General features: G+C 43.7%; 2 protein-coding genes across 5 annotated transcripts; both read left to right on the top strand.

Moving 5' to 3' along the window:
* The first annotated feature begins 3,116 nt into the window (after nucleotides 1-3,116).
* Nucleotides 3,117-36,307, top strand: TENT2 (terminal nucleotidyltransferase 2). The gene is made up of 15 exons (XM_077347311.1): nucleotides 3,117-3,286; nucleotides 8,398-8,580; nucleotides 8,903-9,019; nucleotides 11,499-11,748; nucleotides 12,532-12,646; nucleotides 12,736-12,827; nucleotides 13,297-13,363; nucleotides 14,023-14,092; nucleotides 18,384-18,460; nucleotides 19,204-19,332; nucleotides 22,083-22,126; nucleotides 29,269-29,405; nucleotides 32,451-32,542; nucleotides 33,754-33,833; nucleotides 34,626-36,307. Exons 2-15 carry the CDS (start codon nucleotides 8,435-8,437, stop codon nucleotides 34,698-34,700), a joined length of 1,491 nt encoding a protein of 496 aa, XP_077203426.1. The 5' UTR covers nucleotides 3,117-3,286; nucleotides 8,398-8,434; the 3' UTR covers nucleotides 34,701-36,307.
* Nucleotides 36,308-43,393: 7,086 nt separating this feature from the next.
* On the top strand, nucleotides 43,394-109,212 carry CMYA5 (cardiomyopathy associated 5). Of its 4 annotated transcripts, none has more exons than XM_077347309.1 (13): nucleotides 43,394-43,610; nucleotides 51,326-58,580; nucleotides 60,987-61,082; nucleotides 62,685-62,918; nucleotides 65,042-65,064; nucleotides 70,725-70,843; nucleotides 84,330-84,479; nucleotides 87,187-87,333; nucleotides 90,835-90,982; nucleotides 101,993-102,126; nucleotides 104,906-105,005; nucleotides 105,487-105,660; nucleotides 108,270-109,212. In XM_077347309.1, the coding sequence occupies exons 1-13, from the start codon at nucleotides 43,492-43,494 to the stop codon at nucleotides 108,520-108,522; spliced, it is 8,952 nt and encodes a 2,983-aa protein (XP_077203424.1). In that variant the 5' UTR covers nucleotides 43,394-43,491; the 3' UTR covers nucleotides 108,523-109,212. The 4 variants fall into 4 exon arrangements, 2 of the variants coding, with proteins under 2 accessions (XP_077203424.1, XP_077203423.1); XM_077347308.1 differs by having other exon boundaries at nucleotides 51,323-58,580; XR_013233060.1 differs by lacking the exons at nucleotides 70,725-70,843; nucleotides 90,835-90,982; nucleotides 101,993-102,126; ... (1 more) ...; nucleotides 105,487-105,660; nucleotides 108,270-109,212 and having other exon boundaries at nucleotides 51,323-58,580; nucleotides 87,187-87,324.
* The last annotated feature ends 10,949 nt before the right edge of the window (nucleotides 109,213-120,161 follow it).

The raw sequence follows: 120,161 nt of genomic DNA, 5'->3' as shown, positions 1-120,161 counted from the left end.
TGCACCGCCTCCCTCAGCCCTGCAATGTTCTGGCTGGTGTACATCTTGATCGTGTCCAACCAATGTTTTCTTTATTGGTCTGTTTTCCTTTTTCCATTGACCAATCATAGCAAAATTGTTTTCTCCATTGAGTTGGACTGCATGTTATGGCCAAAGTGAGACAAAGTTTCTTGATTTTGCCTGCCAATGATATATCACACTTCTGTACTTTATTCTAAAGACTGCTGCACCATATATAAAAGGCATAGGATAGGTATTCAGCAGCAATTTCTTTTGTAATAGTTCATTTAAAAATTCTTACTGCACTCCGATGTTTTGATTCAGCAGTTGGGGATCTGCTTGGCATGCAGAAGGTCCCAGGTTCAATCTCTGGCATGTCAATGAAGTTATCTGCCAGAGGGGGATTTGAAAGAACAGAGCTTTGCTACACAGGAACTGGAGTCTCAGAGACCGGGCAGGGTAATGCTTGCATTGACCCCACAAAGTGCCTTGCTCCAAGGCTCTGCTGAAATAGCCAGAACATGGGTGGGGCAGCTCTCAAACAGGGAGACTGCAGCTGGAGTTAATCCTCATCAGAGGAAGGAGCTGCAGCTGGATCCCATCTACCCTGACAGCCAGCTGCCAAACATGATGATCTTCTGACAGCTGTCAGGATAGATTGCCTCCTCCAACTTTGTAGTTCAGGGCTTGCAGGAGTCTTGGACCGCTGGTGCTGCTCCTCTGGTGATTCTTCCAGACTGGTGGCTGCTTTATCCAGGGGCTTGACATAATAGCCCTGGATATCCACCTGGCTGGGTCCTGGCTGCTCTTTTTTGAGCATGTTTGCAGTTGTCTTTCAGCTGCTGTGGGAGCTGGTTGAGCAGTGCCTGTGGACCAGCACCCCTGGCACCAGCTCTGGTGACACAGCTGATGTGGGCATGACAATTGGCTAGTGAACGGATCAGGTTCAAGGTTCTGATTCTTACTTTCAAAGCTCTAAATGGGACCCTTGTGTCTATGGGACTACCTCTTTCGCTATGCCTCCAAAGAATGTTATGATTGAGCAACCAAAACTTGCAGGGTGAAATCAGATATTATCAGGGAAGATTGCACAAAGACAATTACAGAACCAAAAGAAATGAAAAGCCTCAATGATGAAACTCTTAAAATTGCTAAAGATAGATGAGACGAGTAAAAGGTGACAGAAACGGAATCAAAAGTCTAACTGCAGTGTTCTTGAGACCCACACATACACAAAAATAAGTATTATAATAACAAAGGTAAAGATGTAGAAGAGAACAACATAAAAGGAAGAACAAGAGATATGTACCACCAGATCCAAGAGATCAAAGGAAAATTTAAAGTACGGGTAAGCATGCTGAAAGTTTCAGTTAACTGAACCAGAAAATAAAGAAAAGTTGGGAGCAAAACACTGAAGAACTATACAAAAGACAAAAAAGGACTAGAGATTCTTTTCCAAAATATTTTTTGAAATAGAGCCTATAGTTTTAGAAAGTGGAGTGAAAGCTGCACTGAGAGCAGTAGGGAGTAATAAATCACCAGGAATAGATGGGATATCAATAGAGCCATTCCAAGCCACAGAAATGGGAGCCCATTATAATCGTAATGATTGTGCCAGCAAATATGGAAAACAAAACAGTGGTCCATAGACTGAAAACACTCAGTTTACATTCCAGTTCCCCAAAAATGTCACAATTTCTCACATGAAAGATTGTTAGCATATATGGAATGAGAAATATCACATATTCAAGCTGGATTCAGAAAAGGCACTAGAGATCATTTTCAAATATATGTTGGTTAGTGGACTATATGAGAAAATTACAAAAGAAAACCAGTTTGTTTTTTAGATTAGCACAAAACATTTGACTGTGTGGATCATGAAAAGCTATAGTTGGTTTTCAAATAAATGGGTGTGCTACAGCAGCTGATTGTTTTGATGTGCAACCTATACTCCAGACAAGAGGCCACTGGAACAGAATATGGAGAACCAGAATTGTTTCCAATTGGCAAAGGTATCAGACAAGGATGTATTTAATTTTCCCATCTCTTCATTCTATGTGCAGAACATATAAGGAAAGCTGGATTAGATTTAGATGTAGAGTGAAAATTAGTGGAAATATTAATAATTTGAAATATGCAGATAACACATTATCATTAGAAAACAGGGAAGACTACTGTTGAAAGTTAAAGCAGAATATCAAGACTACTTAGGAATGACAACTTCAAGGCTGACAATGAAGAAATGAATGTTATAATGGCATTTTATGGGCTATGTTGTTTTATTCTATAAGCCGCCTTGTGACATTGTTGAGAGGCGGGGTATAAATTTTAAAATAAAAATTGTTCAAGATTTTCTATTCCTTCATTCCAATACCAAGCAAAAGAGAGACTATAGCCAAAAGGGAGACTATAGCCAAGATTGAGACTGGGAAGGGTAATCATGAAGGCACTAGAAAAGATTCTTAAATACAGAAATGTGTTGCTGGTGACCAAAATCTAGTTAATTAACATTATGGTATTTACCTTTACTATGTATTGTCTGAAAAGTATGAGGAAGAAAGTCATCTCCTTCGAAATGTGTCGGAGGAGCGCTTTAGTAATACTGTGAGCTGGCAAAAAAACCCAAATAAGTGGGTTCTGTAACAAACCAAGCCTACATCTTCCCTAGAAGCTAAAACGACTAAACTGAGACCATATTTTCTGAGAAGAGTCACGAGAAAAGCATATGAAAATCTGAAGGCAGCAGGAAAAATGGAAAACTCAACATGAGATGGACTGAGGCGTGTAGCCGTCTTGGTCTGCAGCCGCAGGACAAAACTGAATCCCGTTGGCACCTTTAAGGCTAACCGAGCTTTAGTCAAGGTCAAAGTTCTCAGCGTCTGGAGAATTAGGCCTTAAGGGAGTCACGGCCCTCAGTTTCCCAAGACCTCTACGCGCCAGGACGTTTGAGAGACCGCTGACTCGTTGGGTCGCCGTAGACGGGAAGCGACTGGACGGCGCAGAGCGGACCTGCCGAAGCCACGGCTGGAGAGAAAGAAGAACTGCAGCGCTCTCCGCTCTTACCCTCACTTCCGGTCCGCCAGCTTTTCATCCGGGGCAGCGCGGGACCTCAGCCATAGAGATGGTCTCGGCGGGGGCAGTTCCGGTTCACTTCCGGAGGGTTCCAGCCTCCCCCCTCTTCCCCTTTTCTCTCCAGAGAGAAGGGGAAGAAAACAGAGGAGGAGGCCATTGGGTTCGCACCGCGCTGGGCTCGGCCCAGTCCGCCGCCTCTCCCTCCGGCACCAGAGTAAGTGCGTGGGCGGCGGGAGGCTGTGGGGACCCGGGGAATGGGAAGCGGGGAGCGGAGGCTGGGCCTGGCCAAGCCTCGATGGAAGCGCTTGAGACGCGCGGGCCTGGCGGGTGCCGGAGGGAGCCTGCTGGGGATGTAGGAGAGGTGTGCTGGTGGTAGTCGGCTGGCGACTTGCTTCTGGTTTCTCCAAGGGAAGCCAGTGGGTCCAATCCCGTATTAGCCTTCTTGGCTGCCATGTCGCACGGTTGGCTCATATTCATTGTTAGAAAGCGTTTTCTGACTACGAGGGCTGTTTGTCGATGGAATACGCTGCCTCGGAGGATGGTGGCGTCTCCTTCCTTGGAAGTTTTTAGGGGGAGATTGGGTGAACACCTGTCAAGAGTGTGCATTTAAGTCCCCGAGAAGGTGGGGGGCTGGAATGGCTGGCCCTTTGTGGCCTCTTCTGACCTAAGGTATTGGCTGTTCCCCATTCTAGTTACGCACTGTTATTTGCAAGCTTGTGCTGCAGTTTGTGTTTTCCAGTGTTGTACTGGAAAGCAATCAAATGTTGTTGATTAGCCTTCTAATCAAGAGTGCTCTGCACTTTGGAGAGCTCTGATAAATTCTGTAAAAGATAATTTCTGTAAAAAGACTTGATGCCCACCACCGTGGTAATCTGATCTATCTGTAAGGAAGCAGTGAAAGAGATCTAGGTTGCTTTTTCTCACCACACACAGCAGCACTCTATGTAACTGAATATGCTTTAGAATATGTTCTAAAATCCTCTGTTGTGCAGAGGTGGAGATGAAGGATTTCTTTAGATAAATCAGTGAAAATGCTTGTCTTTAGATAAACAGAAATCTGAAAGCTACTACTAATCCATTGTCTACTTGTTTGGTGAGAGCCAGTTTGGTGTAGTAGTGGTTAGGAGTGTAGGCTTCTAATCTGGCGAGCCAAGATCGATTCTGCACTCCCCCACGTGCAGCCAGCTGGGTGACCTTGGGCTCGCCATGGTGCTGATAAAGCTGTTCTGACCAAGCAGTAATATCAGGGCTCTCTCAGCCTCACCCACCTCACAAGGTGCCTGTTGTGGGGAGAGGAAAGGGAAGGGGACTGTAAGCCACTTTGAGCCTCCTTCAGGTAAAGAAAAGTGACACATAAGAACCAACTCTTCTTCTCTTCTTCTTGTTAGGAGAACTGCCAAAGAGCATCCAGTTTGCCCATTTCTCAGTCATGAAAATGTAATATAAGATAGCGGTCCCCAACCTTCTTCTGGTCGGGGACCGCCTCCAGGGGTGGGGAAGAGCCAGCGGCCCGGCTGCCGCAGTTGCTCATAAACACGCATGCCCAATTGCTGAGCATGTGCGTTTTGGCCACCAGGTGGCGCTAACACGCACGCGCAAAGTTGCAGCGCATGCACGTTTTGGCCACCAGGGGGTGCAAACATGCATGCGCGGCAGTTCCGCGCGTGCACGTTTGCGTGGCTGCCGCGCCGGCTGCCGTGCCAGCCTCTTTCCCCCCCCTCTCGCTGCAGGGGGGGAGGCAGGCGCGGCTGCTGGCGGCCCGGTATGATGGCCTTTGCGGCCCGGTACCGGGCCACGAACCAGGGGTTGGGGACCCCTGATATAAGACATTAGTTCTTGTATTTTGTGAACTGGGACTCACTAACGCAGTTACACAGTCCCTTTGGTATTCACAACTATTGGTTGAAAATGATTGTGGTGGAGGACCTATGAGAAATCTGCTGGAACTTATGGAAAAATTTTATCCTTGGAGATTAAAAATAATAGAAAGTAGAAATGTAAATCATTATCATTATTAACCTTATCTATAGCCTGTCATTCTCACTGGGACTCAGAGTGGCTTATGAAGCTTGAAAAACAAGTATACAGAGTAGGGAAAGGTGAGATGCAGTCATCTTCAGCCCTTCCAGATCTGGAGCCTGTTGAGCTACCTGTAGTTAAATTTATAATTGTGTTACACCAGAACTGCAGGATGAGGAGTAGCCAAAGTTATTGCCAGGTTAAGGGCTGCAATAGCTGACAGCAGAACAAGGGGTTTGGGGGCAGAAAACAAAAATGTGAGCACTAGGAAGTGTACTACGATAAAGACCAAACTAGCAGACAGAGCCATGGAGTAATAATCACCAAGAAACCTCACCATCCTGGAGCTCTACTCAGCATCCACTCAAAGAGAGTTAGGAGGCATAGAATTCTTGCTCTCTGTACAGACCTACTAGCAGCAGGCCCTTCCAAAAAGCATTAATCAAGAACTCATTGAAATAGGGGTGGTAAGGTGAAGTTTTAGGACCTGAAAAATTATAGGCCTATTAGCTCAATATATTTTTCAAAAGTATGGGTGGAAGTCAAAATTAATATATAGACGAACAATCTTTGTTAAGAGTGGGTCAACATGATTTTTTGTAAAGAAAAGAATAAAAATTGGGTTTTATACCCCACTTTTCGCTGCCCAAAAGAGTCTCAAAGTGGCTTCCAATCACTTTCCCTTTCTCTTCCCACAACAGACACCCTGTAAGGTGGGTGGAACAGAAAGAGCTCTGAGAACTTTGATTAGCTCAAGGTCACCCAGCTTGTCTGCATGTGAAGGAGTGGGGAATCAAACCCAGTTTTCCAGATTAGAGGCGGCAGCTTTTAACCACTACAGCATGTTGGCTACCTCACCAGGTTTTGGAAAAAGGGTGATTCTGATAGACATTATTTCCTTCAGTTTCCAAAAAACTTTTTTAAACAGGTCCTTGCAAAAAGGTCCTGGATATTACTTAGTACTCATAGCATAAGATTGATAGTGTTATGCAGAATCTAGGTTATTGAACTAGAAGTTAGGAGACCTGGTTTAAAAGATTTTATACTGTGAAGCTCTCTATGATTTTGAGCCAGTCACTCTAACTCACCTTACAGGTTTGTTGTGGACATAAAATGGGGATGGAGAGCGTCTTACAGGGTTGTTATGGGCATAAAATAAGGGAGAGCATATATGGCACTTTTGAAGGAATGTAATAAAGAAAGAGTGATCCTATTGTTGTCAAGCAATGGAAAGTAAAACGTTTTTCATAGTTGGAGAGAAGCCAGTCACCTAAGAAAATGGATTGCAATCACTGATACCAAAAAATGTTCTTCCATTACTCAAATTTACAGATGACAACCAATTATTTCAGTTAGCTGTGATGTACACTGGAGAAAAAATGTATGAGTCTGTATTATTATCTTAATGCCTTTATATAAATATGTGGTGGAGCCTAACTTGATATCCTGAATTCAGCTCTGATATCTGTGTCTAACAAAATATATAGCTGGAGAAGGTGCAGGGCAAGTGACACAAATGTCCAGTATTTTGGAGCATCTTCCTATGAAAAGAATCTATGTGGTTTCTTAGCTGATTGAATTAATTGAAGAAACTTAAGTGAGGTCATAATTGAGATTTATATCATGCATAGTGTGGAGAAAGCAAACAAAGTTGTTTTCTATTACATAGTACTAGGACTTGGTGCCAGTCAGTGTAATTGTTTACCAGTAGATCAGGATGGACTCAAGGATATCTATTTTCACTCAGTGGATAGTTGACTTATGGAGTTGTCTGCAGCCAGATATGATGATGGTTTTTGGGTTACACAGTTTTAAAAGAGGCCTAGACAGATTAATAGATGATACTAAACAGGTAAATAATAAACCAAACTAGCATATGAAAAGCATCATAAAATACACGTTTCCTAAAATTATTTCCAGATTAGAGGCTAGAAACAGAGTCTAAATAGATAGCTTAGATGGAACCCTTTAGGTAATATCTTGGGTTAAAAGAAACAATTTGGCATGATATCTAAAGGAAGAGCATCAGACAAGCCTCAAGGGGCAGCACCTTCTAGAGGTGTGGTGCTATCACTGAAAAGGACTTGGTGCCAGTCAGTGTAATTGTTTACCAGTAGATCAGGATGGACTCAAGGATATCTATTTTCACTCAGTGGATAGTTGACTTATGGAGTTGTCTGCAGCCAGATATGATGATGGTTTTTGGGTTACACAGTTTTAAAAGAGGCCTAGACAGATTAATAGATGATACTAAACAGGTAAATAATAAACCAAACTAGCATATGAAAAGCATCATAAAATACACGTTTCCTAAAATTATTTCCAGATTAGAGGCTAGAAACAGAGTCTAAATAGATAGCTTAGATGGAACCCTTTAGGTAATATCTTGGGTTAAAAGAAACAATTTGGCCTGATATCTAAAGGAAGAGCATCAGACAAGCCTCAAGGGGCAGCACCTTCTAGAGGTGTGGTGCTATCACTGAAAAGGCCCTCTCTTTGGTCACTACCCAACTTACCTCTGCATACTGAGAAGTGTTTGAAGGATCTTAACTCCAGTCTGTCTGTTCATGTTTCAACATTTTTAAGGCTGCATATTCTTGTGATATTGGATATCATTGTTTTTATTATCATTAAACGGGACTTGCAGGTTTGAGGTGGTGTGCCTCTGAGCTCAATTGTTAGAGATCAGATGACTGGAGAAATTTGTTGCTTTCATGGAAAGCATCATCCTGTGTATTCAGAGACTGTTTCTCTGAGGGGAGAAGAAAGGAATCACAGGAAAAAAAACTTACCCTGGTTTTCCCATTTAGGAGATTCTACTTAATTCTATGGAGAATCAAATGTTTGAAAAGGGGCATCTTTAACCTGATATTTATATCTTTTGTGTAATGGAAAGCAGAGAAAGTTCTTAAAAATCCGAAATGGATGTTCCATTACTCTTTCTGTCCCTGTAGCATTGCTATCAGATTTGTGAATATTTCAATTGTGCTTCTGTGTGAAATATCTCTCTGAGAGTTTGGAACTTAAAATGTCTTTTTGTAAGAACCCTGCATGGATAATTTGTTGATGCGGGCAGAACAGTACAGCTGCGCATCTCCATTATTTTCAAGAGATGTGTGTCTGAAATGGCTTTGTATATACTTGTGCCTTAATTATCAAAAATGAAAAATGCTGTTCTGAAACCTAATTTCTTGGCTGTCAAAAATCAGACTAAATTTATCAAACAACCACATAACCACTGTGATTTCTTTTTCTGTTGCCTGGCTTCATCATGTTTTTGTTTTGTGTTTTTAATACTGGTTATAGGTAGAAGAATACATGTTTACTTTTAGCATAGAAGAGCATGTTCCCAAATTCTTCCAACTTGGGTCGTCCACCCTTCCCTCCAGAGCACCAACAATACAGCTTCTTCAGTAATCTTCCAGTGAATATACCTCCTGTTCTTTATCACCAGCAAATTATTGATCATCCCCAATTCCAAAGTTCAACGTAAGTGGATCTGGGAACTGGTGTATGAAAACAAAATGTTCAGCCTCTTGGGAGGGCAACACTTTTTAAGTTAACCATTTCAGGGAAGTAAATTATTTCCACTTATCCAGTTGGACTTTGAGGCTGTTTTTGTCTAGAGGAAATCATCAAATTTAAATAATCATATTGAGTAGTTTGTTTCATTGTATACAATGCATTTGAAGATTGTTGATAAACTGTTGTGCCTTATCATGCAAGCATCTGTGGTATTCCTTAATCAACTCTATGAATGAAACATTGCAAATAACATGTATGAAATAATCCTGTATTTTAATCTTCCTAGAGCTCTGGTTAGTGGCAATCTTTCAGCTGTCCCTCCTGTTTCGCCACCGTCCTTCACCTATAGAAATGGCAGTCCGGTGCATACATCAGCCACACCTGCATCATTCCGAGGCAGAAAGTAAGGACGCTATATTATTGGATTATAAAACATGTTATTTTGTAGCCATGTAATATTTTCTACATGGTAGTAGTAAGCATGAAAGTGGCACAGTAGGACCATCACAGATAAGGCAGAGACCTCTACATACGTAGGAGGTTCCCTGTGTAGGTATAGAAATATGAGACGGACTTTAAAAAGTCATATTGGTGAGAACTAAAAACTTTGCAGAGGTGATGTGATAACAACAGTTGAGAGTTAGAGGGCAGAGGAGGAAATCAACCTATTCTAGTTGCTGGAAGAACAGAATCTTGGAGGCCGGGTAAAGTTAGGAGTGGTTATTTTATTTATGCAGTACATTTTTATCCTGCCCTTCCTCTAAGGCAGTAGCATGCCAAGGGGGAGCCCCAGTCATGGCGGCCGCTGGAGAGCACCAAAGGTGAGCCGGCGGCAAACTGGCAGGGCAGCCCCTGAGACAGCAGCTGGGGAGGGGGATGAGGAGGAACTGTGGCCCGGTACCAACTGATCCTCGGACCGGTCCCGGTCCCTGGACTGGGGGTTGGGGACCACTACTCTAAGGCACCAAGAATGGGACAGATGGTACTATCCCCTGCTCTGTTTTATCCTGACAATAACTCTGTGAAGGTAGGTTAAGCTAATAGCGAGTGACTGGCCCAAGGTCACCCTGCAAATTTACATAGCAGAATGGGGATTTGAACCTAGCATCCTAGTCTGATACTTTGACGTAGTTATCTCTCTCCCAAACTCCTTTTGGTCTCCTGGCTTCTAAAAAATATGAATCTAATACTAAAGTAGACTCCTGTTAACAATAGCCATAGCTCTTTCAGTTTAAAGGAAGAAAGTTAGGCTTTCTTCACATGTTAGTTTACCAAAATTGCTGTCTCCCAGGAGTCAGAGTGGAAAGTTTAGAGTCTTTACTGTCCACCTGTGCATCCCATATCTGAAATGATTGCATGCTTTCATCCTCATGTTCTTTAATTGTGGCCATGAAAATTAAGGTAACATTACTCCCTGTCCACAGTCAGAGGAGCCTGTTTGTTTCTTGGATGCCTTTATTGGAAACAGTGGGGTGGTGCAGAGAAGACTAGAACAACTCTGTGTCCTGCTCCCTGGCCAGTATAAAACCAGTGTGTGAATCGTGCTATAGTGCCAGGATACTTGATGTACATGGCTTTCTTTATTTGCAGTGGAGTTAACTCTAAGGAGATCATTCTGTTTCAGATTCCAATTTGTGATTGATGGTATACTCGGCATTTGGGTTTTTGTTTTAAAACAGGAAACATTCAGAATGTTTTTGCATATATACAGTTAATGTTGTTAAAGAGAGAGGTCCCTTTGAAATCCTATGGCCAAAGCATGGTTTGCTGTTACTAACATACTGTGGGTGTCCATTTTGTAGCCTCTTTCCTAGTATGTGCTGTTTCTCTTCTTTGTTTCCTGGGCATCTACTTTCCTAGTTTGATTATTATCATGAGCAATATTGAACATTTTCTTAGGGGAGTACTATTTCAACTTCTGCTGAATTGACCCCCCCTTTCAATATTCTCTCTGAAATTTCACTAAGGATCAGTTTCAGTGTACTCATTTTCCAAATTTCTGGGCACCTTCTTTTCACCCAGTGTTCGGTGCCTTTTCAACATCCTTCTGACAACTGTAGCTTTTCTGATGTCAGAACCCTGGTTGACATTAGAACTGTAATTCAAGGATCCCTTGTTCTATAACTCTGACTATAGTATAATGGCAGGAACGTTAATCAGTAGTTCCAGCTTTGATGCTGTTTAAAACATCTTAGATGCTGTACAGATAACCGTGTTACTCAGTGTATGCTTGGAAAGTAACAGAATCATGCCAAGTTTAGGGAGGTTTTTGGAAGCAAGACATTTTGTAGAATTGACCGCAATAAGTTTTGTAATAAGTTGAATGCAGATTAACTGCATCGATCTTTAAGTATTTGCCAAATGAAATAGAGGTTCTTTTTTGCCCAGATCAAACACTTTACTGTCTGTACAATCTAAATCTGCACAGACATATTCTACGTTTTGAATGGCTGTTGTGGTAAGTTTTTCTTTCTCAACTCACACTCTTTCCCCCTACCTTTTTTCACTGGGTGCGCACTGCACACAACTTCTCACGGCAGCACCTCTTGATGTTCAAAATGACTTTCATGAATAGTGTATATTTCAGAAAGAAAATTGTACATAGTCAAAGTTACACTTCAGTTACATTTTTCCAGAGGGCACACATTCAGCAGTTGTTGCATTCTGTGTCAATATTCTATGGATTCTTTTGGGTTCCCTGTAAATGTTCTCTTCTCCATACCAAGGCTGGGCATCCTTGTCTTTTTAAGAGAATATATGGTCTTGTGGGAATGTTCACAGGGATTAATTGGTAGCATTTACATTATTTGCAATCCACCAGCTTTATTGCATATTTATGTACCAGAACTGGAGTAGCCAACGCTTTTTAAAACCTCTTTTAGGAGACTGAAAGAACAAACTGTTCATTATGAAGTGAAGCGCCAGCGATTTCATTCCCCTCATCGTGAATCCACTTCAGCTAGCCAAGCAGTGCCTTTACCAGAAAACCACAGGCGTTCATTCCCTGGATCAATTCCTTCGCCGTTACTTCATGCGCATTATATCTCAGATTTGACTGGATGTGTCCCACCCTTACAAGAAGCTTCATTTCCGGACCCCATAGAAACTCCACTTCCTGTGGCCAAAGATAAGGTAAGGGCAATGGTTCTAGTTTTGCTTGCTGTCCTAGTTACATATTCTGCATAAGACGAAGAGCTCCAACCTATGCAATCAAAATATTTAGTGTGCTATCAGAGGAACTGGAATGTGCCTAGAGAGATTGAGTCTGGCTAGTAGATGCTGCCATTGAAACTTGGGTCCGGGGGGTGGTGGAGGGAGGAGGATCCCTGGGATGTTGCTAAGAAAGCATGGTCTCTTGATCCCTTAATGAGTTGCCAAAGGGCAGGTAGGTTTCTGGGAGGTTATATTGACCAGACTGGACTGCCTTTGGACCAAGGATGCATGCCCATTGTTCTGTAAGTTGATCAAGGAAATATGTGTAATTCCTTTTTCTTGTAGAATGAAGTATGCTTCCTGTTTTAATTACATCTGAATATGTGCATCTGACAGTGGTAAATAAGAGTTTACAAGTAAAAGAGTTCTCAGGCTGAAGGCTTAAGTTCCATGTTGCTCACCAAGAACCCTGGCAATGCCTTCTTAAGTAGATGTAGGACATTCTAAGCCCACTGTCTAGGAAAACTCCCTCTGCATAGAACGGCACAACGGGTTTTGTAGGAAAGCTTCTCCTAATGTGGACTGAGATGAACTGTTAATACTACAGTTTATCCCTACCCACTCCTGCCTTAGCTTGTTTGTGGCCAGAATGGTACTTCATAAGCGTGTCTTACTTTGGAATGGAAAGTAGTTTTTGAATCGAGGGTTGTGTCTCTGGGTGTTGAAGATGAGTTTATATTATCATTTTTTTATATCAAACAGCTAAGTCAGCAAGTACTGGAGCTATTTCAGGCATGTCAACAACAAACGTACGACTTGAACAAAAAAGAGCTCTGCCGGACACAGCTCCAAAGGGAAATTCAGCAGATCTTTCCAAGTATGTTGCAGAACTCCATACTTACAACACACATTTTTAAATAAGCAGTTGAGCAGTTGATTTTAATTGAACACTTTCTTCTCCTGCAGATAGTAGACTGTATTTGGTTGGATCCTCGCTGAATGGATTTGGTACTCGTGGAAGTGATGGTGATTTGTGCCTAGTGGTTAAGGAGGAGCCAGTAAGTAGGGAAAAAAATACTATTCACACGGTATGGCTAACCAAGTGACTAATTTTGGAGTACTGTGTTATCCTTTCTAAAAGAGGACTAAAGGAAGGCCGCACTGAAGTACTTGTTCCTGTCCTGGTAGCCACTTTTTACGGTGGAGGAGAAACAGGACGTCCCTTTAAAAGGGGCGCTAATGAAATGTACAGCTATTTTCACAAGGGGCACCAAAGTCATGCATTGTGCATGATCAAATGTTTGTTTTTGAGTTGTCAGCTTCAGTTTATAGTCCAGCCGTTAATCCCTCAGCCTTATGCATTTACAGGTACATAGAATTCTCTTTACCCTCTTTGTAATTTGTTTATGTTAGGGAAGGTGGGTAATAGGAAAAGACTAGGATGTTGCAAGGGAAATCTAACAAACTTGCTTCTTATAATTTTTGGAAACAAAATATTCATGTATTATTTTATGCAATTTATTTCAGATAAATCAGAAGACTGAAGCAAGACACATACTCAGCTTACTCCAAAAACTCTTCTGTAGGAAACTTTGTAAGTTCTAATCTATTATGTGGCGAAGTGACCAGTGATACCTCATAATTTTCACAAAGGTTCCATAGCTCAGGGATTTTAGGTTGTATCCAGGGCAGTGTTTCCATGAGTACAAGGACTTGACGTTCTTAGGTTCCCTGTTCTCACTATAGCCTCAACCCCACCAGTCCTGTTCCTGGTGAGTCCCCTCTCTTCTAAGAGCAGGATTTCAGTGGACATTACCGAGGTGGGGGATGACCAGTGAAAGGTGCATTTTGCAAGCAGATATCCTTGCACCTGCAGAAACATTTCATCAGATCCAACCCCTTGTGTGTCAACAACACATGTAGAAATGCTTCCCAGTTGCCTCTTTCAGCTGCCACAAGTCATGAAGCAGTTCTTGGTCAAAATAAGAACATGGTGAGGCATGCCTTTTAAAATTTTTAACTGAGCAAATTTTTCACATGAATAATATAATAAATAATATCCAGCAGCCCAGGGATGGACTTGAACATTTCTCCTGATGTGACTTGCATCCACTTTGCATGCAGAAATTCCCAGGGTTTAATCCATGGCACCTCCATTTCAAAAGTCTCAAACAGTAGGCAATGTGAAAGACCTTTTCCAGCCAGAATTTATATATAACTTTGATCTGTCTTTCTCTTTCCCCCTCCTCCCAGCAAGCTACATTGAGAGACCTCAACTGATTCGCGCAAAAGTGCCAATAGTGAAGTTCAGGGACAAAGTCAGGCAAGTATTATTGTTGTTCTTGTTGTTGCTTAGATCCCACCCCTCACTCGCGTCTCCTGGTGGCTAACAACATCATTAAACTACATTATAATATAATGGTGGTGGTTGTTAGCTGCGAAGTCGTGTCCAACCCATCGTGACCCCATGGACAATGATCCTCCAGGACAATGATCCTTCCTGTCTTCTACCATTCCAGGAAGCCCTGGAGATCATTGTATATAATGATGATATAATGATGAAACAATATAAATGTTGTTAAATTAGTAAACATCCATTAATGGTAGAATTGGCGCAAGACTTCCACCTTATTGGCCCAGAGTGTGAGTACACCCAGGTTGACCTGAGGAGCAGTTATTGATGCTACGATGGGAGGTGCTGGGAGGTGGGGGGAAGTACTTGAAATTACTGCTGTTCTTTATTTGGGTCTTAGTTCCAAAAGGCGGTGTAGCCTATACTTTGAAAATAAACACTGTTCCCTGGGATTTTTCATTATTATTTCATTATAGTTATATTGACCTTTGTCCGTTGCTTGCCTTTGCTGTGGATATTAGTAGATCGAATGTTCACATTCCATTGGGATCTAAAGATGTATTACCTTCCCCATCCTCTCTTTGTCTTGTTGTCATCTTTGATAGCTCCTAGAATGCCTTTATTTTTTTCCTGATACAGTAAAAAGCTAGCTAGAGTGATGGGCGGAACTCAGTTCCTCCAACAGAAATGGCTGGTGTCCATTCACATGGATAAAAAAGTGTAAAAGGGCTGAGGCTGGTTATACTGGAGTGGATCTTACTCTGATCCTACCACTCCACTGAGAGAAGTTTGTTCGTTCATTGGGGCATTTGTACCTCACCTCTCATTTTGTCTCAAGTCTGAAGTCTTCCTGCAGTCTTAAAGACTCTTTCTCTCATTCAAGTGGCATGTCTGATGGAGGAAGAGCCACTGAGGTTAGAGAAAGGCTGCCTAGAGGGTGGGCTACCTGGGTCAGACGAGAGTGGCTAACTTGCTAATGGGGGGTGCTTGCAAAACCCTTGGGAGAGGGTGTTGTCCAGTGGACACTTGCTGCTGCTTCTAGACATGCTGCCGATCATTTCTGATCTGAATTCTTTATAGAGCTGTGCATAGCATACTTCTGTTTGTTCTGGTGGATTCCTCTCCCTTACAAGAAGTAGGGCTAAATCCTCGCCTAGTAATAATAGTGGGACTATAACACATCCAGTGTCCAAAGTGGTTCATTTACTTTATTATTTGTTTCTTCTTTGTGATCCTTATAAATAGACATTCCTGGTAGGTTGAACAGTGTTTTCTCCATGTTGCAGATAGGGAGAGTAGGGGCTGAGAGAGTGAGTGGCTTGCCTCAGGCTGCTTAGTGAATTGGTGACAGAGGCAAGGCTTAAGCTGGGCTGATGGACATTTTTGTAATCACACCACTACACCATCTTATGCCTTTCTACCCATCGATATAGAAATGATAAATATCTCAGTTGCTATTCAAGGCAACTCTATGGTGTGCTAGCTAATACAGGAGAAGTGTTTTTGAAATGGAAATTAACCCTCTGGAGAGCTATCTTGGTGTAGTGGTTAGGAGTGCAGACTTCTAATCTGGCGAGCCAGGTTTGATTCCCCGCTCCTCCCCCACATGCAGCCAGCTTGGTGACCTTGGGCTCACCACAGTGCTGATAAAGCTGTTCCGACCAAGCAGTAATATCAGGGCTCTCTCAGCCTCACCCACCTCACAGGGTGTCTGTTGTGGAGAGAGGAAAGGGAAGATGAATGTAAGCCGCTTTGAGCCTCCCTCAGGTAGAGAAAAGCGGCATATAAGAACCAGTTCTTCTTCATTTGGTCAGAGAAGGGGAGGTGGTTGTAAAATGCAGCTCTTTGCCACAGCAAATCTATATTTTGTATTACATTTGTTAGAAGTTACAGCCATTAAATGCTTTCTGCCTGTGGGGGAGGTCCCGGGAGAGCCCACCGCTGCCCCCATGATTTCCACCCTGCAGTGGGCAAGTAAGTGGCAGGGAGTTATGTGCTGTTCCTGTTCACAAGACCCTGCTATTCCAGCTCTTCTCTAATATCTACATTTGGTTTTTATTTTGGTGATTGTACTATTTTCCTCTTGCTTGGTTATTTGTGAAGGATCAGTATGGAGATTAGCTTGATTCTTTTCAGCATTTCTCCCACTGGCTTTGGTTGGCTTTCCTGTCTCTCACAGTAACCTGCAAGTGGATTTGGTACCTTTATTGCTGCTTCTAAGAAAAGGAGCTTCCAACTAAAGTAAATTCATTGTAGTAACCGTAATTACATTAAGTTGTTTAGTGCTGCTTTAGAATTCATTTGAATCCATTTTCTCAGGACGTTGATAAATGGTGCATCTACTTGAATACGGGCATTGCCGTGGAGTGCAAGTCGCAGTTGTGAGCTCTTCATTGTTGCCTGTGCTTAGCAATGGAACAAATAATAAAACAGCAAAGGGTTATTTCCTTCACTAAATATTCACAAGTCTCCCCCTGCCTAGTGGAAGAGCACCAGATCCAGGCTGCTGTGGGCAACTGCTGGTCTCTCTTTTAAAAGAAATCAATCAGCGCCTGGGATACTTGTATTTCTACACGCAGAATGATTCTTCATTCTGTTAACAACTTTCATTTATGGAATGTGGCTGCAAATTGCTCCATGGTAGAAATGGTACTATTGAAAGGATTTAAATGTGTGCTATGGTAAACACTGATTGGATTAAGATGGAATACCCAGCCATGGGTCTAGAGCGATGTAATCAATCCTTCGAAGCACTTTAGGTCTCCTTCACTTATGTGATCACTCCCTTATGGTTAGCTACTCGATTCTCTTTCATGAGAAACGATAGTGTGCAGATACGGGTGCACTGAACTGTTGGGAGCTTGAATTGAAACCAAGGGCTGGTTTTACTTTGCAGTCCTTGTTTGCAGGGGGAGTGTGGCTCAGATGTATTGGATTTGGTCCTGCAGAAAAGTTCATGGAGGGAGTTGAAGGAGAAAATCTTTCCCCACATTTCACTAATCCCAATAGCATGATCTTTGAATTGTAAATCCTTTCTGGGGGGGGGGAGCTTTCAACAAAATACAACACAGTATAACACACTTAAGTGAAGAAGACAAATTGGGTGAAGTAGCCTCCCTTGATATAAGTCACCAGCAGAAGGGCAGATAATTTCACTTGGTTGCCCCCTTACTTACATTTGCCAAGCGATGCCTGGTAACTGACGAGAGGGGACAGCATTGTGGGAGAATTTTTTTTTTAATGCATCCTTGTGTACTTACCAGAAGTGACAAAAGGTAATTCTAGGAATTGCTAGAAACTATGGCATGATCATAGAATTTTTGGTGATTCATAAAGCTACCTTTTCCATTTCCAGTAAGGGAATGAAGGTGGATTTGGGTGTCTCTGCAGACCTGCCTTCACTGCAGCCTCTTGTACTGTGGTGCATTTATTCACATGGTTGTTTGACTTTTGAGAATTTTGAAACAGATAGTACGCGAATGGCAGATACTCCTTCAACAAGTTTTACCATGGGATTCAGCTCTGTGGTATGCTACGATACTCAAAGTAATTAGCTCACTGAACAAACGGGAGGAGAAATTGTCCAAATCTGAAGCATCTTCAAGGTTCTTTCACATTGCACCAACTCAATGCTTGGCATTTTGTTAAATCAAAACCGTAGATACTTCTGGGATCTTCACCAATATAATTTTTTCCCTGTGATCAGTTTTCATTGCACAACCACTAGGTTCTGTTACTCAGTTACATTTTTTTCATGATGCTTCTGACAGTCTATCATACAGGGCTTTAAATTTGAGAGCCAGTATGGTAAGATTGGATTTGGAGACCCTGATCCCCAATCTGCCTTGAAATGTGATGGGTAATCTTAGGCCAGTCACACCTTTTCATCTTCACCTAACTCACAGGTTTCTTGTAAAAGTAAAATGGAGATCTTCTACAGGGAACATAGAACAATGGAGGAAGGGCAGAATGAAATGGATAAAATATATATAGGTAGATTGTAATGGCAACAGTAAATATTGAAAATGTAAGTTATTCTGGTCCTATTTTGTTTAGCTGCATGCCACAGCATAATTCATCTCAGCAGGAATGAAATATGGATTCTATTCTACATCTTTGCCTCAGTTTTTAGGTTAAGAAGAAATATAGTTTTATCTACAAGAATTCAAGATATTTCACTGCACAATGTCTTAGTAATGACTGAATAACCCAGGTTTGTTTGTGAAATGGTTGTGTACATTTTTATTCTTTCCGCCCTTAGCTGTGTGGAGTTTGACTTGAATGTAAACAATGTTGCTGGAATAAGAAACACATTCCTTCTCAGAACCTATGCATACAGTAAGTGATTATAGATTTTATTTTATATTTACTGTCAAGTTTTGGGAGACCCCCTTTATATTGTTCACAAACACAGAGTCTCAGTATCGGAGGATCAAATCCTATGCACGTGTACGGGAATCATGCTCTCATAGATAAAGATTCTCATCTGAAGGAATTTGTGGAGAGTTGGGCTGCATGCCTATTCAACGGCACTTTATAAAAAGGGCATCAGAATTATTGTGTAAGAAAAGGGGCTAATCACCAGATATTTCCTGTTCACCACAGTGCTTTGTTAGCCAGTCTAGATTAGCTTGTTAAAGTGATTATCTATTTTATATAATACCATTTGCATGCCATGGTAGCCTGCAGAATGACAGGAGACAAAATAACAAAGCAAAAGACCCCTACTCCTACAAATCTCAATGTCATCAGGGCAGGGAGCTGGCAAAAAGGGACCGTAGAAAGGTCCCAGTGTGATCCAACACAGTTGCATGTAGTTATTTCAGTCCTGAAGCAGAATGGGATTAAGCCACTGAATTAAATTGGGACTTTCTTTATAGTTTGCATAATCAGGATTGCAGCCTTGGTTTATATTGCTTTGCCATCTTTATACTAAAAGTTATGGGTAAGAAATGTACTTGTGATTGGGGAGGCAGTGCTGGGTAAACCTCGAGAGGTGATGTTTATGTTTAAATTCTCTTAATGAGCCATTATAAAAACCCCAAATTGCTCTAGCTGATAAGCGTTTCTCTTATTCACAGTTGAGAGTCGAGTTCGTCCATTAGCACTGGTTGTGAAGAAGTGGGCGAACTTTCGGGGCATAAATGATGCTAGTCGAGGCACTTTAAACAGCTATAGTCTTGTGTTGATGGTTTTGCACTATTTACAAAGTAAGTATGTGTTTAGCTTCTGAGATGCTTTTAAAAAATATTCCTCCCTACTTATCTTTAACAGCTGCTCTGCCATGGTTAGAACATCTCTCAGGAAAAGAAGCCAAACCTTTCTTGCCACTTCTTAATAGTGCTGCACGCTGTCTACTTCTCTGTCTTGCTCTTAAATCTACCTAAGGCTGAATTGAGTTTAACTTTCTTCTGTCATAGAGCAGGATTTCATGAGTTAGTCAAATATGTCTCCATCTTAACATTTGACAGCATTCCTTCAGCAATTGCTGCATTCAATTTTACAGTTTTTTAAATTGGCGCATGAGAGTTTGCTTTCTTGCAGTCTTTTAGATACAATTGGAACAGCAGGAAGCAACTTAGACAAACCAAGGCAAAGCTGAGTCTAATTATCATCTCTGTCAATATTATCATTTTTGCAACAAACTGGATTTTAAAATGGGGGCTTGTGCATGTATCTAAGAGGCTAATGCCACGTCTGTTGTTGTTGCATGTTTCCCCAGCACTTATGCAAAGTGTTATTAGAGATTCATTCATTCTCACATAAATCCTATGGGGTTGGCTGGAAATTCATTCGCTGCTGGGTTTTAAAATGAGCCGATAGGACAAAAAAATGAAATCCTTTTAGAAATGTAATTTGCTTGTGTTGTCCATCCAGTGGTTGCAGAATCTGTCTGTAAGCTCTAAGAGTATAAACGTTCCTTCAGACAAGTCTTCAATAGCCATACAGTAATGATAGAATACAGGTCTCTTAACAAATGCAACACATAAGTGTCACTTTTTTGGCTATGATAGTTTGCCCAGGGTGCTTCTCGAGGTGTGTCATAGGTTTGTGTGAAAGCATCTTTGGGGAGATTTTAAAAAACTGAGCATAAAAGCATGATTATATCATTAGCAGTTTTTTTTCAATAACTGAAGGTAGTATTCAGAAACTTTGGAAGCTCTGTTCTTTAACACCCTCCAAGCCTCACCTCTTTTGATCCTCCATTTTATAGGATGCCCCTGTAGATAAACTCTCTAAGGGTGGATGTTTCCATACTATGAAAGAACAATTGGGTTAGGGTTTCCAGCTCCAAGTTGGGAAATTATTAGAAATCTAAGGGAGAAGTCTTGGAGTGTGGGTTTTGAGGAGGAGAAGGACTTCTGTGGGGTATCGAGTCCATCTTCCAAAGCAGTGGTTTTCTTAAGCAGAACTGATCTCAGTTGCCTGCAGATCATTTATAATTTAGGGCCCTGCCTGGAGGATGGCAATCCCATACATCATGGCCATTCAGCCAAAGGGCGGGATTCAGTCTTTCTGGTTTTGATTCCTTCCTGATCCTACAGACAGCCCCTGCATTCTCCCTCTGTCCCCTAAGGGTTGAAAAACAGCACCTAACATGAGACAGAAATCACGCCCTAGTACCTCTTGTATATGCTCTTATATGTTCTCCATTATGCAGCAGGTTTCCTCTGATTTCCTCCCTCATTCCCATATTGCTGTAGCATATCCATGCTGCATTCCACACTGTTGCTGTGAGCATTCCCTTTCCTTTAGGGGTGGATTTCTGGAACAACAGAAGCTGCTGGGCAAAGGAAGAGAGGCCAAAATTTCCATAATTTCACTTCATTCATAGAGATAACAGATCCAATCCTGCTAAATTATCTAGGAAGCAGAATTCAGCTTGAAGATGACTTGAATCTGTGTAGCCATAAGCTTGAATCCAACGATACACAAGTAGAAACACAGTGCAGTTGTGCCTGCACAAGATCTAGTGCTTTCCTCCCCACATGTTACAGTGCCCAGAAATTGATTGCATCGGATCTTGTGCAAAAGGAAGCTAAAGCGGTGATACAATAAGTTTGGTTCAGTGCAAGTGGCCCCTGCGGTCTCTCTCTCATGTTTCCATTTGTACAAGAGCTCTAGGGCAGTGGTCCCTAACCCCCGGTCCAGAGACCGGTACCGGGCCGCGGCTCCTCCTTGTCCTCCTCCCTGGTTGCTCTGCCACTCTGCTGCTCCCCAGCGGCTGCCATGGCTGGGGCTCCCCCTCGGTGTGGCACTGTGCAGCTGCTGCGGGTGGCAGGAAGTCAGTGGCGCAGACGGGGAAAACAAGTGGAGCAGGGGCTCAGGCGGCAACATCCCTCAGCAAAAGACTACCCCCCCGGGCCTCAGTAAAACTGTCAAGTGTTGACCAGTCCCCGGTGATAAAAAGGTTGGTGACCACTGCTCTAGGGCAAGGAGAAATCTTGCTCCAGAGCAGGCTAGCAGTATCTGTTTTGAAGTGATATCCCCAATGTTTATTTGTCTTTTGGAATCCAGAATTGGTGAGGGACAGCTTTTTACTCTGTATCGATATTGACAATGGCTGTTGGTTGTGCTCGGACCAATTGTGTTTCCTGTATCCAAAGAAATGGGCGCTGTTGGGGAAGCCATTCACAGGTTCATAGTTTCAGCATCTTTTGAGCTGAGCAATATTTGTTTTGCTGAAGAACAACTTAGCAGATCTTCATAGTGAAAAATCGGTCTTGTGGCCTTAGATATTAAACAGTAACATATCACTAGCTAAAAGTAGTAACTTTCATATTCTAGAATGTTTCACTCAAATTTATGTAGTCATCTTGCTTAATTTAAGAGGCCTAGTAATTGACGTTTTGGAGTAACTGTTTATCCTTAGACCTTCAGTTGACACCACAGGTGTAGCTGGTATGTTGTTTTCTGTGAAGTACATGAATCACAGCAACTTTACACTTTTTTTTTATAGCCCTACCTGAACCTATCCTTCCATCCCTCCAAAAAAATTACCCAGTAAGTGCTTCTTATAAATTATTACATAATATGTTTATAAAAACTGGTTATATCTACAATATGAATGTTGCTATTTAACCATTAGGTAATGGCAAAATGTGCCTTGTTCACTATGCTTGTTAGAACCACATGGTGAGCTACATGTGTGTGTCTGTGTAGAAAGTACAGGATGAACTTTCCCTTTGTTTTGTCTGAGCGAATAGCCAGGAAGCAAGACCCATTGCCTAGGATTGCAGCCTGGTTTTGGATATATTGGTGCATGGGGGTCTCTTCTGCATTTTTTGGCATGACTAAACTGTGGGTTATCTTCTTCTTTGCTGCTGTTCTGGATCTTAATGCTCAAATATGTTAGTCTTTGGCATTGTGGACCTCCTGCACCTGAGCAAATGTTGTTTTCTTGCTTCCAGAGTATTTGCACATGACTCAGGACTTTGTTGGGTCAGCTAGCATCACCTAAGGGATGAGTGACTGAGGGCTGTTTGCCTTGCTACCCTCCTACATCTCTTTAAATGTTCTTTAAATGTACTTTAGCATAACCATAATAGCTGCAAATGTATCTGCAAGAGGAAACAACAAAGTCTCCTGTTAATTAGGTGGGAAGCATGAAAACTCACTTGCTTTTTTCTCACTGAGATGGCATATCTGTGTTTTGCCGATTAAAATTTCATACAGCACATGCACGTCCATGTAATTAAATGCTCTTCCATACAAAAAATTAGTCCTCTCATGTCAAGGAGAGTCACAGCTAGACTCCTTTTCCATATAGCTTTCTGAATGGAGAGAGGTGAGGTTTTTAAAGTATTAATATGTTTTGTCGTGCTCTTCTTTCAAGAACCTTGGGGCAACATGTCCAATTTACTATCAGAAGAACCCTGGGAGGTAGCTTAGGTTAAGAGTGTGACTGGCCCATAGTTACCCAGTGAGCTTTCACAGCAAAGTGAGAATATGGACCTGGATAAACGAGTGCTTTAACCTCAACCCTGGGCTGGCTTTTGTTTGAGGGTGGAGCATGCAGGCCAAACTTGCTGTCTGAAACTCAGCCCCAGGGCATGTTTAGTACTTGGCTAGTGTATCATGGGGCACCTTTTTATCTCCATTAAAATTGGTCGTTCACCTTCCCCTTAACAGCTCAAAAGCACTCTGCTTTAGAAGACACTAGATAAATCTGTCCCTTTCTAAACTCACTGAATAAGAGTCCAGTGGACCTATGCCAGTGTGATTATGGGAGAGACTTTTGAACAAGTCCCTTTTGCTGTTTAGTTAGGAAATGAGGCTTCTAGCCATTGGTCTGGAGAGCTGAATGTCCCACATTGTCTCAAATAAACCAGTTGTGGGAAAGATACTGCACATTAGAGCAATCTAAAGAAAGACATTGATAGGGCATGACTCTTGGTAACTGAGTCACTTCCCTGAGTAATGGACTTTTCAAAAAGGGTTCTAGGTTAGAGGGTTGCAGCAAAAACAAAAAATATAGAGCTTTTAAAGGCAGACTCGTTTATTGTGGGGTGTGCTTTCATGGACTAGAGCCTATTTTAGTTGTTAGCTAAGTCTTTAGGTACATTGGCCCAAAATACCGAGAGGAGGAGAAAAAGGGGGAAAACACTATTTTATAGGTTGACATCAGAGCTCAATGAAACACATAATCGAGTTGAATGAGCAAGACATTGAAGTAGAACATGACTTAATTAGCTGATCAGGTATTTTTGGTTAGGGGCTTTTGTGGCATGAAGCATGAGAGAGACAGAACAGTTTGTATGCAGGCAATTTGCTCCTTGGGTTCATGTATTAAAGACGGGTTAAAATTGGGATTGAAGAGTTCTTTGCCATCAATAAAATGTTACTTGGAAAGAAATCATGCATTTATTTCTAACCACAGATATTGGAAACAATATCCCCATTTTCCAATTCCCATTTTTAAAAAATCCTATCATCATTACCTTTCCAAATGTTGGGGTGTGTAGACAGAACTTTCTCTTGCTTTGTCCAATCCATGGCTCACCTTGTTGGGTATCCTGCTGGCTAGCTGTTAGAGTTGTGCTGAACCATCATGTCAGAAAGCGCCATGTTATCTGCATATGGTTATAACCTTGCATTGAAAACCTGCTTTTTAAAATGCTGATCATGCATCCAACGTCAGCAACTGCAGTTTCTGAAGATTAGCTATGCACAATGGAAAACTTTCTGACATATGCTAGGATTTCAGAATAAGCAGTTTTTATCCATTTCAGTCACCTTTCCCAGTGCTTTATGTTAATGTTAATATAGCATTTTATTTTTAAAGAACAGTATGACTTAGTAACTGCTTATCCATTGTACTTTAGAGCTTGTTTCTCACCTTGTTTATCCACTGCAGTGCCACAATAATTCTGAAATCTGGTTTTACTGTTTTAGTCAATCTAATTAAGCCATTCTGTTAATATAACTAGACTGTTAAAAATCAGTTTTTGAGGCTTAACTGAATGTTCTTGGTGAAGAGAATAGCTAGTCATATGCACAATTGTGTCATTTGCATGGTAAACTTGTCATTGTGTTAAAGTCTTTTGAAGTTGGCAACATTTGATACTGCTAATCAGTATAATTTGCTAAAATTATTCCCTTTTCAGTCCTCGTTGAAATGATTGGGATTGTGTATGTGTCAACTAATGATGGTTGGATCCAAATCACTATGAAAAGAACTCTGCTCTAGAAGGGAAATTCACTTTCTCCTTCTTCCTGCCATTCCTCTGTGTCCACCCAAAAAATTATTCCTGAGGAGCGAGTTTGAAGTGTGTTCCAGGACTGTGATAGGATGGGTGGTACTGGTGGAGGGCATTTCCCCCCTCCTCTTGCAGGAGCTTCCGCTCCATCGGCAGTGTGCTGTATGAGAATTACTTTTTCCATTTCTCACACAATAATCCTCATAATCCCCTGGGGGCCCCGTCTGACTTTGAGCCTCCAGGTACACATTGCTAAATCATTATGTGTATTGGGGAACAACACAAGGGCTTTGTACCTCATGTGCATTGTGTGCCTTCCAGAGATGCACTGGCTGTTTTCTGTTTGCAACCCTGGCAGGCAGGGTGAGCAGTGTTAACCTCCCCTCTTGCTGTTTCTGTGTTCTCAGACTGCCCCATCTAACTGCTGTTGGAGTGAGTTCTTTTTCTGGCTGCTCCATAAGAGGGAGAAAATAGGAGGTGGTGGTGGTGGCACAGCCATTTCTTTCTGCATATTATGGTCACAAACAGAAAAGTGCTGGCATGAATTGGAGAGGCACAGAGCTCTTATCACACGCACAAAGTCCTCCTGTTGTCCCTCAACAAACACAAGGACTTTGTAATGTGTAGATCAGGGGTGGCCAAACTGGGGCTCTCCAGATGTCCATGAACTACAATTGCCAGGAGCTCCTGCCAGCATGTTAGGGACTCGTGGCCATTGTAGTTCTGGAGAGCAACAGTTTGGCCACCCTTGGTGTAGACGAAGCTTAAAAAGCAGATGGGCAGCATGGGTTTCAGAAAGAATAGGAAGGTAATAAAGATTCCTTCCATAAGCTGTTCTCAGTGTATGCATCCGGCTGTATGTGCTTTTTAAACAATTTTTTAAAAAAGACTATGGAGTTGCAGTTATATCCAAGTATGTACACTTATGAAGTTGAGTACAGCTCACTCAGGATCTTTTCCAAATCACTCAGTAAAGCAGCTTTAGAATTGCAACCATACTGAGTGAGGAAGATCAGGCACCCTCCCTTGTATGATATGGCAGGTGCCATCTGGTTCATGGCAGCTTTTGTACCAGTGGATCATTGTACCTAGCTAGTTAACACATACCGATACGGCTAAGCACTGATCAGGATAAATTTGTGCTGTGCAAAGAGGTGAGCATGCACCAGATGAAAATATACGCCTCATTGGTTAACACCTGGTGGCCAGAAGACTTGGATTTACTATCTGCTGTGTCATTACTACTGAGGCTCAGTTAATCATGGCTTGACAGTATAAGAATAAGAATTTAGATTTCTTTTCTTTGAAAAGAGAAGGATCTTTTTTTTCTATCCCACTTTCCACAATCCAAATTAGTTTCAAAGCAGCATACAAACACCTTTCCACTTCTCTTCCCATATCTGTACTGTTTTTTCTCCAGTTCCATGTAAACTGTCCTGAGCCTCCAGGGAGGGCAGTATATAAATATATTAAATAAATAACAAATCCCCTGGGAGGTAGATGTAGAATTTGTTCGAAAGTGCTCACATAGCCAAAAGTATTAGCCAAGATTTCGTTTCTAACTGTCTCTGATTTGTTTCCAGCCTTAAGGTAGAGTAGAGTAGGGGTAGTCAACCTGTGGTCCTCCAGATGTTCATGGACTACAATGCCCATGAGCCCCTGCCAGCAAATGCTGGCAGGGGCTCATGGGATTTGTAGTCCATGGGCATCTGGAGGACCACAGGTTGACTACCTCTGGCATAGGGGAGTGGATAATCGAACTTGGTTCTCCAGATTAGAGCCTGCTGCTCTTAGCCACTGTGCTCTCAGGCCGACACCCGCTATTCCCAGGTGGTCTCCCATCCAAGTGTATACTGCCCTGAGCCGGTTCACTGGATAGGACAGCATATAAAGCAGATAAATAAACAACCAGGCCCAACTCTTCTTGAAAGTTGAAGGCTGCCAATAAGCCTGGTGAATGGATGTTGGATGGGATGGTTTTGTCCAAGCAATGTGCTTTTCCCTTCATGACATGAAAAGCTTCAGCTGCCCATTTTCACACTGGAATCTTCTATGAAGGGGATAGACATCTTTCTCCAGTCCTCTATGACTATTAAGTCTGGTCTAGAAGCCCTATATCCTAGGACTTCTAATAGCTGCATGCTGGTATGTGTAGGTTGTTTTTTACAAATTAAGTATCATAGCTTTGCAGAAGCAGGGTTAATATTGTTTCGGGTTTACCTAAGTGTCCATGGGGTCGCGATGGGTCAGGCACGACTTCGCACCTAACAACAAGTGTACAGAAGTTTTAAAAACGTTTATACCAAGACTGCAAACCTACAGTGGTAGCATGATAATCTTGAAGCTGAAAACCATTTCTATACTTGGTGTCCTTATTACAGTAATTAATATTAATTCATGACATATTTCTGTATACAGCTGATACTACTGACAGTAACTGTATGTACAAGTTACAGTGAATGCTTGTACAATTTGTGTATAGTGTACTCTTGATTTTTCAGTACAGATATAATTTGCATTAACGTTCAATGCATGTATAACAACATATGATATAAACCCTGCTTTTATACTGGTCCCCGGTTTCAGTTTCAAAGTAAACGCACATTGGCTCTTTCTTAGAAACAAATGATGAATATGCAGGCCGCTCATGTGTTTGCTGAAGCATGTAAACAGGCTAGTGGGTTTCAGAAACAGTAGCTCATTTTGTTTGCAAGGCCCTTCCAATCCTCAGAACAGTTTCAGGACAAATAGTGGGCCATTTGCAGAAGGGAAGCAAAGATGCGCTCCACCATCTCCTTCTGTGGACTTTTCTGCTGGATCCAGCCTGTAAGCACAAAATAGGCTGCCTAGGGAGGTGGTGAGCTCGGCAGTCTTCAAACAAAGGTTGGATACACACTTTCCTTGGATGCTTTAGAATGCTTCGGGCTGATCCTGCGTTGAACAGGGGGTTGGACTAGATGGCCTGTGTGGCCCCTTCCAACTCTATGATTCTATGATTCTAATGCCTAATAAAGACCAAATCCTTGATGAAGAGTTGACCGGAGTTCTAGAGCAGGGGTAGTCAAACTGCGGCCCTCCAGATGTCCATGGACTACAATTCCCAGGAGCCCCCTGCCAGCATTCGCTGGCAGGGGGCTCCTGGGAATTGTAGTCCATGGACATCTGGAGGGCCGCAGTTTGACTACCCCTGTTCTAGAGCTTATATAAGTCTTCTAGCCGGCCGTGCTAGTTTAGTGAAAGATATATTGAGGCAGCAAATATGTGCATTATTGAGAGAGGGAAAAGTTAATTGAAAACAGCACTGTGCTCTGGGATCTGGAGGCTTCTTCCACCCAGATATCTTCTGCTCACAGCTTGGTCATCTTATACTTTGGTCTTGAACATTATGCCAGAAGATACATCCAAAAATGTGTTCCATTTGTGCAAGAGCTTGCATGAAAGTGTGTGCAACCCCTTTTATGACTACTATCCCCAATGTTTAGCGTAGTAGCGATTGAATTCTTATACAAGCTTCTGCACAGGCATTTCAGGAGCAGTGCTAGTGGGTGTTTTTCTTCTGGTCACTATTCTTTGTAATTTCGTTGATTTTCCTAAGTGCATAGGGTTGGATCTTATGCCCTTCAAGAGTAAGGGACTGATGGAAGGGATGAACCAGATCCAATGGGATGAAATTAACTCAAAAGAAATTCAGTCTAAACATCCGGAAGAAGTTCCTGACAGAGTGGTTTCTCAGTGGAACAGGCTTCCTCGGGTGGTGGTGGGTTGTCTATCTTTGGAAATTTTTAAACAGAGGCTAGATAGCCATCTGACAGAGAGGGTGATTCTGTGAAGGCTTAAGGGGGTGGCAGGTTACAGTGGATGAGCGATAGGTTTATGGGTGTCCTGCATAGTGCAGGGGGTTGGACTAGATGACCCAGGAGGTCCCTTCCAACTCTATGATTCTATGGAAGTGGGTTATGGATGCTGAAAAGGTGACATAACTTTCATTTTATACAATCTGAAGAGAAACTATAGAATACACAACATGTGTAGATTAAGAGTGGTGGACTCTAATCTGGAGTTTTGGGTTTGATGCCCCACTCTTCCACATACGGCCAGTTGGGTAACCTTGGGCTAGTCGGTTCTTTTAGGGCTGTTCTCACAGAGCAATTATCTTAGAGCTCTCTCAGCCCCACCTTCCTCACAGGGTGTCTCTTGTGGGGAAAGGAACCGAAGGGTTTTTGTAAGTTGCTTTGGAAGCAGGATATAAAAAAGCACCTCTTCTCATTTCACGTAGCTTGCCTTTTCCTCCCATGCAGATCTGGCAACCACTGGTATTGCCTCCTCTGCCTTTGGCAGTGCACAGGGTCCAAGGCTTAGTGTTAAAAGCATCTTGGTAACTAATAGCACTGACTCGACACTCAGCGAACAATAACCTGTTCCTTTTTTGTCTTGTTACTTTTACAGGAATCTTTTGATCCTACTATGCAGCTGCACCTTGTGCACCAAGCCCCATGCACCATTCCTCCTTACCGTTCCAAAAATGAATCAACTCTTGGAGAGCTCCTGCTGGGCTTCCTGAAATACTATGCTACCGAATTTGAGTAAGAGATTAGCTTTTCATTTCTTGAAGTTGTTTGCATTACTGTCTCTTGCCGTGTTCTTTCTGCACTGGCTACAGCTTCCAAATGTTTAATGTGTATTTGGGGGTGGGGTTGTTTCGTTTAATATTTTGAAGTAGTAAAGCATGTGCATAACTCTGCTATGAAGAATCAGTGGTAATGTGCTGAATAGTGACCGGATTTGCCCCAAAGTCAGCAGTAGGTAGTCTCCAGGGTTTATGGAATAAAGTTTGGGGATCTCTGAAAGAGCACATTTCCTGTCTGTAACCCTTAGGCTTTAACATTTGAAGGCCCCTGTTATATATGATTCCCTTTCAGAGATATGAGAACTTTCTTGAATGTGGAACTCTAGTTAAGGAATGCTGCCCAGGGTTCACATTCCCGTCAGAATGGCCCCTGCCAATCAATAGTTTTGCTGTGCCAGTCATGTGTATTGGCTCTCAAAGCAGTTTCCAAGTAGAATATGTTAAAACAGTGCCTCTGACAAGTGATGCTTCATGTTGGTCTGATTTTGAGGAATTGAGACTTTGTTTTAAGTGTCTTTTATTCTAATATGTGTGTCACAGAGTTTCTTAATTGTAAGGCGCCAGGAGAACCTGAATTGGTTGCCCTTGCTTTACTCTCTTTTCTGTCGCATCTGAAGAAATGAGCTCTGAGTCATGAAAGCTCATGCCGAAATGAAAACATTGTTAGTCTTTAAGGTGCTTCTGGGCTTTTTTGTTTTGCTAACTGGATACAAACACTGTAAATATAAATCTCTGAGGAATGTATTAGATGGAGTAAAATTAGTTGTACAACATCACTAGCAAACTACTGTCATGGTACAGTTATCAAATATTAAGGGGTTTTTTTGCGTGCTATTTTTTAAAGCAATGCTATTTGTATTGGTTTGTATGTTGTAGTGGCTTCCTTAAATACAAAGTGTGTTTTACTTAAAAAAAAATAGTTTTCTCTGCTTTAGCCTGGAAATATTTAGGGAAGGGCCAGATAATAGCTTCCTGAATCCTCCTTCCATTTTTTACAACAGTTCTTAAAACTGAGCATCCTATTTTATCTGTTGTCTGAGTGAAAGCAGCAGGTTTTTATCTTTTAATTGGTAGTAAAGCAAGTGTAGACTGGATTGATGTCCTACTTGCATCCAGTGAAGACCGCTAGGGAATTTAACATTAAAGTCAAGACTTTCTCCTTACAACAGTTTCCATACATTAAAAGTTAAATACTTGGTAGGTAGATGCAAAATGTTGTGAAATAAACTTTTATCCAGAAACATTCGTTGGAAGCTTGAGTTCCTTTGAAGAGTTTATACAAGAGGAGAGGAGTCAACCTCTGCTGATCCTTTCTCCTTGGTGTAGCACCTCTCTCGCAACACATGCATACTGTTTTGTGCTACAAAAATAGAGCCCAATAGCACCTTTAAGACCAACAAAGATTTATTCAAGGCGTGAGCTTTCGAGTGCATGCATTCTTCGAAAGCCCACACCTTGAATAAATCTTTGTTGGTCTTAAAGATGCTATTGGGCTCTATTTTATTTGTGCTTCTTCAGACCAACACAGCTACCCAGTATGCTTTTTGAGACCCTATTCCAGGGAGTTTTTATACACCATCTTTATTTATGGTTCACTGAATCCAACCTAGCATAAGGCAAAACTGGCACATTGTTATAATAATGTACCGTGATAACTCTCTCTTGGTATGGATTTAAACTAAAACAACTATAAGATGTCCTTTTGGTCCCCTTGTTGGAACTCCCCACTCTACTTCTTACAGACTAATTTAAGTGAAAGGCTGCCACAAAGAAGATGGTGATGGAGAGTAAATTTGATGTCCACTCTCCCTTTGCCAAACAAGATACTGGCATTAGTGGATAGTGAGGATGTGTAATACTTTCTACCCTCGTGTGTGCCTGATATAATCCCCCTACCCCCCATAAAAGGTCACGGCTGTCATTCACTTACATGGGAAAAATAAGCCCCTGCCCTTTGGAGTAGCCTGATGTTGGATAGGGTGCAGATTCCATAAAACCTTTCTTTATTAAACGAGAAGTAAAAAAGTAATAACTAGGGTTATGCACTTTGGCTGCCATAGCAGCCGTACCAGCCTGAAGCAGCCAGTGCCACGGGGGCGGGGCGATGCTGGTGCCTGCGCTCGTGTGCCGAGTGGTGTGCCAGCACTGGCGCCTCCCCCCCCCAGTGCTGCGTGCTGCCTGCTTGAGGCTGGAATGGCCACTTAGGAGGCCGAAGCACACCACCCGAGTAACCCCTGAGCACTGGAAGGGCCGGATAGAAATAAAGTATTATTATCATTATCTTTATTGATGATTATGGTAATTTGGTAAAGCAGAAATGCAAATGGATCCCAAACGTTTCATACTAAACATAGATTATTAATGTTTTTGACTTTTTGAAGTAACAATAAGCTCTCTTTTGTGTGCTGAAGATGCAGTTGCTTCTTTTAAGTGATGTGAGAAGCCAGATGGATTCTAGAAAAATTGTTGTGTTCAGAATGCAGCAGAAAGGCATTACTGCCTGCTGTGATCTGCTTAATTCTGTTACGTAACACTTACCTTTAGCTTATTTTTCTGCAATTTATTGACAAGTTGGGATACAAGCCAAATGGTGTTACAACGTTTTTCTTTCCTGTAACCTACATTTTGCTAATGAGAGTCAGCCAGACCAAAATCAAGGAGGGGAGCTGTCCATGCGCTGATAGCCAGTTCTGATTACCTCCCTCCCTGTCAGATTTCTGTCTGGTCCTATTATTTTGGACTAGCCAGTGTTACTTTCATAGTTACCTTATCTGCATGGAACATGCAGGCAACAGAATGGGATATCTAAGGGATCTTGATAGTGGCCAGGTGCCACCTCCTTTCTTGCTCCCTGCCTGCTACCGCATTTCTAGGGGCTATATGCTGCTGCTACTGGCTCTATCAAAGTGGATGGGGGTCATCTCCAGTTTTTTAAAAAGAGTTTATTATAAAATGTTGCACTGTCTTGAAAGGTTTCTGAAAATTGTTTTCCTCTTGCTAGTTGGAGCAGTCAGATGATTTCAGTTCGTGAAGCCAAAGCAATTCCAAGGCCTGATGGTATTGAATGGAGAAACAAATTCATTTGTGTGGAAGGTAAATTGTGGAAGCCTGGTTTATAACTTGAGTATTTTGTTAGCAGCAAAAGGAGTGCAAGCAATATTTCACCGGATAAAAAACCCACAGTTTAAAAAACCCACAGTTTCCCTCTCTGCATCCCTCATGTGCTGAGATGAAAAATCTTCTGGTTTATAATGAACTACAGTTTGTTGTGATGCCCTAATCAGGCACTTTATTAAATTGTAGTTTGTTTCTTTCCTGTGAACAAGGATGACAAATTTTGGTCAGTTTTATAATGGAAAATCTTCACCAGCATGTACATTGAACCAATGTGCTTAGATACAGAGTTCAAGTTTGCAGTGTTTCACTGTCTTTATCCAGTTCATACAGGTTTGTGGAGTGGGGAGGGTGCTAAACTCCTCCAGAATTACACCCCCACAAAACAGATAAAATGTAGGAAAAATTCATCCTGACATGGCATAGGGAAATATAGATAAAGAAGGCACATTGGAAACCATCAATTGGATTTAAAAAACTGTTCTGTAACTCATAGGAGGGGATTTTCTCCACTTGTATTGCAGGACCACCTTTGGATCCAGTATAACTTAGATGTCCCTTTAGCTGGGTCCTTTCTTGGAACCAAGCAAAATTAAACACTTGGGCCACTTGCCTGACATACTGAAAAGCACTTTAATCCTGAGCTGTCCTGTGGTAAAATAAATTTCTAGCATTTTCTCTTTGCATCCTGTTGCAGCTTTTTCCCGCTTGCTGCCCTTGGACTGTTACTTTTAAGTGTGGGAGGGTGTTGTATTAAATAGATATTATTCTCATTCCTAGAAATGTATAACAGCTGTTTCCCTATATGTATTCAAATGCTTTCCAGTTTCATTAGAGATTACTATGACTTGAACTTCCTCATGTTCTTCATAACGTTAAGACATGTGGAACTGTGCGCAAGAACTGCGTGTTTGCCAAATGCTACATTGTAAATACAAACTATTTAATATGGAGCCTTTCCATACATGCTAAATAATGCAGTTTCAGTCCACTTCAGCAACTGTTTGCAAGTGGATTTTCCCAAGTCACACAGGAAAATCCAGTTGCAGAGTGCACTGAGAGAGGATTGAAAGTGCATTATTTAGTGTGTGTGTGTGTGTGTGTGTGTATGAAAGTCTCAAATTGTGATCCATGCTGTGTATAATGCAACACGGAGATACAACCAGCCAATATCCTCTTAATATTTCCAGAACCTTTTGACAGAACAAACACTGCTAGAGCAGTACATGAAAAACAGAAGTTTGATATCATCATGGATGAATTTCGAAAGGTAATGTGCAGCAAACTTTACTAAGATCCAAAGAACCATGCAACCAGTGCTACATGCTGGAGACAATTGTTACTGATCACTAGGGATGTGCATTGGGAAAATAATTGGTACTTTTCAGATTCAGTTTCCTGATTGAGTACAACTTGAATCAAACAAATCACTCACGTTTGGCCTATTTAGGAACTTCAAACTGATTCGGTCAAAATGGTGCCAGACAGCTAATCTCCAGGAATCAGCTGTTTGGTGGGGTCTTCAAAGTGTCCCCATAGATTCCTCTGAGGCTGCAGAGACAGGGTTCTGATTAATGAGGGGGGCATTTAAAGGCCCTGCCAAACAGCTGATCCTGAGGATCAGCTGTTTGGCGGACTCCCTTCCCGCAGACCCTTCCCTGGGAAAGCTCTGGAAGGAGACATTTAAAGGGCCAACCAAACAGTGGATCCAAAAGATCAGCTGTTTGGTGGACTCTTTCTCAAAATTGATTTGGGCTTCTCTGATTCGACTGGTTTAAACTCATGACATATTTAATTTGGCTTAGATAAGCCTACAAAGTTACTGGTCAGCATTGATTTGAGTGTTTTCCGGCTTACCTGAGCAGAATTGGGCTCCATATTCAAAGGCAATTTATTGTGCAGTGTTCATTGGGAGAGGGGGCAGCAGGGGGTTACTTTGGCCTCTACACGTCTTCTGGGGCATTTTGTTTGGCCACTGTGGGAAATGGGATGCTGAACTAGGTGGCTATTGTTCCAATCTTTGCTGTACTTTATTGATTGCATATTTTGTTCTATCCCACAGTCATGGCAAAGACTGAGAGATAGGAGAGACTTGAATTGTATACTACCTTTAAGAGCAACTATTCAGAAAAGATAACTGGCTTCTGTCTCTATGAATGAGATGTCAACCACCAAATGAAGATTTTTCACCACTCTCTGCCCCTGTACTTTTTTTTTTAGTGCCCTAAGAGGAGAGTTTTCTTTCATGCTTTTGTCAAGGAGACTTTTGCGAGGATGAAGAAGACAAATGCAATCTTTATCAAATTCATTCAGACCATTTAAAAGACTCACTTTTTGAAACAGCTTGAATCAGTGGCTAATAAAGAGATTGCTGCAATACAAATTTGCAAATCTGTTGGAGTTTATTGATTTATAGTTAACACATTTGCTGAAGTGGTGAGTCAATCACAGTGAATATTAAGATATGAAGATGATGAATTATCCCTTGGTCAACAGCCAGGCTGTACCCTTAAAGAATAGCACACAGGGCACATTTCTTGAAGACCAGCCCTTGCTTTGCAGCTGCACTTTGCCTCTATTGGGCTCTTTCCAGTTTTTAACCTCCTTGAAATTAGAAATGGCAACCTCTTTGCAGAAATAATAAGCAGGTCCTAAGTAGTGCTCTTATCTTGTCATTTTCACTGAGATAGTCAACCCATGTCTGGACTGTACCATTTCAGACTACAGAGGGGGTTTTGCATGATGGAGTGCTCCTCCATAACCCACCCTGTCCCTTGGGCACAGAAGGGTAGATTCTGGAGAGAAGGAGTGAGCTGTATGAAGGAGCCTTGTCTGCTGCCCGAAATGGCATAGCCTAAACCCTGTTTATTGCATCAGTGCAAATTGCTCAATGCCAAGAATCGTAATCAAAACTGGAATCGTTAAGCAGCATAGCTACTACAGGGCAACTTGATATGTGGCATGATTACACTGCTTATGGCCTTCCAAGCTGAACGTAGCCTGCTGGGGCTTAATGAACCGTTTGTGTGCCCTCCGTTCTGCGGCTGCAAAAAACACCGTGGGGTTATGGTGTGCCTAGGGGGCTGTTCGGCTGGCGAGTCTCAGGCTGTCCTGATCCAGCTTGTGGCAAACCACTCTCTGTAGTAAAAGCTTAAATAATTTCAGTCAAGGGGTGGTATTACACGTCACAGTGAAGCAGGTGGGGGAGGAAGCAGAAGAAAGAGCTGCAGTTCATCCTACGTTTCTTACTAGCGTAACAGATGACAAAAATATGGAGAGGTGGAACTGTTGCTTGCATATCTGGCCTCCCCCCTCCAGCTGTTAAGGCAGAATTGCAAGACAACATTGCACCGGTGGTGTCGTGTGCTGTGAGGCCCCCTCAGTCTGATCCCTTTCCAGGAATTTCTTCTCCCTCTATAGAAAAATAATAGCGATAACTACTCTGAATATTGCTACAATAAGTTAAATTCTTATTTTTGTTTCTATTTTGTGTAAATGTTTCTTAATTGGTCCGCGGCTATGTCAGTTGTGGTTCAAACGAACCGATCTTGAAAATTTTAACCTTTTTCAAGAAGTATGGGACTTCTTTTAGATCTGCTGTAGCACAATTTGTGCCTCTCCTATTTATTGCCGACCGTATGTTAACAGACGATACTTTTCTCTGATGTCAAACTTTCTTTCCTCTTTTAAGTTTAATATTTTTATTGTGTCAAAGGTGAATAAAGTTTCTGTAAATAAAGCCACCTTCTTGTGTGCCACTTGTTTTCTTTCTGGCCCAGATTTGACCATCTGTTGGTCAAATAATTTACAAACTGTTTACCAAAACAATTTGCAAACTGTTAATTGTTTTGTCTTACCACACTAGTCATAGTTACTAAATGACCTGGAGAAAAATGCCCTGTGGCTTTGACAGAACTGCACTGCCCACTTCTGAGGCTTCTGTGGTAGAGATGGCCACCTACCAGTCCAGCATACACCCACTTTTGGTCTGTACCTTATGGACATTCTGCAGGGGAAATAACATGGCATCCCTCTAAGCCACAGATGGATTATCTGTAGCCCAGCAGCACCTACCAATCAGGCGACAGTGCCCCTCTAAATAAGTGCGTGCACAGCACAGCCAATCCACCAACTGCCTTCAGTGCCACTCCCTATTATACAAAGAGCCTGAAGTTAAGGATGGGGAGAGAGCACAACCCCCCCCCCCACAAGCCCACAGAGAATGTGCACCCCTTCGCTACCACGGGTCTCACTGGAACCAGAAGCACTGCCCACATAGATATCTGTTCCAAGGCACCCACCATCTTCCCTTTGAAAACAAAAAAGGGAAAAGAACACCAGTAGTCCAGGCTTGAGCCCACCCATACTCCACATACCTCTAAGACCAGCATATCCCACCCCCTGGCCCACACAACATTGTACAGGCAGGTGTAGCTCCATGGAAAGGCAGTGGGGTAGCATGCCTGGGCCTCTGTTTCAGTCCTTTCACAGGGAGAGGCCGGTGAAGGGGAGATCACATATGAGGGGAAGGAAAGGGACAAGAAGAAGAAGAGTTGGTTCTTATATGCTGCTTTTCCCTACCCGAAGGAGGCTCAAAGCAGCTTAAAGTCACCTTCTCTCTCCTCTCCCCACAACAGACACCCTGTGAGGTGGGTGAGGCTGAGAGAGCCCTGATATCACTGCTCGGTCAGAACAGCTTTATCAGCACCATGGCGAGCCCAAGGTCACCCAGCTGGCTGCATGTGGGGGAGTGCAGAATCGAACCTGGCTTGCCAGATTAGAAGCCTGCACTCCTAACCACTACTACACCAAACTGGCTCTCACCAAACAAGTAGACAATGGATTAGTAGTAGCTTTCAGATTTTCTGTTTATCTAAAGACAAGCACTCCTAACCACTACACCAAGCTGTCTCTCAGGCAGAGTAAGTCTGCATTGAAAACCAGGCAAAGCCATTGTTGTAGGTCCTTCCAGTCAATTGAATGGCAAATGGTGATGCATGAAGAGCTGGTTTGCCAACTCAGTCTGCCTTGAGTGGGTCGTATGGCTTTGTGACCTGCTCCAAGAGACGGGGAGAACAGGCTGATCAGTCCCTAGATCAGCATGTATGTGGCTGAGGCCGACTTGCCAGATGATGACAACTGTGATGTACTTCCCACGTGAGAATCAGCAGTCCCAACAGAGGAGCAGGGAAGGGAAGTGGCCATGCAGCTCAAGTGATTGTCACTCATACAATTACTTATTAACATGATGTGTGTAAATTAGTTTTCACCAGCAATCGTGCTGCATGAGTAACACATGAACTTTATCTGCGGGGTTTTCTAGCTTAGACACCAAATTATGAGATAGATGTCTGGGAACAGAACAAGCCAATGTGGCCGTCACCCTTAAAAGCCCTACTTCTCCAGGGCTGTGAGCCAATCCTCGTGATTTAGGCCTTATGCAACTGACTGTTAGCCAATCAGAGCCCACAGAACTCAAACTTTTTTTGCTTTTGGATAGAGATTTGGTGGCTCTGGAAAGGAGCGTCAGCTTAGCCAGGCTTTCATTTGGCTTTTTAATTAGTGTTTGCGGGTCAGCTTAGGAGAGAGAGCTTATTTTAATAGTACAAATAAGTATCTGTTTAAAGGCCTGTCACTCCTAACTGGCATGTGTAGGTTTTGTGGAAAGATGTTCTGTGGGAGAAAAGGGCATCCTTGGGCTTGCTGAGGTACCCTGTCCAGAAAGAGGGGAAGGGGATCAAATCTCCCCTCAGGGATCTCTATTTGCCTCCCACATAAGTTCAGCCTTAGTCTAGCAGGTTTCCAAATAAGAAGCCTTCAGGAAGCACATAGGTTACACACAACCAATCTTTAACGTAAAGCTTGTGTCCACTTTTTTATTTGATTGTGGCTGGTTGAGGTATAAACCATCTATAGGAGATGCCAAAGTGGGGGATGGGATATTCTTCAATCAAGAAGGTGGATATTCTTCAATCAAGAGCACCCCCCCCCCCATAGCTGCCAGAAGCAATAGCTGAAGACTTGCACGCATGTGCACATTCTTTGCCAAACACAATTTGTAGCTGGACAGCTCCCAAGATTACCATTAGACTGCAGGCTTGAGATTTGATACCTCCGTTAAACCTGTCAGCAACGAGCCTGCAGAAATGGTGGCTCAGAAGTTCATAAATTAGTTACAGACCAGTCAGAAGAGCTGATGCATTTGCACAACATTGGACTGAACATCTGCAGTCAGAACTGACACCTTTTGGTGACTGGGCATTTGTTATCCTTATCAGAATACAGGCAGTAGCTTGTTCTGAATACGGACTCAGTACTGGACTTATAAAATACCTTGTATTTTATTTCACGTACACACTGCAGTGGAGAGTCACTTTTGTTCCTTCCAAAATTTGCATTTAAATTCCTCCCCTTTCCTTGCATGAAATGCAGAGAACAATATTTTTTAAAACTATCATGTGCAGAGTGTATAAAATCCTTATGCTTAAATTATATAGCTTTGAGCAGGGATAGTCAAACTGCGGCCCTCCAGATGTCCATGGACTACAATTCCCAGAAGCCCCCTGCCAGCATTCGCTGGCAGGGGCTCCTGGGAATTGTAGTCCATGGACATCTGGAGGGCCGCAGTTTGACTACCCCTGGCTTTGAGCTTTCTCCTGATGGAATCGGCGTTGCACCGTCGAATGAGGAATGGACCTATACTGCCCTAGGACGTGAACTGGAACTGCCAACCTCCAGGTGGTAAGAAGAAAACAAAGACCTGTTGATCTCGAAAATCCAGGAAACCCAAAATAAAGAACGCCTTGGATTGCTGAATGAATAAATCTTTAATATTAATGTCAAAAAATTCTAGGCGCTCGGTCCTCGATTAGATGCAGAATGAAATACGGGGCCTATGGCCTATTGAATATTCTAAAGTGTTCAAGACTGAAAAACTTTTATACGAATTGACAGATTATTATGATATAAAAGGAGTGAGATACTGAGGAAAGTGGCCAATAGCTGAAAATGAGAGTGAATCCGGATCTTGTTCTAGCTCCTGGGATTTTTTGACATTAATATTAAAGAAGATTTATTCATTCATCCGTCAACATTGTTCTTTATTTTCAGGTTCCTAATCTCCAGGTGGTATCCAGAGATCTTCTGGAAGATGACAGGGAACACTTCTCCTGGAGAAAATGGTTGTTTTGGAGGGTGGACTCCGAGGCCCCCCCCCAGGCTCCCCCCCCCCAAAAAAAAGAATTCTCAGAATTTCCCAACCCAGTGTTGGCAATCTTAACTGGAATAGATATTGCTTAGACTATCTTAGGTGGGAACTGGGCATAGTTAGAGAGGAGATAGTTAGAGAGGAGTGCAAGGAACAGCTGTCTGGCTTATTCACTCTAGGCTTGGCATCCCTTGAGGATAGAAATGTGGCCAACTGGAAGAATATCATCTGCAGAAAACTCATACCTTTTAGTGAGAAGATGCCATGAAAGTGGCAATTCTGGCTGGCTGCTGGAAGGAAGGAGGAGTTTGGAGTGCAGCTTCACATGGAATACCCTCCCACACAACTGGTCTTGGATTTCGCTGTATATTCTGTGGTTGTGGATACAGTTGATTGGTAACAACCCAGAACCGGATGTTCAGCCAGGCTACTTGAAATGGCCAAACACAAGCCTGAAACATACAAACAGACAAATGTGGAGGGAATGTGTGATGCAGAGCCACATGGCAGGATGTCTATGTGACATTGTTAATACACAGTGTAACTATGAGGCTTAGTCTGAAAGACATCACACATAAGATACAACAGTAGGACACAATGCAAAATCAAAAAATGTATAACTTGATTTTGCAGCATCTCTAAAGTCTCATGTCTTCTGCAGTGCTTGGAAAGCAAGAAGCAAACCGTTCTTGGAGTACGAATGTAATAGACCCTGGTGTCATGTGGCAAGCTCGTGTTCTGCAGCTGCTGCCTTAAAAGAAACATTTTGCATGTTTTCCCATCTTGGGTGTGGTGGGAAGGGAAAGAGTTGTGGATCTTATCAGGTAAAGGAAGTATTTCTAGCCAGTTGCAGGTTGAAATGCAACACAGGTTCAGGGCCACTCCATAGGAATGACCTGAGCTATCAAAAGATTCTGAGGGTATACAAATTGGTCTGCTCTGTTTCCTGTGGTCCTCCAGATGTCCATGGACTACAATTCCCATGAGCCCCTGCCAGCATTTGACTACCCCTGCTTTAGGTCACAAGGGCTTGGCAGTAATAATTATCTGCAGCTTTAAATGGATCCTGTGCCTCACCCACAGGGAGGGACCATCGCTCACTTGCAGTGCATCTGTTTGGCATGTAGAAGGTTCCAGGTTCAGTCTCCAGCATTTTCACTCAAAAGGATCAGGGAACTGGTGACATGAAATATCTCTGCTTGCGACACTGGATTCCCACTACCAGTCAGAGTAGACAGAGGTAAGTGCATGTCTGCTCTGAGTGGCCTCATTCAGGAGAAAAGAGCAAGAGCCCAGAGTCACTGCTCACTTCTCCAGATGCAACTGCCACAAACTGTGTTAGTCTTTGAAGTGCTACTGGATTCTTCCTCTTTTCTACAGCTACAGACAGACAGGCTAACACAGCTACCAATCTGGGCCTCATTCAGTTTGAACCCAGTGACTGACAAAGTCAAACAGTAAATATCCTATTCAATGCATACTCACACATGCAAGCGTATCATCATCATCTACAATAAAATGTGCAGGGTACTTCCAATGATGTTTCAGCCCTTTGATTGACCCTCAGGGTGTGTGCCTCCCTCCCCTCCCCCCCCCCCCCCAGGGCCACTTATAGGAGCTGGCGTGCCATCAAGAAGCTCTTTGGAGCCTCTGATTCATCCTTGCTTGGAGAGTGCCCTCCCCCACTGAGGCCCTTATGTGGGGCCAGGAACACCAGCGGCCTCAGCCTTGGTTCTCACACTCCTCGCCAGACTCCAAGCTCCCATGCGGGGCCGGGATCCCACGGCCCTCCTGCCTTCTGGCCCAACTGCTGGAGAGCTGGGTCTGCACTCTGTTGAAGAAGAAGAAGAAGAGTTGGTTCTTATATGCCACTTTTCCCTACCCGAAGGAGGCTCAAAGCGGCTTACAGTCGCCTTCCCATTCCTCTCCCCACAACAGACACCCTGTGGGGTGGGTGAGGCTGAGAGAGCCCTGATATTACTGCTTGGTCAGAACAGTTTTATCAGTGCCGTGGCGAGCCCAAGGTCACCCAGCTGGTTGCATGTGGGGAAGCGCAGAATCGAACCTGGCATGCCAGATTACAAGTCGGCACTCCTAACCACTACACCAAACTGGCTCTCTGTTCTAGTCCCACCGCACCTGCTGTCCTCCAGGCTCCTGGTGCAGGGGCAGGGTGTTTGCCGCCTTCATGCTCACTTCCCTGCTGCTTCCTCTACCCCACTCTTTCCGCTCTCTCCATGCACGTACAGCAAGTGAGGGGGGAGGAGCCCCACTGAGTGCTTCTGGCCCGCTTTTAAAGTGGCCTTCCATGCTGCCTCCTCCCTCCCGTGCTTCCGCAGTGAGCACTGTGTGTGTGTGTGTGTGGGGGGGCTGCCTGTGAGTCAGCCTTTAAAGCAGGGGGAGTCAAACTGCGGCCCTCCAGATGTCCATGGACTACAATTTCCATGAGCCCCTGCCAGCATTTGCCGAGCATTTGTTGGCAGGGGCTCATGGAAATTGTAGTCCATGGACATCTGGAGGGCCGCAGTTTGACTCCCCCTGCTTTAAAGCATATTTCACTGCTATACCATCTGTCCTGCTGTCTTCTATGCTTGCCAATTTAAAACCAGGTCTCCCCGCTTGGAGCATGGGGTGCTTGGGGGGGGGGGGAAGCTGACTGTCTGCAAGGCTGCTGTTAAACTGGCCTTTGCTGCGGCCCCGTCTGCCCTGCTCTCTCCACAGGAAGGCTTGCTTTTCAACCGATTAGCACAGGGACAGCCGGGCAAATGGTGCCATGGCAAAGCCCACTTTACAGGTGGCCACAATGGGGAATCACACCTGACTCTCCAGGTTAGAGGCAGCCGCCACTCTTAACCACTACATCAAGCTTGGCTCAGAGAAATGGGGTGCATGTAACAGTGCAAATGTAAGTTCAGGGCAGAAAGTCAGCTCTGAATCAGCAGGAAAAGTCTGCATACGAGCAGCTTTACATGTACAGAGACGATCCATGCATTTTTCTACATTCAGGGGCAGTCTTAACTAATGGGCAAAAGAAGGAGGCAACAGGGACAATGGGAGCAACTGCCCATGCTGGAGGACCTGACTGCCCATGACTCTGTCCCATCACTGGAGGAAGAAGCTGGCTCTGGAGCAGTGGCTGCTTGCCCCTGCCCCATCCAAATCTCCGGCAGCAGGCTTCTGGGGGCAGTAGCACCTCCTACCAGCTTCACAGGGCGAGAGGGTTGTCCCTTCCTTGGGGTGGGAGGTGGGGGGTGACAGCAGGTGGGAGGCATGGCAGGAGGAACACTTGTGCTGGCAATGATTTGGGGCTCCATCCAGTATCCTTGCCCAGAGCCCCAGAATTTGTGAGACTACTTCATCTACCTTCCCATTCCCAACCATTCAACTGGCTGGATCTTTCTTTTGACGCCAATGAGGACACCTAATTGCATTCAGGGCTTTGTCTGCAGCTCTGCCCGGATTAAAGCCAGGACGTTTGTAGGTTTGGCACCTGCCGATGTTGACCGTATTGGCCCTAAGAATCAGGTGGTGTTAGGACCCAGGGGTAAGTCCAAGGTGGCAGCGTCAGTTTGGTGTTTCAACTTTCCGTTGTTCTATTTAAAGACTCTCCTGAGTCAGGAAGGTTGAGCTGCTGTAGATGACAGTTTGCTTCGGGCAGCCCTGCCGGGGAGGAGTGAGGAGAGGGGAGAAAACATTGTGAGGGACTGGCCTGGGGACAAGAATGGAGACTTACTGCAACTCGGAGTGTGACGAATCTCCCGATGTCTCTGTGGAAGATGAAGAGGAGGAGGAGGAAGAGGAGGAGGACGAGCTCCCAGAAAAACAGCCGCTTGCTAACAGGTGTTGTATTTTCAGAATTGTGCAAGCACAGCGTATTGGATGTCTAGGTGTCCTGAAAGTACTGGGGTAGGGAGATAGGGCTCTGCTCAATTCTAGCGTGGCATCAGGAGGCATGGGAGTTTTCAAGAACAGGGGGCATTTTCCGATGAATCTGTGTGCAACTACGTAGTAGTGATTTGGCCAGGGCTCAGTCTGTGTACCAAAGGCATGTTCTATTTAAAGAGCCTGCGTTGTGCCCCTTGGATTGGCATCTCCTCCTGCTCCTCCCTTGCTGGCTGGCTGGCTGGCTGGCTCGTCATTACATATCGATCTTCAGTTACTCTCAGGGGACGTGTCTGTGTGTGGCATCTCTGTGAGCCTGAGAATGAAATGGCGGAGTCTGACAAGCAGGCTTTTCCGTCAGTTCCCTTAACATGCTATCACTCTCTGCATGGTGAAAGGTGGGGGAGAACTTGAAACTCCAGGGATCAATTGCCTTTTGTAAAGGAAATGAGGTGGTTTTGTGTGGGAGCGGAGGCTGCAGGCCGTTTGATTTTAGGCCTATTTTCTGCATGATTTGTTCAGTCCAATAGCACATTTTCCCTATCCCCCCCCCCGAAAGTCAGCCAATTACCTAGTTTGGTTCCATACCTGCTGGATGAATGGAAGGGTCTAAATATAAGACAACCTCTGCATCTCGTGGAGCAGAACACTGGGCCAGGAGACAGAATCCTGGCTAGAATTGTCTCAGGCACAAATGCAAGCTGGGAAAAGTACAGAGGAAGGCAACCGAGATGTCTAGGGGGTTGGAGCACCTTCCCTCTGGGGAAAGGATGAAGAGTCTGTGACTTTTCCATTTAGAAATGAGACAACTTAAGGGGGGGCACTGTTTATAAAACTATGCATGGAATGGAGAGAATTAGCAAAGATAAATTTTTCTCCTGTTCCCAAAGTACTAGAACTTGAAGGCATCTCTAGTGAAGCTGATGGGCAGTAGATTCTGGACGGACAAAATAAAATACTACTTTATGCAGAGAAGTTATTAAAATCTGAAATTCACTGCATAAGGATGTGGTGATGGCCACAGGAACAAACAGCTTTAAAAGGGGATGAGGTAGATTCACGGAGGAAGTCTGTGAATGGCTCCTTGCCATTCATAGACTGAAGGGAACCACCACGTTCAGAGGCACTTCCCCTCTGAATCAAAGAGCCAGGAGGCAACATTAGACAAAGGCCTCAGTTCCTATGCCCTGTTGTTGGCCCTGCAGGGGAACTGGATGGCCACTGTGTGAGGCAGGATGGACCATTGATCTGATCCAGCAGAGCTCTTCTTTTTCCTGTCATTCCCTAGGCTTGATGGCCATAAAACATCACTTTTTAAAAATACTGCAAACAAAAGATAATCTTGAAATTCACATGGTATGAATGGGAGATGGAGTACGGTACAAGGAGTTTAACAATGCACTGGATTGACAGTTGACCCCACTTAGCATTTGTTCCCCTGCCAAAAATTTAAAAGCTTTTAGATCTTATTGGAAAAATTACAGCTTCTTATTAGAACAGGTGTGGTACTGCCGAAAAGAAAATGGACAGGGTCTTTTCCAAACTATTCACTAGAACTGTCCAGTTCTGCTGGACCAAGGCTCCCTTTGACTAGGGGGGCTTTTCAAAATCATCCCTATCCATTTTTATACTTGTGATGGCATTAAAAAAAAACAAAAACAAACCTGCCTCTGAGCTCATGCAATGTGAATATGGTGGGGTGCATAAAGACCTTTTACCCCTTGCTATGCTCACCTTAGAACCTCTTGTGGCGCAGAGTGGTAAGTGGCAGAAATGCTGTTTGAAGTTGTCTGTCCATGAGGTTGGGAGTACAATCCCAGCAGCCGGCTCAAGGTTGACTCAGCCTTCCATCCTTCTGAGGTCGGTAAAATGAGTACCCAGCTTGCTTGCTGGGGGGTAAATGGTAATGACTGGGGAAGGCACTGGCAAACCACCCCGTATTGAGTCTGCCATGAAAACGCTAGAGGGCGTCACCCCAAGGGTCAGACATGACCCGGTGCTTGCACAGGGGATACCTTTACCTTTTTAAACTCAGCTTAAGTCAAGAAAGTGGGTTCCCTGCTGAAGCTCATGAACCCAAGGGGCAATAGCAAATCAATCCCCCCTCACTTAATGACAGGGGCGCTTGGCAACTGCTGAGTGTCGAGAGGATGGGGGCCTGCCCCTTCTGCTACCACTGGGGGTCCCTTCCATTGGGAAAAGGGAGATTGTCCCCACAGTCACTTTGAGGACACAATAAGCTCCACAAGGCAGTTGTGTAGGAAGCTTGGGCCACCTTTGTGCTGCATTGAGAGGCAAGCAGCTGAAGGAGTGGGATGTAAACATTTTAGGTAAGTTTTAATCAGCTTGTAAGGACTGTTTTTTCATAACTGATTCTTCTGATACCCCAAAGCCAAATGCAAACCTGGGAGCAAATCTGCCTCTACAGTCCATTAGACCCTTTCAAGACAGCTTGCAAGCAACATATTAGGAAGTTCACGAGTATTAAACTCTTCTACAAATACAGGTGTTTTTAGTAGGGAAGGAGGCTTTGGGGCCCATCTACTCAACTTTGTGTTAGTGCAGGCTCCATTAATTTATATAGGACAGATGCAAGTCTCTTGTGCTTGCCTTAGGGAAACAAACCAAAGCTGTAAAGCCAGCATTTGGTGGGTCATTATAGACATCTTCTGATTATTTATTTATTATATTTATATACCGCCCTCCCCAAAGGCTCAGGGCAGTTTACATTAAACAGGAACGATACAGATAACTCAGTTTATAATAATAATATAGTGATAACAATAAACAACATTAGAGAATGGTAGAACACTGGGGAGAACATTAAACCAACTCGTACTGAAGGCCTAGTGGGCTGGGTGGATCTGCAGTGATTGTCGTAGGAGGGAGGCTCGGGGGCTGATGGGAAACAATGGTTCAGGTCGACCTCAACCAAATGCCTGGTAGAGGAGCTCCCTTTTGCAGGCTCTGTGGAACTGTTCGAGTTCCTTCAGGGCCCTAATCTGTACGTTATTGCTTCATTGTTATCTGCCAACTTCTTGAAAAGTTCACAGCAATCCAGGCTTGAATTTTAGTGCCTCTTCTCTCCTTGTCCTGCTGCCTCAGTTTCACAGAACCCCTCTGGTTCTTTATGTCGTGGTTCCCCAAAGAGCAAATCAAGAATTTTTAAATGGCAAGTAAATTATTCAGTGTGTGTTTGATGTTCCTTGAATAGCTCTTTAAAGCTTCTTCGCCCAAGCCTAGGATAATCTCCTTTATGCGGACAGGTGAAAGCACATACTATTGTCGGTATGTTGCTTCTCCTGTAGAGGATTTGGGAAAGGATTCCTCTCAGTTAAGGCTATATAGAGCTGCAAAGAAATGGGCGGTATAGAAATCTGAATAAATAAATAAAAATAAATAAATGTGGTATCGCAAAAAGGGAATAATTTTGCAAATATAACAGAATCAAAAACTAATATCTTGTTTACAGTTGTAAAGGGGGATTTGTTCCTTTCCTGCATGATAACTCTTGCAGGTTTGGATGGGCCTTGCTTCCTAGGATGTTTGGGGGTTCAAACTGGCATTGAATTAGCTTCCCAGGTGTATAATGGGTGGCATGTTGAGTTAGGCAATGTTTGCAGTGCACGTTCTCAAGTGACATGTTGTTCAAACGTGTTCACATTTGGTCCTTGCTGAGAAAACAATATTTGTATGAATATATTAAGGGCATCTTGATTTTCATGAATTCCTTACATGCACTTTAATTAGCCAAATGGATTTCCTATTTGTGTAGCTTACACAAGCCGATGGGATGTGATTAATGGAAATAACTACTGTGGCCTGATAAATATCTTGGCCTTCCTCGGGAACCCACCCAAGTTATTCCTGTGCTTTTCACAGCGAGAGTAATTATAGCTTTGAAATCTGGCTGGAGATTTGTCTTCAAGATGATATCAGAGTGGGCTAGGGAAAGGAGAGCAGGAGCGCCAGCCTGTTTTGCGATTCCTTCTACGAAATGTATTTATGACCCTGTTGTACTTGCTGCTGTGCTGCGGATAGAGAGACGGGAGGTCACTGCTGAGAGCTGCAGTATTACGTTATCCACTCCCCACCCCCCAGGGAATGCAAAGCAATATTTGGTTGTTTTGTGACTTCTTCACTTTGCATGTTGCCTTGCCCTCACCCATGCTAGTGGCTGCCAATGGTGTGAGGGGAGAAGTGATGTCACAGTTTATGGTGGGGAGGACAGGATGGGAATAGTTGACCCTGAAAGTGCCATACCTGTGCCATACCTGTGCCTCCTGTACTGTAGTGCTACAATCAGGCAAATTATGTTTCTCTTGGTTCCACCTTTTTAACGGTGCACTTTACTAAATGGCAAACATTAGAGAATTTACCTTCTTTGTTATTGCTTTTGTTGATTCCCTCTCCTTTCTTATCACAAGAGCCAGTGTGGTGAAGTAGTTAAGAGTGTTGGGCTCTGGTTCTTCACTTCTCCACATGCCGCCAGCTGGGTGACCTTGGGCTAATCACAGTTCTCTTAGGGCCATTCTTGCAGAACAGTTCTGTTTAGAGCTCTCCCAGCCCCACCTATCTCTGGAAAAGTGTACGATGCTTTGGGACTCCTTCAGGTAGAGAAAAGTGGGGTGTAAAAAGCCAGCCCTTCTCCTTACTATTACAACAGGCTCTTCCAATGAACTGGATGCTGCTTATACCCTTGTGCCTCAGGACCCTGCTTCTCTCTTGATTGTCCCGCAGAGCCACGACCGGCCAGCCTCACATCATCCGACTCTAGGAGGCTTGGTTCATTCAAAGAAAATGGAGAAGACACGGCACTGAAGCATGAGACACTGATAGATTACAGCAGGGCCAGGCAATCTGTTCGGCAGTGAACACCGCATTTAAAAAGTGTGAAGATTTGTTGCTATCACTGACCCTGGTCAATATTTCTTCTGGTTAAGTCAGAACTCTTGTACTTGTGTATTGTGAGGGAAGAAAGGGAGGCAGCATTGAAGCAGAACACTGTGCCTTTATTGCCACACACATAACGATTCCTGCCAAAATGTTTATTTCTAAATATAGCCTTTTTATTCAGGACTCTAAAGTAGACGGCAACCTCCCCCCCCCCACACACACACACATGTCTTGTTCTCATTCAATCCACATTCCGGTTTGTAGGTGAGTTAATACCTCACTGCAGCCACCCTGTTTAGCTGAAGCATTGTGTCCTTGGATTACTGCAGGTGGACAGCAACAAGGCTTAAGGCACCTCTGCAGCTTATGGTTTTCAGTAAATGGCGGCAGACTTGAGTAACCTTGCTCGTTCCAAGTCACCCCATAAATCTATTCTGCTGCGCATGAATTCATGTCTGGCCGTATATGTAAGTGTTTGCAGATTCTTGGAATGGCAGCTTCCTCTCCGGCTGCTCATCTCCTGCAGCAAAGACATTTTTGGAAGCCGTGACTTTAGCCACCATCAGTCTGTAACAATGAGAGAAGATACAGCTGTGGAATTCTTCCCTGACAATTCGCTTTGATAGGCAAAAATCTGTAGTCCCAAGACGGAGGCAGAATCTCTCAAAAAATCGATTGCCCGTATCTAGGTCGGTTCAAGGTACTTCGTTGCCCTGAGCAAGGTACGTGTGCCCATAGCCTCTTCCTGTGCTACTGTCAGCTTGGCCCCGGCTGAGATTGGCGTGGGTCCAGGAGGCAAAGGCAACGCCTCCTGTGTTGCCAACGGCTAGAAGAGAGCAAAGCCCAGCAGTGTGTCAAGCCCCTACACATTATAGCTCTAGGCAATCATTTGGGTAGCTCGGCTGGAGAAGCAGGCCACAGGAATCAGGAGGCCTTGTTCTGTCAGGCACAGTGACAACAGAAATCCCAGTAGCTCTTCCATTGTGATTTCTGTGGCTGGTGCACTCAATCTGCCACACGAACCAATCTGTTATGGGTGTCACGCCATCGTTGGAATCTTCTTGTTTTTGTTAATTGTTTCTGTGGACTCAGTCCTTTGTGAATGCTTTTCTTTTGGACAGAGCTATAGAAATGTGTGTGGGGGGAAACAGTAAAGAAGGGAAGAACCAAGGAGCCAAATTGGCTCGATAAAAGGGCCCCAGCCCTTGGTTTGCCTGGCCCCATGCCCTGACAGACGAAGGGAGAAAGAACATGCTGGAAGAAAGGAGGGCTGCATGGTCTTCCTTGCTTGCCCACCCAACCTCATTCTGCCATGGTGTGTGTTTGTATGGGTGCCTAAAAAGGTATATACTGAGAGATTCTTTTAAATTTAAATGGTTCTCCACCATCCTGACTACACTCAAACAAACTGGCATTTACTACGAGTATATCTTATGTCCGAATGAGTCTTCCATTATGTGCCAAATTCAACGGTGGCTCCACATTTGAGGTCTGTATGCCTGACTACCTTTAAAACCACCAAGGACAAGGGCAGTTTACACGTATTAGGTGACTAGGTTCCTTTCTCTTTCTGTCTCACTTCATTCTTGAGTGGGCACTGAGGTGACATTAGCGTATTTTCCAGACTTTAAATCTGATATTTATGTAAAACGAGTACAATAAGACTTATGTCCATAGCATTTATAGTGCAACCTTAATGCATGTTTTGAATTAGGAGTTCTCAAAGTGGGTGGTATGCCTCCCCCAGGGGCAGTGGAAGGATCCAGGGGGTGGGGTAGTGAGGAATTTGTGGACAGTAGAGGTATGGTGAGAAATCTGGGGCAGTGAGAAATTTGGGGGGCTGTAGTCTGCCTCCTTCTGCTGCAGCTGCATTTTTCTAGCGAAAGATGTTCTGAGGTGGCTTGCCATTGCCTACCTCTTGGTGGTAGTGACCCTGGACTTCCTTGGTGGTCTCCCATCCAGTGCTAATCAGGGCTACCCCACTTAGCTTCCTAAAGACAACGGCCACTTCAGAAGGTGGGCTGAGCACTTTCTCCTCCTCAGGCTCAGTGCTCCACCCCAGATCTCCAGGAATTACTTAACCCAAGGTTGGCAACCCTTTCCCTGATGTCTCCATCTTTGGGAGGCTAGAAAGGCCTTCTCTGGCCATGGGATTTTCCATTGTTTGCTTCTCTCTCTTTTTCCCTATCTGTCTTTCTCCCCAGTGAGGACCCAAAGTAGTTTTTACAAATGACTTTAACGAAGAACTTATATATATATATATATTTTCCAGCCTAAAATATGGCTGCTACACAACAATTTAAAAAAATGTAGGCAATACAGTGAGTTTTGTATTTGCAGTAGACCTCACACCAGGAAAGAGGTGTGTGTTCGTACGTGTGTATAGTGGGCGGTGGCACTGGGAATGTGGCCTGGAAGACAAGGGGATGGCAGCTTGAAAAAGTCTGGGAATCACCATTTTAAATGAAACATTATTTAACCCTTTTATGGATGCCAGCCTCCAGGTGAGACCTGGGGATCCCCTAGCATTACAACTCATCTCCCGACTACCAAGATCAGCTTCCTTGGAGAGAATGGATGTTTTGGAGGGTGGACTCTCTGGCATTGCACCCCATGGAGGTCCTTGTTCTCCCCAGGCTCCATCACCAGGCCTGGATCTGGGAACCCTAATTTAATACATGAATTGAATGCTTTGATATATCTTAGTCTTTATGCTTTTGCTTTTTGTTGTTGTTGGAGAAGGTCACAGTTTGACTTACCATTTGTTTCCTCAGCAGTTTGAGAAACCTTAACCGGAACAGTGGAAGGGGGAAAACTATGTCACCAGATACAATGGATATTGTTCAAAATGAAGACGGTGGATTGACATGGGAGACCAATTCAAGCCGATGTTCCACATCCCAAGCCTCAGAAACCAGTGCTACGTCTGGTGTTTATAGTATGGACAACTCATACCTGGATTCTCCTCCAGGGAGACTCATGGATGAGGGAAAGGCAGCACAGAAAACAAGCACCTCATTAGATCAGATGCCGTCATTTCCAGACCAGAATATAGGCCTGGAAAGGAAAACAGAAGCATTTTCTGTAAGGTCCTCACAAGTAACAGCTGAAACAAGAGAACTGGATCCTGCTAATCCACATTCATGGCCCTTTCAAGTACAACCGTCAAAGATTAAAGACTATTTGATACAAATCACACAGGAAGTAGAGAGTCCAGGACCAGAAGAAAAAGATAATGCTTTGAAGAAAAAGGGTGAGCTCCCACTCAAAGGGACAGTAAGGGCGCGGATTGAGCAGATCACTGCAGTGTTGGAAGAGAGAAATAAAAAGATTTTCAGGAGGGTGAATGGGAAAGATTTGCCTTCAGCTGGCACTAGGAAGCCAAACGAACAACCAAAAATATTCTCCAGGCAAGGCATTTCTGTATCTTTAAGGCATATTGAAAGAGATACCAGGGATAAGAATAACAAGAAGGAAATTATACGCTATAATCTCAAGCCTGTGCAGACAAACATTTCAAAGTCTGGTGTGTCTGCTCCCTATAAGAAAGATGAGAGGGTAACGAGAAAATCTGTTCTGCCAGAAACTCCAAATAAGGCTTCAAAGAAACCATCACCCATTCTGTCGCCCCTTGCTGGCAAAGCCAATAAGCTGGACAATGAATCCTATTCACCTGTCACCCACACATCACTGTCAGAACGTGCAGGGTTTGTTACACCAGGTGATCAGGACAAAGTGGAGAAAAAAGCCAAGCAGTCGGAAGCAACCAGCATCACTCCGAAAAAGTCATCCAGCCTTATTGATGAAGCGGAGAACCAGACAACGGAGCAACGTGTACCAGGGGCCGTAGAAGTTCCTCGTATCTCAGAAGCACCAAGGTCCACACCAGAGAGGGAAATAACTCAGCAGTGCTCACCTGTTTCTGCTGGACCATTTTCTTACTCAGCTAATGAAGGGGAGAACCAGACCAAATCATCTGCAGTTGTGCTGTCAGAACCTGCAACTCAGGATGAACAGTACCCAAATATCATAAAGTCTGAAGCTATCCGGCATGAACATTCTCTTCCAGCTGAAATCGCAAGCCAAGATATTGAACTGTGTCCTTCAAAACTGGAGAGCAAAGATTTGGCTTTATTGAATTCTGCCGAAGAAACTGGGAAGCAAGTAATTCCTCCTAATTCACCAGCAGAATCTTTGCCGGAAGAGGCAGAGGTACCACATTCTGTTATGGAAACAGAAAAGCAAGAAATGAGGCAGTCAGAGGTGGAATACTTAAAGAAGGAAGATGCACAGAAACAAGCAACTACAATCTTACAAACGGAGCCGGATCACGGGCCTGTGCTGCCTTCAGTGGAAGAATCAGAGACTGGAGAGGCTGAAACGCTACCTGATCTGTCTTCCACTAATCACAGAACAGAAATACAGGAATACCCAAGTGTGGAAGAGCATTTTGGACTTCCACAGCTCTCACAGCTTTTGAGTAAAGCCGAGAAAGAAGAAAAAGATCAGTTGGAACTGAATTTAGAAAGGAAGGGTGTTCAAACACAAGCACCTGTCACCACGTTACTGGAGCCGGAATTTCAAGAAGTCTTTTATTCGGGGGATAAAGTGGAGAATCAGACAAAGCAGCTAGAATTTCAACATCTGGATTCATCACTCCCCAGCCTCACAGCTCAAAGAGAAGAAGTTCACCGACACTCTGTGGCAATGATACCGTCAGAAAGTGAAGAGCCTGTTATTTCTGAACCTACAAAGTCTCTGCAGGGATCAGGGAGGACAGAACCATCACATCTCAGAGACACAGAAGTAAGTTCGCTCCCATCTACTGAAATACCCAACGAGACCTCAGAACAGCCACCACCCCCTATTTCATCTCTTCCAACTGACAATGCAGAGAAGCAGGGGACTCCGCCGTCCTTGGTAGCAACTGCAATGCTTCAATCAGAACAGCCAGACTCCACTTTACCATGCGCTGCTAAACAGATGGCGAAACAGGACGGTCGTCTGCATTCTCCCGAGAAAGCAATTTTGATCTCAGGAATGCTGCTTCCCACTGAGGCTGTCCAACATGCTGACGTGACAGAATTAGACATTCAGCCAGACTCAACCACAAAAGCTCCCTCTGAAGAATTAGTGTCTATTTCAAGAGCATCTGCTGTTGCTGAAGAGAAGACAATCCGGCCTGATTTGCCTCTGTCTGCTGAACCTCCTCCTGAAGCATCTGTTCGGCTACAAGAAGTAGCAGAGTTAGAAAATCGTGCCCTTCCATCTATAAAAACTAATCTGTATTCTGAAGTTCAGGATGTATCATATCCCTCCGGAGATGATGGCCCAGAAGGAGATCACTGGTTATCTGCAGCAGCAGAGCTTGAGAAGACATATTCGGTCACACCTGAAACAAGAGAGTCAAATAAAAAGGACTCTGTACAATCCCAGCTGGAGATGGAAGCAACAGGGGCATTAGATTCTGTAGGCGAAGCAGATAATAAAATAATGAACCGATGCATCACTGAACCTTCACACCCGGATTCACTGGGTCCTGTGCATGTGCCAGAAAAGCAGGAGAGAGTACAGACGGAGACAGAACAAATGCCACAAGTAGTATCATCTACAAGTCTACAAAATAAGTCAAATATACCACATTCAGTGGAAGAGATGGCGGTGAATGAAATCCAGCCTCATTTGCCTGCACCTGCAAAAGATTTATCTGAGTCGGTTTGTGCAACAAAACCACAAGATAACGCTGGCAATTCAACAGGACAAGCAGCCCCAGATACTGGATTGTTAATCACACAAAATTCTGTAGCTGAATTAATGACACCTGACATTGCAGCACCTGAATCAGACCATGTGGGAAAGCAACCTAGTCAGCCTGCAACTGCAGAACTGGAGCCAGCCTATGTCCAGGTATTGCCGTCCATGTCTGAATCAAGAAAGCATTCCGATGTGTCTTTTCCAGGGTTGAGTGTTGAGGAAAAAGACAGATTTGTGACTCCACGGTCAGATGATGCCCATCTAATTTTATCTGAAATGGAGGAAAAAGACGCTGAACATTATTCAGCCACAGCTCCCACATTTTCTGCTGCCCCAGAGCCACAAGAAATTAAAAGCTGTTCATCTAATGAGGCATCCAAACAATTTCCGATCCATTCATTGTTCTCTCTAGGTGACACAGAATCTCTAGAAAGTTCTGTGCCCAGTCCAGAGCAGTCAACTATTCTTTTGTCAGATTATAATGGCAAACCACAGAAAGAAGAAAACCCATGCCTTTCCCCCAAGAAACAAGAACAAGTTCCAGAGGAGCCATTGTCCATTACAGCCTTCCTCATGGGTGAAATCAGGGAGGAGACCCTTCATTTATCCCAGGGTGTAAAAATTGTTCCCAAAGAACCAAAGTCTATTGCAGAAGACGTAGCTTCTGAAGCAGTAAAAGAAACAGCTCCTTCTTTCTCACCTGCTTCTGAAGAGCACCTTTCTAAAGAAACGTTTTTGCCATTTGTTGTTGATGCAGGAGAAGACCAGACATGGTCTCGTTCACTTTTGACTGAAGAGTCAAAGCAACTGATTGATGATAAAAGAGATGTACAAGATGCTGAGTCTCACTTGCTTGCCACTGCACCATCTGAGGGAAGGAAAGAGGATATTGAGTTGTATTGCCCTGTACCTGCATGGTCGGAACCAGAAGACAGGACATTAATGAATACTTCGGAAAGGCTCAGCGAGCAGGAGATGCCTCAATATTTACTTCCCACTGTTCAACCAACACCTGCACATCAGGGATTATTGTATCCCATGGAGGAAAGAGATAATCAAGAGAAAACACCTTTGGAAACGGAACATTCAAAGTCTCTACAGTCACCAGTCTTGCAACAGGAGCCGGAACATGTAGATTTACTGCAGCCAATAAAAGGATTGGAGATGGAAGCAATTCACCCTGATACATCTGCATCTGTTCAAGATTTATCCCAGCCTCCTGGAGAGAAGGAAACATTGGAGCTTAGGAGCTACTCGCTTGAACCTGGAGTTTCTACATCGTCAGAATCGATGAATGAAGCAGAGCAAAAAGAAACCCAGCCACCATGGTCTGAAGCTGAAAAGTTAGAATATAAACAGTCTGCTTTATCTCCTCTCAGTGAGATAGTGGAGAAAGAGGGGAGTTGTTCCCATTCATCAGACGCCTCCATGTCAGCAGTGCTGGGACAATCAAATTCTGTGATGATGGATTTTACTGAAAAAGAAGTAGTCCAGCCTTGTCTTCCTGAGACAGTCATGTCAGAAGAGCCATTTTCCATTGCTGCATTCCTACTTTCTGAGGCAAAAGAAATGCAAACTTCATTTCCTAAGACTGCAGAAAAAGAAAATGTAGATACTCAACTTCCTTTCAAAGATCCCAGTTTGTTGGTAGAACGATCCAGAAGTGGTTCAGCCTTGCCTCCTGAGACTGATGTTGCAATTAAGAGGGAAATGCAACCTTCTCCAACGAATTTTGAAACAGAACAGCTTTCTCATGAACTTCAAGCAGAGGTTGCTGACAGAGAAAATATCTGTAATATTCCCACAACACCTAATTTAATTTTGATTGAGTCTTCTGCAACTGTCCTGTCAGAACCTATGAATAATATTCAGCCAAGGTCAGTAGACTCTAATAAGACTACCAACAAGGCTATTGTAATTAGTAGTGAGGATGTTTCAGAAATACAAGGCCAAAAAAAATTACCTCATGCAGACCTAACTTGGATACAACCAGAAAACTACCTACCAAAAGAGAAGGAATTTAACGATAATGAAAAGCCAAGAGAAAAAGCCATAGCTACTCCTGAACTTGATCAGGGAACAGACACATCCAGTAATTCTGAAGATCATGAGATGATGGAAGTTCACGTCCCCATACTTGTTTCTTCAGTTGATAAAGAAGAAGATATATACATGCCAGAAAAATTAAAATGCTTGGAACCGGTATCCTCCCAGAAAACCCAACCATTTAATCTTGTTGAAGATTTAGCCGTCAGTCTGAAAACATCAATCTGTAAGCCAGATACAAAAACTTCAGACAACTTTAAAAAGGCCACCTCTGAAAAGAAAGAAAATGAATTAAAAGAACTTGTTGGAGAAACAGATGTTCAGGCTAGTATAAATTATGAAAAGGAAATTTTAACTGTTCCAGAAAACAAAGATGATAGTATTTTAAATGTCACTAGTATGGATTATTTGGGAACACACACTTTGAATAATGACAACTCCTTCACACCTACAGGAGAAGAGGAATCTGCTCAGAAGGTGCAGAAGCCACTGGATACTATGAAGGAAAATAGTGAGAAAACCATATCTCCAGCTGCAAGCCTGGAGAATGTTTTGGAGTTTTCCATACTAGAAAGCAAATTGGATGAAACTTTTAATGGAATGGTAAGGCATGAAAATGCAACAAACACTCACAAAGATATCTCCAAGGCATTGAATGAAGACAAACTAACTGATTCTATTAAGAGGAGTGACAAAAAGATAGAGGAGGAGCTAAACTTAGTAGGTGCACCTTTATTTAAAACAGAAAATGGCATGTTACCCCAAACTCCATTAATTCCCTTGCCAGACAAGTCAGTTAGCCTTGAGGTGATAGCAGGGCCACCTGTTTTGGCATCTTGGAATAGGGATCTGTATGAAAACGCAGAGATAGAGCCCAAGGAAGACAGCTGTCAACATCCATCTGATGAAAACATTAAGAATGCTGATCTGCCTTTGCATGGAAAACATGGTGCCCCAGAGGATGAAATGACAAGTTCCTTTGAAGATTCCCAAAAGGAACATATTCTGAAGGACCAGACTGTTAAAGAAGACCTAAGCAACTTGCAAGGTGCATATGAATCAAATGAAAAGGAATGTGAGTTTGTTTATATTCCATCTGAAGCAACCGTCCAAGCAGGGGCCTTGTCACCAAGAGAAATTGTTAATGATGCCCTGGTAGAGGGACCAGTAGAGATCGTAAGTGACGTTAAAGTTGTGAGTTGTCAGCAAACACATGCCATACCTTTTGGAAGCAGGCTCTATCACTCAGGGGCCACCGGAGATGAGAGCAGTCAGAACCGAGTAGAAGAACCCTCTTCTTCAGAGTCAAGTCAGGTGTTGCCAGAGGAAACAAGCGACGAAGAATCTAGTCCGATACTGGATTACGCAGCGACTCTTTATCAAGAGGAGTCATCTGTGCAAAATGAATCAAGGGGTGTTACTGGTCTTGCAACTGACCCGACGCAACAATCAGAAATAACAGAAGTTGGCGAAGTTGATAATGATGTGGTAAGAAAAACTGAGGAAGAAGGCGATCAGTTTCCTGAAACATTCCACCATGTTGACACCATCTGGCAAGGTGAAAGGCAAGTAGACGAACACTTTGTTTCAGTCCCTGGACCTGTGGTGCAAGGCACATGTGCTTCAGATCATGAACATCTTGCATCTTGGGATTCTGAGGGGCAAACATATGAAAAAACAGTTGGAGACAATTTTGCCAATGATCTAGCTGTGTACAGTAGAGAAGATCCAAAACAACTTTCAGCACCTGAATCAAAATCTGACAAACCATTTGGGGAACTTGACTTCTCTCTTTTGTCACATGATTTTGAATCTTACCCATTATACTCAATAAAAGAGGAAGAATACAGCGATGATGAAGAACTGGCCGAGCTCCTGGGATATGAAACTGTGACACGAGATGATGTTTTTCAAGAAGAAACAGCCTCAGAGGTAGCTCGTGAAGAGCTGCTGTTTGATGACAGGAAATCTTTAGACCACATCAGTGACAGCTATGAATTTATAAATGAAAAAGAAGCTAGTACATACGCTGAAGAAGAGGAGTTGATGGGATCTGAAAAACTACCAAAGAATGCTCCAGAAAGTGAGGTTCTGCAGACAGAAACAGAGCTGGCACCATTAGATACCTATTGCTACAAGTGCAAGTGTCCCATATCTGCGGATGACAAGCTTTGGGGAGAGCATAAAGACCACAGTGTGACAAACCTAGACACTGGTGTGACTGAGTTAAAGGTAAGTGGCAAACACTGTTCACTTTCTCTCCGGCATTCTCACAGGAATTACCTTCCTTGTGTTTCAGAGGAATATATGCAAGGATAGGGAGAGAGCAAATAAAGATTTGGGATTTAGTACAAGTTTCACTTGCCATGAAATTTAGGTCCAGTTGCGACACAAAGTAGTTTACAGCATTGTTTCCTGCCTCCATTTTATTCTGGTAACAACAACCCTAAATTTAGGCTTAAAGACAGTGTCTTGATGAGTTTGATGTTCACAGTAGCTCTTTTGGCAGGACTATATACACCATTTTAATAGGCATACTTGACTATAACACTAGCCATGTAAATCACTTGCAGCAAAAATAAACAGGAGTCTTGTGGCACCTTAAAGACTTAAAAAGTGACTTCAACATAAATTTTTGCACAAGAGAGCCCCCTTGCTCAGGTGCTTTATGTCGATCCTCAGTATCCTCAGGGTTATAATTATTTTTGTACAAAAAAAAGATAAACTGTGGGTTCAAGGGGCTATGAGATGCAAGAAGTACAGGTTGAGATGCAGTGATGTAAAATTTAAATCTGATCCAAAAAAGTATAAAAGCTAAGTGACCATAGCATAGCATAATATAGTTGCAAAAAATGGAGGCTGAGGAAATATTGCATGGTATCCACAGGTTGAAGATTTTGACCTAGGGACACCCTAGCCCACAGCCATTACACCATGGATTCCCATGGATGTTGGATATAAATTTCCCATTGATTTTCATCAGAGTTTAATACCTTCTCCGTGACTAGAGCTTTAATGCTACAACTGTGAATGGTAAATCAGTTACTAAGAATATGAATCATGTGCTTCAGTTTCATTCCCTAGAGTGGATTCTCCAGAGTCCAAGGACTTGCTCCGAGGATGAGCGTGTCCCATGACATCATCTCTTGGCTCTGTGACTTGCAGAGAGAGCCAAAAATGAAATTTAGCTACGAAGTACTCAATGTGACTTTCAATCAGCACTTCCCCTCCCCATCCCCCATTAATGTTTTCTGCTATTCTTATATTGGGCTCTTCTAGGAGACATCCAGGTAAAGGAATCCTGGCCACTTCAGCATTGCCATCAGTACAATATGCTTAGGACTGTCATTTATGTGTGCGCGTCTGTGTATGGTTAACATTTTCCTGTGCAACACAAGTTCACCTTGGAAATGCAGACTCTTCCCCCTGTGTGCATATGTGCACTCTCAATTTAATGTTGCAGTTTAGTATGCCTTTTATAATCCATAAGATGACACCAATGCTAATTTCTAGCCTTGTTTTTCAACCTTCATTTTGGGTGTATAGAAATCTGATTAATGGCAAGGGTGTTTATGAAACACTCCCAGTTTAGGAACAGATGGCCAAGTGCTCTAGAAGAAGGTCAAGGAGGGCTACGGCATAACTTATGACTATTGCCTCCATTATTTGAAGAGCTCAGCCTTTGAAGGGCACTTTTAACCTTTGAAGGGGTCAGAAAAATCAGAGAAAAACAAGCCTATCCACAGATTAAAGATTAATAAAATGGGTAAGCACATTGAACACCATTTCAGAGTCCCTTTACCTTCAGAAGATTTTATTTATTTATTAATTTATTTCATTACTATACTTTTCTCTCCAGCAGCTTACAACATTCTTCCTTTCTCCATTTTCTCTTCATAACCACCCTGCTAGGCAGGTTAGGTTGTGTGTGTGTGTGTGTGAGACAGAGAAACTGGCCTTTTGAGATTCTGATCTTGGTTTTAAATAAATTAACTGATTGATGAATCACGTATTAAAAATGTGCACATTATCAAAATGTTAATTTGTACTTAATAAACAAAAGTTACCACTCATTGTTGGGAGAAAAATGCCATCTTTAAGCATTTGTTTTCTCTTTCCTAATGAGTCAAGATGGCTTTTTAAAAAATGCACATCTTTCTTTCTCAGTCCCTCCAATTTATAATTTACTTCCACCTATTACCCAAATACATGATTAGTGAATTAATCAGATTAAATCAATGAAAGTTTTCATTGCTAATTGCTAAATAAAATATAACTTGAAATTATCGAGAACAGTGCTTCCTACTTTACTTACTACCTCTTTTAGGTTCCCAATAATTGTCTGTATTTCCCCCTGGTCCTACCATGCTGCTTATGTTCCCGTCAACCTTCCTCAACTGAATGTCGATGTCAGATACTATGTGATGCAGTGATCCCCAATGTTGGGGCTTCAGGATCCCTGTTTAGCCTTAGGATCCTGGCAGGCCTAAGCCTTGTGTTGTGGAAATGTTGAGAGAGTTGAGATTGTTTTTAAAAATTATCGATCATACAGTTTCTTCATAGCTGGTGTAGACAACAATTAGAAATCATTCATTTTCTCTTTCGATTAAAAAAATATTTAACAATTCTAAATTGTAGGGTCAATTGGATGGATTCCTAGATGTTTTACAAGAAAGGTCGTTGAAGATTGAAGGGTTTGTCAGTGAGATAGAAGCCCTTTTCAATACCCTCGAGGTAAGTCTGATATCTGCACTCTCTTCTCATTTAATGCTTTTAGTTTTTTTCCAGAGCTTATGTTTGAATGTTCATGACTTTTAAAAGTAATGTTTCAACAGAAAGGAGCTTAAATTTTCTTTCTGTACAAGACTGAGATAGTTCTTAGCTAAGTATTCTCCATTTACCCAGTATTAAAATATTTCCATACGAATGATCGTTTGAGGCTGGAGGGCATTAGTGAACTATGGACTGGCTGGGGGGCGGGGAGGGAATCAACTTATACACACCCTTTAAATCAGATTCACCTGTATTTCACAATACTGATGTCAGCACTACACTCTCTTTTATAAGTAATAGTTCCAAACTGAATGAATATAGTGATTATGAAGGATTTTTTAAAATTAATTATTGCAAGAGGGATGGAGGGCTTTAAACTGAAGCCATAAGGGGAAGGAGATGTCCATTGTAGGGACCTTATGTAGGAGAGCAAATAACAGTGGTGCGCCTGGTAAGGACAGGTCAAATAGAACCAAGGGTAAGAGGCTTAAAGTGTCTGTATACCAATGCCAGGAGCATGGGCACTAAAAAGAAGAGCTTAAGCTTCATGTGCAAACAAAGAGATATGTTTTAGTAGGCATTACCAAGACTTGGTGGAATGATTCCCATGACTAGAATGCAGTCGTGAATGGATATGAGTTGTTAAAAAAATGTTAAAGAGGTGGTGGAGTGGCACTGTATGTGAAGAGAGAGTTTGCTTGTCAAGAAATACTAAAAGTGGAGAATGACACTCCAGTGGAAAGTAGCTGGGTGAAGATAAGGGAGGGAAAAACAAAGAGCATAGTTGTTGGCTTCTGCTGCAGACCACCTGACCAGGGTGAAGATGTGAGTACTGCTCTTCTTGAGCAGCTTGATAGAATATCCAGGCATCAGTGCCTTGTAATGATGGGTTTCATCAGTTTCCCTGTGGTATGCTGGGAAAGAGCCTCTTGTGGCGCAGAGTGGTAAGGCAGCAGAAATGCTGTCTGAAGCTGTCTGCCCATGAGGCTGGGAGTTCGATCCCAGCAGCTGGCTCAAGGTTGACTCAGCCTTCCATCCTTCCATGGTTGGTAAAATCAGTACCCAGCTTGCTGGGGGGTAAACGGTAATGACTGGGGAAGGCACTGGCAAACCACCCCATATTGAGTCTGCCATAAAAACGCTAGAGGGCGTCACCCAAGGGTCAGACATGACCCAGTGCTTGCACAGGCGATACCTTTACCTTTTTATGCTGGGAAACAAACTCTGGAAGGTGAGCATTACGGTGCCACAGGGCTCAGTCCTGGGTCTTGTACTTTTCAACATTGTTATCAGTGATACCTCCTTTCTTGGGCAGCCATCACCATGGTTATATTGATGCACAGAGAGAAGAAAAAATACCCGATCGGATGGCTAAGCCTGAATTTTTCAACTTAGTGGCTTCATTTTTCAAGGCCTGTCTTGTAGCACACAAACGCACTCTGGTAATAGCATCTTTCATGTGCTGAAGGATTAGACCTAAGGAAAGCAGCTCTAAAATACCTAGTGATCAGTAGTTGAATGTTATGCTTCCAAAATGTGGAAAAATAATGTATTTATATCTAGGAAAATTGTAAAGGAAAGGAGCAGCTTTTGGAAGAGCAAAATGAAAATGTTGTCAAGACAGTGCTAGGACACCATGACCAAAAGGCACAGAGGTTTGAAGAAATAAAGAACACAAAGATGGAGTATCTCTATGAACAGATGGTTATTTTTCAAGAATATATTGACACAGCAAAAGAAAATTTAGAGACTATCATAAAGGAAACTGAAGAAATGGATGATTTTGTTTTCCTAAAGGTATGTATAAAACAAAATCAACATTGATAAAAATGTTTCATATTTCATTATTGAGCAGGAAAATATTATACATTGGACTTTTTTTAGTGATTGCTGCTTTATCAATAACCTTGTGTTAAAATGATAGAAAAACTCATATGGCCCAACACTATCCTCAGCTATAGACTAGGGAGTCATCTGTAGACCATGGCCTATAGCTTAAAAATAAAAAAGGAGAGCAAGAGATTCTGTCTGCCACTTTAATCTGACTACAAAAACTATTACGAACTCAGGGCAGTAAGACAATTAGATCAATACTATGGATACAACATGGCAGGATAGCATAGTTATAGATGTTCTTCTGAATCATATATAAAATTGTAATTAATTTATTGATTATTATTAATTAATTGTGATACTGTCCTTCGGGGAACATAATGGAAGACGTAGTCTCACAAACAAAGGTACATATCATCAAGTATATGTATACCCATTTGGTATGTTTAGTATTTATTTTATTTAGGGATTTATATACCACCCCTCTTGGACATATCATCTCAGGGTGGTTTACATAATCTAAAAACTCAATAAAACCAATAAGATTAAGAAAAGTAAGATATAAAAATTTGAAAGACACAATTAAGTACATTTGGATCAGCTAAAAATCTATAATGCAATGGTATATTGGGTACATACATATCCATGCATAATTGCCAAGAGCTTTGATTAAATTTTACTTCAGCCACAAACTCACTTGGTGGCCTTAGTCAAATTTTCACTCTGCTCCTGCTTCAAATCTCTTTTTTTACAATATTGACTTCCCTTATACAGCTATTTTAAGGGTTATAGCTTGATAAACTTGCCAAGTGGACTGCAGAAACATATCCTATAGTTTTAATAGAGGTTTAATGGGTGGAAATGGGCAGCTGAAGCTTTTCACAACATTGAGGTAAGTAACATCACCTTATAAATAACAGCTCATTAGCCTTTATTAAAGACAACTTTCCGCAGGCCAGTTGGCAACACTACAGCATTATGATCTGAAGTACTTCGAGCAATGAAATCATTATAGGAATGGTCTTCATTCTCTAATACTGTAAAGCAATCCCACAAATTAATTGTGTGACTTTAATTTGCAGCCCCACTGATCAGAACTGGGCCTTACCCGTTAACCAACTAAAGCCTCAGTCCAGAATTTTTTAAATGCTTTATTCCTACTGAAATTGCTCCAAGTTAGTCATGACAATTTAAACCTCCTTAATTTCAGTGGGATTTAAACTCAATTAACATTTTCTGGGATTGGGGCCAAAAGCTTTAGTTGATTAATCTACAGATTAAACCTTGTAGCCTTAATGCATTTATTTAAAATGTCTGCTATTGCTACTCCTATCCAGTTTCTTTTTAATAAATTACATATGTGAAGAAAGAAATCAGATCCTGAATGCAGCTGTAAATGGTACCATTCATAGAATGGCTCCAGGAGAGTGTGTTTGTGGAATAATCAGGTCGGGTCTGGGACTTCTATCCTGAGAGTAATAGTCACTGGTGGCCTGTAGGTTTTCTCAGTTCTGCCTTTGGTGTCCCATTCAGATTGTGACTGCAGTGCTTGTGGAGAAGAGTTTCAGCCTTGCCCCTCCCCCCTTTTTCAGGCAGTGGGATTGGGTATTCTATTTGACCAGTTGAGGAAACTCACAAATACATACATGGGTTTTCCCAGTGGCAAACCCCCAGGATCTCTGCATAGCTATGTGAACAATATCCCATGTGGGATTCAAAAATTCAGTTGATGCAACCAAAATGGCATCCACGTCAGAGAGCTAGAACTTGTATGAGAGGGAAAGAGATCCATTTTGGCCAATTCTTTCCCCAGCCCTCTCCTCTTCCCTCCTGCATGGGATAGTTCTGGAGATGCCCCAACAGTCAGCAGCAGCTTTTCAGGAGCTGCCAATGGCTGCTTTTATGAACCAGGACCGTTTGCAGACACGTGGACAGGGTCTTCCTGTGATGTTCAGGCATCTTAGCCTATTGGTGTTGATATAATACTGGGCCATGGAGTGTCCATTAATGGCATCTTGTAACTTTAATGTCAAATATCTTTCATAACAGGCATTAATCCATTCCTTCCCTCCCTTTCCCTCCCTTAGTCATCAGAAGAAATAAACAAAAGGTATCACGCTGTAGTATTGATGCATTGTTGTGACTAGTAGGATCAGCATGCCTGAATGTTTTAATACTCTGTACGTAGCATGCTGTCGCTTTTTAGAAATGCCTAGGTAGGTACTAAGGACTTGGCTGTGTGCTTGGTACTGCACCTGCAAATGTTTGAAATGTTGTGCATGTATTCGTAACGAAAACATTAATACCTTGGGCATTATTGAAATCCAGCTCTTTTGCCATGGCATCTGTATAGCTCTTTTTCTGCAGGTGTTTGTCATGGTTGTACAAAACCATTCTGAGATTCCAAGCACGTTCTGTTAAATGCCAATATTTGAGAGTGTTCACGGTTTGCTGAATTAATTTCCTATTCGACAAAATGTTAATGAAAGTGGTTTTCAGCAGCAGTTGTTGGGCTAGGCTAAATTTAGGTCATAGTAAGTGAATGCTGAATCTCTCCCCCCTTTCCGGTTGAGCTTTGAATTTGTCTTGTTCCTTTCTTGCATAAAACATATCAAGTTCTTTTTGGAAAAACTCCTCCCAAAATAAGATGGGCATTGATCCAGGAATCAGGGTGTTTTGTGTTTTTTTGGCTTTCAAATAGGGATGCCAGGCTCCAGTTGGGATTTGGGGATCACCCCCCCCCCAAAAAAAAAACCCCCTACACAGATATAAGTTCCCCTGGAGAAAATGGATACTTTGCAGGATAGACTCTTGTACTCCACTAAGGTCCCTGTCCTCCCCAGGCTCCATCCCCAAATCTCCAGGAGTTTCCCAGTCTGGATCTGGCAGCCCTGCCCCCCCCTCCCCAGGCCCCACTGGTGGCTAGAGGGGAACAGGCAACTCTACTTTGAAAAGGACCTTTGGCTTCACATAGTCTATATATGAATGTGGTGTGAGAGAAGCATTGTTTTCCATGACTTGCATGTTTACTTCTCTTTAAAATCAGAATCTGGTAGCACCTTTAAGACCAACAAAGATTTATTCAAGGCGTGAGCTTTCGAGTGCTTGCACTCGAAAGCTCACGCCCTGAATAAATCTTTGTTGGTCTTAAAGGTGCTAGTGTATTCTGATTTTATTGTGCTACTTCAGACCAACACAGCTATTCATTTGAGTTCATTTCTCTTGTTGTGTTTAAAAGAGGTGTACACACTGCATGGGTAGATCAAACCTTTATTAACAGTCATTTAGGCCAATACAAACTGTCATCTACATAAATAGTTTAAAACACACCACATGGGTAGTGATCTCTGAAGAACCTAGTAGCCATCTCCAAAATTTATCTCTATCCTGTAGGATCACTGGTCTTGCTGATATAGAACCCCCTTTCTTGGTGGATAGGCGGATCCTACTGAATTTTTTCATTCAAACATTTTAGCACCCTTCAAGGGACTACAAGGTGACCTACATCAAAAATTACTAAAAGACATATAAACTCATGGTATATGTGCCATCATAGAATCATAGAGTTAGAAGGTACCTTCTGGGTCATCTAGTCCAACCCTCTGCACTCTGCACCAACCCCCTGCGCTAATCAAATTGCAACTGATTTATGGGGACTGTGGCAAGGGGCTTTCAAGGCAAGTGAGAAGCAGAGGTGGTTTGCCATTGCCTTCCTCTGCAGAGTCTTCCTCGATATCTCTTCCCATCTAAGTGCTACCCTGCTTAGTTTCTGAGATTTGATGAAATCTGGCTATATGGTACTCCCTAATGATATAATACAAATTTTAAAATCCCAAAATAGTACTAACCAAATACAAACAAATGCACCCAGAAAAAGTCTAGCTTGGAATCTAAGATACTGAGCTTTAGCTATGCAAAGCCCTCCTGAATAACACGGATTTACACACTTCTCTGACAGCAGGCAAGGAAGAAATTCTCCTCATGTCAGAATTTCTGTGAAACATGCAGGCAGGCTTTTCTACAAAATGGTAACCATGTACCATTGCTAATCTCCAGATGGGTCCCGAAGATCTCCCGGAATTACAACTGATCTCCAGATTACAGAAATCAGTTTCCCTGGAGAAAACAGCAGCTTTGGAGGGTGGTCTCTATCACATTACATCCCACTGAGGTCCCTCTACCCCCCAAACCCTACTTCCTCCAGGTTCTTCTACCAAACCTCCCGGAATTCTGTAACCCGGAGCTGGCAACCTTAGAAACATGCACGTGAACAGAGGGTTGCTCAGTCTCGCCAAAGCAGTAATTCTGTCCATTGAGTGTGGAAGCAGCTGCACATAAAGCACTCAGATAAATGGGGCATGAATGGTATGGACAAATGCACAATGCTTGCCTCTCAAGTCTATATGTGGAATATAAGACCGTTTGAGACCCAGCCTTTTCCCACCCCTTCATGTACATGGCCCCAAGTTTTGAAGGCTGGATCTAGAAAGGATTTTACATAACAAGCGTTTGGTGAACTCATTGTCTCCATGCTTTCTAAACAGTAATCGGTGTGCTGATCTGTGTATTATAAAAGACGACGCAGCATTCTTTTGCATGAAAATCTTTTCAGAGCCTTTGATATATTTTCTCTCTCTGAGTTAAAAATACATTCTGTTCTCTTTCTCTGTAATGATCTCTGCAATAAGACATAATTACTTCTATTTTGCTTTCATTTTCTCCTTCCTTTTATGTGTGTGAGTGTACATGCGTGTATATTGTTAACTGTTTAACACCGGTTGATTGTCTTTGGAACCCATCAAGGTTCTCTAAGCTAAATTCTGCTGTGTTAAAAAGTACTTCAAAGAATATAATTGAGACACTTCAACTTTGGGAGGTTTTGGGTTAGAGCCAGAGGAGGACAAGGTTTGGCGAGGGGAAGAACTTCAGTGGGGTATAATGCCATACAATCCACCTTCCAAACCAGTGTTTTCTCCTGGAGAACAGTTGTAATCTCAGGAGAGCTCTGAAAATCACCTGGAGGTTGGCAACCCCACAGTGTACTCTTTCGTATTCCCTGGCAAACAGCAGGAGGCTGGGGAGAGGGATCCTGTGTGTTTGTGCATATGTCAGCATTACATCACTTCTGAGGAAAATCCAGAAGTTACACCTTCTCTAGGAATCACTGGAAAGTCTGTGGTTTTACCATAGATTTTCCAGCAATTCCTAGAGAGTCCTGATGTCACACAATCACTGATATTTGCCCCCATATCTATGCCCCCCCCCCTCTCTCTCTTTGCATATAAAGGTAGAGGCAGCAATATCAGGCTGAGACCTGGCAGGCAGACATTTTTTCAAAGTGCTCGATTTTTTAAGTTGTTCCTTTTTCATATGGAACAGACTAGACATGACAGGAGAGATTCTGAGTAGGATTTTTTTCTGCTTTAAAGACAAAATTTAATCAACAGCCCAGTGTGGCTACTTTGAAGATTGGAGAAAGATTGCAATGGCTAATTACAATGGATTTCTTCTTCTTTGAAGCTATAAATCACCAATATGGTTCATTTTGACATTCACTTGTGAACAAACCTTCCTGCATGGCCATCAATCAATCCAGAAACCTAGTACAAGCGGGTTTGATTAAAGCCACCTTTCTGTTGTTTTCTCATGTATTCACCAACCCTGAAGAAGAGCTGAAAAGCACTTTGTTACCCAAAATGTGTGTTGAGGCACGTGTTTGCAGGGAATGGATAGTGAGAGGTTGGGTAACAGCGTAGGATCCGAAATCACTTATGTTTCCGATGCAATTGACCCCTTAAGAACTCGAGGCAGGCAACAGATATTAAATAAAAATAATAAGTAGGCTTTATTGCAACACAAAGCAAAAAAGAAAGAAAAAAGACATCAAACTAACATAGAAGAGCCAGAGGGGTGAATAAAGTGTGGAAATGAATACAGACCAGGCAAAGTGAGTCAATGGAAGAGATATTTACCAGTTCTGGCGAGACAGGAGGACAGAGACAGAATGACCAGTGAAGTGACTGGCAGTCTGGGTGTAGCTGAGGTTCCAGGAGGCAATTTGGCTTGCCAGGCAGGGATTTTTATTCCCTATTGGAGGGTTATGCGTGCTGGAAACTTACGCAAGATGGGCTGGCTTGGGGCGAGGCAAAAGAGAGATGGATCTTGATGGATTTAGGTGATGGATCAAGATGGGTGTTAATTGCTTAGAAGAAAAGAAGCCATTGGGTCCCAAGAGGAATTTTCCAGGGGCCTCTAGAGACTAGCTAGTCTCTCGATGTGGGATGTTTCCTTCTGGCAGAGTGGCTAGCATGAGTCATAGATAGAAGACAAAGAACTGGGACAAGGAAGTCCTAAAGCAAACTGGTTCTGCTGATCACTTGATCAGCAATACAATGGAATGGGGGGAAGAGGAGAGCGGGGTTCACGTCAAGGTCACTGCAGCTGAGCCTGTCTCCTGGCTGACAAGAGTGCCAGGGTGTCTGGTTTGCTTAAGCCTAGACAGAGGGTGGATGCCACGGGTAGTTGGGCACTGTGTGCCAGTCCAGCGATGAGGAATGCCATCATACACAACAGTTTTAAGTGGCTTGAAAGATCCTAATCACATATCCAGGACACACCTACACCTACACACCTGAAGTCTTTTAAAAACATGCATGGTTAGGTGCTGCCACCTCCTTATAAAGATGCCAACCTTCAGATGGATGCTGTAGATCTCATGGGATTACAACTGATCTACAGACTATAGAGGTCAGATCCCCAGGAGAAAATGGCAGCTTCAGAGGGTGGACTTAGTGGAAACATCCCTGCTGTGTTTCTTCTCCTCCCCAAACTCTGCCCTTCCAAGCTCCACCCTCAAATATGCAAAAATTTCCCCCTCTTGAGTTGGCAAGCCTGCCTTGTGGTTATATTTAGAGTGGCCTCATATAACTCGTAGCCCACTAAATTAAGACCAGTTCACCAGTTATATATTAGGACCTATCATATGCTTGAAGACCTACACCTACTCCCGTATGAACCTATCCAACCACCATGGTCCTGTTCAGGTACCCCTGCTGTCTGAGTCTAGCTAGGTAGCAGCTAGGCAACCAGTGGAAGGCCAGGGTGTAAGGACATGGGGATGGTAGCCATCAGATACAGCAGGAAAAAATTGAAGCTAACGTCATGACTCTCTAGGAATCAGTGGGAATTCTATGGTAAAATCACAGGACTGACCTTTTCCCCCCTCCTACTGCTGTTGGGAGTCGTGGTGGGAAGCAAGATTTGGGGGAACTCCACCCCCACAGGGGAGAAGGGGCCTATGTAATTCCCTCCCCACAAAGATTCATCTGTCCCCCCTCTATCATTGTAGCCACCTTTCTGTTTTGTTTGGCATTTCCTCATTGACACTCCCTCCTGTTAATGTGTTTATGGGGTTTTGTTTAATTGTTTTAATTTTTTTATGTATAAATATTTAAAATCTTTAAATATTTTAAATGTTTTTGATTGTTTTCCACCTATGCTGGGTGGAAATGCATCATAAACATGGTTAAAATAAAATAGTATTAATTTTAAAAATCTTCCCTCTTCATTCTGATGCGGGCTGTAAAATGAGACGCTCTATTGGAACTCGGGGGGGGGGGGGACGGTCTGTCATGTGGACCATGGTTGGTTGGAAGGACACAGATTGTGCAGGACACAGGGAACTGCAGGTCTCAGGTTTTTCAGCACTGGCCTTGGTAACTGAATATTCTTACAATATCTTGACATGGGTATATATTTTTCATTGTGCAGGTTGCTTTCTGCTGTGGAGCACATTCAATCTTTAGAAAAAATGCCCGCTGCATTTTCACATTTTGAACATTTTGCAGGCAATTCAGCAAGTGGTAACTGGACGTTAGAACACATGCCTGGTAAGAATCTGTGCAAACATTGGACACAAGGCTTAAAAATGTATCAAAAACCCCCAAAGGAATGTGTTTGAGAAAGGAAAGTTGGTGCTGGGAGATGGTGCATATGATTAGTAATCAGCTGAGTTTGAAGTGAAGCCTGATTGTGCCTAAGTGCTTGGATTATGGTGGAGAAAATGAGAAGAAGCAACTAACACATCTTGTTCGCCCTGAAAAGGCAGGTCACCTGCAGGTCTGGATTAATCACTATGTTAAGTAAACTACAGAGAAAGTCTTTTGGAGTAATGAGGAAGTGCCAAAAAAGAAAACACAGCCTTATGCTTCCAGAATAATGCACAAAGGAAAGAAATTGTGTATTTCTCCTACGGTGTGGTATACCAGGTATTCCCACATCAGGACCTTATGTCCTGCCTTTTTGATCACTTAGATCATGATTTCTCAACCAGGGTTTCATGAAACCCTGAGGTTTCTTGACAGCCCTGGAAGGGTTTCCTGAATGAGTGGATATATATAAAGATAGAGAGAGAGAGAGAGAGAGAGAGAGAGAGAGAGAGAGAAAGAGAGAGAGATAAATTTGTTAAACATTTATCAGGTGATATGACCATATATATGAGCCTCTTGTGGTGCAGGGTGGTAAGGCAGCCAACATGCTGTCTGAAGCTCTGACCATGAGGCTGGGAGTTCAATCCCAGCAGCCGGCTCAAGGTTGACTCAGTGGGCTAAACTGAATAAAATGAAGTTCAATAGGGACAAATCTAAATTTAGGTAGGAAAAACCTGCATTTAGGTAGGAAAAATCTGCATATAGGTAGGAAAAACCAAATAAACCAATATAAGATGGGGAGAGGTGTCTTGGCAGTAGCATGTGCAAAAAGGATCTAGGAGTCTTATGACATGAGTCAGCAGTATGACAGTGGCTAAAAAGGCAAATGGGATTTTGGGCTGTATCAAATGGAGTATCGTGTCCAGATCACGGGAGGTGATGGTACCGCTTTACTCTGCTCTGATTCGGCCTCACTTGGAGTACTGTGTTCAGTTTTGGGCACCCCAGTTGAAGAGGGATGTTGACAAACTGGAACGTGTCCAGAGGAGGGCAACAAAGATGGTGAGGAGTTTGGAGACCAAGACATATGAATAAAGGTTGGGGGAGCTTGGTCTGTTTAGTCTAGAGAGGAGATGACTGAGAGGGGATCTGATAACCATCTTCAAGTATTTAAAAGGGTGCCATATGGAGGATGGAACAGAATTGTTCTCTCTTGCCCAAGAGGGACAGACCAGAATGAATGGGATGAAATTATTTCAAAAGAAATTCCATCTAAACATCTGGAAGAGCGGTTTCTCAGTGGAACAGGCTTCCTTGAGAGGTAGTGGGTTCTCCATCTTTGGAAATTTTTAAACAGAAGCTATATAGCCATCTGATGGAGAGGCTGATTCTGTGAAGGCTCAAGGGGGTGGCAGGTTACAGTAGATGAGCGATTGGGATGTGAGTGTCCTGCATAGTGCAGGGGGTTGGACTAGATGACCCATGAGGTCTCTTCCAACTCTATGATTCTATGATTCTATGATTCCATCCTTCTGAGGTCAGTAAAATGAGTACCCAGCTTGCTGGGGGATAAAACAGTAATGACTGGAGAAGGCACTGGCAAACCACCCTGTATTGAGTCTGCCAACAAAACGCTAGAGGGCGTCACCCCAAGGGTCAGACATGACTCGGTGCTTGCATTTATGACCATATAAGGTCATGTTGACCCCTCCGAAAATAGCCAGCGATGGGCCTGGAGGGGATGGGAAGGGGAGGGGCCCTGGGTGGGCATGTCCACAGCTATGCTTCCCAATCATATTCTGCACACTTGTGCCACTTCTGGGGTTTCTCAAGCCTGACAAATGTTTCAGGGGTTTCTCAATGGTAAAAAGTTGAGAAAGGCTGACTTAGATCCTCAAGATGCCCCCAGAACAATACAACAGATAAGTCAAACTGAAATCCAAAATTACAAAAATGAGATCAGTCTTGTCAGTAAAAGCACACAGCCGAGCCAAAATGTCATACTCAGGTTTAGGCAAGATGAGATAGGCTACATCCAAGCTTCCCTCTGGAGGGCATTCCATAGCCCTGGTGCCATCACTTAAAAAGACCTTGCTGCCTATCTCACTGCAGACTGCGAGGTCACAAACAGGGATCTAGGAGTCCCTTTGAAGATAACCAAAGAATGAGTGGGGGGGAGGTTCATTTGGCAGGAGTTGCCTCCTCTTAAGTGATTGTGTGAACCTCAGACAGTCTTTCAGGCTGAAGAGATATGATGGAGAGACCAGCCATTTTTACTATTTCTTCTTCCCCCAGAACTTTAGAAAATTGCTCGGGGGGGGGGATTCAACCCTAATTGATCACATGGGAATAGTTTATGATAGACAACATGGGAGCCCCTGATGCAGTGCTCACTTGGGAGCATCAAAACAGAGAACCCAACAAAAATCAAAGTGGTATGGTTTTGTAGATTTCTTTTTTTTTTTTTTTTTTATAGAAAGTTTTTATTTTATTTTCCAGAATTGAAAAGTTGAAGACAGTAAGATACATGCAATCTACATTGTTAATACAGAAAAGGAGAGCTATACTCTTCATTTGATACACTTGGTTCCCCATTTTTAATCCCTTTTGTAAATAGTTCAGGTAAGGGCCCCATTGTTCTTGAAAGACCTCTTAGTGTCAGTTTGACTATCTTGGTAAGATCAGCTAGTTTATTCACCCAGTCTTCTGTCGAGGGTAGTTCTTACGTTTTCCATTTCTTGGCCAATTCTAGTTTTTCTGCCGTCGTCGCATAGAAGAAGAAGCTCTGTATGTGGGTTAGGAAGCACTGTGGAAAAACATTTTGGTTCCCTGTTTCAATCTTAAAAACCCTCTTCTCTCCATTTAAGATTATAAACTGGCTACAATATTATGGACTTTTACCCAAAGCTTATAGACTTTTTATAGACTTTTTCACGTTTGCACCACATTTAAAAAGAGAAGTCTACCTTGTTACCATCATTTCAACATTTGTTTGCATAGTTTCTGATAGTTTTAACAATCATAAACAGTTTATACTTAACGTAGTCCTAGAGCCCTCCACATTTTCACTAGAAAAAGGGAAAAAGGAAAAAAAAGAATAAGCCTGCTTAATTGTACAGAAAGAAGAGAAACAAATATGTATAAGTATACATTGTTAATACCAGAAATAATAAAATGGAGTCTTCATTAATTAATAGAATAGATTTTTCGTTAGTTATATTTACACCTCCTCAGTTAAAAACCTTCTTTTAGTTATGCATTAAGTTTAGGCTGAAAGTCACTACAGAGATATGCTAGATAATTCAAATTCAGCTATCATAGGAAATCTAAAACCCCACACTATAATATAAGCCCATTCCATTAGGTGTCTCCTTTTAGTTATGCTTTGATTTTGAGCTAGTAGGCAGTGCGAAATTAGGTTTAATAATACAGATTCAGCTTACTTAAAAGATCTTAGACCCCAGATTAACTTCTTAACTAGTTATATTGCCTATATGGCTACATACAGGAGGTAAAAGAGGAAAGGAATTTCGACCACTGTGTTGCATTTCCATTCCCCAAGCTTCTTAAGGAGGTCTCATTTCGAGGCTTATTACGTCTTGTAGCTCCCGTTGACTAATGTTCTGTCCTATTGGTCTTTGGCTGGGAAAGTACAGTTGTAGTCTTTCCCTCGAAGTATACATCGATAAATCTTGAAGCAGTTGTACCTCCTGGACTCCAATATCAGTACAGATGTTTTTCCATGAAGCTCCTTTCAATCGATTGCTTTCACCGCAGATCCATATGTCTTTCTTGTGTATTGTTGCTTTGGAGTGGCTATATATCTTCTCAGGTAGGGTGTCCTTATCTGAGCTGCAAGACTCTGACATCCCCTTTTCCATCTCCATAATTTCAGATTCCTCTTCTGCTGGTAATTTTCCATCTTGTTTAAAGCTATCATCAGCCACTACCATTGGTTCATCATTCCTGTTAGAGACTTCTTCCTTAATGCCTTTAAACTCCATGAGCATATTTTTAAGTGAACCATTTAGAGATTCTTTCAGGTCTTGTGTTTGTTTATCTAGAAGATATGCAAATTTTTTAAACGAAAACATGTTCCAGGTTTGGAATTTTGTTAATCAATTATGCATATGTTGTTTCCAAAATATATTTGCAATTTTGCAGATAGCCAGTAGAGGTCCTACAGAGTCCTAACGAAAGCAACAGTCTGTTTTGAATTAAAGGAATGTTTCTAGAGCTTAGTTCTCGCGAGATTCCACGGCTCTAAACTCTCTTATCTTCGAAGACCAAAAACAGATATAATACTTATTAGTTTGAGTTGATTTAAGTCCTTCTTCGCTTAGAAAAGAAAATTAGCCTGCCTCATGATGAGGTGGCATCAAGCAGAGCCAGAAACGGGGGGAAAAGTAAAGACGGAGAAGCGGAAAAGCACTTGCATCTCTGCGTTGATTAATGACTCAATATCTTGGAATTTGGCTGCTTCACCCCCTCAGTGGTAATAAATCCTGTCACTCTGGCTTGTTTGGATTAGCGAGAGCAACTCTCCACGCCGAGAGTTCATTCCAGGGAAGAAGGTGCCGAGGGAAACCCCACTCACTGTTTGTAGGCTCGATCTGATGTCTGCCAGATGTTTTCGCTCCGGAGTTGTGGTGAGTTGAAGGTCTTGCTGGGAGGTGTCCAATTATCTTGGAAGATTAAAATAAGCTTTGTAGATTGCAGAGTTGAAAAAAGAAGAAAAGGAAAAAAGATTTTAAGATGGCGGACGGCGCTTGCTGGACCCTGTGCACACTGAGCTTACGTTCCAGTGGGAGATTAATTTCCCTGCGGAACAGAGAGGCCCCAGAGATTCACAAGGAATTCCTGAGAAGATTTATGGTTGGGTTAGCGTACCCAAAACCCGATTCTGTCAATCACAGCAGTGATTGACCCTCAGTGGAACAGGAGCTCGAAGTAATCGAGCTATCCAAGTGCCATGGCTCCGCCTCCTCTCGGTTTTGTAGATTTCTGAGCCAGGGTCTACTTCATGGAAGGAACTTCACCCAAGTAGTGTCAATAGTCTCTTTCTATGGAGACAACTCTACACTGATATTCTTTGCAGGGAGAAGCTACAGCTTTCCTTGCCAACATATATTCTCCTAAACCTTTTGAAATATATTCCCATCTTTGTGATGATGACAAAAGGCAGCAGTAGTTCCCCTTCTTTCCTTAACTAGATTTCTTTTAAATCATTTTAACAAGGATACATTCTAAGAGATAACAGCTCCTTTTAAACCTCCTACTCCTTCACCTTTCTTTGAACAGCCTGCCAACTATGAATTTTCTTTCCTTTATAGGAGGAAAAAGACTCTTGAGAAAAGTGGATCTTGAGGTCAAAAGCAGAATCGTATAAGCAGCAGTTTCTAAATGTTACCATTTTGCATTTTATTTGTGATGCTAACCAAAAACTCAAACTAAAAATCACAATATTAAAAACTGACTGCTTGCATAGGTGTATCAATCAGATTACATATCTATATCAATAATGTATCTTGTTATAGAGAGCCAGCCATTAATTTAGTACCCCCTCACTGTAGGTGGATGTCTTTAAGCAGCGGCTGGATAGATATCACGGATGCTTTTGGCTAGCCTTTCTCAGCCTTCTGATCATTGAGAAACCCCTGAAACGTTCCTCAGACTTCGAGAAACCCCCAGAAGTGGCATGATTGCGCAGAATATGGCTGGGAAGCATAGCCCACCTGAAGCACATCTCTGGCCATTTTGAGAGGGGGGGTTAAGTTGGCATGACTATATATATCATATCTCCTGATAAAAGTTTAAAAATATATACAAAACTAATAAATTCCCACCCATTCAGGAAACCCTTCCAGGGATGTCAAGAAAAACCCTGCTTTAGGCCTGCAACTTGCATTGACTAGTTGACCTGTCTGGCCCCTTCCAACTCTATGATTCTAACTTTCTTAAAGAATATTTAAGTCTTTTCCATAGAAACAAATGGAATGTTTTTTTTTCTCTCCCATACTTCCACCCTGATCTGGACTTCCTCTGAAATAGGCAGATTTGTTTAGCAGCACTATCTTCCATCCAGTGATGCTTAATCCTGAAATTACCTTGGTTTGCAGCCAGACTACTGTTTAAAATTCTATTGTCTCTCTCAGCAGCTGAAATTGCTCCCCCTCCCCGTCTTTTTGCACAAGGAAAGAGCACTTCCAGGAAGAGGATTCCAGAGGATATATCTGGCTGCTATGAGAGGGGGGAAATGGAGGAAAATCGTGTCCTCACAGAAACAATAGTCTGGATCTCTTTGGGGGGTATACATAAGACTAAGGGCCATTCCAATTAAAAAAGTGAAATACTTTATGCAAATGCCATATTTTTGGCGTTTTGCACGACGTTGGCAGCATCCAGCATTCCAACAGCAAACCAGCAGCTACATCCTCCATTTTAAAATGATAGTTGGGTAATCCGCAAAACTGGATTCCCCCAAATATGTAACGTGAGTGAGAGGAGAACAACCAACAAGCCATATGCCAAGGAAATGTGCATAACCAAAGGGATAAAAGTAGTGCAATCTCTGTCTCCAGTGCCTGCCTTTGAGCCTGCCTCCCTAGCCCTTCTACCTGGAATGGGGCTTTTTATTGTAGCAAACTGCTTGGAGCAATGAATACGCGTTACTTAGTCAAGGCAGATAGAAGAAATTCCCCCACCAGTTGATGCACAAAGCATGCCTCTCAGACCCCTCCCCCCAAAAAAACCTTAAGAAGATTACTTTTCTTGAGCTTCAAGGTTATGGGGTGGCATTAAAATAAGCACTATGACTATACAGCTATGATTAGATGCATAGGCGTCCCAACGGAGAAGTTTCACTTAAAAAAAAGAAAGCTTGCATTGCTGTCCCTTTAAAACAGGGAAAAAGGTGATTGGCTACTTGCCATGAGTGACAGGCGGGGGAGAGTCGCATGTATAGCGTGTTCTTCCCTTCCGCCATTTAAGGCAGCCATGAAGAGTGCCAGGAAGCACAAAAACGCGGCAGAAGATAGCGGGAGAGCAAGCAAGTGAGAAATGGTGTGGGGGCGCCATTTTTTTATAGCGTCACGCAATTTCACTGACGTGATGTTATGTTTTTTGATGTGTGGAAAAGCCCTAGCAATTTCCATGGGTGAGCTGTTGATTCTCACTAGCTGTGCCATCCTAAACAGACTCATACCCTTCTAAATTAATTGACGGCCATGGTCTTAGATGTATATAACTGGGCTTCCAATTACAATGCAGACTGGGAGAGTGACAGGAGTCAGTACTGATTGCTTAATACTCAAGCTTCACAAGATGTTGGAGTTTTGTGCTTGGCTGTACCCATGGGTTGGGCTATCGTGGTGGGGAAGAGGAAGAGCTAGCTCTTTCTCTCTGGACCATTCTCCCTATAGAAAAGTCCCACTTTCACCCACACTGCTTTTAACTCCAGCTGGTACCACTCTTTTCCTTATTGAGGCAAGAAGTAACCCAAAGGAGCCACTTTCTGTTTGGAAAATGGTGTGTGTGTATTTTGGGGAAGGGAGAAATGAAACCCCGTTTCTCATTGCTGCAATTCTAATCCCATTGCTGCATTTTAGAGTCAAAAACCATATCAGGAGTTACAGCCGCGGAAGTTCGATGGCATATGCAGTTCAAATGCGAAATTCTTGTGCACTGCACATCTTTTTGTGGCCTGTTGTACTACCAGCACTTCCAGTTTAGCATTGCATTACACAACTGGATGTGTGAAGAAACTTCTTCTTGGGCAAGTTCTCTGCTCGACAGGCAGCTCTTTGAAAAATCTTCAATTTTTTTGTGCAATTATTTACAACAAAAATCAAGTGAGGCCAGTGCTTGGCTTATATATAGGGGAACTCTTTAATGGAATTACATTCAACGTATAGCAGCTCATCATTTCAACCTTCCTGTCTGCTGATTAATATTATAAATTTGTTTCATCCTCTATCTCTTCCACAGTTTTACTTATTTATATATACCCTGCTTTCCCCCAATGGGGATTCAGAGAAACTCAGGTAGGTTAGGCTAGAGAGAGTGAATAGACCAAGGTTACCCACTTAGCTTCCGTGGCAGAGTGAGGACTTTGACCTGGGCCTTCCAGGCTCTACTCCTGTGTGGTAACCACAGAAACCACCACTGTCTTGCGCATCAGCAGTTTTATCATGTTGCTTGCCACTGCTCAGTCTCTCAAGAAGTGAGGGCACTTTAGGTATGGTGCCTTGCTAACTTCCAGGAAGTGAGAAATCCTGGGATTATAATTGATCTAAAAGCAACAGAGATCGCTGGAGAGAACTCCACCCCAAAAGCAAACAGTATACCTTCTATTCTTCTCGACACTCCTCATACTCCAGAATAGACCAATGCTGGTGCTCAAAATCGTTATTACCAAAAGTGACAAATATGGAAATTCTCCCCAACACCTTTGCAGACCACAACCCAATATGGGCAGAATTTTCCTTCTGCAGAGCTGGTATGCGAAGATGGAGAATGAATGAATACATCCTAGAAGACAAAGAGAATTTGAATCTGTGCGAAGCTGACTTAAAAGAATTCTTCAAACTTAACTGCACAAAAGAGATTCCATTATCTACGGTCTGGGATACGAGTAAAGCGTATATAAGAGGAAGATTGATAAGCCTGAACACCGCCAAAAGGAAAAAGAAAGAAAAAGAGCTGAACGAAATTGTCTGGTCAATCAGACAATTAGAAATCCAGCACCAAGCCCATCTATCTAAGAAGACAGCCAAACAAATAACGCTCTTAAGACTAAAAAGAGATGCATTGGAAACCGAAGATATGAGGAAAAAACTGGATTGGATAAAACAAAAGAATTTTGAACATGCTGACAAACCTGGAAGATGGCTGGCATATAAACTAAAAAGAAATCATAACAAAAGTGTTATATCCAGCCTTAAATATGGAGACAACCACTTTCGTACAGATCAGGAAATACAACAATGTCTCTCAAACTTTTTCCAAAATTTATACCAAACAGATGAAGAAACTATACCTGACAGCATGGAATATCTTGGAGGTACCCCATCTTTAACCTTCACAGATGAGCAACGAAAGATATTAAATCAGAGATTCTCAGCTCAGGAACTGGCCGAAGCGGTAACAGCTATGAAATTAAATAAGGCCCCAGGCCCAGATGGCCTCTCCGCAACTTATTATAAGAAATTAAATCATATATTACTACCAGTCCTGACACAGATGGTGAATGAAGTAGTGGACAACTCTGGAAAATCACTCCCCAAATCGTGGCAGCAAGCGTCGATAACACTCATACATAAAGAAGGTATGGACTCACTATCGCCAAATGCTTATAGACCAATATCACTACTTAATGTGGACTACAAAATTTTTGCAAAGGCTTTAGCAGAAAGACTGAAGAAATGCCTTAATGAAATCATCCATCCAGATCAAACAGGATTCATGCCCAAAAGGTACATGAAAAACAACGTCAGATTTGTCCTTAATGCAATGGAGGTGGTCCGCACTAAAGGAATTCAAGCGGCTTTTGTGTTTTTGGACGCTGAAAAAGCTTTTGACAAGGTGCAATGGAAGTTCCTACTGGCCACGCTTACCCAACTAAAATGTGGGGACAATTTTTGGAACCTAATCAAGCATGTATACTCAAAGCAAGAGGCAAGAATCTTGGTTAATGGAATGTTAACTAAAGACCCTATTCAAATTGGGAAGGGAACTAGACAAGGATGTCCGCTATCCCCCCTATTATTTAACCTGGTATTGGAGTCACTAGCTCGTAAAATTCGAGCAAACGCAAAGCTCTCGGGACTTATGATTGCGGGAGAAGAATTTAAACTTAAAAGCTATGCTGATGATGTTGTTTGTGTATTAACTAATCCAAGCACCACTTTAGAATTGTTGTTTGAAGAGATAAACACTTTTGGGAAACACTCTGGATACAAGATAAATCTCTCTAAAACCAAGATTATGCTATTTGGCATATCAGACTTGAACATAGAGATACTCAAAAGGGCACTAAGGTGCGAGATCAACCCTAAAAAGGTCAAATATCTAGGAGTCCAAATTGGAAATCGCTCTGATACCTTGTTTGCTAACAACTACGGGGAGCTCTGGTCACAAATCCAACAGGACATTAAGAAGTGGAACAACTTGAACCTTTCGTGGTCAGCAAGAATGGCCACAGTAAAAATGTCAATATTACCAAAATTTAACTTCCTTTTTCAAACTCTGCCAATAGATATTAATGACTCTGTGGTAAATAAATGGCAGTCTGAAATAAATAAGTTCATTTGGAACTATAAGAGGCCAAGAATTGCCTTTAGAATTCTACAAGATGACAAGAAGAGAGGGGGACAGGGCGTCCCAAATCTAAAATTATACCTACATGCGGCAACACTGACAGCAGTGACAGACTGGATAATTGATCCAATGACAAGAGAGTTGGTGTTGGAAAAGGCAGATAGTAAGCAAAGCTTCCATGAAATGCTCTGGCCCTCTTTGAAAACAAAAGGAAAGGAAAAACCTAAGGTCAGCTTTTGGACAAGATCCCTACTAAAGATCTGGAATAAATACAAAACAAGACTTTGCTCCTCATCATATTTACTGAAATCGCCAATAGAGGCGTATTTCTCCAGACAACAGCAAAGAAGAATAACATGCCCAATGTACAAGGACTTGTTAACGAGAACAGGTGAGCTCAAGAGTCTGCAAGAATTAAACAAAGAAGGATATGAGCTACAATGGATGGAGTATAACCAACTGAAAGCCAGACTAAAAACAGACTTTGAGACTCGAGTGGACAAAAATTCACCTCTTAGTGATTTTGAAAACATGTTATTGTTCAAAAAACCACACCTACAGGGCCAGATCTATAAACTTCTTTTGAAATAAAAGCAACAGAGATCGGAAGAAAATGGCCACTTTTGAAAATGGAATTTATAGTACTACTAGGGGCCAACCCTCTTGCATTCAGGAATACAACGGGTGCTAGATTAGGGGGATGGAGTGGAAGAACTCTGCGGATGGCCTCCCCCTCCCCCAAGGACCTGGAAAGGCTGCAGGCTACAGGGAACTCACAGGCAGGAGCAGCTTTCCTGCGGCAGGGATCTGCAACCTCTGAGCCTCGGAGGGAAGTGGAAGGAGGAGGGGGTGGTCAGGGGTGGCGGACAGAAGGCGATTGGCTGGCCACTGGACAGACAGGCAAGCCAGTTGGACAAGGAGGCACTCAGGGGCGGGACAGCTGCCCTGAAAGGGTGTTAAGCACTGAGTGACATTTAAGCCATGAGACATGCTCCTCCTCCTAGGTCTTACCAGAAATATTAAGTGGAATAGATACCACATAGACATCCCTCCCCTCCCAAAACCCCTCCCTTCTCAACTCCACCTCCAAAATCTCCAAGTATTCTCCAACCCAGAACAGAGTGTTACTTTGCTGGACACAAGAACTTAAAGGAATAAGGCTGGGGATAGACATTCACGGGGAAGAGGCTTTGCAATCTGTGATGTGTTCCATCTCTGGTAGTCTGCTTGTTGCCTCTCTTCCAACAGGCTGTGCAGGTTTTGGAAGCTTCATAAAAATGTGTTTACCAGAAATGACTGTACAATCTATGATGCTTCTTTCATTCTCTCTTCAGTGCTCTGAAATAATTAAAGTCTGTCTCCAGCCTGAGTAAATAACAAAATAATCTAGTTTGTGTTCAGTGATGGGAAGGATGAATGTTTCCAATGACAGGCAGTTCTTTTTCTTAATCACATGAAAACTACTAGCATCAGCATTTTCCTTTCCTTTTGTGTGTGTGTGTGCATGTGTGCGCACGCCACAGCAATTCATGACTGCCTCTGAAAATAACTGAAAAACAGAAGGGGGAATAACATTTTCTGTGTGGATCTTAATACTCATGTAGAATACGAAATCTGCAAGGACAGGCATAGAAGGAGAGAAAGAAGGGGGATTTTGTTTGTTCCATCAGATTATTAGCATATAGGGGTATGTTTTTGAGCCTCTGTTTAAAGACATCTCACTTTTATTGTGCGATCCTAAGCAAACTTGCATACTTCTAAGGTCATTCACTTCAGTGGGTTCAGAAGGGTATACCTTTATTTAGGCTGGCACTGTTTGGCAGATTAGTTTGAATCAATAGCTCCAGTATTTGTATGCATTGCTGAAATGGATATAGGTATTAATGATGCTGTTATAGCCCCACAAAAGACCTTCATGGATGAGCTTTCTTAAGGAGCTCAGACTCTCAAGTAGTGGGAAGAGAAGAGAGGGTGCTTTGGGAATTGTGCCCTTTTGCTAGACAAGGAAGTATATGAACCATTCCCTTCTAGTTTAGTGCTGCTTTTGAATTCCTTTACAGTTTCTCTATCAGAGAATTCTCAGCAGTCTCCTCAAGCTACAATCCCCATAATTCTTTGGAGGAGACTGTTAAATCTGTGGGTTTCAAGGCAGCCAGGACCACTGGGAGTTCAATCAGCTCTTTATTAGGGTCTCAGCATGGTGGTATAAGAAGCAAAACTGAACCGAGTTCAAGAGCCCCAGCATATATATACAACTGAACAATGGATCTTCCTGAAAATATGTGCTATTTGGTCAGTTTCAATTTAAACAGAGGGAGATCTCCCAGCACATTGGTCAATTACTTTGCCTACGCCAGGGGTAGTCAACCTGTGGTCCTCCAGATGTCCATGGACTGCAATTCCCATGAGCCCCTGCCAGCATTTGCTGGCAGGGGCTCATGGGAATTGTAGTCCATGGACATCTGGAGGACCACAGGTTGACTACCCCTGGCCTACGCCTATCCTACCTCAGACCTCAAGCTTGGTCCTTGGTAGAATTGTTAACAGAACCACATACATAACAGATACCACGCTAGTTAAACTGGTTTAACAACAATGGCATGAATGTGCAGGGTAGATAGGCAAATAGGGATACAAGGTCACAATAGGGCTGCCAGCTCCAGGTTGGGAAATATCTGGAGGTTTTGGTGGTGGCGCCTGGGGAGGGCAGGATTTGGAGAGGGGAGGGACAAGTAGGGTATCATATCACAGACTCCACCTTCCATACTGGCCATTTTCTCCAGGTGAACTGATCTCTGTCTCCTGGAGAACAGTTGTAATAATGGAGGATCTTCAACCATTACCCGGAGGCTGGCAAGCCCATCTTTATCAACTTGCTTAGGATTGTGAAGAAAAGTTCTGTCACGAAGCTAGCTTTGTCAGTCCTTTGAGAACTATGCCCATCTGCATGCTGATCATTACATGTCCAAAAGACTTGAAGCCTCAGCTCATACCAGTCAATGACTTGGATGATAAACCACTGTGAGACATGGTTCGTCTTCTTTCCAATTGCCCCACTTAAGAGTTAGGCCACGAGACCCGCAGGCTGTGTACTTTGCTCATCAATAACTGCCTGCATATTTTCTTCCAGTTCCACAGACCCCCAGATTGCAGCCTCAGGAGCCGAACTCAGCTACAAGTACCTCCGTTGCAGTTTACTGGACTGTGAGTGAAGATGATGTCATTGATTTCTTCCAAGTCTATTGCATGGAAGAACGCCCAGGAAGACAAGAACAAAGTGGTATGTGAATGGGGAAGGCTGGGGAGGAAGTTTCTTAAAAAGGAAACCAAGTTGAAAATACAATATAAGAAACATCTTGAACTCTTTGATTACAAAAGCATCAATATGACCGAAAACTGTGCACTACACATTCTTTGGCCTGTGTGATTTCCATTTCCTGAGATCGTTTGCACAAAACCCAGACTACTTTAAGGACATAGGGACATCTCCCCCTCCACATCTCTAGCAAAAGAGCCAGTCTTATTAAAACCTTCCTAGGGGGTTGAACATTAGCCTGTCAGACCTGTCTGGGAAACTTGTCCACAGTCAATGAGAGATGGCGTTTCCGTCAGTTCCAAGAGGAGGCCATTTCACACTTTGCATGGGGAGTTTTATCAGGAAGGAAATTCTGCTTTGAGTGATGGACAAAGGAAATTTAATGTTCACATATCACCAAGCAGGCAATTGAGTTTGTGGCTAAAATAGCAGGTGTATTGATCATATAAGGCTGAAAAGATGAAAGGGGATTGTTAATCAACTTTCCTTTGTGACTGTCAGTGGAAACCTAGTATGCATGCGTTTAAAGCTGCTTCTCTTATAAATGTACACCAGCAGCAAGAGAGGGGCTGAAAAAGTGTTTAAAAGGGCACGTGTGAATTTAAAGGCTTCGGTAGATCTGATGTAATTAGTGGACCAAATTTTGAAATTTGCCTAATAAAGTAAATACCATGACAGCAGCCTCCTGCATTTTGACAGGTTTCATGCCTGTTCATTGTGTCCTGTTAACTTAGCAATTATTATGGGGACAAAACCAGCCCCAAAGTACCAGAAAGAGAATAATGGGGGAGGGGGAATAAAAGTTACTACTGGAACAGTGAGTGACAAAATAAGATGGAATGCAATTTGGCAAAAATAGTGGTCTGAATGCAACCTTAGGGAAATAGCAGTTGCATGTGGGAAGGGTGCCGTGCTATTGCTGCTTATCTTTAAACCGCCCGTGGCGCCGCGGGCGCCACGGACTAAATAAATGGTTAAGGGGTTCTAAGGCGGGATGTGTCCGTGATGAGGAAGGGTCCGGATTGGACCCTTCCTCAGGACAGACAATCGGAGGGACCAATCGGCAGGCGCGCAGCAATTTAGCGCCTGCCAATTGGTCCCTCCGATTCCCAGCTCCAGCAACTGCGAGCCGCGCGCAGCACGGCTCGCAGTTGCTCCCTTTGCCGCTGGCCTGACGCGGCGAGAGGTGTGAAGCGCCTCCGACGTGTCAGGCTGGCTGCAAGGGAGCCCCCGGCAGCCGCGAAGTGCCTCTCGCCGCGTCAGGCCGCCGCCCGAGGGAGCCCACGGCATGAGGAAGGGTCCGGATGAGGAAGGGTCCAGATTGGACCCTTCCTCAGGACAGACAATCGGAGGGATCAATCGGCAGGTGCGCAGTGCCTGCCGATTGGTCCCTCCGATTCCCGGCCCCAGCAACTGCGAGCCGCGCACAGCGCGGCTCACAGTTGCTCCCTTTGCCGCCAGCCTGACGCTGCGTCACGCCGCCGCTCAAGGGAGCCCCCGGCAGTCGCACGGAGCGCGGCTGCCGGGGACTCCCTGCCCGCCAAATGACCACTGCCCGGGGGAGGCCCCGCTGCCCGACGGACCTCCCACGATCCGGTAAGTGCCTAGAGCCCGCTGTATTACTCATACAGCGGGCTTGATTACTAGTCTAGTCATAATTCAGCCTGCATTTTAATGTGCCAGTGTGCAAGTTAGTTTCAGCAAGGTGGCAGTAGCACAGTAAACGTGTAATGAACAATCCCCCCCACACACACACACATTTACTTGCCCAGGGCTCAGATTTACCCTCTCCCAGCCCCAGTGTCCTGTTTCCAAGGAATGAAGGAACAGGAGGAAAAAGTCTCCCTCAGTGACACTCTAGAAATTTTCCCTAGGCTAGGAAATTTATTTAGAGTGTCTCTGGGGGAGACCTTTTTTCTCCTGTTCCTCCTCTTCTTGGGGACAAGACATCACGTCCTCCTCAAAACTCCTCCCTCTTCAGATACCACCCAAATTTCCTGAAATCTGCTGAGGCAGGGTTGGAAATGCTAAGTGTTAGGTTAGGGGCACCTAGCAATGCCTGCAGTCAGACTAATGCTCTCAGAATTCCAGTTGCATTTCATCTACTGGCAACTGGTGGAACACATCTGGAAAAAAATGCCTGTTTGTTTAGCACAAAAAAGACAGTCTCATCACTACCGCCCCCATCCCAAGCTCTGAAGAAACTTGCTATTAACTCATTCTGGTGTAGTGGTTAAGAGCAGAGGCACCTGGAGAGTCGAGTTGCATTCCCCACTCCTCCACATACAGCCCTCTGGGTGACCTCAGGCTAGTCACAGTTCTGTTAGATCTGTTCTCACAGAGCAGTTTCCCTCAGAGCTCTCTCAGCCCCACCTACCTCACAGGGTGTCTGTTGTGGGGAGAGGAAGGGAAGACAACTGTAAACCATTTTGAGAGAACAACGGGGTATAAAAACCAACTCTTCTTCTAAATGCTTTGTGTGTGTGTGTGGATTATGTATGGCCTTTATGGTTAACTCCTGGACATGCACTAGATGAATGCAAGTGGGGGTCCATGATATTCACTTGGGAAATCCCATCTCCCCCCATTTTATATATGGTTTCCATTAGATAAGCACATTTGTGTCATTCTGTGCATGTGAACCTATGCTTGTATTTCCCCCTTGCCATAGGGTTGGTAGAAGAATATCGTGTTACTGTGAAAGAGAGCAACTGCATTTTGGAAGACTTGGAACCCGGCCACTGCTATAGTGTGTGGATTATGGCTGTGAACTACACAGGATGTAGCTTTCCTAGTGAGAAATCCACATTTAGAACTGGTAAGTTGTATGCATTGGGGTGGGGGGGGGGCAATTTTTCTCAATATTGGCAGTATTTCTATTTAAAGAATGTAAGAGATAATACAGAATTATAGAACCAATGGCGTCAATTAGAAGGTGCTCTGTAGGTGTACCCAGGTCAGGTATGCTTTTAGAGATGGTTCATATAACTGAAAATCTGTGTTAGGTGTACAATGGGCTAGTTCAAACAGATGTACATATCAATCTTTCGGGCTGACAAGGTGTAAATGGATGCCATGAATTAGTTCAGTCTTTGTGGTTACCTTCTAGCTAGTCATATTTGAAGCTCTTGTCTGATTGGTCTGTTGCACAATTGGGTGGGTTTCCTTACTCTGCCGGAATATGATGCTCATCTCTGTTGCAGACCGAAATCTGCCTGGACATGCAGTGGCAGAATCTAAACAGCTATGACTTTGCCAACCACGGTTGATTTTTTAATTGTGTAAATAACTGGCAGAGCGACCAAAGCCAGGGTCATTTGGGTGGAAGATCTTGTTAAGAGGTAGCGGCAGAGAAGGCTGAAACAGGCCTTATGTGTAGCAGCCTGACATTCTGGCAAGGAACAATGGGCTGGAATGGAACCTGTTCAGATCGATTAAATCTTTCCAGAGAGGCTTGCAATAGCAGCCTTATAACGGGAATATCAATGTAGTGAATTAAAGTGTTGATAGAAGGAAGTGTCTGGCACAAAGCAGGTGGTATTAAGCCCATGTATTTCAGTGACAGAATTAAGCACATGTGTACATTTCTCCCAGTGTAACTTTTAACAGCTTACTTCTGGCTGTATTGGGAACAATACAACTCCATTTGAACACCAAACCTGGAGTTGTGTTGTTCCCAATACAGCCAGAATTAAGCTGTTGAAAGGCAGGCACTGGCTACACTGGGAAAAATGTACACATGTGCTTAATTCCGTCACTGAAATACATGGGACCTGAAAGGGCTTAATACCGCCTGGTTTGTGCCAGACACTTCCTTCTAGCAACACTTTAAATCACTACACTGATATTCACATTATAAGGCTGCTATTGTAAGCCTCTCTGGAAAGGTTTAATAGATCTGAGCCAGATCACGGGTTACTATTATTCTATTCTGAGATGGATAAGGTCGTAGAAGGCAGCAGAGGAAAGAAACCAAATTACCTTCCACCTGGGATTCTGGGCTATTCACATCCTTATTTCACATCTGGTGTCCTTCTGCATGTGTATTTTTTTCTCTGCCCATTTCACACAGTCCCTTGAGTTTAGGTGTAATAAGCCACGCACAAAAACAGAATCAAATTTGAAGCAACTCTGTTGTGAGAATAAGCTGGGAATAGTTAAGGTGCCTAGCCTTACAGGCTGTTTAAAATGTGCTTTTTCGCCTTCTGGTTCGTGCAGGGGCTGCAGAGGAGAGAAATCCAATATTTTTGCTACATGATATATCCCAGTGCCATTCTATTGCTCTATTCCTTAAAGCAGAATAGACATGTTGGTGGAGAGAAAGGAGTGAAACATGGAGAGTAGATAAAACAAATAATCACATTTGGATTGCTAAGTAATTCCAGATGTAATGGGATATATATGACACTATTCTCTTGTCAGGAGGGAGAGTTTGAAATTGCAGCCGTCTGCTCACACTACAAGAGCAACTGACCTTGTATTTCTGCAGAAGCATTTTGAGCTGCTCCAAGACAGCATCCAAACTGGTTTGTACAAGCATCGTGCTTTATGCTGCAAACCACCTAGAAATCTATTTGCAGTAGTAGCTTGTGAGACTAGCGTTTTCCACCCCACTCAGATTGCCTTCAGGTGCCACAGTAAACTTTTAAAATTCGTGCTCTGATCAAAATAATCATTAGGTTCGAATCTTGACTGCAGACAACCCCACAAAGCAGGGTCATCTGGAGAGCAGCAACCTAGGATTTAAAACTAAAATGTCTAGCCGGTTTGTTAACCACAGCTGGTGTTTCCGTGGTGCCAGTGTGAGCTGGCAGGGGTTCATGGGAATTGTAGTCCATGGACATCTGGTCTAGGGTGCCCTTCATCAGATGCATGAAATGACTCCTCAGCTGGCAGCTAGACACCCACACCGGGGGGAAATTCTGCACAATCGTTGCCTTAAATACAAGATGTATAATCTGTTAAATGTCTATGCAAACCTCCAGAGGAATACATGACAGGCAGATTGACCTGGTTTTAGGTGGAGGTGTTTAGAGGGGCTGCAGCTCAGTGGTAGAGCATCTGCTTTGTATGCAGACGGTCCCAGATTCAATCCCTGTCATCTCAAAGGAACAAGATGGTGAGTGATGTGAGAGAACTCAGCCTAAGGCCCTGAAGAGTCACTGCCTGTTAGAATGACAATACTGCCCTTGATAGACCTGCTGTGTGTCCAGTGTGCAACGGCTGGATTAGAATTTACCAGGAAGTCGAAATGCAATTTAAATGTAATTATTACATTAAAAGTGGGGGTTAAACAGAAATGACTCTCTTCATACCCGTTATGCTTAAATTGCATAATATAACTGAGGAGGCTGTGTTGTCTCCGATTACAGCTGTTCTGGATGATCCCTGTTCTTATTTTGTATGCTCCATAGTGCGGTGATCCCCAACCACCGGGCCGTGGCCCATTGCTGGGCCGTGAAGGCCCTGGTACCGGGCCGCCGCTCCCTCTCCCCACCCACCCCCCACAGTAAGAAACTTCCCAAGCCGCAAGCTTGCAGCCCGGCAATCTTCTTACTATAGGAGGGGGGGGAGAGGGAAGCAGGGCCGCACATGCGCAATGCGCATGTGTGGCCAGGCTGTGCGTGCACACATGTGCCATGCACAGCCGAAAATGCGCATGCACATTTTTGGCCACACATGCGCATTGCGTGTGCGCTTCCATGCATGAGCGGCATGCTCGGCCAGGCAATCACCCTCCCTGCTGCTGCTGGTCCGCAGCCTGTAAAAGGTTGCGGGCCACTGCCATAGTGTATGGCACAGAAACATTTTTGCATTCCATGGCACCAGGCTCATTCTTCCGCCCATGTATTTCCGCAGGCCGAAGATTCACTTCATGCACCTCACACATTGTCAGGCAATGCACGCTCTCAATGCACTGTAGCAGTCGTTTCAAGCTGGAAAATCCAGTTGCACGTGATTGCCATAGTGCAAGGGTGGTCAAACTGTGGCCCCCCAGATGTCCATGGTCTACAATTCCCATGAGCCCCTGCCAGCATTCGCTGGCAGGGGCTCATGGGAATTGTAGTCCATGGACATCTGGGGGGCCACAGTTTGACCACCCCTGCCATAGTGTGTTGAGAGTGCATTATCCAATGTGTGTGGAAGCAGCCACAGTGGGCTCTAGGCACTTAAATGTTTATACTTCCGCAGGTCTATTGATGTTTCAAGAGACTCCAATGGCTGCCCTGCTGGAGCCTGGAGCTGATTGTTTCAGTTATTCCCCTGTAGCTTTCCTGGCATTATTGGCGGTGCCACTGACATCACTCTGTCTCCACAGCTCCCCCAACCCCGGTAATAAAGGCTGAAGACTGCACAGTGTGTTGGGATACGGCCACCATTCGCTGGAGCACTGGCAACTCAGAAGCCACAGAGTCTTTCACGCTCGAGTACTGCCGGCAATATTCTCCAGAAGGAGAAGGCCTCAGGTCAGTCATTGTGCTTTGGGGTGCAGATGCGGTGGGATGAGTGGGGTGGGGGTGGTGAAACATGGGAGTTTTCCCAAACTGAGATTATTCAAGAGGAAGATTATTGTGTTGGCCTGGATCTTCCAAATCAGCTTTCGCCTTGTGATTAACATTCGTGCCAGATGCTAATCTCTGAGATATACCTTTAATTTGTGCCAGTAAAAGCTGAGACTAAACTCTGGAGCCTTAGCTGGGTCCCATCCAAGCTATCCTGGGCTGTATTTGCAGACCCAGGGCTCTTAGGCTGAGCCGCCTGCATCACTGTCCTCTCCGTTGTGTTTCCTGTCCTGCCTGCATTCACGTGCAGCTATCATCCTCATGGCTGTCTACTACTGGATGCAGAGTGTAGCACTGGGACAAGGGCCCTGTGCAGGCATGGTGCTTGCCAGGTGGGTTCAAGGAATAACCTCATACAGACCAACTGCTCAGAGCAACTCGTATAATAACTGGATAGTCACTGTTTCTCAGAAATAGTCTAAATGGAGATAGATATGCAATATTTATTCATTTACTATACCTCTATAAGGCTCTATAAGGAGCCTCTTGTGGTTCAGAGTGGTAAGGCAGCAGACATGCAGTCTGAAAGCTCCGCATTGAGTCTGCCATGAAAACGCTAGAGGGCATCATCCCAAGGGTCAGACAGTGCAGCAAATACCTCTTAACGCCCCCCAGGCCATTTTAGCTTGGGAAGATGATACAGGGGGAGACAGGAGTTACGCCACACTCTGGAGCCAAATTGGGACCTGCGGACTTATAAAATGATGTTCCCTGCAACTGTTGTGTAGTTGTGGGGAAACCTGATGTCAAAAATCCTGCTCTGTAGCTTGACCCTTTGCGTGTGTGTGTGCATATTGGGGGGGGGGGGTGGCATGTTGCTGTCCCTTCTCCCAAGTTTTACATAGCTCATGTAATGTCATATAAGACCTATGTATGTATAGATTATACGTTCCATTTGCAGTTCTGGGTAAAGCAAAAGCAGACTTCAGCCTCACATGTGGAAATGATTTTAAATGACTCCCCTGATGTTTCTGATGCTGAAGGAATGGATTTGAATATCCTTTTAAAAAGCAGGGCAATTACTACTTTGTGCAGCAAGCAAATTAAGCTTTCCTGTGCAATCTCCCCGTCCATTGTTAGATAGTGCACTTCTGTTGTGCTATAACAACCTTTTGCAACGGTTCCTTTCTTTAACAGCGGTCCTGATGTATGTCTTGCTGCACAAAAATGTTACATTGCTTACGATAAGCATTAGTAATGCCCGTGTAGGTGGGAGTTAGTCACAGAAGAATATTACTATATATTCCCGAATTACTGGAATATGTACAGGAAGATGGTGAAGGATATACTTTTCACACCTCATAAGACATACTTGGTGACCTTTATCACGAGTATTCAAGAAAGGGGTCATTTTTCTTTGTTTCCCCTGGCCCTTCCCATTGCGTTTATTACCATTTTGAGTAGCCATGGCGACCTCTCTGGACTAAGTTTGGTGCAGTGGTTAGGAGTGCGGACTTCTAATCTGGCATGCCAGGTTCGATTCTGCACTCCCCCACATGCAACCAACTGGGTAACCTTGGGCTCGCCACGGCACTGATAAAACTGTTCTGACCGGGCAGTGATATCAGGGCTCTCTCAGCCTCACCCATCCCACAGGGTGCCTGTTGTGGGGAGAGGAATGGGAAGGCGACTGTAAAGCGCTTTGAGCCTCCTTCGGGTAGGGAAAAGCGGCATATAAGAACCAACTCTTCTTCTTCTTCTTCTTCTTCTTCTTCTTCTTCTTCTTCTTCTTCTTCTTCTTCTTCTTCTTCTTCTTCTTCTTCTTCTTCTTCTAAAGCAATTTGCCCCTTAGACTGCAAAATGATGATCAAAGGGTTATTTTATATGAGAGACTGAGAAGAGAGTGTAACCTGAGTTGCCTTCTAGATAGAAGGGCCATGCTATTTTGTGATGAAGAGCTCTGTGATATATAGAAGCCAAAATGCTCATTCATGGACAGAATGTGTTCTGTCAGTAGTTTTTACCCTGCTTTGCATGTCCGTGTCGTGGCAGCATTCCCTTTACGTGCATCTTCCTATGTTGTAGCTCAGGTATCTTCCACTTCCTGAATTTATACAACTTGTTGCACACAGTATCGCGGAATATACCTTGCGCAATATACCCTGTTGCATACAAAAGCAAAGAAAGGGAAGACTTTCAGACATTTAGTTTGGCCACAGCTAGAGGTCCATCATGAGAAGGAAGGACTCCCTGGAGAAGAGCCTAATGCTGGGAGCGATCGAGGGCAAAAGAAGAAGGGGACGACAGAGAATGAGGTGGCTGGATGGAGTCACTGAAGCAGTCGGTGCAAACTTAAATGGACTCCGGGGAATGGTAGAGGACAGGAAGGCCTGGAGGATCATTGTCCATGGGGTCGCGATGGGTCAGACACCACTTCGCAACTAACAACAACAGCAAGAGGTCCATAGAGAAGGATGGCAGCCGTGTTAGTCCGAAGCAACAGAACAAAGTTTGAGTCCAGGGCATCTTTAAGACCAACAAAGTTTAATTCTGGGAGCGTTTGTGTGCAGGGACACTTCTTCAAGAATTTATGCAGAAAAGAAAGAGCTGAGGAGTTCTGTCGGCAGTGGGGATGGAAAGTGCTGTCAAGCGGCAGCCGACTCATGGCGATCCCGTAGGGGCTTCAAAGCAAGAGATGCTCAGAAGTTGGCTGCCTCTGTGTAGAGCAGGGGTAGCCAACCTGTGGTCCTCCAGATGTCCACAGACTACAATTCCCATGAGCCCCTGCCAGCAAATGCTGGCAGGGGCTCATGGGAATTGTAGTCCATGAACATGTGGAGGACCACAGGTTGACGACCCCTGGTGTAGAGGCCTTGGCATTCCTTGGGGACCTCCCATCCAAATCCTAACTAAGGCTGGATTCTGCTTAGTTTCCAAGATCTGATGCGCTCAGGCTACCCTGGGCCATCCAGGTCAGGGCAGAGCAGCTCTATTAGTTTAGACGAAGTAGAAGAAGAATTGGTTCTTATATGCTGCTTTTCTCTACCCGAAGGAGGCTCAAAGTAGCTTACAGTCGCCTTCCCTTTCCGCTCCCCACAACAGACACCTTGTGAGGTGGGTGAGGCTGAGAGAGCCCTGATATCACTGCTCAAACAGAACAGCTTTATCAGGGCTGTGGAGAGCCCAAGGTCACCCAGCTGGCTGCATGTGGGGGAGTGGGGAATCAGACCCAGATTAGAAGTCTGTGGTTTTACCCGCTACACCAAGCCATCTCTCTTTCTCTTAAATAAAAAAGAACAAACCATGACAAATCAGCAAGAACCATACAGTTCACAAGATAATCAAAGTAAATTGTGAATAGTTTTTGTACTTGGTGGGATTGATGCAGCCTTTGAATAGGAAATATCTTTTTTCATTCCTAACTTACAAGTCCAAATCGTAAGACTGTGGCGAGGTTCTGAGGAGAGAAACCTCAGCCAGGCTCTTCAGGTTCTGAGGAGAGAAAACAAGAAAAGCAATAGTAGGCTAGATGAGGACAGAAGCAAATTAATCTTCACCAGATGCCTTAAGTATCGTTACCTGAGGGACAGAGATAGAAAGATTTTAAAATGCATAAATAAAGAAGCCCCGTTGTTGGTAGGCCGCAACCAAAAGCAATAGGAATCGGTCTTTCGCTCACAGAAAAAGGCCAAGTTCAGTGTATTCCTGGGCAGTTGCTATTTTTGAGCTGGATGACTTAAAAAAAAACAATCAAATATATTTTGCCCCTTTCATTGCCAGGCCCTCTGCTTCCCATCTAAGCCCTGTAGCAACAGCATGAAGAAAAGGAAACATCCTGAAAAAGCACCAGGAGCCCTCGTGCTGTCCTCGAACAACGGAGCAATTACCGTTCCAGCACCATGGAAAGCGTGCCACTGTGTTTTATAGAGTCTGCTTTGTAGATCATCCGTAACACTCAGCATATTTTTCAAGATTGATTCCCCCCCCTCCCTTCCCTTCATGATAGAAATTATATGGTTCAACAGTTCATGAAAGGTGGAGATATATTAAACACTCGCGTTGAGCACAGAGCCTGAGAAACGAATTAACCCTTTCTCTTTGCCACGATCAATACCTGCTGAATTATCTACTGTAGTATTGCTCTCCTCATGCTAGCAAAAGGCCTGCTGAGTCCTTTCTTCTCCCCTACTCCTTCCCTCCAGTTCAGCCCTCGGTTCAGTGCTGCAGAAACGTGACAGAAGCCTGTTTTCCCGAGCCCGGGTCTGCACTGTGTTTCCCCCAGCCAAACATGGAACATGGCTCCCCTTTCTCATTGGTGGTGGTAGAAAGGCCTTCTGTGCTTTGGTTTGGGGGCCAGAGAAGCAGCTTCCTGCTCAGAAGTCCGTGCTGTAGAGCCATTGCTCTCTGAAGGGTTCAAAGCTAGGTGAGGAGAAAATTGGTTATCTAGCTGTGGAATTCAGCAGTGTCATGCAATTGTGCTGTAGGAGGGAAGATGCACTCAATTCTTTATAGCAAGGTAAACCAGGTATTGCTAGGACATGCCTGATGGTAGCCAAGGAACCTATTTTCTGTATTCGTGTGTGTGTGTATGTGTGTGTGTGAGGGTGTAGGGCAACTTCCTTTCACCCGCACAGTGAAGATGTGCCATTACGGCATCACTGCTGCAGTAGATGATGACATTCATCTTGACAATGGACCATCCACACATGAGTTATGTGCACACTTTTGTCCATTGGCGTCTATTTCTCCTGCTTCATTTCCTTCACCATGCCACCAAAAGGCTCTGACTAAAAAATTAGTCAGAGCTATTGCGCTAAATGCAATAGGCTACATAATGACGACCTGCCGCAATCTATTTCCTCTGAATTTCCAGTTTTCATTTTTTTTAAAGCAAAAAAGAATGATAATCTGACATTGTCCCTGCACGCGGCTCTCTGACTCTAGAGGAGGCTTTTCTCTGCTGTGGCTCCTCTTTCCTTTGCTGCTAGCTTTTCTGCTTCAGTCAGGACTCCTTGGAAAACATGGGTTTTGAGTATGCTGAAGTGCTAATGGCAGAGGAAGAAAGTGCCCGAGCAGAAGAAAGCCTCCTCAGCAGCATAGAGAAGCATGAAGGGAAGGCTGTCATAGAATCCAGGCCATAGCCTTTAGCCCAGTGGTTCCCAACCTGCGGGCTGCGGCCCGGTGCCGGGCCACGAAGGCCATGGCGCCGGACCGCGGCTCCCTCTCCCCGCCCCCCCCGCGGTAAAAAACTTCCCAGGCCGCAAGCTTGCGGCCCGGGAAGCTTCTTACTGTGGGAGGGCGGGGAGAGGGAATCAGGGCCGGCCGCGCCCATGCAGGCGTGGCCCAATGGGATTTGTTTCTCTCCACTGCTTTTCATCCTGAGGAAAAACAGCTGGCAATGCTGTGGTTTGAAACCACCCTCTCCCCCAGTGGCTTGCCATATCCACCTATAGGTGTGTTATGACTGGTGTTCCACCTCCCCCACGAGAGGGGGGGGGCTGCTTTAGGACTGCTGCAGTCTGTTTGCAAAGCCTGCTAGTTTGTTTTCCCCTGCATGCTGCTGCATATGCTGGCACTTCCTGGAACAGCCTGCATTTTGCCAGCACTTGTTATATGAAAACAGTGTGTGCGTGTGTTTGTGTGTGTGTGTGTGTTGATGGTGTGTAGGAAGGCCAGACTTGCCAGGGCTTATCGTTTATGATGATGATTCATTATGGATATAGTGCTATGAACGTACATGGTGGTTTACAGAGGACAAACAGACTGATAGCTGCCAGGTCCAGGGAACTTACAATTTAACGATACATAAACAACTGCTCTGATCTTAGAGCTTCACTGAGATTCTCTGGTTGCAGAAAGTGCTGTAAGGATGCAGCCTGCTTATGATAACTCCACAGGGTTTCCAAGGCAAGAGATGTTCAGAGGTGCTTTGCCCTTGTGTGCCTCTGGGCTTCCGTGGTAGTCTCCCATCCAAATACCAAGCAGGCCTGACCCTGCTTAGCCCCTGAGATCTGACAAAATGAGGCCAGCCTGGACCATCCCGGACAGGGCACAGGTTTTCTAGTATTGATCATATGTGCCTCAAAACTGTAGGCAGAGTTTAGGTATGCGAAGGAGTGGAGCAGCAGTCTGCTTAAGAGAATAAAGTAATTTTATTGTGAAGAGAAACAACTTAGCATAGAAAGACCTAACTGACTCTTCTGTTGTCTACAGTCATTCTTCTGTTCTGGAGGCAAGCAGGGAGGAAGGATCAGGAATTGAATCAGATAAGATAATTTGAAAAACATCAGGACTATGCTAAACACACGCCTCCTTCAACGCCCCCTGCAGGACACTCTTTATATTCTGCTCAGTCATACACACTGCAAATCGTGCATATTCCAACAAAAATGTCTACATTTACCCGTCCCTTACTCTTTGGCCTACTGTTTTTTCTCATCTTCATGGTTTCTTTGCCCCTTTTCTTACCTTCGCTGTCTTTGGCCTCAAGTGTTTTCACTGCTCTTTAACCCTATGGTGACTTTGTGTATGGAGTTCTGTAATACAATTACAAGAGGCATGATGGGAAGTTTCCAAGTGGGTCACTGTAGCTAGTTGGCTTAAACAGCAGTGAGGGCAAACGGGGGAAAGGGACATCAGACAGTCAGTTTTCATAAGCAGTTTGGTGCTTGAAACCTAATTGGTGGAGGGGTGTCTTCTAAGTAGTGGCTTTGCATAACTGGAAGGCACATCCGTTTTGGAAGGTGGGTTCCCAATGTGCATTGAACAGTCCAATAGGGACGTGTCTCTGGCATCTTACAGACACTTTTCTGGGCATTCAGAGGGATGGAGGAAAGAAGACTGAGATGAAGGTTTAAATAGCAATGAGGTCAAAGAAGCCTGAGGCCTGAGAAAACAAAGAAGAAAAATGAAAATAGCATAGAGAAGGACGGCATTCGTGCATTCACAAGGAATCTCGGGAAGTCACCCAAGCTAGAAGGTGCTTTTCAACACTCACAAGTGAAGTTGAAATAAGAAGTTAATTAATGTGCCTGTAGCTCTGCAGAAGTCTGGGGTTATGGGGGTTGTAAATTAGAGTCTGTCTTCCTGTGACAGTGTTTTAGTGCTCTTATCCCGCTAATTTGCTTCTAAAAATTCCTTTCTTAGCGCTTCCATTAAAAAGAGGAAGCAAAGCACCATCAAAGATGACAACAAATAACATGCCTAAAAATAAACATATCCAAAGTCTGGAAACTTAAAAGAAGATATCTTTCATTCTGGCTTGTAGTGCATTGAAGGAGTCTGTTATCAGTTTAGTATTCCAGATCTTCAAAGTCCATTTGATGCTTGAACTGGGTCAGGTGGGTGGCCCTCTGAATACTGGCTGGGATTCAGATACCCTCGTGCCAAAGAACAGAAGAAGGCACTTTGTTTGTAAAGGGGGCCCCCCATTTCCACTCATGTTCCTCCCAATACTACTGCAACCTTATGGGAGCAGAAAAAGGCAGTTGGGAGCAGATTACAGCTAGACTCAAAAGCCATTTAAAGTAATTTCATGAACAGTTAAGTGATCATTAATGATGCCTTTTCCCTAAATAGATACCCTCTCGATTTGTATTCCATCAATTCTTTCAGGGAGTGCAGAATGGCCAGTTGATCTCCTATAATGATGCCAACCAGCAGTTCACCATCTCAATTAGATATGTGCCTGGTGGCATTAGGGAATATGGCCACCGACATGCTTTTACAGTCTTAAGTGAATGACATCTGATTATATATTTGTCACATTGATTCTAGTGTGAGAATTATCAAGCCTGTAAAAGGAGTTCAGCTCAGTTCAGAACAAAAGGATCTTAAAATATTTGAAATCTACTATGGTTGGGAAAAATCGGTTCTCTTTGGATTTTGTTTAATGTAGTAAGTGGGTGTCATAAAAGACATTGTAGGAATTAGCAAGAGCTGAGTCCTTTAAACCTCTGATACAGATCGGTGTCGACATTAAGTGGTGTACCTTTAGCATAAGGAATATGTTAAAAGAAATAAGGGAATTTTGACTATTCTTAGGCATATGCTTAAAGAAAAGAAAGAAAAAGGCATATGCTAAAAAATTTTGAAACATCAGCAGCTATAAGTACGGATCATTCTTCAGCTTCTAGCACTCCCTGGTGGAAGATTGGTGAAACAACAGCTTTGAAGGATGGATTCAGGCAATATTTTAAAAAAAGAGCGGAAGATGTTAAGACATTGAGGTCTTTTATGCACTGGCATTTTCCTTTCCTTCACTGTGCATTCCCATTGGGCTTTCTTTTTCATTTTACCCTGCTTTCACTGCATAGGTGCACTGGGCTCCCCCTGCCCCCCGCATTCTGCAGGGATTTCCCTCCCTTCAGAGCTCAGTTCGCTTTCCATTTGTTGTTTCCCCACATTTTTGAGAGTAGTTTTGTGATGGTTTCCCCCTCTTATTTCACTCCCAAGATGAAGGTAATTCAAAAGCTTAATAATTGCTTCAGTTCCCCCTGCTTAAAGGGGCTATGCCAGGGAGGCAGCATCTGTAAGCCCCAAGGGCGACAGCAGGGAGGAAAAAGCAGAAGAATTTGACTCAGCTTCTCTACCCTGGTCCAGCTGCTTGCTCAGCTCAGCCCAGAGGGAAGTTGGCTATGCATCTCCCATCCTTCTGTTGCTGTGTTTCATATGTGACTGGCGTAGGCAGGAGAAGAGCCACCTGTCTAAGGCAGCAAGCAGTGAGATGGCCCTATCTCACCCTACCTTAGGGGGAGGGGATAAGAGGCTGCTTCACTGCCAAACCAGGCCACCGCCTCACCAGGCTGTTTTACCCTTTCTGTACCTACTGTTGGCTTCTGCCTCTCTCAAGAGGGAAGACGCCAAAGGAGAAAGGAGAGATGCTGGGGGGGGCAACAAAATGGTCTTTCTGTGAGGGGGAGTATTAGATGGGAAGTTGGAATGGGAGACGCTGTAAAAATAGCTGTTGCTTTGGGCCAGCCAATCAGGCAAAAACAAGAGAGAGGATGAGACTCCAATTTAGGTGCAGGTGTGGTAGAAAGGCAGGCAAATACCTGCCCACAGAAACAGAAACACACTAAGTGCCTTGCTCCCTGGTGTAGCCCCTTTAAACGGGCTGCACGAGGGAGCCCGAGACAGCAGGGACTGGTGCAGAGAAGACTTCCCTGCAAGGTCAGCTGCCTCTGGCTGGAGATGGAGGACGAGGACCCTGGGACTCTCTGCACTATTTTTGGAAGGAACATCAACAACGAACTCTTAGATTACCACACTTGTAAATAAAAGGAAGAAAACTTTAAATGCCCAAGTAGAACTGAAGGCGGGAGAGCCACTAAACATGCAGCTAGGATGGCTACCCAACAGTAAATGCAGCTTGAAGAATCTCTACTTAAAATGTTAAAACACACACCCAGAATAAATCTGACAAATAAGGAGAGACTAGCCATGCAGCACACACAAAAAACAGTACTATGACACTATCTGCTTTTTCTCACTGGTATGCAGAACACATACTCTGTGATTCCCAAGAGGAAAATCAGATTTTTAAAAAGTTGCAGTGCAGGCCCATGATATGAATAAAAGGTATACCAACACAAATTCCATGATAACCAGAAGTTAGCTGTGTGTGCAGAAAGGGCCAAAATATTACTGGTGCCTGTGATATATGGACTATCTTTTGCTTCTTGCTTTTCTCTTTGGTCAGTTAAGGCTTTTAGGCTTTTGAATCAATGCAGAAACCTGCAAAATCTGTTTTCTCAAAGTGAAAGCAAAATTTGTGCACATAATAAGCAGAATGCCTTCAAGGGTTGAGATGAACAAGATGCTAGGAAATCTGTAATTGGATCAGAATTCAGATCAGAACCACCGGGCTATGGGTTGGTGGTGCCAGTCCAAATTGCCCCAGTCTTCTTTGTTATTAGCCTGTCTTTGTTCCCTCCCAGGGATAAAAAACATGACAGGATGGATAGAGGTTGGTTTCAGTGGGTAAAATGGCATCCAAACTGGGGTCCAGCAGATGCTGTTGCATGTTGAAAACTGGCAGGAAATGTATTCATGGTTTTTTCGGTGACACTCTTGTTTTGGCCTTAGCTCTGAGCTCTGTGTGTGTGTGCACGTGTGTGCATGCACAGTCATGTTCTTGCTTCTAGTTTTATAGGGGTAGTGTTTTAGAAATAGGTGAGGTTTTTTTCACAAGCCAAAGTGTCAAGAAAGCTGGGAAAGAAAGCAAACAATATGAAATTGAAAATGCCCCTGGCTCCATTCCTAAATCTCGAGGAATTTCCCAACCTGGATGTGACAACCCTATCCTCCCCCTCCTCCATTGGTGGCAGGGGGGGGACCTGGCAGCCCTAATTGCATATGATTTCAGAAACCCATACAAGTCTCAAAAGTGGTTCACACGAGGAGGGAGGGGCGGTCGTGGTTCGAAAAATATCAGCACGAAAGCTCCACAGCTTTTCAGAGATGGACTGTAGCCCTGACTATAGCCAGGGTTGTGAAGCATTGAATGTGTTGATCTAAAACTGGAGAGAGTTGAGTTCTGATCCCTATTCAGCTGCATGGCTCTTTGCACCTTTGGCCGGTCATACTTTCTCAACCTAATTTACCTCAGAGGGGTTTTGTTATTATAAAATGGAGGGAAATTAGAAAGAACTGCTGTGGCACCTAAAAGACGAGACAAATTGGGACAGACTAACATAGCTTCCGCTCCAGGTTTATGCAATGAAGAAAGGGGTCCATGGAGGAAATATGACAGGTAAATAGAATCTAGTTCCTTTGTCTTCCTTACCACCCTGTAGCTCAATTTTCTTGGTCTGGTTGTGGCCTACTCATAGCCTGTCATTTTCTTGGGCAACGGCTCTGTGTTTTTCTAATGTTGGACATACACCGGACATACACACTTTGGGGGGAAAGTGAAAAATGTCTCATGCAAGATTTAGCCACTGTTTACATTTATATAAATTGTTGTCTTTTCAGGTCTCTGGCTGGCATTAAAAGACCGGAACTGAAAGTTAATGTAGAACCAAATATAAATTATTTCTTCTACGTGAGAGCTGTTAATGTCTTCGGAACGAGTGAACAGAGTGAAGCTGCTCTCATCTCAACCAAAGGTAGATATAAATACTTTCTGATGCTAACCAGGGCTGGTTCTCTACTTACTTTTTCTTCCCACTGTAAATCTTGCCAAATTCTGGTTGATTTGAACCCGTATCCACAGATTTCCTTTCCCACGATTTTAAACCTATCGCCCTTCTGCATTTGCATTGTCCCAATTTTTGGTCTCCTCCCTGCTTGATTGGGGGGGAATCGGATGAAGCTCCAGCCAGCACTGAAGGAGCAGAAGAAGAAGAGTTGGTTCTTATATGCTGCTTTTCTCTACCCGAAGGAGGCTCAAAACGGCTTACAGTCACCTTCCCATTCCTCTCCCCACAACAGACACCCTGTGAGGTGGGTGAGGCTGAGAGAGCGCTGATATCACTGCTCAGTCAGAACAGTTTTATCAGTGCCGTGGCGAGCCCAAGGTCACCCAGCTGGTTGCATGTGGGGGAATGCAGAATCGAACCCGGCATGCCAGATTAGAAGTCCGCACTCCTAACCACTACACCAAGATGGCTCTCCAGCATAATGCTGGAGTGTGCTTTATTTCCTGCCTTTTGACTAGTCCCAAGTATACAGCCAGAGCAAGCCAGGGGAGGGGCAAGTGGAGCACAAGACTGCTTGTTTATCTTTCTTTTCCTGCAGAAGTGGGGTGGGGGAGGGGAGGCAGCATCCTCACAGAGAACAAGGAGGGGAAAGTAAATTTAAGAGGCAAATTTCTGCTCATAGAAGTGTGGGCTTTTGGAGTGCAGTCACTTTAAAACAGATCCCAAAATGAGGGCAAAAATCAGTCTTGTGAGGGAATGGCAACCAGGAACCAGGCAGTCTTTGGACAGACACCCTGACCAATCAACAACAGACTGCTTCACTACATCAGCATTGGAGGCATGAGGTAAGAAATTAATCTGGCAAAACGCAGAACATCTGTACTCAATCATAGATGTTGCAGAGGGAAAATTTAAAGTGCTAAATATCAAAATGGAAATAAAATAATGCTTAGATGACTTTCTTTAATTCAGGGTCACCAGGGATAAAAAGCCCATTGCAGATTCACCCCAGGAGGGAGGCTGGGGAAGAAGGAAAACTGGCACAAATATTATATTATATAAATTCCAGAGAGAGCATTACCCAATTATACCTTCACCAAAAGACCAGTGTGTAATGAAGGCCCAACTGTGTTGACTGCCACACGTACAAGTCAAATGTAATTCAACAGATGTCATTGGAAATGTGTCAGTGGGCAACTGGTATAGAATCGAGCACACTAAAACATATCTATTTCTCTGTGTTTTGCTAGGTAGGCATTTTTCAGATGTTTATAATTGGGTGGTACTGCCAGTAACCTCTTAGGAGTATGTAAGACTCGTGACTGGCCCAAGATTGTGTGGAAACACAGAAAACCAACATAACAACCACACAATATGCTTCATTTTTTGCACTGAGAAACAGATTCTCAATAATGTCATATACTCCTAATAGAAACTCGCCGCCTTGAGGGAAGCTGTGTGTGGACTGTGTGCAACAATGCGAAACAAATTGCATTCTTGGCACAATAAAACAATAGTGCAGAAAGGGCTTCCAAGAACGCTTGAGGAAGAGAAAAATACACACAAAAGAGCCTCAGAACTATATACACTAACTCTCCTTTTGAATTAGCTTTAGTTCCACTGAGGTTTTTTAGTCCTGGCAGATGAATTGGTAAATGGATGGATAATGCTGGTATAGGCATGCTGCAGTTTTGAAGGGAAGTTGACCGATTGCTTAGACCCTAAAAGTAAAGCAAATGGGTTGGGAAGAAATTGTCCTCTGAACAGCTGCCCAGATGTTGGGATGAAAGTCCGGAGGCTGCAGGGAAGTGTGGGTGGAGGGAAACGGGAGAGGAAAACATGTGGCTTGCAGCTTACCTGTCCTCCAGCCTTTGCCATGGTGATTGTTTCAAGGTTGGTATCACCTGCCAACTACAAAGCCAGAAGAGCCACAGGTGGCATGTCAAAGAACAGCATGTTCTCAAGTTCTTTCACCACTGTAATGCAAAGTATAAAGCAACTCTTCTGCTAGTAACAAACGCCTTCATGTATGGAAGGGCACATTTGGATCTCATTAATAGGTGGTTTGCCATTGCCTGCGTAGCAATCCTTGTCTTCCTTGGTAGTCTCCCATTCAAGTATTAAGCAGGGCTGACCCTGCTGAGCCTCCAAGATTAGACTAGGGCAGGGCAGGCCATCAGCAGATCAAAATTGCTCAGATATGAATCTGTCTTATATAGCAGGGGTAGTCAACCTGTGGTCCTCCAGATGTCCATGAACTACAATTCCCATGGGAATTGTAGTCCATGAACATCTGGAGGGCCACAGGTTGACTACCCTTGTTATATGGAACCAAAACATTGGTCAGTCAAAGTCCATATTTCCTGCTCTGGCTGGCAGTAGCTCTCTGGCATCCCTAGTAGAGAGTTTTCACATCATCTTCTATCTGACCAATTCAACTGGAGATTCCATGGAGTGAACCTGGGACCTTGTGCATGAAACGCAGGTGTTCTACCTGTGAGCTGTGGCCCCTCCACCACACTTGGAACAACTTCTGAATTCAGATGAGCATTACATGTTTGGCATGATATAATGTCATCTCTTCTATCCCCATATGTGAAGATGAATACTGTTCAGTAATTTCTGTGGTGCATTGTTTCAATAACAACACTTGCTGTGATTTTTTTGTGATTTTGTAATTTACTACAAGCAAATGCTACATCCATTCCTGAGGTGGTGTTTATTTTTTACCTCTGCCTCACAATAGGAACTAGATTCCGCGTCATGAAGGAAACGGCTCACCCTGCATTGCAGGTGTCACCCAGTGGAACCATAATATGCCTTCCCAAGGAAACACAAATCACTGGGTGAGTATAACTCTTAAATACTCCCTAGGACTCATATTTTAAAAGCAGTACAGTTACCTGAAAATGAATGAATTGTGTGAAAACAGAAGTGAAGAAAAAATAATTGTGTGGCATTTTCCCCTTGTAATGTCAGTTCAAAGCACAAATTCCTTTTTTCTTTCAGGGATTTTTCTTCTGCCGCTTCATGTGCCTAAAGTTGTACATTCCCAGAATGTGGCCAGCAAATTGCCAATTTCAAAAAGGCCTTATTCTTTGTGGTTAGGCCACTTGGCTTTAAAAATAATTACAAAAACCTCACACTATTAAGCAACGTTCCATTTACATGTATTTAAATGCAGTAAAATATGTTGAGCACAGACTGACATTTTTCTGTTGGGAAGAGGAATCGAGGGCACAGCCCTTCTAATGCTCACACGTCAACGTTTTCTTGACTTTAGCCAATATCTGGAAATGCCAAATTTGCCTCTCTCTGTGCATGTAGAATCTCACCGGTTTGGGGAGAGCTATTGTCTTCTCAAGGACGACATTACTGGGAAGTCACTGTGACTGGCTGCGAGACTTACAAGATTGGGATCTACTCCTCCGCTGCACTTCCAGACAGTATCCTGGGGCAGGATGGTTCTTCCTGGTGCTTGTATTGTCCTAGCAAAACCAGGTATCCAAAGCAATTCATTCCAGAAAGAATGACATTCCTAAAGAGCAGCTGAATGTAGTCGCAATAGGACCATTGATGCAGGCCTCACATCTAGAAACCCACAGGAACCCCCCTGTCATCTAATGACACTTCAAAAGAAAACTTTTTGCTTCACTTTAATATTCTCCCTGCCCTGTTCCTTATTGAGGTCATACAAACCATGGGCAGGCCATTGCTGGTTTTCTAATGGTCACAAACCATCTAGGTCAGCATTGGACCTTATCCAAGACTGATTCACAATCAATCAATAAGGATGCAGATTTTGACCTCCCAGGAAGCTGAAGGGACCATGTGCAGCAGTGACATCTGAAGGGGAATCCTGTGTGTCACCTTTCAGGAGAGCTGAGCATTTACCAGAGATCTCATCTGGTAAATGTAATGCAAGTTTTGCCTAAAGATTTTATACTAGCAAGATGGTACGTGGGAATATGTGATTCCCAATGCAGCCAAAGGATCCTGTTGATTGTGGTCCTTTTCTAGGCAGCCTTTGATACGCTGATGCCCTCAGGATGTTCTCATTTCTGTTTTATGGATGGGGTGTTGAGGCACAGCCATTTTGCCATGCTCCAAGCCGAAAAAGACACCGTGGCAAAAGTGTCATTTGAAGGCTGCCATCTCTCTGGGGAACATGAGAGACGATTTGTCAATTCTCTTTCCTATTTTTATGGGTGGCCCAGCTTTCATTAAGTGAAAGGAGAGCAGAAATCGGAGTCTCTGGCGGTTTGGGGTTTTTGTTTTTGCTGCTGTAATGAATACTCCAACCACAAAACCCACCTGTCCTTTCCCAGGGCTGATTTTACAGTCTATATGATACATTTCTCCCATAGCAACTTCACTCGAGGCCAGGTTGATGATTTAGCTTGGCAGCCAGCAGGAGGAGGAGGAGGCACAGTTTCTTGGAGTGAATCCAGAACTCTGAGACGCGGGATGATTGGTGGCTGGGAAGAGGGCTCGGATGATCGACTCTCTGTCCTTTACCCTGGCAGCCGAAGAGACGCTGGGGGGCTTGGGAGCCTTCTGCGTTCCATAATCCGATCAGGAGTTTTTAGCAAAACAGCCACAGAACAGTTGTAATCGTCAGCACAGCAGGTGGCGGCGAATGCTGGTCATGCTGCACTTCAGGGTGACTGGCCTGCTTCCTAAAATACAGCCACAGGGATGTTTAGCATTTACGTTGCACATTTCAAGCGGTCAAGGCACATTGCTTACATTTTGCTAGTAATCCTTCTCACAGCACTGCCAGATAGGCTGGCTTTGACGGCTCTCAGAGCGGTTTATTTCCACGTTAACACGCCAAGGCCGGGGTCATGGGCCACATGCATAGGTCCTAGGATTGCCAACCCCCAGGTGGGGCCTGGAGTTCTCCAGACCTCAGAGATCAGCTCCACTGGAGAAAATGGCAGCTTTGAGGGGGGATTATGTGGCATCACAGCCACACTGAGCTGCCCCTAAATCTCCAGGGGTTTCCCAAGCTTGAGCTGGCAACCCTAATAGGTTACATGTGTGCACCTGAATATGTTTAGACATGCTTGAGTGATACTTGTGGGAATGGAGGATTCGGATTAGGGACTCAGAAGCTCTTATCCAAATATGGAGCTTCTAGACCCCTTTTGAGATCCTGCATGGAGATAAACTAATGCGGGTCAAAGTGGCGTTCAGCAAACACCACCCATGTTAATTTCTGCATGGAAATGAATCACGGCGTGGGACTATAAACTCCAACTGAAGTTGAGGAAATGGTGACCTGCAGGGGTAGTCAACCTGTGGTCCTCCAGATTACATGGACTACAATTCCCATGAGCCCCCGCCAGTGTTTGCTGGCAGGGGCTCATGGGAATTGTAGTCCATGGACATCTGGAGGACCACAGGTTGACTACCCCTGTATTAGGGGATTACGAACTGAAATAACAGGCTCCGCTTGTCTTCTCTTAAGGATGATGTCTTGGTGAATCATACGACTTTTAATCAAGAGCACTGAAATAAATGAGCTGAAATAAATGCTGATAACTCCTCTACCCTTAGAGAGAGAAAACAGCACAGGCTACCAAACAGTCCCAGCACGAGAGAGAGAGAGAGAGAGAGAGAGAGAGAGAGAGAGAGAGAGAGATTGGTATTTGGGGGAAACAGATATAATAAAGGGGAGAGGTAAATAAGGAAAGCAGGAACTGATGGGTTCATCACAGCTGTACCTGTCCCAGACAAGGAAATGAAGGGAACAGCAATCTTGGACCCCATCCCAAGATCTGGGGGCTGCCTTGAGGGCAAAGGCAACAGAGGCCTCAGTCTCTGGGGCCTGCAGAACCAAGAGAGAGCATTGGTCTGTGTGGGTCCACCTCAGCAGGCACCAGGAAATCTGTTCACAGTTCGCGAGCTGGAGAACAGTGCCTTTAAAAATCGCATAAAACTCTGTGACTCACTTCCACAGTCTCTGCAACCCACTTTTGTTTGGGAAACACTCCTCAAGCGTACACTCCCAATGGTCAGCCATCAGCAAGCAAGATGCAATAGAAAATATTGCAACAGACCACACAATGCAGTCTTATTGACTTTAAATTTTCCATTCTCTGCAGTCTCGTCTACAAGATTCTCCACAACGGCGAGATGAGTGATGTTATGGTGACGGAGCAGCCTGCCCGGATTGGCATCCTACTGGACTGCAACGTTGGACGACTCTTGTTCTTCAACGCAGAACGAGGACAAGTCCTCTTTGCCGTCAGGCGGAAATCCACTGCTGCAGCTCACCCTGCCTTTGGGCTGGAGCAGCCGGGAATCCTTCGCCTTCATACAGGCATGGAGCTACCAGAATTTGTGAAGCATAGTTGAACGTCTTCTTCCCATCTACCTGCAAGACAAACAATCAGAGAATGTTATTTTTAAAGGCTTAGGGCGGTCCTTTTCACCTCCTTAATATATGCTTTACCTGCAGAGGAAGCTTAATGGCCTGGTAGGTCTGCACCATCCATTCCCCTTCTAACCGCAGCTTCCTTGCTGTGGTATTCGGAAGCAGTTTGCAATGCATATCAAGGAAGCCCCCCTTGACAAAGAGAATGCAAGAAAAGCCCGGCAGGCTCTAATCCATGGTTCAGCTAGTGTGGCAGACTGCCTTGCACAAGGGCCTACCTACCTACCTACCTACCTACCAGGTGTGATGCCCAAATCAGTTGCCATGTCAGGCCTGTCAAGTGAAGAGCATCCCCTGAACATGAAGAGCTAGAACATGATTACAAGGTAAAAGGGGGGGGGGGTGCAGTTATTTAGACATTGCTCCCAGTTTGACAGAATAAATCTCCAAGTGAAAGAAAGATGGAAGGGAGACTGGTATTTAACCAGAAAGTAATCGTATTACTCTAACCCGAGAGCCAGACTAGGAAATGAGGAATCGGGACAGAAAAATAAAAGAACAAGGACTTATGTCACAGGCACCAATAAAACTCCATCACTTTGCACAAACCTTATGTGTAGTTGTGTTACTTGAAATTAAATACTCAATTAAAGTTGCTTTTAGTCCAAACTATGACCCATTCTGCACAGAGGCTGCCTCCTGCTTGCAAACGCGCGGTTGTAAGTCTCCTCATGGGAGACCCCTCCCACATTTTCCCTCTGCCTCGTGGCGGCTTTTGCCTCCTGATGAGGTGGCAAGGGAAAACAAGTCAAACTTGCTTCTCAGCTTGTCAATCACAGCAAGCCACCAATCAAAGCACAGTGGTTGTCTCGGGGACTCAAGCTGCTGTCCCACTGAGCCCCGAAAATTAGTTTTTTTTTTTAAAGTGCATTTTTGCATTGCTGTGCAGTAATGCCACAATGTAAATGCATTTTTAATTTAAAAAATCAACACTTCCGCGTTGCTATGGAGAAATGCCACAATAAAACATCCCTCACCCCTTTTTGAGATTCGTGGTGTTTCGGGCTCTATTTATGTTTGGATAGAGAGGCTGGACATGGTAACTGGAGCCCAAAGAGTGATTGTGTGTAAACAGTTGGCTTAAAAACAAACAGCACAGATGTCTAGCTGATTGGGAGAGGGCTGCTTCATCACACTCCCCCCCTTTCCCCATTCATTCACCTCCACCAGAAAACACAAATGGGACTGTGTTTAGTTTGCCCAATTCCAAAAAGACCATGGACACTTTAGGGAAAATTAAATTTTGACTTATTATGAAAAGTAGATTTACAGTCCTGCAGCATGCTGACTGCATCTTTTTAAAAAAATTCTCAGAGCAGGTAATGGAGAAGGCAGGGCATGTGTGTAGGGAGGCAAAATGCTGCAGGGTCTGTTGACAAGGAAGATTTGGTGATTTCACGCTCATCATGATGGAAGCTAGTTCTGGAGGGGAATCAAATACAAAAATGGAAGGCTCGCAATGCCCCTCTTATGCACCTGAGTTTACCTGGGTGCCAATGGAAGAAGGTTGCTCTTGGCCCAGTTTTGAGCAGATTACTATAGGGTTGAGGTGCCTATTGGTAGACTTTAGATGCACCCTCAATTATGCAGTTTGGGACTCCAGGACCTGGGCTGGAAGGGATACCTGAAATGATTCCTCTTATTGAGGATGGTGCCCAGGAAATGGGCTGGAAGGGATACCTGAAATTATTCTGATTGGGAATGATCGGAATAGAATGGTGAGTAATTTTTGCCACCAATATTCCAGACGTCCTGGATTTATAAATCAGTCACTCAGGGTCATTTGTGCAGGAGCCTTTGAAAGCTTTGGTTATTGGCCAACTGATGTGGGTTGATGTTCTTGTCCCAAAGGCATGAAGTGCTTAGAAGTGAATTTCCTCCAGGCCAGGCTGGATTCTGGGGATTTTTGGTGGAAGGATCACTTGGGCATAAAATTGGGGTCATTGTGGGTGGGCAGGCAGTTGGGGGTTTCTGCATTGTGCAGGGGGTTGGACTAGATGACCCTGGAGAGACCTTCCAACTCTATGATTCTGATTCTATTCTATGAAATCTAGTTTGTCGGCAGCTGCCCCCACAACTCAAGGATCTTCATTGTGTGAGTGACGGTAAGTTGTGGCAGCCATCTCGTGGCTACTGTCACCACATTATATCAGAATTCCAAAGTTGCCTGCAGGCTCCAAAAGATTGGGGACTCCTGGCATAGACTCCAGCCAATAGACTTCCACAGCCAATAGACTCCCATATAGAGATCTATCAGAATTCATTCAATTTCAGAGGGATTTTCTCCAGTTCAGCAAGAATCTCACTGAAAACCTGCACATCCAAGCCCTGCTGCAGGACAGGGGAAAGCAAGCAGTGATGGTGCTCTCAGATTCTGTCTAACTCTTCCATACCTGACCACAGTCAGTGCTCTGGATTCCTGCTGGAAAACAAGAATGCCCTTTTAAGGAAGGACACCTGGGCTCACTTCTTATTTTCTTGTCCTGCCGGTTTCTCTCTTGTAAGGTAATTGCTTCTAGTTGCAGCAACAGGCGTCAGAAGCTCTACTGAAGTCAATGAAAAGCCAGGCTTGGATTGGCCTCAGTAATCCTTAGGTTCTGAGCTGGAAATACACGGCTGACTTTGAAGAAGGAGCATTAGTTTCTGCTGTCGAGAGAGTGTTGAGCCAGAATCTTAAGTGGGCAGGTGCTATCGATCTGCAGATCAGATTTAAGTCTTCATGCTTTTGTTCAGTGTTGGTTTCAAAAGCTGCACATCAAACAGAGCTGAGTGTCCTGAGCATGCTGAATGGTATGTGCTAGCCTTTCTCAGCTTTTTTTACTGTTGAGAAATCCCTGAAATTCTTCAGGCTTTGAGAAACCCGAGAAGTGGCAAGATCATGCAGAATATGGATTGGGAAGCATAGCTGTGGACATGCCTGCCCGGGGCCCCTCCCCTTCCCACCCCCTCCAGGCCCATCATTGGGGGCAATATGACTATGTATGATCATATCACCTGGTAAATGTTTATAAAATTTTAATAATATATTAAAATTAATTAACTCCCACCCATTTGGGAAACCCTTCCAGAGCCATCAAGAAACCCCGGGGCTTTGGGAACCGCTGGCTGAGAAAGACTGGTATATGCCAATATGTAAATAATTCCTCCCCGCCACCTTTTTCTGCTACGGAGAGTGGGGTGACACATTTAAAAAAAATTCCTGCCTCATTTCTCCAAACACACATTTTAATCATTTTTAACACAGACTCTGGAAGTGAAGAGTGTGCCTTTCCATGGAATCTTATCAAATACCCTAGATAATCTCCATGCACCATCCCATCTCCCCTGAGTTTATTAGAATCTGATTTTATTTATCACATTAGTTTTCCAATCTTTTAAAAATAATATTTAGCCAAGGGTGATGGGACCCAGCTCTTCAGAGCCATCATTCTATCCACCACACCACACTGGTTGCTATACTACCGAGCCCCAGAATATTGTACTTTCCGAGTAAAGCCCTGTACTTCTGAACCAAAGTTCCAAAGAGGCTGCAAAATGGCGTTCTTCCACCAGGCATTTGGCTGAGACCCAGGACTGCACCCATCTATATGGGCCCCCTGCCTACCCCACATATACCCCTATATGGGCCCCTATATGGGCCCCCTGCCTACCCCTGCCCAGATCGCTGGCCCCCGTCTTGAGCCTGGTCACACCGTAGAACATCATAACTGGCACACCTGGCTTATTAGGGTATGTTATGGGACAACGCGATTATAGTAGGAATTATTTAAAATGTTTTTATTATGGATTTCTGTCATTTTATATAGATTTGTATTCAATCAGATTTTATACACTTATGCAAGTCCCCCCAGGACTACTTTGTAGAAGGGCAGCCTAAATAAATAAACCCAGAGAGTAATATAGTATACCATCCATGGACTTAATATGTTGACTCTGTTGTGGATCCACAGGTGTCCCTGCAGTAATGCATTTTGTAAGAAAACAAACAAGACATTTGGTGTACCATACATTTACACCATTGGTACAAATAGTGGCACCCCAGGGCCATTTCACATTGGTAAAGAGCCAAACTCTCCCCCCCCACACACTCCTTGCACTTGAGAACTGATTTTAAAATGATCACTGTAATCGTTGGACATGGAACAGCCATCATACATAGGGATAGAGCAAGCATCTGGGTTTTCTTCCAGGACCAACTCCCCAGGTTCACATGGTATAGTTCCAAGGGTGATATCACAGAATCATAGAGTTGGAAGGAGCCATCTAGTCCAACCCTGTGCTCAATATAGGGTCAGCCTAAAGCGTCCTTGAGAAGTGTTCAACCAGCCACTGATTGTGGAGTATCAATGAGGGGAATCTTACCACCTCCCTAGGCAGCCGATTCTACTGCTGAACCATAAAAAACGTTTTTCCTAATATCCACCTGGGTTTTTTCTACCCACAGTTTAAATGCATTACTGCAAGTCCTCTCCTCTGCTGCTTACAAGAACCGTTCCCTGCCTTCCTCCAAGTGACAACCTTTCAGATTCTTGAAGAGAGCCATCATGTCCCCCTCAGCTCCTCTTCTCCAGGCTGAACATTCCCAAGCCTCTTAGCTTTTCCTCACAGTGCTTGGTCTCCAGGACCTAGATCATCCTCATCTCTCTCTTCCATACCTGCTCTATTCTGTCCACATCCTTTCTGAAGTGAGGCTTCCAGAACTGCACAAAGTAGACTGACCAACGCTATGTACAACTGGACTGTTACATCTTGTAATTTGGATGTTATTACTCTGCTGATAAACCCCAAGACCACATTAGACCATTCACACACACACCGCTACCTAGAAATGTGTCCCCCATCTAGTATCCATCCCCATCCATCATCTCACTTTTGTTACTCAGGGACACTTATCCCTGCTGAATTGCATCTTATTCACTTTTCCAGTGTGTTCAGATCTCTAGAGAGCCAGTTTGGTGTAGTGGTTAGGAGTGCGGATTTATAATCTGGTGAGCTGGGTTCGATTCTGCACTCCCCCACATGCAACCAGCTGGGTGACCTTGGGCTCGTCACGGCACTGATAAAATTGTTCTCACTGAGCAGTGATATCTGGACTCTCTCAGCCTCACCTAAGGGTACAGGGTGTCTGTTGTGGGGAGAGGAAAGGAGAGGTGATTGTAAGCCGCTTTGAGACTTCTGGTAGAGAAAAGCCAACTTTTCTTTATTGTCTTCTTTTACAGGAATTGTCCCACAACCAAATAAAAGACAGTTGTGGCTTCAAGGCCGTGGACTGTTTACAATTAATTGGGGAAGTCCTACATATTAGCTTACCTCTCCTTTAAAGAATAATTTATTGATTTTGCGTTAACCAGCGTGATATGATGTCCGACAGTTTAAAATTGAAGTAAACCCATATCTTAGCAACTGAGACGAGGATTGATTGCCCTGCTTAAAAGGGGGGGAAAGAAGGGAGCTTAATTTGACTCTATTGCCTGTATTTTGGAATACAATAAAAACTTGACTTTTTTCTTCGGTTGATGTTGGTATAACCTGTAAGCACCTGATAAGCAGAGGAGAATTTGGATGATAAACTGGTTCTGTACTTCTGAAAGTTAGTGTCTTCTGTACGTGGCCAGCACTGTCAATTTTGTAATTGGTATCCAAGCAGTGTCTACCTGCAGTGCAGGGGTAATGGAGAGGATTAATGGCTGTAGCGCAATAGGCAAAAATGGAAGCTACTGCAGACAGGCACTTTGATGAGAGACCAGCAATAATAACCTGGACAAAGAGAAGTTGTAGAAGGGGAGGCTAACAAGAAGCAAAGAGGTTAATGAAAGGGAAATAAAGAGGCTTGCTGCCTGTTTGCTCATTTGAAACATTTATTAGTCGCCTTTCTTCCTTGCTGAATTCAAGGTGGCTTACAATATAAGTAAAACGTAAAACCACACACCATAAAAAACAACAATTAAACCCATCAGTCACAGTTTTTAAACTCCAAACAGGACTGTCAATAATAAAAGCTAAATCACTCAAAATGCCCTCCTGAATAAAACTTTTTGGTTATATTTACCCATATCACTTAACGGGAAGTGTAATGGAGAACTGCCAATAAACAGTATACATACATAGTGCAATATTAATCTATCATCGAAGATGACTTTGATTAGCAAGTAGACACCGACAGTTAGTGTCACAGCCATCCGCTGGGGTTGTTTGTCTTGATCTGCTGGTGGGTTAATTGATGAGTTTAGCATGATCAGTTAGGCAAGTTGGCTTCACTCTTGGAAAAGGGAACGTCTGGCTGATAGTAGAGAGCCTTTTACTGGATTCAGACTTCCCTGTGCCCCTCCCTAATGGCTGCTGCCAGAACTGCATTAAAAATCAAGGATAGGATTGGATGTAGCACATGATGCCGTCTTCAAGCCTCTCCAGCTGACTTCATCCCCCAGATTTTGTCTCCCCACTCCCCCTTTGTCTGCAGCCTTGTCACCAGGAGGAGAAATGTCCTGGTCCTTCAATAGAGGCTTAACTTGTGGAAAGAGGGCAACAAAATGTTTCATGCCACAAAGGTAAATAAAATCACCTGGTACATTTCTAGATTACACAGAATATCTAATGAAGATGTATTAGAGCTCAATCCTGTATTGATGGCCCTGTGTTCCAGTCTCAAGTACAGAAATGCCAGCCTCTGGGGGGACCCGGGGATCCCCCGGAATTATGGTTCATCTCCAGTGATCAGATTCCCTGGAGAAAACGGATGCTTTGGACATCTGAAGGGCCGCAGTTTGACTACCCCTGCTTTGGAGGGTGGAATCTATGGCATTGGCGCCCACTGAGTTGCCTCCCTGCCCCGGGCTCCACCCCTGAATCTCCAGGACTTTCCCAACCTGGATCAGGTTCCCCTACCACCCCCCATCCCTGCTCATGGCCAGAGGGGACCAGGCAACCTTAAATATAAGGTAAAAGGTAAAGGTAAAGGTATCCCCTGTGCAAGCACCGAGTCATGTCTGACCCTTGGGGTGACGCCCTCTAGCGTTTTCATTGCAGACTCAATACGGGGTGGTTTGCCAGTGCCTTCCCCAGTCATTACCGTTTACCCCCCAGCAAGCTGGGTACTCATTTTCCCGACCTCGGAAGGATGGAAGGCTGAGTCAACCTTGAGCCGGCTGCTGGGATCGAACTCCCAGCCTCATGGGCAAAGCTTTCAGACGGCTGCCTTACCACTCTGCGCCACAAGAGGCTCTAAATATAAGGTACGGAAGGTTTAGTTCTCTTTATTCTGCTTCAAATTCTCCTAGACAAACTCTTATTCACAGGTTATATCTGTGCACTGGCATTGAAATGAAGCCTCAGAGTTAAGACCTGGAGAGCCCTAGTTTACAATAAGAGATCTGCCATGGAGAACTACAGGGGATTTTATGAACTTGCAGATTCTCCTAAGCACGCTGTCACCAGTTCATGCCAATGAACTCAATCCTGGCATCCCACTGTAAAAGGATTGCATACAGTAAATGCTGATGTATAAGTGCCAATGGTCTGACTCAGTGTTAAGCAAAACTGATATTCATGCTGCAGTTTTCTGTTTAAAAATACTCCCAAGAAAGTCAGAACGGTATCAGAAATACCTGAGCCCTTGGAGGAATGCTTAAAAATCTGAGAGAGAGAGAGAGAGAGAGAGAGAGAATTATGGAAAATGCCAAGAGATTATTACATACTGCAGCGAGTTGAAAACATAAAGGTGCATATTGGAGCTGCCTATATCCATTCATTTTTAGGCTCCTTTTCAGAACTGTGGCAGACCCACCCAACTTAGTAGTTAAGTCAGGGTTTTGTGAAACCTTGGGGTTTCTTGATGGTCTGGAAGGGTTTCCCGAATGGGTGGGTTCATTAATTTTTATATATGTTAAAAAATTGTTAAACATTTATTGGGTGATATGACTACATATGGTCATGTTAACCCCCTCTCAAAATGGCTATTGAAGGGACTGGAGGGGATGGGAAGGGGAGGGGCCCCAGGTTGGTGTGTACACAGCTATGTCTTCTGACTGTATTTTGCACTATTGTGTCACTTCTGGGGTTTTTCGAAGCCTGAAGAATGTTTCAGGGGTTTCTCAATGATAAAAAATGGAGAAAGGCTGGGTTAAGAAGAAACAGAGCTGGGTATCCCTCCTCAGTGGGAATTTCTACAGTGGCTCCCCATCTGTTTCTGGGCAACATACAAAGATCTGGCTCTTACCTATAAGGCTTGGAGTCAAGGTACTTGAAGGAAACCCCTCCTTCTCCTGTGCTTCCTACCAGTTCACAGTCACCTCACAAGCCCTGCTTCTTATGCCCCAACCTGCAGAGGTGAAGCAAATGGTGACCAGAGACAGGGCTTTTTCAGTAGTGGCCCTTGACCTCACCTGGCATCTAACTCTTTCCTAAGCACCATGCCAAAATGCTTTTTCACATTCAGGCATGTAACTAAAGGATTGATCTTTTAATCGTTTGCTATGGTCAGCAGTAAGAGCCTCTTGTGGCGCAGAGTGGTAAGGCAGCCGCCTGAAAGCTTTGCCCATGAGGTTGGGAGTTCAATCCCAGCAGCCGGCTCAAGGTTGACTCAGCCTTCCATCCTTCCGAGGTCGGTAAAATGAGTACCCAGCTTGCTGGGGGGTAAACGGTCATGACTGGGGAAGGCACAGGCAAACCACCCCGTATTGAGTCTGCCATGAAAACGCTGGAGGGCATCACCCCAAGGGTCAGACATGACTCGGTGCTTGCACAGGGGATACCTTTACCTTTACTATGGTCAGCAGTAGCCAAAGGACTGTCTTATGTGTTTAATAGTGTTTTGTGCTTTGGTATATTTTGTTTTTGCTTTTTAATTTGGGCTTGTTCTTCATGGTGTTTTACTGGCTGCATGGCTTTATTGTAGGGTGTTTTTTTGTGTGTGTGTTGTTGTTGCCATCCTCCTCAAGCAGATCTCTGACAAGGCAACATAAACGTTTCTAACAAATAAACCATGACCATGCCACAGTGGCTGATGAAGTGGTCCCCAACCTTTTTATCACCAGGGACCGGTCAACGCTTGACTATTTTACTGAGGCCCAGGGAGGGTAGTCTTTTGCCAAGGGACATTGCTGCCGCATGAGCCCCTGCTCCGCTTGCTTTCCCGCCGGCACCCCTGACTTCCCGCCGCCCACTGGGAGGCGCTGCCAGCAGCAGCTGCGCAGTGCCACACCGAGGGGGAGCCCCAGCCATGGCGGCCGCTGGAGAGCACCAAAGGGAAGCTGGCGGCAGAGTGGCAGGGCAGCCCCTGAGGCAGCATACTTGGAAGACAAAAAAAACAACAACAAGAAGTCACATTATATTTGTTGATGCCATTTCTCCCCACTTATTTTTTGCTTTGGTAAGCTCCGGTCATTTTGGCACATACTTCAACATGCCAGTCAATCAATATGGTGGCTGTACTAATTTCCACCCACAAGACACTCACTGTGTGGCATTTCCAGGTTAGGACGTCAGAGAGATGGATATTATGCTTTATGAGTCACACAGAAAATCCCACTCATCTCCATACAGTCACAGGTATTCTGGGTTAGTGGGCTGGAGAAGGTCCATGATGTTCTTTCAGTTCTTTGCTGGGGTGGATAGAGGTTGATTGGCTAATCCCTACTTGCTGAGGAACAACGTAAAAATCTCAGTGTGTAACTCCCATGGAGAGAGCTCGATTGACGCAGCCTTTCATTTCCTTTTAAACCTTTCCTCAACTATTGCAACACACACACATCCTTAGCTGAATGATAACTTTAATTGCAATATTTTGGTTAAACCAAACTCAAGAATGTTGCTGGTTGCCCACATAGTTACTCAAGCAACCTGCTTAGCAACCAAGAGCAACTTCCGGAACATAAAATACCTCACTTTTCTGTATCATTATCCAGTAAGTAGGTGTACAGGAGCAATTATTTCAGATTAACAACTTGGGGTCCCCCCTAGACACAAAGAGGTTTGCTCCCTGAAATTTTATTTTACCCAACTTATTTGCTGAATGTTTTTAGTATATGAACATTAAAAAAAATGTGTGTTCACTACAAGTGGTGGAGTTTTTGAAGTCCCAGGTGGACTGGGGTACTGCTAGTAAATGTTCCTGCTTTGTGACTGTTAGTTACAATATACATACCCTTTCTAGAGGGTTATGCATTTCTTAAAATCCTCCTCCCAAGCCCTGCTCTTGGTGCCATCACTTGTAGTAGTAAGGCAGGTGGCAAACAGAGGTAAGGATTTTCACTAGTGGCACCTTGCATGTGGAATGCCTTTCCCCTTGACATTTGCCTGGCACTACTCCTACTTTAGAGCCTCTTGTGGCGCAGAGTGGTAAGGCAGCAGTCTGAAAGCTCTGCCCATGAGGCTGGGAGTTCAATCCCAGCAGCCGGCTGAAGGTTGACTCAGCCTTCCATCCTTCCGAGGTTGGTAAAATGAGTACCCAGCTTGCTGGGGGGTAAACGGTCATGACTGGGGAAGGCACTGGCAAACCACCCCGTATTGAGTCTGCCATGAAAACGCTGGAAGGCGTCACCCCAAGGGTCAGACATGACTTGGTGCTTGCACAGGAGATACCTTTACCTTTACCTTACTCCTACTTTCTGTTAGGCCAAAACAGTTCTTTTTATCCAGGCTTTTAATTAAGGGGTGGATCTTTTTAAATTCCAGTCTGCTTCAACATTGAGAACTGTTTCACGAAACTTACTGAAGCTACTAAAAAGTTTTATGTTTTTGTGTTCTGACAAGGCTTTTAATAGTGGGTTTTTAATTTCTAAAAAATAGGGCACAAGCCTAGCAATATTTGGCTATTGCTAGTCTTGGATGGCTGAATAAATTTTTTAAATGAAAGTTCAAAGGAGCTGTGCAAGTTTTAGTTATCTGCTAGTTATTGATTTGAAAGGGAGATCAGAGAGGAGGCAAACAGCAGCATCACCAGCACACAAAAAATTTCAGTGCTGTATGTAAAACAAAATAAAGGGAAGAGATAGCATGAAATGAAATTGACATGAAATGTAAAGAGAGACAGAAACTGGGATGGGAAGCCTAAAGCTTTGTAAATATTTTTCCCTTTCATACTTTAGTGAACAAAATTGAGGGGGAGGAACCATTTTGCTAGTTCCTGAAAGCCTAATGTTATAATGGTGGCTGAGCCACATGGACCTTCTGCAAAATACTAAATTTAAGAATCACTTGGGATTGATCCTTTTGGAAGATAAAATGTAATCTGCACAGGACAGGTCCTAAATAATTTCCAGGATCACAGAATCAAGTTAGAGAATCACAAAGAGAAAATCACACAAACATGCAAGGAGGGGAAATTAGTATTACTCTGCCACCTCCAGAAAGCAGAAATGGAGCTGTGTTTTGCTGCCTGATCCCCAAAAGACCGTGGACGCTTTGCAGAAGATTTTATTTTATCTTTGACAATGTAGCTTTGCAGCTGAGCTGCAATGCAGACTGTGGCATTTAAAAAAAAAATTACTTGGAGCAGGAAATGGAGAGGAGAGGGCGGGTGCGAGGGCAGGACAATGCTGCAGAGACTATGGCACCTTTCCCC

This window comes from Paroedura picta, chromosome 7, assembly GCF_049243985.1.
Source record: "Paroedura picta isolate Pp20150507F chromosome 7, Ppicta_v3.0, whole genome shotgun sequence".
Lineage (NCBI taxonomy): Eukaryota > Metazoa > Chordata > Lepidosauria > Squamata > Gekkonidae > Paroedura > Paroedura picta.
Note: the sequence above shows the minus strand (reverse complement) of the source record. Positions and strands in the feature narration are given on the sequence as shown.

Excerpts from the sequence above, each read along its gene's own strand:
- TENT2 (XM_077347311.1), top strand. The coding sequence starts at position 8,435 with ATGTTCCCAAATTCTTCCAACTTGGGTCGTCCACCCTTCCCTCCAGAG. Across the intron at positions 8,581-8,902 it reads CCCCAATTCCAAAGTTCAAC|AGCTCTGGTTAGTGGCAATC; the intron begins GTAAGTGGATCT and ends TAATCTTCCTAG. Across the intron at positions 22,127-29,268 it reads CCCTCCAAAAAAATTACCCA|GAATCTTTTGATCCTACTAT; the intron begins GTAAGTGCTTCT and ends TTACTTTTACAG.
- CMYA5 (XM_077347308.1), top strand. The coding sequence starts at position 43,492 with ATGGAGACTTACTGCAACTCGGAGTGTGACGAATCTCCCGATGTCTCT. Across the intron at positions 61,083-62,684 it reads CCCTTTTCAATACCCTCGAG|GAAAATTGTAAAGGAAAGGA; the intron begins GTAAGTCTGATA and ends ATTTATATCTAG. Across the intron at positions 70,844-84,329 it reads GACGTTAGAACACATGCCTG|TTCCACAGACCCCCAGATTG; the intron begins GTAAGAATCTGT and ends ATTTTCTTCCAG.